The following is a 144,179-nucleotide window of genomic DNA, read 5'->3' as shown; positions in this document are numbered from 1 at the left end:
CTTGGCTATTCTGGGAACTCACTATGTAGATTAAGCTGGCCTCAAATTCACAGAGATCTGCCTGCCTTTGCCTCCAGAGTGCTGGGTTTAAAGGCATGTGCCACTATGCCCATCTTGGAGCAAGAGTCTTAATGAGGAATTATCTGGATCAGGTTGTGGGCATGGCATAGACATGCCTGTGAAGGACTGTCTTGATTGTTGATTGATATAGGAATATCCAGCCCAGTGTGAGCAGTATTATTCCTAGGCAGTGGGTAATCAGTAGTATAAGAATGGCAAAAGGTAGCCGAGAACAAGTAAGGTTGCATTCATTTGTTCCTCTTTGGTCTTGACTGTAGATATGATGTAACCAGCCACTTCAAGTTCGTCCCACTGTGCCTTCTCTGCTATGACAGACTGTAGCCTGAAATTGTAAGCTGAAATAAAGTGCCTTTCCCCATAAACTGCTTTTTGTCCAAAGTGTTTTGTTACAGCAACAGAACGAAATTAGAACAACACAGTATTTCTTTGTCTCTGGGTTATCTCCCTTAGCACAATGTCTTTTATATTTACCCATGTTTTTGTAGATGGCAGATTTCTTTCTTTTAATATTTATATTATTGATTATTAGTGTGTTTGTACACACTGTGGCCCATGTGTTGAGGTCAGACGACAGCTTTGTGGAGTTTGTTCTTTTCTTCCACATTTCTATGGGTTATGAAGATCTAGGGCAGCTCATCAAGCTTGCCCAGCAAGCACACTTACCCTCTGAGTCATCTGGCCAGCTCAAATACAAAACTACTTCAATGAATTCTACAAGAATGTCACAACAATGTATTTTACTCATATTCACCTCCTCCCCACTTCTCCCTTAACTCCTCCCAGACCCACTCCACCTCCTTACCTTTCATCTTCATGTCCTTTTAAAAACAATACACTGACTTCAATTTGTGCAGCCAATATATTTCCAGGGTGTAGGCTCATCCACTGGAGAACGGTCATTCTACAAGGAGCTGATCTTTTAGAGAAAACTAATGCTCCCTCCTCCACAAGCCATCAGCTGTCCATAGCTCCTCATTTAGGGGTGAAGGCTTGTGAAAACCTCCCCTTTATATTCTGGAATGTTGACTGCCTTGATCTTGAGCAGACAACCATAGCTCCATTAACTATTGCCAACTTCAGAAAGAAGCTTCTCTGGCCAAAGTTTAGAGCTACACTAATTTGTGGAGTGCATTGCTGGCACAGCTGTACTGAGCTGAAAGGTGATGTTCTCAGAGCCCACTGGCTCTAGCAGGCTCCACAGGATGCTGTATGCAGGAGAGATGAGTGGGAGTGCTATTCTCTGTAGCTTGTGTTCTTGGCGTTTTGGTGCTTAAAGGTCTCCTTAAACTCATTCAGGCTGTTGGAAGAACATAATTCCCATTGCTGCAGAACTCTTGAAGGCTACATCTCCTTACACATTTTTTATCTACTTATCTAGAGATGGACACTTAGGTTTATCCCATATATTGGCTATAGTGACTAAATACTAATGCATATGTGTAGGTGGAGTTTTTCCATCTCAACCACCTGCTCCCAAATAACCAGCACAGGGGCTTAATATTAATTACAAATGCCCAGCAGATAGCTCAGGCTTGTTACTGGCTAGCTCTTACATTTAAATTAACCCATATTTATATCTATGCTTTGCCATGTAGCTTGGTACATTCTCTCAGCATGACATGCCAATCTTGCTTCTTCTGTGTCTGATGGCGATTTTCTGACTCCACCCTTCTTCCTCCCAGCATCCTCAGTTTGATCACCTTGCCTATACTTTTTGCCTGGCTATCACCCAATCAGTGTTTTATTAAACAAATTCGAGTGACAGATCTTTACAATGTACAAAGGGTGTACTTATTAGTTATCATTATTAGTTATTATTATTCCACAGCACATATGTATCTCATACATATGTGCAGGTATTGGTTGGGAACACAGATTTCATATGCTTTGGCTATATACCTAGAAGTAGAAAATCTGGATTCTATAGTAGTAATATTTGTATTTTAAAGGAGTCCCTATACTGTTTTACACAATGGCTATATTTTCTTGAACATTTGTTTATGTGTTTTGAGATAAGGTCTTACTATGCAGCCCTGGCTAGTTTGGAACTCTTTATGTAGATCAGGCTGGCCTCAAACTGACAGAGATCCACCTGCCTCTGCCCCTGAGTGCTGGGACTAAACACATGCACCACCTGAATCATAATTGCTCTTTAAAAAATTAAATTCTTTAATAGTTCCATAATCTCTTGAGAGAATTTTAGTCATTTTCACCTACTATTGGCCTTTCTTATTCTCCTTTCTTCTTCTCAACAAGTCTTCCTACTTTCATGTCTTTTCTGTCTGTGTGACTGACCCACAGAGCTTACTTAGATAGAGTTGCTTGTACACAATAACTATTTTAACTTAAACTCCCCTCAACACCGGGTGAATGTTGTCTTTTTTCCAAAGCCTCTGTAATAATTATCCTTTACTTTTTTGATAACAGTCATCCTAACATGTTTGTGGATTTTCACTTGCACTGCTCTGATGTGTGTTGTTTTTAGAGAAAGGTTTATCAGGGTATTTTCCAGTTTTTCGCTTTTATTTTAGTTTATAAGGATGATTATTTGGGGCAGTTATGAGAGAGTTATACAATTATCAATCTATATTAAAATGCATTGCATGTAGGTGAAATATAGAATAGTATATAAATGGGCATTGAAATGTTTATTATTTTATTCCCATAAATTGATTGGGTAATACAATAACTTGATACATATATACAATGTGTAATGATCAAACCATGGTAATTAATATATTAATTTCCTCACTATTATTTCTGTTTGGAGTCTGTGAGTTCCTAACATCCAGTTATTCATAAAATGTACAATGTGTTATGTGAGCTGTTTTTGTAGAGTTCTGGAACCCTAGAACATATTAAATTTATCTTACTGTCTTTGGGTATCTACTATCCAACCTCCCATAGCCTCATTAGTCTCTTCCTCTTTGATCTCTAATAATAACAAATCCACATTTCACTTTTATTTTATTTTTTTAATTTTATGTGCATTGGTGTTTTGCCTGCACCAATATCAGTATGTATATCAATATAAGGGTGTTGATCGGAGTTACAGACAGTTATGAGCTGCCATGTGGGTGCTGGGAATTGAACCTGGGTCCTCTGGAAGAGCAGCCACTGTTCTTAACCACTGAACCACCTCTCCAGCCCCACAAATTCACATTTCAATTAACTCTAAAACGTTCATACAAGAGACCATGCAGTCTGTGTCATTCTGCCTATGATTTATTTCACTTAATGTAATGTCTTCTGTTTGTATCCACTTAGCCACAAATGATAGAATATCACTTTTTAAGATTAATTCACATTCTATTGTATATGTGTATACCTCACTTTCTTTATCTATTCATTTGTTCATGGACATCTGGGTTATCTTCATATCTTATCTATTGTGAATAGTACTATAATAAAATGGGCTTGTGTTGGGGACCGATTCCGGACAGCGGTGTCCTTACTTTATCAAACCTTACAAAAGCAGGAAGTTCCTGGCCTAACCTCAGGCTGTACAACTTCCTGGAGTACCTGCTAATCAGCCAGCTGCAGGGGCCTGGGACCAAAGCGACCTCACCCTCTCTTAGGAATTTTCCATTCTTCTCTCCGTGCTTCCCCTGTTCCCCCTCCCTGCCTGAAGCCCTGTTTATAAGCCTCAACACCCAGTCAATAAACGGAGACCTCGACGCAACTCAGAATGTCTCTGTCTTCCTTTACGCGCCTGGTCTCCTTTCTCTCTCGCCCCCATTGATCTTTCAGGAGGTGCCTCCTCGGGTCTCATCAAATAACCTGGCCCGCGGGACCGGGCAGGCTTGGAGTGTGTTTTTGATACGCCAATATTTAATTTGGATATATACTTGTCTTAGTTAGGTTTTTTGTGAAGAGACACCATGACCATGGCAGCTCTTTTTTTTTTTTTTTTTTTTTTTTGGTTTTTCGAGACAGGGTTTCTCTGTGTAGCTTTGCGCCTTTCCTGGAACTCACTTGGTAGCCCAGGCTGGCCTCGAACTCACAGAGATCCACCTGGCTCTGCCTCCCGAGTGCTGGGATTAAAGGCGTGCGCCACCACCGCCCGGCTTTTTTTTTTTTTTTTTTAGATAGGGTTTCTCTATGTACACCTGGCTGTCCTGGAACTCACTTTGTAGACCAAGCTGGCCTCAAACTCCTGAGTGCTGGGATTAGAGGTGTGTGCCACCCCCCTACCCCTGGTCATGGCAACTCTTATAAAGAAAACATTTAATTGAGGGAGCTTGCTTATAGTTTCAGAGGTTCAGTCCATTGTCATGGCAGGGAGCATGGCAGCATGCAGGCAGAGGTGGTGCTGGAGCTGAGAGTGCTACATCTTGCAGGCAACAGGAAATCAAGTGACTGTCACACTGGGTGGTATCCTGAGTATATGAAACCTCAAAGCCCGCCCCCACAGTGACATACTTCCTCCAACAAGGCCACACCCACTCCAACAAAGCCACATCTCTTAATAGTGCCACTGCCTATGAGATTATGGGGTTAAGGAGGCTAATTACATTCAAACTACCACCATACTCAAAATGGTATAGCTAGATCATGTGATATATCTGCTTTTAGTTTCCTTAGGAAACTTTAAGATGATATTCTCTGTAATGGGCATACTAGTTCACATTTCTGTCAGAAATGCGTAAGAGTTTTCTTGCTAGCATCTGTTGTTTTCATGAAAATATTTTTGAGTGTACACCTGTAATTCCAACAATAGGGAAGCTGAGCCAGGAGGATTACAAATTTGAAGCCAGTCTGGGAAATATGAATTCCCACCCAGCTTGGGTTATATATCAAGACTCTGACTTGAAAAACAAACAAGCCAGGCAGTGGTGGTGCATGCCTTTAATCCCAGCACTTGGGAGGCAGAGCCAGGCGGATCTCTGTGAGTTCAAGGCCAGCCTGGGCTACCAAGTGAGTTCTAGGAAAGGCGCAAAGCTACACAGAGAAATCCTGTCTCGAAAAACCAAAAAAAAAAAAAAAAAAAAAAAAAAAAGAAAGAAAAGAAAAAGAAAAAAAGAAAAAAGAAAAACAAACAAATAAACACCTCCCCCAAACTTCACAAAAAACAACAGTGCCAAGTTTAGGACAGAGGTATGAATCTATAATTCCAGTACTTGGGAGGTATTGAGGTAGGAGGATTAGGAGCTCTAATTTATCTTTGGCTAATAGCAAATTCAAGGCCAACCTGGGCTACCTACTTAAGAATCTGTCTTAAAAACAATTTCAAAAAATTGGTAATTACTATTTTAACTGTGGTGAGATGGAATCTCATTATAGCTTTGGTTCACTTTACACATTTTCATGTGTTTTTTGGTCATTTGTATCTCTTCTTTTGATGATTTGTCCAATGTAAATTTTATTGCTTGATTTTTTTTGTTAGTCTGTTAAAAATAATCTTCATATGCTCTGCATATTGATTCTCTGTCAGGTGTATATCCTGCATAGACTTTCTCCATTTTGACAGTAGTCTTTTCACAGCAATGACACTTTGTTATTTCATACGATCTTATTTGCCTTTTTTTTTTTTTTTTTTTTTTTTTTTTTTTTTTTTTGCTTTGTGTTCTGTGCTTTGGAGTCCCATTCAGGAGACCATTCCATTGCATATGTTGAGATTTTGACCCTCCACATTTTCCTCTGGTAGTTTCAGATCTTACATTAAGATATTCTATCCATTTGTGTTAATTTCAGTATGGAGAGAAGGGGTCAGGTTTCAGTCTACTACATGTGAATTGACACTATGTTGAAACTTTTGTTAAGGATCAGTTGGTTATAAATGAAGAGGCTCACTGGGCCAGTGGTGGTGGCACATGACTTTAATCCCAGCACTCGGGAGGCAGAGGCAGGCAGATCTCTTTGAGTTTGAGGCCAGCCTGGGCTACAGAGTGAGTTCCAGGAAAGGCGCAAAGCTACACAGAGAAACCCTGTCTCGAAAACAAAACAAAACAAACAAACAAACAAACAAACAAACAAAACCAAACCCCAAAACAAATAAATGCAGAGGATCTTAATTCTATTCCATTGATCTGTGCATGTATTTGTACACCAGTGGCATGCTTTATGGTTACTATCATTTTGAATATACAAAACATGATTCTTTCAAACTTTGTTCTTTCTTTTTCTTTAAGATTACTTTGGCAACCCTTCACCAGCTGTAGCATTCAGGAGAGCAGGCCCTGCACCTCGCCTGGGCAGCACAATAGAGCCAACCCTGTTGGAAGAGGTGTGGGTGAGCGAGGCCCAACGTTGTGAGCATGGGAGAGCTGTCCCCACTACTCATCTGTATTGTGTCGGCATGGGCAGAGGGAGAGATGCTTCCCCAACCCCCATCAAAGCGTGAGGCAGGTGGGAGAGCTGGCCCTGAGGTCACAAGAGCGGGAGAGCTGTCCCTGTCCCTCATCCCAGCACTTGGGAGAGTGGACCTTATGCCTTGCCTGGCCTTGAAGGTGTATGTAGGTGTGGAAGAACTAATCCTGAGGACATGAAAGCAGGAGAACTGGCCCCGCCCCTAGCTCATTGCTGCAAGGGGTGAACTAACCAGGGCAATGCTGGAGAGTTCATCCTGGTGGTGAGGACAGGAGCGAGCTGGCAGGCTGACCAACCCTGAAACTACCAGAGGTTATAGGTTGGCCCACCCCAACAATCGCTCCATCTGTTATCTGCTGGAGTACGTGAAGGGACTGGTTCTGCAGTCCCAAAGCTGCAGGATCTCCACAACACAGGGCAACAGCAGGATATCCAAGAGGAGTTCCAGTGAGGACCCAGTATTGATGGTGTAGCAGAAATCAGAGGCCTCGAACCAGACTAATGACTCATTGCAGTGAACACTTGAAAGTAGAGATAAATGGATAAAAGGGTTTACCACGTGACTCATTGTGTCACACTACAGCTTCCATGATGAAACTGATTTTTCCTTCTCTCTTTGTTTCCTTTTTCTTCTCTTAAATTTTATTTTATTTTATTTTGAAGGGTGGGCTGCAAGGGCAGATATGAAGGGACAGTGAAATGGATGGGGTGGAGATGCATGATATGAAAAACACAAAGAATAAATAAAAAGAAAATAAAAAAGAATTGTGTTGGATTTTAATGGGGATTGCATTGAGTCTGTAGATTGCTTTTGGTAATGTAACCATTTTTACTATATTAATCCTACCAATCTGTGAGCATAGGAGATCTTTCCATCTTCTGGTATCTTCTTCTATTATTTTATTTTAGTCTTTAAAGACTTGAAGTTTTTATCACATAGTTCTTTCACTTGCTTAGTTAGAGTTACCCCAAGATATTTTATATTATTTGTGGCTATTGTGAAGGTGTTATTTCTCTGATTTATCAGCCTGTTTATTGTTTGTATATAGGAGGGCTACCGATTTATTTGAATTAATCTTGTATCCAGCCACTTTGCTGAAGGTGTTTATTAGCTGTAGGAGTTCCCTGGTAGAATTTTTGGGGTCACTTATGTATACTATCATATCATCTGCAAATAGCAATACTTTGACTTCTTCCTTTCCAATTTGTATTCCTTTGATCTTTTTTAGTTGTATTGCTCTAGCTAAGACTTCAAGTACTACATTGAATAAATATGGGGAGAGTGGGGCCTTGAACCAGACCAGTCATTGTTTGCAATGAACACCTGCATGTAAAAATGTATGGATAGGCCAGGCAGTGGTGGCGCACGCCTTTAATCCCAGCACTCAGGAGGCAGAGCCAGGCGGATCTCTGTGAGTTCGAGGCCAGCCTGGGCTACAGAGAGAGTTCCAGGAAAGGCGCAAAGCTACAGAGAAACCCTGTCTCAAAAAACCAAAAAAAAAAAAAAATGTATGGATAAAGGGGTTTACTGCGTGACTCACTGTCACACTGCAGCCTCCATGATGAGGTATTCCTCTTCTTCCTTTTTTTCTTTCTTCCCCCATCCTTTTCTCTTAAATTTTATTTTGTTTTATTTTGGGGTGGGGGGAGGGAGATGGGAAGGATTGGAAGGCATGATGTAAAAGACACAAAGAATAAATAAAAAATAAATAAAAAATATTACTTTGGCTATTTTGAGGTTTTCTGCTTCTAAATGAATTTTAAGATTACCTTTCTTTCTCTGGACAATACCATTAGTGTTTTTTTTTTTGTTGTTTTTTGGTTTTTGGTTTTTTGAGACAGAGTTTCTCTGTGTAGCTTTGTGCCTTTCCTGGATCTCGCTCTGTAGACCGGGTTGGCCTCGAACTCACAGAGATCTGCCTGGCTCTGCCTCCCGAGTGCTGGAATTAAAGGTGTGTGCCACCACCACCCGGCACCATTGTGATGGTGATTATTGCACAGAATCTATAAATCAGTTTGTTTGTTTGTTTGTTTGGTTGATTTGATTTTTTTCTTTTCTTTTCTTTTTTTTTCTTTTTTGGTTTTTAGAGACTGGGTTTCTCTGTGAAACAGTCCTGGCTGTCCTGTAGACCAGGCTGACCTCAAACTCACAGAGATCTGCCTGCTTCTGCCTTCCGAATGCTGGGATTAAAGTCTGAATCTGTAAATTGTTTGGAATAGTATGGACATTTAAAAATAATAACTTAGGGGACTAGAGATATGGCTCAGTGGTTAAGAGCACTGACTATGCTTCCTGGAGGATCAGGGTTCAATTCCCAGCACCCACATGATGGCTCACAACTGTGTGTAACTCCAGAATCTGACACCCTCCTAGCATCCACATGGCAGTTCACAACTGTCTGTAACTCCAGGATCTGACACCCTCACACAGACATACATTACAGACAGGAAAAATACCAATGCATATAAAATAAAAATAAATTATTAAAAATAATTTTCCAGTTTATAAATATAGCATATTTTCCCATTGTTTTGATTTATTGCTAAATTACTTCAGTAGAATATTATACTGTTGTTTTGCTTTTGAGACAAGGCCTTGCTGTGGATATCTCAGGACAGTTTTGAACCTGCAATTTTCCTGGGTTAGTCAAGAACATCATGGTGGGAACTACATGGTAGAAAAGATGTTCATTTTATGGTAGCCAGGAAGCGAAGAAATAGGAAGTTCCATAGACTCCTTCAAGGCACATCCCCCCCAAACCTAATACTTCCTAGTAGATCCTCCTTTTAAAGTACTCCACCACCTTCTAATAATTTTGTGCTGAGAACTAAATCTTTAACACTTGAGACTTGGGAGTGGGGTGACTCCAAACTCAAAACTATAGCACTTTGCTTCTGGCTTCCATCTATGTCATACTGCAAAGTGCGTTTATTCCATCTCCAAGAATCCTCAGAGTCTTAACGGTTCCAACACTGCTCAAAGCACCAAATCCAAAGTCTCAGCTGAGACTCAAGGTAGACGCTCAGCTGTGAGCCCCTGCAAAAATCGAAAGACAAGCCGTGTGCTTCAAGAAGCAAGGACACAGAGCAAACATTTGCATTCCAAGAGAGAGGAACAGGAAAACACAAACGACAGACTGGAGCAAACAAACCCAAAATGTAGCAGGGCAAACGTTGAATCCTAAGTGTAAGCTTGGCACTTTGCCCAGGCTGAGGTAGGGATTGGGCAGCTCTACTTACTACGACCTTGCTAGGTGTAGTTACACATGACCACCTTTTCAAGGCACTTTCATACGCTGTCCATGGACCTGACACCTCTTTCCTTCTGTGGTCTCTGTGTTCCTTTGGCTTCACCTTCTGAAGGAGCTGCTTGCAGCACCTCTGACCCTGCTGCATACTGCCTGGCCTTCTTCAAGGGAGACTCTTCAACATTTTGTTGTTAAGTATGATATTAGTTGTGGGCTTGTCTTATATGGCCTTTATTGTGCTGAGTTATATTTCTTGTTTGTTGAGTTTATTTTTTGTCTTAAAAGGGCAATGAATTCTGTCCAGTGCCTTTTTTTTTTTTTGCATTATTTAAGATCATCAAGTAGCTTTGTGCTCATCACTTTCTTCCCTTACTTTTCCAAATGCAGCCAGGAGTAGAAAGCTAATTTCACTATAATCATTATTTTTGAAAAGATATTTTAAGCTATCAGACACATAGGCATCCAGACTTCACATTTTATTAATATTTGACTAAGACAATGCCTTGCATATCTCTATTGCAACATCATATCATGGATGCTCTATTGCCCTCTTTCAGCACTGAGATTAGTAAATTCCTGAAAAACCAGAACCAACTCAGAAAACAGCACGAAAATCAGTAGCAGAGTTCTGAAGCTGGCACAAGGACAATTTTTTTTCTCTTCAGAGAAACCTCATTTTTTTCTTTTAACAGCATATATATGAACAAGTGAAAAGCAATCCCTGAATCTACAAAACAATGCTTAAATAAATCTAAATTACATCCGTAAGTAAACAGAAAAGTAACATGTATTCACGGATTGAAAGAGCACGTTGTGTCAGTACTGGTCTGTGTGTTGGCCTCTGTGCCTTATAATTGATTCCAGGCAGCGCTCTAGGTCTTGTTGCTGAGTTCCCCCACCCACTCTCTCTTCGTGTGAGGTGAGGTTGTCAGGGCAACCAATGCGGAGTACTGCGGCCATTCGGTAATGTCTGCTTGACTGCTTGCTGCAGTGCTCACAGCCTTTAACCAGCAGCTCAGGGCGAGCCCTGCAGATCCACCAACTTGCCTTTCTCCGTGGAAACCTGGTAACTATGATGTACGAGAGTGTCGACCCCTCCCGACAACAGTGCACTTCGAAATGTGGCTAGAAACATCTGGCTGAAACATTTGAAGTCAACATCTGTTTGTGAAATTCTCAATAGGTGCTGGCAGCTGTGGAGTGCCTGCGGGAGGGAGACAGGGAGGATCCATGCTCCGGCAGGTTATTCACCAACGCCAGTCCAGTTTTGCATCAGGAAAATGAGGCGTTCTGTCTTTCCGTAGACGTTTCATTAAGGCTCTCTGCACTTGCCAGTGTAAGGTTCTCTACTCATCCTGATTACCAGTCTTGGAGGCTCTCTTCATTGTTCGCTTAAGTCTTCCAAGCTGTGGCCTGTAGGTACCTGTGATATATATACCCCGGCTTGCACTTCCTTTTACCAGAAGCTTCGGGAGTACAATCAACTGTGACAGTCAGCACCTCCATGGCCTCCTGTCAAGAAACCTTCACAAAGTGACAATGAATGACTGTAGGGAGTTCTCAGAGTCGTCAATCACAGTTGGCAAGGGTACAGTGCTTCACGAATTCATGGAAAGTGTGGAAAGAATTGCAGGTGGTTTTATCCACATTATTCAGGAAGGCAATGCTTAGTTATGGAAACCTCCATTTTTGGTTTTAGGGACTTGCACACTATATGGGGAGATGACACAGAGGAAATTGGGGTCCTCTCTTGGGGTTCTTAGTCACCACTTATAAAGGCATTTAAGAATGGACTCAAATGGAAGCCCAAGGACAATTTTATTACAGTTTAAAAGAAAAAAAATCCCCATGGCAGTCAAGCTGTAAACCACAGCTGCTGCCACTGAGGAGAATGGAGGATAAAAGGAGAAAAGCCACGTGATTTAAGTTGGTATGGAGGACAGACACATGGTGGGAAGGGGAGCTTCAGAGAAAGAATGAGGAGGCCCAAAGTGTCAGAAAAAGCATCCTTAGGTTCTGGCCAGCAAGACAGAAAAAGAAAAAGCAGAGGTTGTGCCTAAAGATTGCTGGGCCCAGTGGAATGTCATGGTGGCCCAATGAGGCTGCTCTGAGGGAAGACGATGGGACTTCTGGGAAGGAAAAGTACAGTATTTCATTAATGGAAAAATTATTTAGCCTATTTCTTTAGCATGCCTTAAGGTAAGCCTGCCTTTCTAGGGGTGGCCCCTTGGCTGGGTGATTGATTCAGCACAACTGGGATTCTTATGACTCCACCCAGGCCAGAGATTTTCTCTTAACATTTATGGCTAGTCTAACAATCTGTCTGTTAGCAACATGCCTTAGTGAAGGAGAGAGGCCTCTTCAACGGCATTGATTTTGTGGATGTTGACACTGAAATGTTCCTGCAAAATTATTGAACGTCTGTAGATGGGCTGTGGAAACCACCAGCTTTGGTTTGTCTCTGAAGACAGATGAGTCTGTCACATAGACTTAAAAGTTGTATTCAACAGAATTGCCCAAAGAATGGGCCTAATTTGCGATGGGGAAATTTCATGTTGAATTGGGCTGTGGGCAGAACTGGAAAGTGATGGGAGCAGGAGCAGCTCAGACAGGCTTACCCTGCCTTTGTAGGAGGTCCAGAGCACGTGATTTTCAGGGCCTTTGTCTGCTGGCTGGGGAGCAATTCAGAGAGGGTAGAGACCTATAAAGATGAAGATGTAAGTGTAGGCGTCTGGATGGCAGTCTTACTGTCCTAAAAGACACCAGCATAGTCCCATGGCTACAGGAATAGTCCCATGGCTACAGGAAAAGACTCACTAGACAGGGTTGCTGTCATTCCAGGAGTTCTCACCCAGGAGCTAAGCAAACTATGGGAACTGGAGGAACTGAGTGGCAGTTCTTATCAGTGCGGGGAAAGATAACAGCCATTCCAAACAGAATTGTTTAAAGATCAGGGCAAGCTTGATGGTAGTCTCTGTTTAATGCAAAGGAAGCCAAGATTTGGCAGTAGATTATATGGACTTTCAAGAGAGTTCTCAGTGGCAATTGTAGCTGTAGCTTGCATGGTATTTCTTGATGTCTGCACAAATCCTTCCTCAAAACAACTGATAGTGTAGTATAAACATTTTTCTTTGTATATTAGAAGATAGTTTAAAAATAGTAAATTATTTCATAAAAGTAAAAATATTTCTAGATCCTGATTATAATTGGCAATTCGTATTTCATCATTATCATTTTTCCTAAAATTTGGCCTATTTCAAAAATCCAGAATAGTAATCCAGTTTGAATCATTAAAAAAATGTTTATGGGCTGGAGAGATGGCTCAGAAGGGCTGGAGAGATGGCTCAGAGGTTAAATGCATTGGCTGCTCTTTCAGATGTCCTGAGTTCAATTCTCAGCACCCACATGGTGGTTTTTTTCCTGCATATATGTATGTGTACCACATGTGTGCCTGATGCCCAAGGAGGTCAGAAAAGGGCATTGATTACCCTGGGACTAGAGTTACAGGAAGTTGTGAACCATCATGTAGGTGCTGGGAACCAAACTCCAGTATTCTGCAGGAGCAGCAAGTGCTCTTAACCACTGAGCCGCCTCTGCAGTCTGGTTTGCTTGAATCTTACCTGGCTTGCCAAATTACTCTTCATCACTTAATTATGAAAATGACAGACCAAAAGGAGCTTACAACATGCCGTGTGTTCACTACACGAATGCTTGCCACTTACGCCAAAGTTTGGGGTTTCTGGAAATAATGTGAGACTCTGTAGATATTTGGATGAAGTGGAACTTGACCTTGAGAAGGAACCAATATGATCCTCAATTTTGGACTACAGTTTTAAAGACATTAATAAGAAGACTGATGATATTTAGGGCCTTTTCTTTTTGCCATTTAACAAGTCCTGACTGAAGGTTATAGTTTTAGCACTTCTGTTAAACACCAATTGTTGCGAGAATGAACAAAATAAACACTGTAGGGAAAGATAGTTCTGAATCGTTGACATTGGAAAAAATAATAATTCTGCTTTCCTCCCATGTTTACCTAGTAGAATAACTTGAATCACAGCTGGTAATCATCTGTAGAAGATATGCTCTTAGCTGGGCAGTGGTGATGCACACCTTAATTCCAGCACTGGGGAGGTAGAGATAGGCAGATCTCTGAGTTCAAGGCCAGTCTGGTCTACAAAGTGAGTTCCAGGACAGCCAGAGCTACACAGAGAAACCCTGTCTCAAAAAAAAAAAAAACACCAAAAAATACAAAAACAAAAACAAAAAAATGCTGGAGAGATAGCTCAGCAGTTAAGAGCACTGACTGCTCTTCCAGAGGACCTGAGTTCAATACCCAGCATCCACATGGCAGCTCACAACTGTCTGTAACACCAGTTCCAGGGGACCCAACACCCTCACACAGACATACATGCAGACAAAATACCAATGCACATAAAAAAAGAGAAAGAAAAAAGATAGGCTCTTTTGTGTGTGTGTGTGTGTGGTGTTCTGTGTATAAAATCATAAAGCTATAAGTGGAGGGAAAGCATGTGATTAATTTTCAAGTACTCTAGAGTCATATAGTGCACCCGAGAAGAGAAAAATAGCATATGTTACACATTGTAAAGGACATGTCCACCTAAGTTTAACAGAAATTCCCCAGAATCACGTTAGTAAGCTTTAGAAATACCAGTGTCAGCAGAGAATTCCATTAAAAACTAGCCCATTAAAACTAGGCAGATGTTAACTATGTGCAGATTTTATCAGACTACCTAGCTTATATTTACTATATAAATCTTTATACAATGCAATGCAATGATGAGGTGTAAGAGCAAATACTCGAAGGCAGCTGGAGAGAGGGTTCTGGGCTTAGGAGTGCTTGCTGCTCAATCATGAGGACTGGAGTTTGTGTCACAAGCCTGATACCCTGTAAACACCTGCAAATTCAGCCCCAACACCCTCTTATGGCCTCTGTCTACGCATAGGCGTACATACCCGCACACACATGAGCATATACTTACACAGACACATCATACCCATACGTAAATTAAGTGGACCTTAAGGCAAAGACCGGGGCTGGAGAGATAGCCAAGTGTTTAAGAGTACTGGCTGATGTTCCAGAGGACCTGGGCTTTGATTCCCTGCACCTGCATGGCAGGTCACAATTATTTGTAACTCTAGTGGTGCCCCCTTCTGGCCTCTACAGGCACCAGGCACACACCTATCGCACAAGCATATATGCAGGCAAAATACCCATATACATAAAATAAAAATAAATAAAATGTTAAAGAAAAAGAAATACAAAGACCAGAAGATCACTACCAGGCAAAGCTTTTATTGTTGCTATTACATCTAGGCCTAGAAATGGCCTTTTCCCGACTAAATGTACATCCTCTCTTAACATAAATGAAAAGTAAAATCTCACTTACTGGGTAGTAGGAATTGTTTCAATAAATTTTACCAGTGGCTGTTTCCATCACGTTAATAGACAATCTTCACTTTCCGTGGGCTCAAACTATAATGACTCTAGGTCATTTTCTCTTTCAATTTCTCTGCCCAGCATCTAAAATGAGAACAAAGGTAGAGCTGGGTAGTGAAGACAGCTCTGAAAAAAAATGTGTCATTTGTGTTGTATGCCCCCCTCCCCTAGCAGATTGCTTTTGCATTTTTAAGCAAACATACATAATAAAAATGAATTTTATTAAAAGCACTATCATACACATGTTATTATAATTTGTTCTTATTCGTTTCCCTCCCCAAGTCCCTAGCACACCCCTGCCTCTCCTTAGTCTCTAACCTCTCTCGGAGTAGTCGTCGCGTCTAGAGACCATGTCACATCTATTCCATTATTCTCTTTTCTCCCTTCTTTATCCCTCTCTTAAGGCTGCTTCCTCTCCTCTCATAGTCACACACACAGAGAGGCTCTGCATATGAGAGAAACATGCAGCATTTCTATTTCTACACATGGCTTATTTTGCTTACACAGTGATCTCTAGTTTGATCCATTTTCCTGAAAATATCAGGATTTCATTTTTTGCAATGCTGATTAAATTCCATTTTAAACCACATTTTTTTCCATCCATTTGTGTATTGATGAGCATCTAGGCTGATTCCATTTCCTAGGTACTGTAAATAGAGCAGCAATGAATATGGAGGTGTAAGTATCTGTACAGTAGGATGTAGATTGGTTTAAGTATATTCCTGGGAATGATACAGTTTACCAATGTGATAGTTCCAGCTTTAGTTTCTATTCCTGCCAACAGTGTATAAGGATTCCTTTCCCCCATGTCTTGGCCATCATTTATTGTCATTTCCCTCTCCCCTCTCTCTTCCTCCGTCTTCCCCTGCTTTTTAAGTGGGAGAGGCATGATTCTATTTGAAAGCCTTTAGGAATAAAACAGTTAAGAGTGGAAGACAGGGCTGGAGAGATGACTCAGAGGTTAAGAGTGCAGGCTGCTCTTCCAGAGGTCCTGAGTTCAATTTCCTGTAACCACATGGTGGCTCATGACCATCTGTGATGGGATCCGGCGCCCTCTTCTGGCCTGCGTGCACACATGCAGGCAGAACACTGTATACGTAATAAATAAATAAATCTTAAAAGAAAAAAGAATGGAAGACAAAGGACCCGATAGGAGGAGTTTCTCTTTTCTTTTTCTTCCTTATCTGTCTGTCAGTCAGTCTGTCTGCCTGTCTATTTATTTGTTTTTGCAGTGCTGAGGATTGAACTTAGGGTCTCACACATGCTAGGCAAGTCCTTTACCACCAGGCTACATTCTCAGCCCGTGCCTTTTGGTTTTTTTTTTTTTTGACTGGAGTGTGATGGCATCTCAAAGCAGTTTTAATTTATAGTTCCCTGATGGCCAAGGATGTTAAACAGTTTTCAAATATTTATTGGCTTTTTTTTTTTTTTTTTTTTTTGGTTTTTTGAGACAAGGTTTCTCTGTGTAGTTTTGGTGCCTGTCCTGGATCTCGCCCTGTAGACCAGGCTGGCCTCGAACTCACAGAGATCCACCTGGCTCTGCCTTCTGAGTGCTGGGATTAAAGGCGTTCGCCACCACTGCCTGGCGGCTAATTGTTTTTCTTCTTTTGAGAATTATCTAACAGTAGGTTGCTTTTAAAGTCAAATAAATATATGTTCCCCATTTAGACTCATTGATAATATTACATATTTTCTCCTTGTTTTGTGTATCTGTGTATATATCGTCTATCTATCTGTCTATCATATTTGTTTTAATCCTTTATCCCTTTGTCTTGAAACATGAGGTATTGACTAGCCGGGCAGTGGTGGCGTACACACCTTTAATCCCAGCACTTGGGAGGCAGAGCCAGGCGGATCTCTGAGTTTGAGGCCAGCCCGGTCTACAGAGAGAGAGAGAGGGAGAGTTCCAGGACAACCAGGGCTACATAGAGAAACCCTGTCTTGAGAAACAAACAAACAAATAAACAAAAATCCCAAGAAAACCTATTGACTACATCATTGAATTTAAGCGTGTTAACATGTATTACTTCAGAGTATTTAATTTATAGGTTGGGGAGATGAGTACATATCAAAGACTAATTCCTCTTTTGGAGAAGAAATTAGTTCATGTTTGATTGTTCAAGATGTTAGGAGGAATTATAATACTATTATTGTCTTTATTTTGAATTCAGTATGTTTTAAGGTGACCCAAGCACCCCAGATGAGCACCAATGACAGACCAAAGTTCAGTTTCACCCTCACTGAAATCCAGTTTAGTGAGACCAATGAGTTTCTTGGGGTTTCTTACAGAGATTAGGTGAGGGGTTACTTACAGGAGGTTGGTAATCCCCAAACAGCTGCATTACTACAAAGTCTGCACCACCACGCTATCACGAGTCCTGATCTTAATTAATCTTTGAATTCCTATGCAGAATACAGCATCTCTGCAGATCACTTGCAGCTTTGCAGGAAGTAACTGGCTGGAATGCCCAAGGGAGGGTTTTTCCTATTGAATGTAAATAGCTTCATTACCATTACCATAGCATCTTGTTTATCCCCAGAGGAAAAACACTATGCATCCATACAAAGAGCTAGAGTGTTGTTTTGAGTATTTTTCCTTCCATAGCATGGACTGAATTCATCCATTCAGTTGAAGACTTAAGTTGATGGAAAGCCTGGCAAGGAGAAAATTGCTTCTATCTGACAGATTCAAACTAGGGTATTGATTATTTTTCCAGCATTCATTAAGTCTAGAGTCAAAGTTCTCAATATTAAGGAAGGTTAGCTGGAGCTTTGTAGTGGATGTTCTTTATCACAAATACATCATCGGGTGGTGGTGGTGCATTCCTTTAACCCCAGTACAGAGGCAGGGGGGATCTCTGTGAGTTCGAGGCCAACCTGGTCTATGGAGTGAGTGCCTGGACAGCCAGAGCTGTTAAACAGAGAAACCCTGTCTTGGTGGGGAGTGGGGGGTGGGGATGGGGGGAGGGGAGAAACAAAACAAAAACCCAAACAAACAAAAAACCAAACCAAAACCAAATATATCTGTGAGGCTGGAGAGATGGCTCAGTGGTTAAGAGCACTTTCTGCTCTTTGAGAGAGGACTTGGGTTTGGTCCCCTGCACCCACATTGGGCATTGGTGACTTCCTGTAATTTCCACTCCAGGGATCCAACACCTCCGGCCTCCATAGGCACCTGCACTCAAATACACATACCCACAGACATACACATACCCATAATTTAAAAAAAGAGTGTGTACTGTACAAGTTCAGTTCCCAGCATCTGTGCTGGGAGGTTCACAACTGCTTTTAACTCCAGCATCCACACACATGTGGTATACAGTCACAGAACAATAATAAATAATAATAAATTATGTTTTAAAAGAAAGAGATGCTCAAGTCATTAGCACTGTGGAAATGTAGATCAAAACTACAATTAGAGATCATGACACCCACTTAAAAGTACAAGTAAGGGGCCAGGGAGATGGCTCAGGGATTAAGAGCACTGGCTGCTCTTCCAGAGGACCCGGGTTCAATTTCCAGCACCCACACGGTAGCTCACAACTGTCTGTAACTCCAGGTCCAGGGGATCTGACGCCCTCATATAGACATAGATGCAGGCAAAACACCAATATGCATTAAAAAAAAAATCTTGAAAGGAAAAAATAAAATAGAGTAAAAGTATAAAAAGTGGCAATTTGAGTACCTTTGGTAGGCCCTGCCAAGGTAGGCCCCTAAGAGAATATGCTACCTGCAAGGGTTTGTGCAAGGGTTTAATGGAGGAGGGGGAGGGGAGGGGAGCGGGAATGAAAGAGATAAAGGCCGACTTGGTTTGGGGGACATGAGAGAGAGAGAGAGACAGGAAAGCAAGGGGAGCCAGAGCAAGAACGAGGACTGGGACAGCGGGGCACTTTTAAGGGCTGGACAGCGGGGCACCTTTTTTTTTTTTTTTTTTAAAAAAAAAGATTTATTTATTTATTATGTATACAACATGTATGCCTGCACACCAGAAGAGGGCGCCAGATCTCATTACAGATGGTTGTGAGCCACCATGTGGGTGCTGGGAATTGAACTCAGGACCTCTGGAAGAGCAGTCAGTGCTCTTAACCTCTGAGCCATCTCTCCAGCCCCAAGGGGGCACTTTTAAGGGTTGGACTGTGGCATAGCTGGGACCGTGGGGCACTTTTAAGTGTTGGACGGTGGGGCACTTTTAAGGGTTGGACGGCACTTTTAAGGGTTGGACGGCGGGGCACTTTTAAGGGTTGGACGGCACTTTTAAGGGTTGGACGGCGGGGCACTTTTAAGGGTTGGACGGCGGGGCACTTTTAAGGATTGGACCGTGGGGCACTTTTAAGTGTTGGACGGTGGGGCACTTTTAAGGGTTGGACGGCACTTTTAAGGATTGGACGGTGGGGCACTTTTAAGGGTTGGACGGCACTTTTAAGGGTTGGACGGCGGGGCACTTTTAAGGGTTGGACGGTGGGGCACTTTTAAGGGTTGGACGGTGGGACACTTTTAAGGGTTGGACGGTGGGGCCCTTTTAAGGGTTGGACGGTGGGGCACTTTTAAGGGTTGGACGGCGGAGCACTTTTAAGGGTTGGACTGTGGCATAGCTGGGACGGTGGGGCACTTTTAAGTGTTGGACGGTGGAGCACTTTTAAGGGTTGGACCGTGGGGCACTTTTAAGGGTTGGACTGTGGTATAGCTGGGACGGTGGGGCACTTTTAAGGGTTGGACGGTGGGGCACTTTTAAGGGTTGGACGGTGGGGCACTTTTAAGGGTTGGACGGCACTTTTAAGGGTTGGACGGCGGGGCACTTTTAAGGGTTGGACGGTGGGGCACTTTTAAGGGTTGGACGGCGGGGCACTTTTAAGGGTTGGACGGCGGGGCACTTTTAAGTGTTGGACGGTGGGACACTTTTAAGGGTTGGACTGTGGTATAGCTGGGACGGTGGGGCACTTTTAAGGGTTGGACGGTGGGGCACTTTTAAGGGTTGGACGGTGGGGCACTTTTAAGGGTTGGACCGTGGGGCACTTTTAAGGGTTGGACCGTGGGGGCACTTTTAAGGGTTGGACTGTAGCATAGCTGGGACGGTGGGGCACTTTTAAGGGTTGGACGGCGGGGCACTTTTAAGGGTTGGACGGCGGGGCACTTTTAAGGGTTGGACGGCGGGGCACTTTTAAGGGTTGGACGGCGGGGCACTTTTAAGGGTTGGACGGTGGGGCACTTTTAAGGGTTGGACGGTGGGGCACTTTTAAGGGTTGGACGGCGGGGCACTTTTAAGGGTTGGACCGTGGGACACTTTTAAGGGTTGGACTGTGGTATAGCTGGGACGGTGGGGCACTTTTAAGGGTTGGACGGCGGGGCACTTTTAAGGGTTGGACGGCGGGGCACTTTTAAGGATTGGACGGTGGGGCACTTTTAAGGGTTGGACGGCACTTTTAAGGGTTGGACGGCGGGGCACTTTTAAGGGTTGGACGGTGGGGCACTTTTAAGGGTTGGACGGTGGGGCCCTTTTAAGGGTTGGACGGTGGGGCACTTTTAAGGGTTGGACGGCGGAGCACTTTTAAGGGTTGGACTGTGGCATAGCTGGGACGGTGGGGCCCTTTTAAGGGTTGGACGGTGGGGCACTTTTAAGGGTTGGACCGTGGGGCACTTTTAAGGGTTGGACCGTGGGGGCACTTTTAAGGGTTGGACCGTGGGGGCACTTTTAAGGGTTGGACTGTAGCATAGCTGGGACGGTGGGGCACTTTTAAGTGTTGGACGGTGGGGCACTTTTAAGGGTTGGACCGTGGGGCACTTTTAAGGGTTGGACCGTGGGGGCACTTTTAAGGGTTGGACGGTGGGGCACTTTTAAGGGTTGGACGGCGGGGCACTTTTAAGGATTGGACCGTGGGGCACTTTTAAGTGTTGGACGGTGGGGCACTTTTAAGGGTTGGACGGCACTTTTAAGGGTTGGACGGCGGGGCACTTTTAAGGGTTGGACGGCGGGGCACTTTTAAGGATTGGACCGTGGGGCACTTTTAAGTGTTGGACGGTGGGGCACTTTTAAGGGTTGGACGGCACTTTTAAGGATTGGACGGTGGGGCACTTTTAAGGGTTGGACGGCACTTTTAAGGGTTGGACGGTGGGGCACTTTTAAGGGTTGGACGGTGGGACACTTTTAAGGGTTGGACGGTGGGGCCCTTTTAAGGGTTGGACGGTGGGGCACTTTTAAGGGTTGGACGGCGGAGCACTTTTAAGGGTTGGACTGTGGCATAGCTGGGACGGTGGGGCACTTTTAAGTGTTGGACGGTGGAGCACTTTTAAGGGTTGGACCGTGGGGCACTTTTAAGGGTTGGACTGTGGTATAGCTGGGACGGTGGGGCACTTTTAAGGGTTGGACGGTGGGGCACTTTTAAGGGTTGGACGGTGGGGCACTTTTAAGGGTTGGACGGCACTTTTAAGGGTTGGACGGCGGGGCACTTTTAAGGGTTGGACGGCACTTTTAAGGGTTGGACGGCGGGGCACTTTTAAGTGTTGGACGGTGGGACACTTTTAAGGGTTGGACTGTGGTATAGCTGGGACGGTGGGGCACTTTTAAGGGTTGGACGGTGGGGCACTTTTAAGGGTTGGACGGTGGGGCACTTTTAAGGGTTGGACGGTGGGGCACTTTTAAGGGTTGGACCGTGGGGCACTTTTAAGGGTTGGACCGTGGGGGCACTTTTAAGGGTTGGACTGTAGCATAGCTGGGACGGTGGGGCACTTTTAAGGGTTGGACGGCGGGGCACTTTTAAGGGTTGGACGGCGGGGCACTTTTAAGGGTTGGACGGCGGGGCACTTTTAAGGGTTGGACGGCGGGGCACTTTTAAGGGTTGGACGGTGGGGCACTTTTAAGGGTTGGACGGTGGGGCACTTTTAAGGGTTGGACGGCGGGGCACTTTTAAGGGTTGGACCGTGGGACACTTTTAAGGGTTGGACTGTGGTATAGCTGGGACGGTGGGGCACTTTTAAGGGTTGGACGGCGGGGCACTTTTAAGGGTTGGACGGCGGGGCACTTTTAAGGATTGGACGGTGGGGCACTTTTAAGGGTTGGACGGCACTTTTAAGGGTTGGACGGCGGGGCACTTTTAAGGGTTGGACGGTGGGGCACTTTTAAGGGTTGGACGGTGGGGCCCTTTTAAGGGTTGGACGGTGGGGCACTTTTAAGGGTTGGACGGCGGAGCACTTTTAAGGGTTGGACTGTGGCATAGCTGGGACGGTGGGGCCCTTTTAAGGGTTGGACGGTGGGGCACTTTTAAGGGTTGGACCGTGGGGCACTTTTAAGGGTTGGACCGTGGGGGCACTTTTAAGGGTTGGACCGTGGGGGCACTTTTAAGGGTTGGACTGTAGCATAGCTGGGACGGTGGGGCACTTTTAAGTGTTGGACGGTGGGGCACTTTTAAGGGTTGGACCGTGGGGCACTTTTAAGGGTTGGACCGTGGGGGCACTTTTAAGGGTTGGACTGTAGCATAGCTGGGACGGTGGGGCACTTTTAAGTGTTGGACGGTGGGGCACTTTTAAGGGTTGGACCGTGGGGCACTTTTAAGGGTTGGACCGTGGGGGCACTTTTAAGGGTTGGACTGTAGCATAGCTGGGACGGTGGGGCACTTTTAAGGGTTGGACGGCGGGGCACTTTTAAGGGTTGGACCGTGGGGGCACTTTTAAGGGTTGGACTGTAGCATAGCTGGGACGGTGGGGCACTTTTAAGGGTTGGACCGTGGGGGCACTTTTAAGGGTTGGACGGCGGGGCACTTTTAAGGGTTGGACCGTGGGACACTTTTAAGGGTTGGACTGTGGTATAGCTGGGACGGTGGGGCACTTTTAAGGGTTGGACGGTGGGGCACTTTTAAGGGTTGGACGGTGGGGCACTTTTAAGGGTTGGACGGTGGGGCACTTTTAAGGGTTGGACCGTGGGGCACTTTTAAGGGTTGGACGGCGGGGCACTTTTAAGGTTTGGACCGTGGGGCACTTTTAAGGGTTGGACCGTGGGGGCACTTTTAAGGGTTGGACTGTAGCATAGCTGGGACGGTGGGGCACTTTTAAGGGTTGGACGGTGGGGCACTTTTAAGGGTTGGACGGCGGGGCACTTTTAAGGGTTGGACCGTGGGGCACTTTTAAGGGTTGGACCGTGGGACACTTTTAAGGGTTGGACTGTGGTATAGCTGGGACGGTGGGGCACTTTTAAGGGTTGGACGGCGGGGCACTTTTAAGGGTTGGACGGCGGGGCACTTTTAAGGGTTGGACGGCGGGGCACTTTTAAGGGTTGGACCGTGGGGCACTTTTAAGGGTTGGACTGTGGTATAGCTGGGACGGTGGGGCACTTTTAAGGGTTGGACGGTGGGGCACTTTTAAGGGTTGGACGGTGGGGCACTTTTAAGGGTTGGACCGTGGGGCACTTTTAAGGGTTGGACCGTGGGGGCACTTTTAAGGGTTGGACTGTAGCATAGCTGGGACGGTGGGGCACTTTTAAGGGTTGGACGGCGGGGCACTTTTAAGGGTTGGACGGCGGGGCACTTTTAAGGGTTGGACGGCGGGGCACTTTTAAGGGTTGGACGGTGGGGCACTTTTAAGGGTTGGACGGCGGGGCACTTTTAAGGGTTGGACGGCGGGGCACTTTTAAGGGTTGGACGGTGGGACACTTTTAAGGGTTGGACTGTGGTATAGCTGGGACGGTGGGGCACTTTTAAGGGTTGGACGGTGGGGCACTTTTAAGGGTTGGACCGTGGGGCACTTTTAAGGGTTGGACGGTGGGGCACTTTTAAGGGTTGGACGGTGGGACACTTTTAAGGGTTGGACGGTGGGGCACTTTTAAGGGTTGGACGGTGGGGCACTTTTAAGGGTTGGAGTATGGCATTGCTGTACAAGGAATCTTAAAAGTTTTTATTAATAAAAATCACACCTGAGCCAGGTATGGGGTGAACACTGGAATATCAGAGAGACAGAACAAGCCACAGCTAACCTCACCTGGCCAACTTCTCAGCTTGTCTTGTTTCCTCAGACTGGAAGCCTCTGTGTCCTCATCCCAATGGCTCTCAGCTGAACTGTGCTGCTAGAAGCCTGAAAGCTTAACCAGACAAATGCTTAACCAGGCAAACGCTTTTGGTTTCTGGTCCTCACGCTTTTTATATACCTTTCTGCTTTCTACCACCACTCCCTGGGATTAAAGGCGTGTGTCACCATGCCTGGCTGTTTCCAGTGTGGCCTTGAACTCACAGAGATCCCAGATGGATTTCTGCTTTTGGAATGCTGGGAATAAAGGCATGAGGCCAACATTTTCTAGCCTAAGTATCTAGTGGCTTTTCTGTTCTCTGACCCCAGATAAGTTTATTAGGGTACACAATATTTTGGGGAACACAATATCACCACACATAGCTGGGACGGTGGGGCACTTTTAAGGGTTGCACTGTCGCATAGCTGATGGTGGAAAGGCATCTGGCGGACGGTAATGATGTAACTGCCTCTGCCGAGGCAGGCTGGCCGCCAAGGCAGGAACAAACAATAACAATAACAAAAACACACTGAGGATGACATAAAAAAAGAATTTTATACACTTTGTGTAGGAATACAAATTATAGTTATTATGGAGACTATTATGGAAGTTGCTCTAAAATTCAAAAATATCTACGATATGATCTGGCTGTCCTATCTCTGGATACCTATGCAAAAGCAATGAAATCAGTATGTCAAAATGATAGACACATTCAAATTTATTGCAATCATCATAGTTGAGATATGAATTCAGCTTATGTGTCCATCAGTGGATTAATAAATAAAATGTGCTATATATGTGATTATTATTCAGCCATAAATAAGAATGAAATCCTGGGGTTTTTTTTTTGTAGAAAATGTATGGAATAAAAGTATTTCATTAGCTGAAATAGGATTAGCGTAGGCAGACAAATACCATGTGTTCTTTCTCGTAAGTGAAAGCCAAAATGTCAATCCAAAGGTAGGATAGTGTTATCAGAGGTTGGAAAGTATGAAGAGAAGAAGATGGGTAAAGACTGGCTAGATTTGATCACAGCAGATCATGTTTTTGAGTTGAAATATCGCACTGAAAGTTAATATGTAAATTTGATATGTATTAAATAATTAAATATAAAAGAAAAATTTTAGGTATGCAAGTGTTTCTTTAACATACTGATTTTGTGTCCTTTGAATATATACCCAGTAGCAGGATTGCTGGATCATATGGTAGTTTCGTTTTTATTTTTTGTGGAAGGAACTTCAATAGTCTTTTCATAATGGTTGTGCTTCATTCACATGAGCAGTATGCAAAGGTTCTCTTTCCTCGACATTCTTGGCTTCTTTGTTCTCTTTTGTTGATAGTGCGCCCCCTAACAGGAGTGAGGTGATATTTCATTGTGGTTGTCACATTTATCTTCCTGGTGAAAAATGATATGAAGTACTTTTTGTATAGTTGTTATTCATTTGCTGGCTGTTGTTGTTTGTTTTTGTTTTTAATTTGTTTATTTGTTTTTTGTTTTTTAGTTTTTCAAGCTAGAGTTTCTCTGTGTAGCCCTGGCATGTAACCCCGGCTGTCCTGGAATTCACTATGTAGACGAGGATGGCCTTGAACTCACAGAGATCTGCCAGCCTCTGCTGGGATTAAAGGCATGCACCACCCTGCCTGGCTTGTGCGTCATTGGCTCTTTTACCACTTATAAAACCACATTTTTTCCTATTGAATTGTTTCTGTTCTTTATATAATGGCTTTATTCCCAGGCAGATGTATAGGTACTAAATATGTCTATAATCATGTAGGTTAACTCTTCATTCTGTTGATTATTCCTTTCCTATGCACAAACCACATTTTCCAAGCAAATACAAAGCATATTAATTAACTCCAAGGTTTATTATCAGCAGCAGCAGTTTAGCAAGCTCTTTCCTATTCAGTTTTCAACCTAGAGTGATTTTAAGACATTCCCTAATCCAAAATTCTGTGAGCTCCATTCTGAGTTTAGAGAGGAGTTGGGACAATATTGAGCTAGGGGGTGTATTGGAAGATTGAGCTTATAGCTCTGGCTTCCCAGAGACATGACTCATGTTTATTGTTTTAGATAGGAGACCCTGGCATTCGTTTTGATGTTTACTGTCCAGGAATAGGTCACATCTAATAAGTACTTCACCTTCATGATCTCAAAACAGTGTACTCTGTTGCATTTTGTAGGAGTTGATGTGAGATGACTTTGTTGATCATCATGTGGCCCTCCTGGTGGGAAAAAGGTACATTCTCCACTGGGATGTCACTTCATTACCCTGCCCCTCTTATTTCCTCATGTAATCAATCTGAAGGTGACACTCTTACCCACGTCCACTAAGGAGATCCAAGCGAGAAGCCCAAGACTAGCTTTTCTTGAATGCTGATGCTTTTCTTTCTGTAGGAATTATGAGGTCTAAGAAAAGAGCTTCCTACTTTGTCTACGGGTTGGAGGTCTTATCTGTCATATTGGAGCAACAGACTCTTTTAACAGTTCACATGGCTTTGATATGCAGCAGGGTTCCTCCCCAGCCCTCCTTTCTTCAAGGGTTATATTGCAAGGAAAGGTGAGGATTTTCACAGCAAATAAAAGGGCTATCCTAGTCTTTATTGTTTTGAGGAGGAAAAACTGTTAGAAGGGAGGTGTTTATGACCCATTGGTCACACTGGAATAAACCTTACCAGTTCCTTTCTCTCATCAAGTTGAGTCTGGCCTCCGGTTATATATAATGAGGAAGGTCTCATAATCTTTCCAGGAGAAGAGGATTCTCTTTTTATCTGAAGAACACTGAGAGGATGGAGGATGGGTTGCTGGGAAGGAAGCTCCTTAAATCAGTGAGAAGAGCTGGAATACAAAATAGCGATGCTATCTGTTGATGGTTACAGTCCCCACAATTCCCTGGCTGTGCTTTACTGAGGAGAGGCTTGACGTTGATCAAGTAAACCTGTGCAAGTGGGTTTTTAAATTTTCCCTGAGTAAGTTTTCCCTTGCAGTGTGTGCAAATAGCATTAAAATTGAGAGACAACATTAGAATTCAATCGAAAGCTCAGGATTTTTAATTACAAAACTAAGCAAACCCATAAAGACCATTTTCCCCTAGACCAAAAAGTTTAGAAAGAGGGAACCAAAGAAGAAATACAATAACTCCAGTGACCATATGCTAACTAAGCGATTCTATATTAAGGCCCTGAAGAGCCCAATAACTCAGCTAGGTAACTTAAAACTTCATGCTGCACATTGCTTGCGTCGTTCCCTTAGGAATCAGGCACTCACCTATCAGTTGCTTGCGGTGGGAAGGAAAGAGAAGGAAGTGATAGTCTAATGCAGAATTTGGTTTATTTTCTCTCCTCACTTCTATTACTTTGAGTACCCTTTAAGAAAGTATGTGTGTTCTTAAATTTTATTATACAAAGATTGCAAATAAAAAAGTCATACACTGAAATTAGCCAGACCCAAGAACTCACTGAACATCCATACACTTAGAGCAACCATTTTAAACAGAAGTTGTGGACCTTCACATTGGATTTTATACTTTCACTGTTGAATATATTTTTATGCACCTATTCACAACTAAAACAAAATCCATGGCAGAATTAGAACTAGAAAAACAATTAGCTTTATGTCCCCTTCATAAGTCATGTCCGTTACCTGCATTCAGTCTCTCCTCATTTCATAATATTCAGCCTTTCTTGTTCTCTTTTCTTTGTGTTATACTGTACCCATGTGTACTTTTGTTATATATATTATTGGCTAGATTTTGAATTTGAGGAAGAATATATGGGGGGTTTTCCTGAGATTTTGTGACTCCACTTAATATTATTAGTTCTAAGTCCATCCATTTTCCTGAAAAATTTGAGTACATCTTTGTTTTTCTTTTTTCTTTTTAAATCACCCTCTATCCTTAATTCTCCATTAGCAACACTGCCCAGTCCTTCATGCTTCCCACTAGTCCTTCAAGAAGGGTCCAGCCTAAGTATTACCAATGGGCTAAAATCAGTTTCCTTATATATAAAACGAGGCTGTTGAACCTCAAGGGACATTGGATGAATCTGTGACTCTGAGTTCGGTGTTCTTTAAGAGAAGAAAATAAGAAATCGGGATGAATCAAACAGAATATATTAGAAATGCAAATATGACTATTCTTCCAAATGTGTGCTTGAGACGAGCTACCAAAGGTTACAGCTAGAGAAAGGACTTTTAAAAATTGGATTACTTAAGCAAAGATGACTGAACTACTAGTACTTTATGGCCTTTTCAGAAGTAGTGGGAGTAAAACATCACTTGCCATCAGAGAATTAGCATATGAGTAATGTGGGAGATGGGACTTAATGGCGGTCTTTAAATATGTGGAGATTTATCAAAATAGCATGGGCAAAGATTGAAATATAGTGTAGAGTCTTCCAAAGAAACACCTAAAAAGGACTGAGAAAGTGTTTCCCCCCATTATTTCTTGTTATGTTTACTATTAAATACACTTGTTACTTTTTCAAATACATAAAGAGAAAAAGACTTACTTCACTGGGTAATTTATCTTTTGTTTGTTTGTTTTTAAGATAGGGTCTCACTATGTAGTTCTGGTTGTCCTGGAACTCACTATGTAGATCAGGCTGGGCTCAAACTCACAGATATCAACCTGCCTCCGTCTCCTGAGTGTTGGAATTAAAGATATGTACCATCACTCCCAGTTCAGACTGGGTAATTTGTATGTGGAGAGAGAGGGGGTACTGATGGAGTGAACCCAGAGCTTGGTACATACTTGACAAATAATCACTTAGCAACATCCTCAGCCCCTATACCCCACTGTAGGATAAATAGGAGCTTCTAATCTTGATAGCACACTGGAGGAATTTTGAAAGCCTACATTCTGGGACCCTACTGTGGTTCCCATGATCAGAATCTCTGGCATTAAAAAACAACTACCAAAATTGATCTAGGGCCTGCTTTGTTTATGTCTCTGCAGTCTTTCTGTCACGAAGGAGAACCAGCAGACTGGAAAGTTATGTCTGTTGCTTCTGTGCTGATGAAGGTATGGTTTTGGAAATGTTGCTTGTGAAAAACTCACCTTTAACCAGGAATCATATGTTTCATCTGACAAACCTACTCCATCCACAACAATACCAGGAAGAAAGCTCCCTAGATTATTCCCTGAACCAGCAACCCTAGGGACCAATATTCATGGGGCTAAAACTCCTAGGATAAATGCTTCTAGGAGCAATGTTCTGAGCAACAACCTTGGAGATCAGTTACTGGGAATAATGCCCCCAGAATCACTACTTTCAAGAACAGTATACCATGGTCAAAATTCCAAGACAGAGGTTGTTAAGAAGAAGGTTTCAGCAGGGTGTGGTGGTGCACCTGGGAGTCAGAGGCAGGCAGATCTCTGTGAGTTCGAGGCCAGCCTGGTCTACAGAGTGAGTTCCAGGACAGCCAGGGCTGTTATACATAGAAACTCTGTCTCAACCCCACCCCCCGGAAAAAAAAAGGTTTCTTAGGAAAATATTTTCTAATTATGTTACCAGGGAAAAGATTTCCAGAAACAGCTGTGTTTGTACTTGCATCTTGAAAGCTAGCCAAGTGATGTATTGTATCTGAAATAATAAGTCATCAGAGATATTTCAGTTGAAGAGACCAACACTCTATGCTCACATTTTTCCAGTTTGGGAGATCTGAATGCAGACTGAGTACCACATTTTCTTAGAAAGGATGTTTCTAACTCCTTCCTTATCCTCACACCTCCTCTTAGTACATAGAGTTTTAAATCAAGATATGAAATTAAACTGGGTGGTGGAGGGAAATGTCTTTAATCTCAGTACTCAGGAGGCAAGGCAGGTGGATCTATGTGAGTTCGAGGCCAGCCTGGTCTACAGAGCAAGTTCCAGGACAGCCAGAACTGTTCCACAGAGAAACCTTGTCTCAAAAAAAAAGATATGAAATTAAGTGAAGTCTATAAATCTTAATTATTTATTTGTATATGCACCAAGTATAACAATTATTCAGATCAAATGTAGAATTTTCTGTCACCCAGAAGCTTCTGCACACACTTATTACTTATCCTGGGGATGAATTATATTATCATGGGCAAAGTTTGCCACTACTGTTATGTCGTTAAAAAAATTTGTGTATTGTTCATTTTGTTCAGTATAACATCTGTGAGATACATCTGTCTTCTTGAATAATCACTGATTCCTATTTATTGATGAACTTTATTCCATTGTATGAATATAGAAAATAAGGGTTTTAATTCTCCTTTTGATGAATTTTCTCCAGAGTTCAGGTATTAATAAAAACAAAGCTTCTATAAAATTCTTGTAAACATTTTTGTTGGGTAGATACATTCATTTCTCTTGAGACTATACAGCATTGGAATTGTAGAGTAATTGAGTATTTATGTTGAAAATTTCTACATAGCAAAGCAGATCTCCAAAGACAACCTATTTGTGTTTCTGTCACCAATATTCAATTTGTTCCATATACTTGCCAAAATTTATGATTCTCATATTTCTAACTTTATATAATCATACGCATGCATATACTGAGGTTTAGTTATGGATTTTCTCCATATCTAAAGATGCTTAATGTATTTTCATATGTTTATTGATCAATTGTAGATTCTTCTTCTGAAGGGCTTGTTACAGTTTTTTGCCCATTTTAATAGAGTTACTGTCTCTGTCTTTCTTCACAGGGTGCCCTTCATACCCACATTTCCAGCAGCAGTCTTTTCACGATGACTTAGCCATAATTGAAGATAGTATTCTCTTCCTGTAGCTGTAAGTTTTCACAGGTCCCACATTCCTCGGGTCCTGCCCGGCCCCACAGTCCCTTAGCCACTTATAAAATAATCATTCAGAGGCTTAATATTAATTACCAATTGCATGGCCTATGGCAGGCTTCTTGCTAGTTAGCTCTTATAACTTAACCCATTTCTATTAATCTATAAGTTGCCATGTGACCATGGCATTACCAGTCTGCTGACATCTTGTTGCTCCTTGCGCGGTGGCTGGCATGTCTCTCCTCTCCTTTCTACTCTCCATATCTCTGTTTGGATTTCCCATCTGCCTCTAAGCTGCCTCACCATAGGCCAGTACAGCTTTATTTATCAACCAATCAGAGCAATACATATTCACAGCATACAGAAAGACATCCCACAGCATCTTACCACAGCGTCCCTACTTCTATGCCCACACTAGCAGAATCATTAACACTTGAATTTCAGTCAACAGAGTATTTAAGGTGGTACAGACTTTGTTTTTGATTACCCCATCTGTGTGGTGACAGTGGGGCCAAGCAGTGATCAGGGCTTCCATTTTCACTCAGCAGCAATGAAGAAGATGGTCAGTGAGGGGCAGGACTAGCCAGTACATTGCTATCCCTACTGATTTCGGTGGGTACCGATGAGGAACTGTGTGTCTATCCCCACAAGACAGTCATGAGATGCTACTGGCCAGTGCACCAATTTCTCAACATCTGGTGTTAGCAAGGCCCGGTGAGACGTGCAACTACCCCCTCCTCTTTGAAGTAACCAGTGATATGAGTTAGAACTCTGCAACTACAGAGATGGTATAAGTGCATTTTGGCAAGAAATTGAACTTATGTCATGCCAACAGAAACAAGGTAGCATTAGGTAGCAAGGTGCTTTTCCCCACCCTGGTTTCAGGGTCACAGCAAGAAGCTACCCTCCGGTGGAACAATAGGTGGAGCAAAGTAGGGCTAGTTAGCACTCCACTTCCCTTCAGTGTTAGTGGGGCCTGAGGGAGCAGAGAATACAGCCTGGCCCAGTGGTAATGAGGTGTCAAAGAGGCAACAACGGGGCAGGCCCGAGGGGTGTGAGTGGGAACTCTGCTTTGGGGAGTTAGCATACCCAATAGAGTTTCCAACTTCTGTCCTCACCCAGCAACAATGTAGTTAAGGGAGGCAGTGTGACTTGCTCCTCCACGGACCTAAGGTCAATAAAGGCCAGGTGGAAGATGAGATTCACCATGACCACTCCACAAAGAAGCAGCCTGAGACACGCAGAACAATGCGGGGCAATGTCTGGGTCTCCTGCTTTTCCATCAATGGAAGCATGAGGATGTTAATCTTGCGTGTTCACATGGACTCATCAAGGCAGAAGTTAGTTTGAAGTGCTGCTATCTGGTACTATCTTCTACACCTTCCATGGCAGTAATGTCAGCAATGCCAAGTAAGGAAATAAACATCCTCCACCCCCACCCTAGTAAGCGACAACGGAAGCAAGCAAGCCAGTGAAAAGCAGCCGTGATTACATAGTGCTTGTGCAAACAGGGCCAGTGGTGCCCAGCGGAGGACAAAACTTTCACTCCTAGGAAGCAGTGCCAGACAGAAATTTTGTTGCTAGGCGCAAGGGTCACCCCTGGAACTGGAAGTTCCTAAGAAATCGCTTCAGTTTTAGGTCAGCTGACAGCCTGAAGAGCATCATCCCTGTTTATGTTCAGCTGCAGCCATCACGTAGGATGGCCAAGTGGCAAGTTATGACAAACCTTATTTAAATTTATATAGATGAATTTTTTCAAAGTTTATGTGTTTGGGCGGACTTTTTGTCTTAAGATATGGTTTTAGGGTTTTATACTTTATCTTTTTTTTTTTTTAAATACCCTCTGGTGCCACATTACATACTTGTAGTTCAACCAATCACAGTTGCTGCATTTCATTTCTTTTTTCTTTTATTTTTGAGATTATACTACACATACAACATTTTCCCCTTTCTTCTTTCTAAACCATCCCATATAGTTTCCAGCTCTCCTTTACATTCATGGCCCTTTCCCTATTAATTGTTATTGCATGCATATATGTATTATATTGTGCTTTTAATGTTTAATAAAGGCTGTTTTCGCAATGTGTTTTAGTACATCCTGAGTCAACAGTGTAAATGTGCCTTGACTTTTAAGTTTTAAATCTATATATAACCTTTTTCCACTATGTTGTTACCATGAGAGACTGATTAAAATTCAGAATTGTACCCAGCCATTGCATTTTTGTTACTAGATTTGTGTGAGTCATGATTTCCTAAACTTAATGTGTGTGTGTGTGTGTGTGTGTGTGTGTGTATTCATGTGGATGTTCCTGTGTGTGTGTGTGTGTGTGTATTCATGTGGATGTTCCTGTGTGTGTGTGTGTGTGTGTGTGTGTGTATTCATGTGGATGTTCCTCTGTGTGTGTGTGTGTGTGTGTGTATTCATGTGGATGTTCCTGTGTGTGTGTGTGTGTGTGTGTGTATTCATGTGGATGTTCCTGTGTGTGTGTGTGTGTGTGTGTGTGTGTGTGTATTCATGTGGATGTTCCTCTGTGTGTGTGTGTGTGTGTGTGTGTGTGTGTATTCATGTGGATGTTCCTGTGTGTGTGTGTGTGTGTGTGTGTATTCATGTGGATGTTCCTGTGTGTGTGTGTGTGTGTGTGTGTATTCATGTGGATGTTCCTCTGTGTGTGTGTGTGTGTGTGTGTGTATTCATGTGGATGTTCCTGTGTGTGTGTGTGTGTATTCATGTGGATGTTCCTGTGTGTGTGTGTGTGTGTGTGTGTGTGTGTATTCATGTGGATGTTCCTGTGTGTGTGTGTGTGTGTGTGTGTATTCATGTGGATGTTCCTGTGTGTGTGTGTGTGTGTGTATTCATGTGGATGTTCCTGTGTGTGTGTGTGTGTGTGTGTGTGTGTGTGTGTATTCATGTGGATGTTCCTGTGTGTGTGTGTGTGTGTATTCATGTGGATGTTCCTGTGCATGTATATGTGTGGAGGCCAGAGGACAACCGCAGCTATCTTTCCTAAGGTGTTGTCCACCTCTTTTTGGAGACAGGGTCTCTTACTGGACTGGAACTTGTCAAGTAGGCTAGGCTGGCCGGCCAATGAGCCCCAGGGATCCTCATATTTGCCTTCCAGTGTTGGAATTACACGTGTGCATGACCATTCCTGACTTCTTAAATTTTTTTAAGGTGTGGTCTGATGATTGAATTTCTGACCTCATACTTGCAACACAAGCATTTTACTGACTGAGATATTGTTCCAGATCCTGCAATATTTTATTATGTATGTATATATACATACATGCATTCATTTGCAGCTCTGGGGATTATGTGTTCTGTCACCAAGATATATGCCCAGCTCTTTATTTTTTTGTTTGGATAGCATTTCATTAAGTTGCCCAGGCCGGCCTTGAACCGTTCTGATTTCAAACTTGAGACCTTCTTGTCTCAGTCTCCTGTGTAGCTGGAGTTGCTGGTGTGTGCTACTACACCTAGGCTTCCCTCCTGTCGGTTTTCCCTAGCAGGAGCCCTTCCTGTGGGAGGAAATGTATGTTTCTTGTACAGAGCCCATGAGGGCTGCTGTGGGTCAGATACATGCGTGTTGGGAAATGGCGAGTATTTATATTCTGTTGGATTGGAAATTGCCTGTGCTTGTTCTATTAAACTCATCCCCAAACAAAGGTTGAAGGATGAATTTAAATCTATAATGAAATAAATCTGAATCCACGCAATTTGTAGCAACTGAATTCTGAGATTCATTGATGCCCTGCAACCAGAAGTGAGCTGGGGTGATCCTTGTACCTTCAGATCCTTGTGTTTGTTCCCAAGCCACGATCCTCCCCACACTTCCGGCCTGATGTGTACACTTCTTGTTTATCATATGCTTCCTCTAACTTCCACAGCCTGTAGCCAAAAAGGCTTGGCATTTTCTATTTTGAATATAACTATTCTGTATTACTGATGGTGTGACCATTTTTCAATGAGGGACGGAAACCTCCCTTTATTAAAATATAAAAAAGCAGACGGACATTGGTGATGCACGCCTTTAATTCCAGCCCTTGGGAGGCAGAGGAACGTGGATCTCTGAGTTCGAGGCTAGCCTGGTCTACATAGTGAGTCCAGGATACCCGGGACTTTTACACAGAGAAACTCTGTCTCAAACACCAACAGCAATAGCAGCAACAGCAACAGCAACAACAACACCCCACAAACAAACAAAAACAACTCCCCAAAACCAACAACAACCCCCTCCAAAAGCAGTAGTAAAGAAATATGGGAGGCACAAGTTAGTTATTTGTTTTTTTAAGTTTGACTTGCATACCTTGTTTCAGTCCAGTGAAACACTGTTTTCTTTTGCTGATTACAGCCAAGGATAGACAACACTTTTGGTTTTGGTTTTAAAATAGAAAAGCTGTGTTTCATAGTAAACCTTAGCCAACTCCAGCAATGAGACTGGCATGGAGTCAAAGCCAGCCCCAGATCTGACCACAGCAACTGCGGTGGCCCCAGCACCAATAAACTTGATTGCTGTGTCAAAGTCCCAGGAGACAAAACTGGTTTGGAACTCGCGTCAGGCAGCCTGGAGAGGGGAGCTGCTGCAGGAAAGCTGTTGGTTGAGATGGCGCCTCTGTTCTCCTCAGGAAGGAGGCAGACATCGGCCTGATTAGATCCCTGTACAGAGCAGACCAGAGCTAGAGAAATGAGCCCAGCCTTGGTAGTCTGCAGGTTTTCAGTCTCCTAACAGATTATACAAAGGTGCCACCTGGTGGCCTGAAATGGTCCTACCAGTACCGGAATTAGCTTAAAGGGAAACATTTAAAAATCTTGGAATGGTTGTGTGTGTGTGCGTGCGTGCGTGCGTGCGTGCGTGCGTGCGTGTGTGTGTGTGTGTGTGTGTGTGTGTATGAATGCCCATGAATGCACACACACAGAGCAGAGGTTGATGTCAGGTGACCTCCTCTATCACTAGCTTCTTTATTTTAGTAGCCAGAGTGTCTCCCTGAATCTGTAGCTCACCAATTGGCTAGACTGGCTGGTCAGCAAGCTCCTGAGATCTTCCTGTCTTTACCTCCAGTGATGGGATTATATATGTGCACTGCTCTTCTTGGCTTTTTATGTGGGGGCTGGGGATAGGAACTCAGGTCCTCATGCTTACACAGCAAGCACTTTACCCACTGAGCCACTTCCCTAGATGATTTTTTATATGCAACTTCATGTCTCATATCTTGTAGCCACGTTTATGGGAGACCAGAACAACAGAGAACAATAACGTTTTTCAAAAACACTAAGTGATAGGTACACTATTGACTGAAACACATTGACCCATTCATTATATGAATGAGTCCCTGTCAATGCTCTTGCTCATGGTGTACCCTCATGGTCTTCTCACAGAACACATTGCCAATTCCCGTTTTCTTTTCTTTTGAATCTGGGAATGGTGGCATCCACCTGTAATTCTGCATTTGGGAGGTAGATGCAGAAGGACCAGGAGTTTAAGGTTTTCTGTAACAATATACCAAGTTTAAAACCAGCCTAGGTTATACGAGATCCTGTCTTAAAATTAAAAAAAATTCTCTGCTTTGATTAATATTGTTCAGAAATTATGATGGATAATAAGCACATTGAAAGCGTACTTCACCCAAAATTCCTCTGTAACATTGGGGCATCCAACTCTGGCCTACAGGCCTAGCATATCTGACAGACTTTTTTTTCAGAAGTAGGAAATTTTGAAGGACTGTCCTACCCTGTCTTGGCAAACTTTGGCAGTTGCCTTTTTTGTGTCTTGTTGGTCCAGTTTAGACAGTAACTGTCAGCAATTGAGGCAAAGACAGTTTCTTGCCCTAATGGCTAGCTTATGCCACAAAGAAAGCAACTCCATATTGTGGTGATACTGTATTCCCCCAATGTATTGTGCATCTTAATAAACTTATCTGGGGGTCAGAGAACAGAACAGCCACAATATTAAACATAGAGGTTAGGCAATGGTAGCACACACCTTTAATCCTAGCATTCCAGAGGCAGAGATCCATCTAGATCTCTATGAGTTCAAAGCCACACTAGAAACAGCCAGGCATGGTGACACATGCCTTTAATCCCAGGAAGTGATGGCAGGAGGCAGAAAGGTATATAAGACGTGAGAACCAGGAACTAGAGCCTGGTTAAACTTTTAGGCTTTTAGCAGCAGTTCAGCTGAGATCCATTTGGATGAGGACACAGAGGTTTCCAGTCTAACGAAACAGGATCAGCTGAGGAATTGGCAATTGGCGAGGTGAGGTGTCAGTGGCTTGTTCTGTCTCTCTAATCTTTCAGAATTTACCCCAATACCCAGGTTTGTTTTTATTAATAAGACCTTTTAAGATTCGTGCTACACCATATGGAGTTTCTTCAATGCCCATCATCCTCTTTAGAAGTAGATCAGTGCTGCCAGGAGCAGACACGTCTCATGTCAAGAAAAGTCTAAGTTATTAAAACATTTTAAATGTCATATTCTGTAGGTCTTTGAAGTGTTTGAAGACCATCTGTCTATCTAAATATATCTGTGTATGACCTTGAAAACATACATAACATGACTATAAATTTGACTTTTACAGATGACTATTAATCTGTATTTCTTAATCATATATTACATTTTTAAAATGAGTTTCATAAACACAATACCTTAAACAAGAGTAGAAATATACACACAGTATAACATAATTATCTTTAAATTTGTATCGATAAACCAAAATTCACACCAATGTAAAATATTTGAGATTAATAGTTGTTTTTTCAGATTAAAGTAGATTCAATAATCTATCCTTTTTTCCCTATCATTTCTATATCTTACCCCCTTTTTCCTTTAGAAAGAGATCTTTGAATTTAACTCCTTTGTTTAGCTTTTTTTCCTGACTATGATCAATAACAATTTGTAATCAACCTCCCTTAAATGACAATAAATATCCATAACCCATTTTTTGGGAATATGGACATAGTTTTCTAGACTATTTCCTGTTGACTGGGGGCACTGGTAATCTTTGGTGGGGGGAGGACCCTGAGAAAATTCAGGATTATGATCAAGTCCTGACTGGATTCTGTGAGGAGTCAGCAGCCTTGAAGCTGTTTTGGATGCTGGGTCACTTGGACCATCTGTTTTTATTAGTGTCTGGTCCTCTTGCTCTGAAAATACATAAACTTTTAAAGGTAACATACATATCTGCATTAATACAAATATAGATTGTGCATTGTACATAAATCAGCCAAAGATGATTTTTTTTTGTGTTATGTTTGAGCAGATAAAATATACATCACGTGTCTTGCAGTTCTTTTAGGTTTATTTCTTTATGTTTGTAGCCAGGATTTTCAGGGTGTCTTCCTTGATCAAACCTGGTTTTCCTTAACCTGGAATGAGTCCACAGCCTCTCATTTCCTGTGGGAATAAAAGCATAACCGTTTCCTCAAAGTAACATATCTTTTGACTTAAATTTTGAAGTCAAGATATTTTTGAAATATATAGGTTGGTTGAATCTAGTAGTTTTTATAATCCAGTGTCTCTTACCAGCCAAAAAATTCAAAGACAACACAATAACAGGCTCTCTGTATATTTTCCATCTTTGCATGGCTTATTATATTTATTTATTACTCTATTTCTTTTTAAAAGACTTTACTATTTTATTCGTAAACTATATTTTATATACTCTTTCTCTTCTCTCTCCAAAACCTATGTATATTTTTAAATACACTGTAACCCATTTAGAGTTTTTTTTCCATCTGAATCTGTCCTTACTGTGTATCTGTAACCTTTTCTATCTGCATGAGCAAAACCCCAAACCTGTCATGCAGTGAGCTGGTGCTTGTAGCTCAAGTCTAAAGGCAGTGGCTGAGAAACTCCTCTCTGTATTGTGGGTTGTGTGAGAGATTACAGAAACCTGCCACACCACTTAGCTCATGGCGGTTGGTGGCTGTTTCCATCTCATGGGTAGTTAGTTGTATGGAGATGCATCTCTGCACTGTGGCTGGCATGACAGACTAGGAAGCCCAGTGTGGCTCTGTTTCTGTACATTTAGAATCTTTTTAAAGATTTCCCAGGTCTTATGTGGATCCATGCCAGATGGTGGACGCCATATATTGGTGGTCATCTCTCTTTTACCCACTAGTTCCCAAATAACCACTCAGAGGCTTAATATTACTTATAAATGTTTGGCTGATAGCTCAGGTTTGTTAGTAGCTAATTCTTACATTTAAATTAACCCATGTTTATGTTTTCCCAAGTGGATCATGGCTTGATACTTCATTTTCTACAGGTCCTTCTTGCTCAGCAGCTGGTTGGCATCTCTCCTCTGACTTTGCCCTTCTTCCTCCCAGAGTCCTCTGTGTCTGGCTGTCCCACCTATACTTTCTGCCTGGCTACTGGCCTGTCAGCTTTTTACTAACCAATGAGAGTAATACATATTCACAGTGTACAGAAGGATTACTCCAGAGCGCATTTTTTTTTTTTTTTTGGTTGAGGGACATCTATGTTGTTTCCAGTTTCTGGCTATTATGAATAAAGGTGCTATGAACATAGTCAAGCAAGTGACTTTGTGGTATGACTGAGCATCCTTTGGATATATGCCCAAGAGTGGTATAGTTGGATCTTGAGGTAGATTGATTGCCAGTTTTTCTGAGGAACTGCCAGGTTGATTTCCAAAGTGGTTGTACAAGTTTGTACTCCGCACCAGCAGTGGAGGAGTGTTCCTCTTGCTTCACATCCTCTCCAGCATGAGCTGTCACTTGTGTTTCTGATCTTAGCCATTCTGACAGATGTAAGATGGAATCTCAGAGTCATTTTAATTTGCATTTCCCTGATGGCTAAGGATGTTGAACATTTCTTTAAATGTTTCTGCATTGAGTTTCCTTTATTGTAAATTCTCTGTTTAGATCTGTACCCCATTTTTTAACTGGATTATTTGGTATTTTGATGTCTAGTTTCCTGAGTTCTTTATGTATTTCTTGATCCCAGCACGAATTAAGCTGGCAGCTCTGCAAAAGAACAACTAAGAACCATAAAGAAAAAACATGCAGCTCACAAGGAGCAGAACTAATAGTCTCATAATGGCTACATTCAGGCTCATAAATTTTAAGGTATCTTCAAAGGGGCTAAATGAATTTCAGGAGGCCAATAAATGTTGCACAGAGCCACTCCTGAAGAGTAGGTACTACACCAGCTTGAAGAGGATTGTGAAAATGAAAAGGCTTAGCTGGCATGCTACTGTTAACAAATGGAGGTCAGTGACCTTCAGGGTTATCCTTAATCTCCAAGGTGTCTGGGTGACACATTCTCAAACGTACTTGAAAAAGCAGTTACCATACATTACCTTCGGGAGAATCCAACCGCATGGCTACAGTTCCTAGGCTTACATTAATGCTTGCCAAAGCTGGCTATATTGGGCTATCAATCCCCATTGGCATCAGAAGGGGAAAATTTTTCACGAAGGCCCAATAGATCTCTGCCATGTTGGGCTTCAGCAGCAGCCACAGGGCGCACACAGAACTCAGGAATCCAAAGAGGAACCTCATTGTCCTGAGGAAAGACATAAATAGAACCCCGGGCCCACACCAACACCAGATCGGGTCTCCTCCAAGTGCCAGTAGAAAGATCCTTCCATTGCTCCAGAGGGTGATTTGCAACAGGAGCCCTCCAGTGCTTATCTGCAGTGGATACTCCAGCAGAATCCACTGATAAAAAAATATATAAAAATATATAAAACAAGGGAAAGAATAGAATGTGGAGAGGAATGAGGAGTCCCTAGTTCCCCCATTCTACTTTAGCAAAATATGTTTGTTTTTTTTAATAGTTCAAATTTTTCTTTTATTTTTTACTTTTATTTTTTATTTTTTAAAATTAATTAATTAATTAATTTTCCTATTATCAGCTTGATACTGTATAAATTCTTATCTTAATAGTGAAATGTTTCATTGAGGCTTGCTCAGTAATTGAGTAAAACCAAAACTTACTATAAGCCACAATCATTCTAGGGTCCCCCGTGCTATATATATAGCCTCCATGGTTCTGTGGGTTGCAGTCTGATTGTTCTTTGCTTTATATCTAGAATCCACTTAAGAACAGATACCCCCTGCTGCACCAAAGGCCAAGCTAGCCATCAGAAGGCCAGCCCTCAACTTGGACAGAGATTACCTTCTGGATCAGAGGTCAAGCTATCCACTAGAAATCCAAGCCACAAAGACCAGAAGACCAAACAGGAATAAAACACCCATCCAACAAAGACAAACTCAGAGATCAGCACCTAGACCTATAATCATCCCCAAACCAGATGCCTAAAGGCCAGTATAAGAACACAATTAAAAACAGCCAGGGCAATATGGCCACACCAGAGCCTACTTAACATACTACATCAAGCCCTGAATATTCCAGTGCAGCCGAAGCACAAGAAAATGACCTTAAAAACAACTTTATGAAGATGATAATGGTTCTTAAAGAGGAAATAAAAAAAACTCCCTTAAAGAAATTGAAGAAGAGTAAAAAAATTGGGGGAAATCAGTGAATCTCTTAAAAAATGCCAAGAAAGCCAAAAAACAAAACAAAACAAAAAACCCAAACAGGTAAATGAAACTATTCAAGACATGAAAATCAAAATAGAACCAATAAAGAAAACATAAACCAAGGGAATTCTGGAAATGTAAAATCTGGGTAAATGAACAGGAACTACAGATACAAGCATCACCAACAGAATACAATAGATGGAAGGGAGACTATCAAGCGTTGAAGATACAATAGAAGAAATACATTCATCAGTCAATGAAAATGTTAAATCTAAAAAACTCCTAACACAAAACATCCAGGAAATCTAGGACACTGTGAAAAGACCAAACCTGAGAATAATAGAAATAGAAGGAAAAGAATCCTAGATAAAAAACCCAGAAGATATTTCTGACAAAATCATACAAGAAAACTTTCATAACCAAAAGAAGGACATGCCTATAAAGATACTGTTCAGTTAGAACCTCCAGCTCACCCCTCATGATATGGAAAGCCCCATTCCTGTCTCTGTCTCTAAACCCCACCCACTCAGACTCTCTGAATAAAGGAAAAATGCCAAAAAGCCCAGTTCTACATTCTTGGTGGCTACTGCAGCTTCTTCCCCTGAAGTTGCCAGCTGCCCAAGTCCCCAGTTAAAGTGCTCAGCTTTTGACCATACTTGAGCACAAACCCAGCTAGTGGCAGAATGTGATCACCCCTCACCTACAACCTATAAAGTTTCTCTGCTTTCATTTATGGGTATGGCTTCTCTGGCCTCGATCTCTGGGACTGGAGAACTAACCAGGGAGTTTCTTTGCTCAGACAAAGCTTTTGTTATACTTTTTCAATTCAGCTTGATCTGGCTTACTGCATTGGCAGAGAAACCTATTGGGGGGGGGCAGAAAACCTACTAGGTACAAGAAGTTTACAGAACATCAAATAGATTAGAACAGAAAAGAAAGTCACCTCACCACATAATCATCAAAACACTAAACATACAGAACTAGGAAAGAATAATAAAAACTGAAAGGGAAAGACCGAGTAACATATAAAGGCAGACCTATTAGAATTGCACTCAACTTCTCAATGGAAACTCTAAAAGCCAGAAGGGCCTGGACAGATGTCTTGCAGACTCTAAGAGACTACAGATGCCAGCCCAGGCTACTATACCCAGCAAAATTTTCAATCACCACAGATAGAGAAAACAAGATATGTCATGACAAAGTCAAATTTAAATATTATCTATCTACAAATCCACCCTTGCAGAAGGTACTAGAAGGAAAACTCCAATCCAAGGAGATTAACTACACCCTTGAAAACACAAGAAATAAATAATCTCACACCAGCAAAACCAAAAGAATGGAAACACACACACACACACACACACACACACACACACACACACTACCATCACTACCACACCCAACAAAATTACAGGAATTGACAATCATTGGCCATTGATATCTCTCAATATCAATGGGCTCAATTCCCCAATAAAAAGACACAGGCTATCAGAATGGATATGAAAACAGGATCCATCCTTCTGGTGCATACAAGAAACACACCTCAACATCAAAGATAGACACTACCTCAGAGTAAAGGCTTGGGAATTTTTTCCCCAAGAAAATATACCCAAGAAACAAGATGGTGTAGCTATTCTAATATCTAACAAAATAGACTTCAAACCTTCAAACCAAAATTAATCAAAAGAGATGGGAAGTGCACTTCATACTCATGAAAGGAAAAATCCACCAAGACAACATTTCAATTCTTAATATCTATGCCCCAAATTCAAGGGCACACACATTTGTAAAAGAAACACTACTAAAGTTTAAATCACACATCAGCTCTCACACATGGGAGACTTCAATACCCCACTCTCACTAACGGAAAGGTCATCCAGATGAAAACCAAACAGAGAAATACTGAAGCTGGCAGACATTATAAATGAAAAGGACCTAACAGATGTCTACAGAACATTTTACCCAAACACAAAAGAACATACCTTCTTCTCAGCATCTCATAGAACCTTCTCCAAAATTGACCATATACTCAGCCAAAAAGCAAGTCTCAGATACAATAAAACTGAAATAACCCCAGATAGGAAATAATCCTATCAGACCACCACAGATTAAAGCTGGATTTCAACAACAGAAACCCTAGAAAGTCTGCAAATGCATAGAAACTGAACAACTCTCTACTGAATGACTGCTGGGTCAAGACAGAAATAAAAAAAGAAATTAAAGACTTCCTAGAATTCTTTGAATGCATGCAATTAATGTGAATGCACAACATACGCAAACTTATGGGACACAATGAAAATGGTGCTGAGAGGAAAGTTCACAGCACTAAGTGCCTTCGTGAAGAATGTGGAGAGACCTCACACTAGCGACTTAACAGCACACCTGAAAGCTCTAGAACAAAAAAAGCAAACACATCAATAGGAGTAGATGTCAAGAAATAATCAAACTGAGGGCTGAAATCAATAAGATAGAAACAAAGAAAACAATACAAAGAATCAATGAAACAAAGAGTTGGTTCTTTGAGAAAAATCAACAAGAAAGACAAATTCTTATCCAAATTAACTAAAAGGCAGAGAGGGAAGATCCAAATTAACAAAATCAGAAACAAAAGGGGGGACATAACAACAGACACTGAGGAAATCCAGAGAATCGTTAGGTTATACTTCAAAAACCTGTACTCCACAAAATTGGGAAATCTAAAATTGGACAACTTTCTGGATAGATACCATTTACCAAAGTTAAATCAAGATCATATAAACAATTTATTTATTTTTTTAAAGATTTATTTATTTATTATGTATACAATGTTCTGCCTGCATGTATGTCTGTAGGCCAGAAGAGGGCGCCAGATCTCATTACAGATGGTTGTGAGCCAGCATGTGGTTGCTGGGAATTGAACTCAGGACCTCTGGAAGAGTAGTCAGTGCTCTTAGCCTCTGAACCATCTCTTCAGCCCATAGAATTCTGCACTAAAACTATCTGGTCCTGAGCTTTTTTTTTTTTTTTTTTTTTTTTTTGTTGGACACTTAATGACTGCTTCTATTTCCTTAGGGGTTATTGGTCTATTTAAATTGTTTATATAATCAAAGTGGGAGAATCAGAGTAGAAATAGAGGTGTGATGGGGAAGGATCTTTGACCTTTAAAGAAAACACTTGTTCCACAGATTACAATTAATAAACCAGAATCTAGCTGGTACTTCCTGGCTAATTTGGGGGTGGTCCTGAAGGTAGGAAAACAGTTGCTCACAGGGTATCTCTGACAATTTTTCCCCTTTATTATATTTGAGGCTCCCCTGGGAGACCTTTTCTCATGATCTCCTCCGGGAGTCTTGAGGCCAAGCTTCCTTGCAGAAACAGATCAAATCCTTTTGTTTCAGAGTTTAGAGGAGGAAAGATAGAGAAGCCTTGAGTGGGGGGTGGCCCTTCTCCAACCACACTCTCTAGCTTGGAGGAGAAACTCTGCTGTACAAAGGGAAACAGCTGGTGTCATCTCGTCTGTCCCAGAAGGATGCTCGACTGAGTAGTGAGACTGCCACACCTATCCATGGCTCAACTAATGTCTCCCTTCTTTGATTCTAGGTGCTCCTGAATCTCTGTGTTCCATCTTCCCTCCTTTAGAGATGTGTCCCCATATCCCAGCAGTCTCCAGGAGGCTCAGGCAAAGCTTCCCAGACTCCTCCTGAGGTACTAAGAATACTATATTTGCAAGGGGGAAGTAGCCCTCCTATACAAGTCAACAGGTTGTCTTCATTTGCATACACACTCATGAGGCTCCTTGCTTGCAGGAACCTGGGCCCAACTATTCCTCAAACCAAAATATTTGCCACCTGGAAGAAAAGGCTCCAAAGAAAAACAATAAAATAAACTTCCTCTGGCTCCTGAAATGCCCATTTTAGAAAGGAAAACCCAGGGGCCATCAAACATAACCACTCCCAGCCACTCCAGTGAATATACCTACCAGAATGTGATAGCTACTATAATCCTCCCGACATCAGAATTCTGGTGCAGCATGTGATGGTTGAAGTAAAAAGGAGTTAGGAAGAGAAGAGACTAGTAATGGGGAGACTGAGCCAAGCGAAAAAGGGACTGTGGAGAGGGCAGTTGGGTTTGTCTGGGTGGGATATTAGAAGATGTTCAATGAAGAGGCGTGTATCATTCATTGATCTTGCTCAGGTTTCCACAGTCATCCAAAAATCATGGAAACCAAGAGGTTGACTGGACCAGCTCTCCTACCTGAGGGGTGTGTCCTTCTTTGAGGCAGGCAGGCAATACTTCTTTTTTTTTTTTATTTTTTTATTTTTTTTTATTTTTCGTTTTTCGAGACAGGGTTTCTCTGTGTAGCTTTGCGCCTTTCCTGGAACTCACTTGGTAGCCCAGGCTGGCCTCGAACTCACAGAGATCCGCCTGGCTCTGCCTCCCAAGTGCTGGGATTAAAGGCTTGCGCCACCACCGCCCGGCCAGGCAATACTTCTTAACTATAACTAGTTGTGAGATGTAACAGAGGAAAATTTTGAGAATGCTGTTCTTATTCAGTCTAGGTTAGCTGAAGCCATGTACAAATATACTAATCTGTAAAACTCAAGGAGGCCAAGTTATAATGAGCTCTACCTTTTATAATCCAAGCCTCTCCGGATAGACAAAAGCTTCAAAAATTAGACCAGAGACCCCAGAACTCTTTTCCCACTTTATAAAGGTTATTTTCAAAAACTGGGAGAGACCCTGAGAGCCAAAAGGGCTAAACTGGAAGAAGAAAGAGAAACAAAGCTCAGTACATGGCATGTCAGTTGCGTGATGGATTAATCTTAGGAATCCTATATCGTCATCTAGAGGCCATCTGCTTTAGTGTAAAGGAACCGACACAGCTTCAGAATGTCTGTCTCCTGCTACTGTCCTCAGTCAAGAAGATATTTCATCGAGATTGCCTAAAGCTTCCCCCAGGACCACGTCTAATCTGAAAAGTGAAGCACCATTGGAAGAGAGAATGTCCCTTTCTCCTCTGTGAGGGAAGACCAGTCTCCATCCAAGGACTTTACTCTTTGGTTAAACATGAAAAGGAAAAATGCCCTTGACTTTGTTCCTGGACTATGAGGATCCTAGTGAAGCAAGAAGCCCTTCTCCCTTTGAGGACTAGTGAGGCCCCGAGGAGAAGCTCCTGTTCATAAGCCTTTGGTAGCCCTCAGTGTAGCTGGGACCAAAATGACATTCCTTATTGACATGGGAGAGACTATTTCTTCCCTGACGACCTTCTCTTGTTAACCATCCAGTCCCTAGGCCTCCTTACTGTTACTTTACATCCTGATCCACAGGCAGCAGGGAGAGAGAGAAAGAGAGAGATAGAGAGATAGAGATAGAGATAGAGATAGATAGAGAGAGAGAGAGAGAGAGAGAGAGAGAGAGAGAGAGAGAGAGAGAGAGAGAGACTGGTGTTGGCTTTTGCAACCTCAAAGCATACTTCCAGTGACACACCTCCTCCAACAAGGCCACACCTCCTAATCTTTCCCAAACAGTTCCACTAACTGAGGAACAAGCATTCAAACATATGGGCCTATGGGACATTCTCATTCAAACCACCACATTTCCACTCCCTGGTCACATAGGTCTGTGGCCACATCATAAAGCAAAATGCCTACTTTAAAAGTCCCCAAAGCCTTTTCACAGTCTCAAGACAACTGAGAGCCCAAAGTCTTTTCTGAGACTCAAGACCGTCTCTTAACTGTAATCTCTAAAATCAAATCAAAAAGCAGATCACATACTTCCATCATGTGGAATGGCACAGAATGTACATCACCACCACAAAAGGGAGGAAAGGGGACATGGCGAAAAAATACTGCACAAAGCAAAAACTGAAAACTGTCAGGACAAACTCCAAATCCCACAGCTCCATGTCTGATGTCAAAGGGTTTGGTTATGAGATGGTCCTTTGCTTCCAGTTTTGTTGACTGTAACACACTTCTCTCTCTTTGGATGGTTTCACACCTTGTCTGCAGCAGGTTTCCCATGCCTCTGGTGTTTCCAACCCGTGCTATCCAGGCTTCACCATGAAAGCATCATACCATGGCTTCTCCAGGCCTCTATGCAGGGACTCCTCTGTCATATTCATGGCCTTGGTGGCTTTCCTTAACTGTAGAGAAAGATTGTACCATTCCTTTCCTATATCCTTCTGGAGTTTAATCCAGAACCACATGGCCGGAGCTGCCAAGTTTTTCTGCTTGCTGGGGCTGGAACCTGGCTCCTTCCTTGAATTACATTTGTATCAGCTTTGTGTTGTTGATGGTTTCCTTTGCGCTTGATCTTTCCTTTAATTCCTTTTCACAAGCTGGAAGCTTAGCTGGGTTAGGTCTTGACCTGAGGGCACTACTCCTTTTATTCCATTTTGAATCAGGCCGTTCTTTATTTTTTTTTAATCTCCTTGAGCACAGGATTTGGCTTCAACATTACATTTCCTGGTGCTCTTTTTCTCCTCAAACTGTATATTTTATATTTCTCTTTGTCCCACTTGCTTCTTTTCATTGTAGATCTGCGTTAGAGTGATCACTAACATCAATACTAGGCCATCTTGAAATCTCATCTGCCAATGATATTAGTCAGAAACTTCAATTTAGCCTCCATCAGATTTTTAGGACAAGAGAAAAAACAGCTATTTTTTTGCCAAAATATCACAAGAATGGTCTCTAGGTCACTTGCTAGTATTCTTTCTTCCTCTGTGAACCCTCTTGATCCAGGCCTATATGGTCCACATCACCCTCAGCACTGTTTTCCATGTTCCAACTAGAATGGCTCATGAAGCTTCACTTAAAGTGTCCAAGTTCTTTTCTAGTCCAAAGTCTTCCATATTCCTCCAACCAATACCATGGTCAGGCCTGTCACAGAAATACTCCAGTTGCTAGTACCAACTTCTGTCTTAATCAATGTTCTATTGTTGGGAAGAGACACCATGACCAAGGCAACTCTTATAAATAAAAACATGTAATTGGAGGTTTGCTTACAGTTAGTTTTAGAAAGTGTCTTAGGGTTACTATTGCTGTGATGAAACATCGTAACCGAAAGCAACTTGGGGAAGAAAGGGTTTATTTCATTCATAGTTTCATATAGCAGTTCATTATAAAAAGCAGTGAGGGAAGGAACTCAAACATGGCAAGGACCTGGAGGCAGGAGCTGATGCTGAGGTTGTGGAGGAGCGCTGCTCACTGGCTTGCTCAGCCTTCTTTCTTATAGAACCCAGGACCATCAGCCCAGTGATGGTACCACCCACAATGGACTGGCCTTCCCCAATTAATCACTAATTAAGAAAATGCCCTATAGCTGGATTTGGGGGGGCCAAGACAGGGTTTCTCTGTCCTGGAACTTGCTTTGTAGACCAGGTTGTCCTTGAACTCATAGAGATCCACCTGCCTCTGCCTCCTGAGTCCGCAGCTGGATCTTATGGAGGCATTTTTTTTCAGTTGAGGTTCCTCCTTTCAGATGACTCTAGCTTGTGTCAAGTTGACATAAAACTTGCCAGGGCAGAAGGTTAGTACATGATTATCATGGTAGGAAACAGACAGCCATGGCACTGGAGCAGCAGCTGAGGGAATTTACATCCTAATCCACAGGTAAGTGGGGCGGGGGGAGCACCCCAACAAAGCCATATCTCCTCCAATCAGTCCACACCCAATTGTTGTGGAATATTAATTTAAGATATGTTATATTTGTTTATGCTGTGGAGCATTTGTTTTAATGATGCAAAGATGTGTTGCATTCTTTTGTGTTGCATTTGTTTAACTCTCTGAAGCTGTGTTACTTTGCCTGTCTAAACACCTGATGGGTCTAATAAAGACCTGAATGGCCAATAGCAAGTCAGGTGAAAGGATAGGTGGACCTGGCAGGCAGAGAAAATAAATAGGAGAGATCTGGGAGAAAAAGAAGAAGAGATGGAGAAGACTCCAGGGGCCAGCCACCCAGCCTTACAGCAAGCCACAGAGTAAGAAAGAAAGATACACAGAAATAGAAAAAGGTAAAAGCCTAGAAGCAAAAGATAGATGGGATAATTTAAGAATAGCTGGCAAGAAACAAGCCAAGCTAAGGCCAGGCATTTACAAGAAAGAATAAGTCTCCATGTGTTTATTTGGAAGCTGGGTGGTGGGTCCTCAAAGTGCTAAAGAGCAAAAAGAGTCCAAGAGTAAAAAGCAAACAACACCCAATCCTTCCCAAACAGTTCCACTAACCGGGGACCAAACATTCAAATACGTGAGATTATAGGAATCATTCTCATTCAAACCACCACACACTATCTAAGGTCTGCATGGTTAAACTTCAGACTCACATTTGAAACCCCAAAGGCTTATATGGCATTCTGAACACCAAGTGTCTCAGTTCTGTACTACCTGGAACCTCAAAGTCTCTGTTGATAGTCTTTACTATACTACACCACTCAAAAAGTTTCTATCAATGTCTGTGATAACTCTTTTCCCAGATGCTCACAAATAATCACTCATGTCACAGTTGCCCCTGGGAACCCCAACAAATTTCACTGAAGGTCTTAATATCATTTAAAGCTCAAAGAATGATATGATATATACCATACTGATAAATCATCATGTTCTGTTTAAAGTGGCTCTGGAAGTGGAATAGACCTTTCCAGAATTTCAGACTCAAACTTGTTTATTTCAAATGTTTTCCAAAATGCCGTATTCTGGGACAGGTTGGCTCTCTAACTCTGTAACAGGGAAAGGGAAACAGAAACCATCTAAGGATATTAAAAGTATTCAACCCTTAAACAGCTTGGGAGAAAAACCCCTTTCAACAAAGATTACTATTGCTTATTTATTCCATAGTATAAAAATGCCTGTGGTGGGAAAAAGAAGCCAGAAGGTCATCCATGGAGAGACTGTCCTGTTCTACCCTGGGATTTCCGCCAGGAACACCAGCTGACTACTTGAATGCGGTTTCCACAGTTGATTTCTGCTGGATGTATTAAGTGCCTAAGCTTGATTTAATGAGACTTTGCCTGCTATATGTCACTTGCTTCTTGTTCTTTTCTTTTTGCTTGCCTTGTGCTTAACAAACTCACTCATTTGGAACAAAGTTTGAATATCATAGATCACCCTCTGGACTGTACAGAGTAAGTGGAAAGGAAGGTTTACAGCTTCTCATTGATCACTGAACTCCTGTAATTCCCTATGCCATGTGCCCATCTTGACAGTAAAGAAGTCAGATGGATCCTAAAAAATGTTCCATAACTTGAAGATCATGAATGAGACTATGGTCTTGGTATACCCCATAGTTCCCAATACTTAACCTTCTTGAGACAGATATCCCCATATGCCCCCTGGTTCTTGATGTTAGGCTATAAAAATACTTTCTTTTTGTTCCTATCAACCTAGACTCAAAGTTACTACTTACCTTCTAAAGGCAGGACCCCTTCCTTCACTGAGCAATTTGCCTAGACTGTCTTACTTCAACACCTGTCTTACTTTAAATTATGCCCAAACTAAGTAGCCTTCTTCAATACATAGATGATTTGCTAATCTATAGCTCAGACCAAACAAAATGCTGTCTTAATTCTTCAAAATCTTACCCCATGTGGATGTGAGGCTTTACCTTCAAAGGCCTCCCTCTTCTTCTGCTGCCCATTTAGCATAGAAAAAACTATGCCAGGAGAAGATTGGCAAATAAATTTTACTCACCTGTCTCAAGCAAAGGACCCACATATCTACTAGTTCTAGCAGATACCGTCACCAAATAACTACAGACATTTCAGATAACACCAAAAGAACTTTAGAAGTGTTCCACATTTTTCATAGAACACATTACTTCTCACTTTGGGCTCCTCTAGTTCCTACGGTCTGATAACAGTCTGGCTTTCACTTCCAATATCAGAGAGTAAATGAATCTCTCAAAAAATTAAATATTATTTTTATAACACCTGGAACTTCAATTTTCTGCAAAGATCAAAAGGATTAACTCATAAAAGATCTCCCTAAGTTGACACTTGAGACTAAACAGTCCTGGCCCATTCTCCTTCCTGTACCACTTTTAAGATTCCACATCACCTCTAAGTCTATCACTTATCTTAGCCATTTTGGAAGCCATTACAGTAGGTCCTTCCTCCAGAATGACCCATTGTTAAATCACAAGGCTCATAAGCTGTCTCAGCTTGTTACATCTTAGTGACAGCTAATCAAGGCTGTCACTGACTACCAGGATAAGTACAGTCCTACGTCTGACCTTACCTTTTCAGGATCACCTCCCATGTTAACTTGGAGGATTGTGCCTATCTGGAAACTTTCTCGAAGGATAAAAGACCACTCAAAGCTGCCATGTTCAGACCACATCAAGTGCTGCTTGGACCTCCAACTTCAGTTAAGCCACAAAGCCTGTCATCATGAGTGGTGGTTTGAATGAGAATGGCCTCCATAGGCTCATAGCTTTAAATACTTGGTATCCAGTTTGTGCAACTGTTTGGGTAAGACTAGGAGGCATATCCTTGTTGGAGGAGGTTTATCACTGGGGGTGGGCTTTGAAATTTCAAAGACTTGTTCATTCTCAGTGTGCTCTCTCTTCCTTCTGATTTTGAATAAGGATGTGAGTGCTCAGCTGTTGTTGTTGCCATGCCTTTGCTCCACCATCGTGGACTCTAACCCTCTGAAACTGTAAGCCAATCAAATGCTCCCTTTATAAGTTGTCTTGGTCATAGTGCTTTATCACAACAATAGAAAAGTAGCTAAGATAGACATTGATTCAGGAAGTGGGCTATTACTATTACAGACCTGACCATGCTGTTTGTTGGGAGAGTGTTGAAGACTTTGGGACTTTGGACTAGGGAAGAGTTGAACACTATAACCAGGGATTAACAGGCCATCCTAGTAGGAGCTTGTAAGACAGTGGTGTTGAGAGAAATGTAAACTACAGAGACCCAGATGAAGAGGTTTCAGAGGGGAACAATATTAGCAACTTGGCTGGAGACCATTCTTGTGATATTTTGGCAAAATGGAATAAAGGGAGGGATGCCCTCAGGGCAAGCCCTCATCTAGCTAAGCTTCTAACTTTTATAAGGAAAGGACTGGGGAAGTTTATACTCCTAAAAAGCAGCAAAAAAGAGAACTTATGCACTTGTAAATTCAAGGAGGAGCCAGGCTCTACCACAAGCAGGCAGCTGAATTTGACAGCATTGTCCATCTAGTTCTGGTTTTAGAGTCATGGAGGATATAAGAGTAAGGAGGTTGTGGAGTCTTCCATCCTCCAATGCAAGTGGAGACCCTCTACTCAACCAAAGGCCACTGTAACCAGAAGACCAGACAGGAAACAGAAACCAAGGAAGAAAACACCCATCCAACAAAGACAAATATAGAAATGAGCACCTAGACCTATAATCACTCCAAATCCAGATGCCTAAATCTAAGTGTAAGAACACAATCAACAACAGCCAGGGCAATATGTCACCAGCAGAACCCAGCCATCCCACTACAGCACGCCCTGAATATTCTAACACAGCAGAAGCACAAGAAAAAGACCTTTAAAACAACTTTATGAGGATGATAGAGGTCCTTAAAGAGGAAATTAATAATCCTTTAAAGAAATTGAGGAAAAGACAATCAAAATATTGGAGGAAATGAATAAATCCCTTAAAGAATGTCAAGAAAACCAAGAGAAAACAAACAGTTAAAGGAAATGAATAAAGCTATTCAAGACCAGAAAATGGAAATAAAAGTAATAAAGAAAACACAAACTGAGGGAATTATGGAAATGGAAAATCTTCTCAGCATCTTACAGAACATTCTCCAGAGTTTACCACATACTTGGTCACAAAGCAAGTCTCAACAGACACAAGAAAATTGAAATAATTCCCTGTATTCTATCAGACCACCACATATAAAAGCTATATTTCAACAACAACAGAAACAACAAAAAGCCTACAAATTCATGTAATAGGACACAGGTAAAGTCACAGAACACGTGGTGATACATAGATTAATAGTTATGGGTTGAGTTAAGTTATAAGAGCTAGCTAATAAGAAGCCTGAGCCATAGGTCATATAATTTACAATTAATATTTAGCCTCTGAATAATTATTTTATAAGTGGCTGAGGGACTGTGGGGCCAGATGAGACCTGAGAAAACTTATGGCTACATTTGGCTGCCCAACGTGTTAGCTCAAGTTTCCACCTAAAGCCCAAGAGATCTTAATAAGAGATTCTAAAACTGAGCCAAAACCAGCTTCCTGCTTCATGTCTCATGTGGGCCTTGAGACACTGCAGCATTTGGGCATGGCGGATTCCTGCCTCAGTATACAGAGCTGTCTCCAAGCTGCACAGCATGCTGCATGGTGGATTTAGCCTTTACTCATACAGACAAAAAGGGTTTATGGGCGAGCTGCACACTACCTGGTGGCAGCATGGACCCCAGAGTTGCCAGGGTAAGCATGACTTTCCTGGGTACCGCCATCATGTTGGGAAGTTGAAATGGGCAGAGTCAGCAGCCAGGGCTGCTGCTTCAATCTTAGCCACACTGGAGTTTGCAATGATCAGAAAAAGATTATAAATACACAAAAGACAGATTCAGATGGAATAAATCTCTAAATGGTTTACATTATGTGTAAAAATGTATGTAGGCTTGGAAGAGAGAGAAAAAGGATACACAGTTATATAAAGAAATAGATAACTAAAAAAGTCTTTAAAGGGACAGTAAACATAATATAATAAGCCATGTAAAGATGGTAATCACACAGAGAGTCTGGATTATATTGTCTTTGGGATTTTTAACTGCAGAAAGACATTTGATTGTAAAGGTTGCTGAGTTAAACCAATATATACATTTTAAAGGTATCTTGACTTCAAAATTTGTGTCTAAGGATATATTGCTTTGGAAAAGAGGTTCTGCTTTTGTTTCCACAGAAGATTAGAACCTATGGATTGCTTCCAGGCTAATATGGTTTGATCAACCAAGACTCCCTGAAAGGTCTCTGATGACACAATGGCCCAGATGAACCAACATCCAAAATCAGCTTCAAAGCAACTGGCTGAGATGATCTGTCCTCACAGACTACTACAGCCAAGATTTAACTATAATTTTTAATTTTTTCAGGATCCCTATAAGATTATCAGCACCCCTCAATGAGCAGGAAGTAGTAGGAGAAGCTATGCCCCAAATTCCCAAAATATTGTTTATAGATGCTTATTTTTATTTAAAGGTGGTTGATTATAAATGCAATCTCTTCCTAAACAAGAAAAGGGGGTATTATAGATATGATAGGATGAAAGGGCAGATTATTGAATCTACTTTTAAGAGCAAGAACTTGTTTAAAATGTTTTACATTGCTACATATTTTAGTTTATTATAAATTTAAAGTTAATTTTGTTGTACTGTATATTTCTACTCTTGTTTAAGATATTATGTTTATGCAGCTCATTTAAAATTGTAATATATAATTAAGAAATACAGATTAATAGTCATCTAGGATAATCAAACTTGTAGCCATGTTAGTTAAGATTTTTAGACATGTAAAGGTATATTTCAATTAGATAGACAATCTTCAAACACTTCAAAGACTTACAAAATATGGCATTTAAAATGTTTTAAAAACTTAAACTTTCTGGACAGTGAGACACATCTGCTCCTGGCAGCACCGATTAACTTCAAAGAAGATGATGGGCATTGAAGAAACTCCATATGGAGTTTGCTTTCCTTATGGCAAAAGTTAGCCATTTGGACAAGAAACTGTTCTTGCCTGGACTGCTTAACAAAATGTTATATTGACTGCACATGCAAGACCCATGGAAAAATGACCACTAAATTTTGTCAAAACAAGGTGAGATAGTCTTTCAGGTTCTTGCTTCATAGAGGAGATTGCCAGATATTCTACAGGACATGGGGAGAAGTGACTAAAAAACTCTAGGTCTATAGGCTGAAGATGGATGCCCCAATGTTGCAGAGGAACTTGAGGTGACTATCAGGCAGCCAGCTGTCTCTGTCATTCTAGATTTATGGAAGTTGCTTGTAATACACTTCAGGTTTACTTAGGTAATATATCCTTCTGGGGTCTTTGATGGAGTTGAAGACTAGATAGTTATAATTGTATTTTTCCTTGGTTACAATGAAAGATAAATTAGATATAAAAATTTAGATTCACAGAAGTAAGATAGATGATAGTGTATTTTATTTAATTTTGCCAAATAAAAATAGACTAGATATTGTAACTGTAATTCCTGCTTGATAACTGTTCTATTATCTGTAATTTTACTATGTTAAAGTTAAAACTTTCATTTTTAATTAGACAGAAAAGGGGAAGTGATGTTGGATGACTTTCTGTATGCTGTGAATATGTATTGCTTCCATTGGCTAATTAATAAAGCTGCATTGGCCCATGGCAGGGCAGAATGGAGCCAGGTGGGAAATTCCAATGGAGATGGAGGGAGGAGAAAGGCAGAGTGGGAGATGTGAGCCAGCCGCCCAAGGAGCAACATGTAATGGGATGCAGGTAAAGCCATGGAACATGTGGTAATACATGGATTAATAGTTATGGGTTGAGTTAAGTTATAAGAGCTAGCTAGTAAGAAGCCTGAGCCATAGGCCATGTAATTTACAATTAATATTAAGCCTCTGAGTGATTATTTTATAAGTGGCTGAGGGACTGTGGGGCCAGGTGGAACCTGAGAAAACTTATGACTACACCTGCTTTTTTCTGAATCAAAACAGAGGAGGTGTGGATAGGGTGGGGGAACCAACAGGGAGGTTGGAGTGGGACTAGGAGGAGTGGAGGGAGAGGAAAGTGTGGTTGGGATATAAAATAAAGGAAGAAAGAAAGGAAGGAAGGAAGTGAGAAAGAAAAGAAAAGAAAAGGAAAGAAAGAAAAACCAGCCAGGTGGTGGTAGCATACACCTTTAATACCAGCACTAGGGAGGCAAAGACAGGTGGATCTCTGTGAATTCAACACCAGCCTGGTTGACAGAGGGAGTTCCAGGACAGCCAAGGCTACATAAAGAAACCCTGATCGAGAAAGCAAAAACAAACAAACAAACAAACAAACAAAAAGCAAAAAAAAAAAAAAAAAAGAAAACCAAATCAGTAGGTTCTCCTCTAGGGCTTATGACTTCACTAGCCATGGGTTTTGGCCATATTTACAATACTAGGCATGAATTCCATCCTGTGGACAAGGCCTCAAATCTAATCAAGAGAGCAGTTGGTTACCCCCATAGTCAGTCTTGCCACTATTGCAGCAATGGGCACATCTTCCAGGGCACACTTCATAAAGTAACTATTACTTCCCAGTGGTTCCATAGGCTGGAGGACAAACCTTGAACACACAAGCTTTTGGGAGGACATTTTATATCTGGACTATAGTACTCTCCACATATTATGTATATATTATTTAGGTGGGATTTATAACCAAAATGGAAACTGAATTTGGGAATTTCTCTGTTTATCCATGTAAAGAATAAAATATGTTGAGGGAACAAAAACAGGGACATGGCCAAGAGATCTTTTGATAAGAAGATTGGACTGAATAAAAGGAAGATAACTGCTTTTCATTATGACAATGGAAAGTGCCACACACATCACAGGCTCAGGTCTTGAGACCTGGGTCTTGAGAAAAAAATGGTTTAAAAGAAAGATCCCAGACCACTAGAAAGTGATGGGGCAGGGCAGGATGCCTTAATGTTTATTGACTTACTGCCCAAGGCTACTTCATGTCTGTATTTAACCAGTAGTTTTTAACAGACCCAAGTGCAGCTTAATCTATTATTCCAGATGGCATAGGTCATAGACCTTGAAAGCATCCACATAGTTTTAACTCTGCAGGCATACGGGAAAAGATAGCAAAAGCTTCCATTCTACATACCTATCAAAGGAATGGACATAAGGACAAAGAACTCTGCCGTAACAGAACTTGGTGAGAATTGTACATCCTACAAAACCCAACCCTTTTCTTTTTCAAAAAGAAGAATAATTAAGACCCCCATTTTTCTTAGCTAGGACAAATAAAAAACTGTCTCTGTAATAGCAAACTGGAACAAACAGGCCTATATTCTCTTTCACTGAGGAAAGGACTGGGAAAACTGCCCCACGCTTGAGTTTACATATTTCTACCCTTTGTTCCATGATTTTCTAGTAATTATAAGACAGCTCCAGTAATGTTAGGAGGGAAATTAGGTTTCTTACTCTCCCTGGTTTGGCCAGACTGTAAATAAATCCATTTCCCTTCACCAATTTCTGATTCATAATTTTTTCAATACAGTGGAACCAAGATGCCATGCACCTCAATGTGGTGATATTTATCTGAGGATCAGAGGAAAAAGCCAGCCACTCTATTAGACAATGAAGTCAGGCAATGGTAGCACATGCCTTTAATCCTATCATTTGGGAGGCAGGGATCTGTCTGGATCTTTGTGAGTTCAAGATCACACTGGGAACAGAGCCAGTCATGGTGGCACATGCCTTAAATTCCAACACTAGTTAACCATAAAGGTCTGGAGGTCTGTACAGACAGACAGGAAGTGACATCCTGGGCAGGAAGAGGAAGTGATGTAGCTGGACAGAGAGAGCAAATGAGATAGCAGAACAGAAAGACATATAGGCATAGGCATACAGGAAGTAGGTCTCTTGGGAAGCTGAGGTATTGGTGAGGTGAAGTTAGCTTGTGGCTTTTCCTATTTCTCTGATCTTTCAGGTTTTCACCCCAATATCTGGCTCTGGGTTTTTTATTATAAGACTGTTTAGCAATTTGTCTACACTTAGACATTTGCCAAAATATTTGCAAATCATCATAAAAATCTGAAAGAAAGAAATGAAGACCATCTTTAGAAAGCACTTGCTTATTTGAGAGGCAGAGGCAGGTGGATCTCTGAGTTTGAGGCCAGCCTGGTCTACAGAGTTCCAGGACAGCTAGGGCTATACAGAGAAACCCTGTCTCAAAAAACTCAACCAACCAACCAACTAAACAAACAAACAAACAAACAAACAACTGAAGCTGAGCTACATAAGGATGCCAATGGTACAATGGTACCATAATCACTCATTCTTTTTTTTTTTTTTTTAAAGATTTATTTATTATGTATACAGTGTTCTGCCTGCATGTATGTCTGCAGGTCAGAAGAGGGCACCAGATCTCATTACAGATGGTCATAAGCCACCATGTGGTTGCTGGGAATTGAACTCAGGACCTCTGGAAGAGCAGTCAGTGCTCTTAACCTCTGAGCCATCTCTCCAGCCCCACTCATTCTTTATAGCAGAGAACTGAGCTTCTCACAATAGGCTGGGACAAATACCAGCTCTTCTCTGACAAGATAAAGCATAAAAAAACCCAGAGTTTAAAACTAGAATAATGCTTGATTTTAAACTATGTTGCTGTTCCCAGTTCCCTATCTTAAGCAGCATTAAGACTACAAGAGGAAGAAATCTCACAATAGGTATTATGATGTCAGACATTCTATAACCTCTGAATTCTGCTTCTAGAATACTAGAGTTGCTGTTGCCTTGAGACTTTCACAACACATCTCTTGCCAGTGGAGCCAAAATGAAGGCTCTACTTTGGCTTTACTGTGTTTCGTGCTTTGTTTCCTACTGCTGTGCAGGTAAGTCAGATACCTGGACATCTGTATCTGTTCTTACTTCCCTTCTATGTCCAGAGACCATTCTCCTGTCTGTCTCATCCCTATTTTACTTCTCATCCTTTTCTGAACTAGTTTAACCCCCTTCTTTGGTCCCTCCTCTCATTCTCTTCTCCCTCATCTACATTTACATATCCTCTTCCATACTTTTTACTCCCTTCTCTTCTCTACCTCTACTTCCTGCCCTACCCTTTAAATTTCACTGCATCAGATAGAATATCTTTGCCTATCATGTCTTGTACAAACTTTATTTTCATTTGGTTTAAATGTACAATGAAGAAGAGACAAAGCATCGGATTGTGGTCATGGTAGGAATATCACACATCTATGATGGCGGAATGTCTTTCTCTACGCTCTGAATATGTGTTTCTCTGATTGGTCGATAAATAAAGCCCTTTGACCTATGGCAAGGCAGCTTAGAGGCAGGCGGGAAATTCAAAGGGAGAGACAAGAAGAAGGCGGGGGAGGGGAGGGGAGGGGGAGAGATGCCAGCAAGCCACCTAAGGAGCAACATGTAACGGGATACAGGTAAAGCCATGGAACATATGGTGATACATAGATTAATAGTTATGGGCTAATTTAAGATATAGAGCTAGCTAGCAAAAAGCTTGAGTCATGGCCATGCAGTTATAATTACTATAAGTCTCTATGTGTTTACTTGGGTCTGACCAGGTGGGACACAGGAAAAACTTCAGCTACAAATGGTGTCTTTGATGTAGTCGAAGACTAGACAGTTTTAATCATAATTTTCCTTGGTTATGATAAAAGATAAATTAGATATGAAACCTTAGACTCACAAATATAGGATAGATAAAAATTTTCTTTAATTTTACAAAATACAAATAGACTAGATATTGTAACTGTAATTCTTGCTTGATAACTGTTTTGTTATATGTAATTTTAACAGGTTAAAGTTAAAACCTTCGTTTTTGTTTAGACAGAAAAGGGGAGGTGATGGGGGAATGTCTTTCTGTACACTGTGAATATGGGTTTCTCTGATTGGTCGATAAATAAAGCCTTTTGGCCTATGGCAAGGCAGCTTAGAGGCAGGCGGGAAATTCAAAGGGAGAGACAGGAAGAAGGTGGGGGGAGGGGGAGAGATGTCAGCAAGCCGCCTAAGGTGCAACATGTAATGGGATACAGGTAAAGCCATGGAACATATGGTGATACATAGATTAATAGTTATGGGCTAATTTAAGATATAGAGCTAGCTAGCAAAAAGCTTGAGTCATGGCCATGCAGTTATAATTACTATAAGTCTCTATGTGTTTACTTGGGTCTGACCAGGTGGGACACAGGAAAAACTTCAGCTACAAATGGTGTCTTTGATGTAGTCGAAGACTAGATAGTTTTAATCATAATTTTCCTTGGTTATGATAAAAGATAAATTAGATATGAAACCTTAGACTCACAAATATAGGATAGATAAAAATTTTCTTTAATTTTACAAAATACAAATAGACTAGATATTGTAACTGTAATTCTTGCTTGATAACTGTTTTGTTATATGTAATTTTAACAGGTTAAAGTTAAAACCTTCGTTTTTGTTTAGACAGAAAAGGGGAGGTGATGGGGGAATGTCTTTCTGTACACTGTGAATATGGGTTTCTCTGATTGGTCGATAAATAAAGCCTTTTGACCTATGGCAAGGCAGCTTAGAGGCAGGCGGGAAATTCAAAGGGAGAGACAGGAAGAAGGTGGGGGAGGGGAGAAGAGGGGGGAGAGATGTCAGCAAGCCACCTAAGGAGCAACATGTAACGGGATACAGGTAAAGCCATGGAACATATGGTGATACATAGATTAATAGTTATGGGCTAATTTAAGATATAGAGCTAGCTAGCAAAAAGCTTGAGTCATGGCTGTGCAGTTATAATTACTATAAGTCTCTATGTGTTTACTTGGGTCTGACCAGGTGGGACACAGGAAAAACTTCAGCTACAAATGGTGTCTTTGATGTAGTCGAAGACTAGATAGTTTTAATCATAATTTTCCTTGGTTATGATAAAAGATAAATTAGATATGAAACCTTAGACTCACAAATATAGGATAGATAAAAATTTTCTTTAATTTTACAAAATACAAATAGACTAGATATTGTAACTGTAATTCTTGCTTGATAACTGTTTTGTTATATGTAATTTTAACAGGTTAAAGTTAAAACCTTCGTTTTTGTTTAGACAGAAAAGGGGAGGTGATGGGGGAATGTCTTTCTGTACACTGTGAATATGGGTTTCTCTGATTGGTCGATAAATAAAGCCTTTTGGCCTATGGCAAGGCAGCTTAGAGGCAGGCGGGAAATTCAAAGGGAGAGACAGGAAGAAGGTGGGGGGAGGGGGAGAGATGTCAGCAAGCCACCTAAGGAGCAACATGTAACGGGATACAGGTAAAGCCATGGAACATATGGTGATACATAGATTAATAGTTATGGGCTAATTTAAGATATAGAGCTAGCTAGCAAAAAGCTTGAGTCATGGCCATGCAGTTATAATTACTATAAGTCTCTATGTGTTTACTTGGGTCTGACCAGGTGGGACACAGGAAAAACTTCAGCTACAAATGGTGTCTTTGATGTAGTCGAAGACTAGACAGTTTTAATCATAATTTTCCTTGGTTATGATAAAAGATAAATTAGATATGAAACCTTAGACTCACAAATATAGGATAGATAAAAATTTTCTTTAATTTTACAAAATACAAATAGACTAGATATTGTAACTGTAATTCTTGCTTGATAACTGTTTTGTTATATGTAATTTTAACAGGTTAAAGTTAAAACCTTCGTTTTTGTTTAGACAGAAAAGGGGAGGTGATGGGGGAATGTCTTTCTGTACACTGTGAATATGGGTTTCTCTGATTGGTCGATAAATAAAGCCTTTTGGCCTATGGCAAGGCAGCTTACAGGCAGGCGGGAAATTCAAAGGGAGAGACAGGAAGAAGGTGGGGGGAGGGGGAGAGATGTCAGCAAGCCGCCTAAGGAGCAACATGTAACGGGATACAGGTAAAGCCATGGAACATATGGTGATACATAGATTAATAGTTATGGGCTAATTTAAGATATAGAGCTAGCTAGCAAAAAGCTTGAGTCATGGCCATGCAGTTATAATTACTATAAGTCTCTATGTGTTTACTTGGGTCTGACCAGGTGGGACACAGGAAAAACTTCAGCTACAAATGGTGTCTTTGATGTAGTCGAAGACTAGACAGTTTTAATCATAATTTTCCTTGGTTATGATAAAAGATAAATTAGATATGAAACCTTAGACTCACAAATATAGGATAGATAAAAATTTTCTTTAATTTTACAAAATACAAATAGACTAGATATTGTAACTGTAATTCTTGCTTGATAACTGTTTTGTTATATGTAATTTTAACAGGTTAAAGTTAAAACCTTCGTTTTTGTTTAGACAGAAAAGGGGAGGTGATGGGGGAATGTCTTTCTGTACACTGTGAATATGGGTTTCTCTGATTGGTCGATAAATAAAGCCTTTTGACCTATGGCAAGGCAGCTTAGAGGCAGGCGGGAAATTCAAAGGGAGAGACAGGAAGAAGGCGGGGGAGGGGAGAAGAGGGGGGAGAGATGTCAGCAAGCCACCTAAGGAGCAACATGTAATGGGATACAGGTAAAGCCATGGAACATATGGTGATACATAGATTAATAGTTATGGGCTAATTTAAGATATAGAGCTAGCTAGCAAAAAGCTTGAGTCATGGCTGTGCAGTTATAATTACTATAAGTCTCTATGTGTTTACTTGGGTCTGACCAGGTGGGACACAGGAAAAACTTCAGCTACAAATGGTGTCTTTGATGTAGTCGAAGACTAGATAGTTTTAATCATAATTTTCCTTGGTTATGATAAAAGATAAATTAGATATGAAACCTTAGACTCACAAATATAGGATAGATAAAAATTTTCTTTAATTTTACAAAATACAAATAGACTAGATATTGTAACTGTAATTCTTGCTTGATAACTGTTTTGTTATATGTAATTTTAACAGGTTAAAGTTAAAACCTTCGTTTTTGTTTAGACAGAAAAGGGGAGGTGATGGGGGAATGTCTTTCTGTACACTGTGAATATGGGTTTCTCTGATTGGTCGATAAATAAAGCCTTTTGGCCTATGGCAAGGCAGCTTAGAGGCAGGCGGGAAATTCAAAGGGAGAGACAGGAAGAAGGTGGGGGGAGGGGGAGAGATGTCAGCAAGCCACCTAAGGAGCAACATGTAACGGGATACAGGTAAAGCCATGGAACATATGGTGATACATAGATTAATAGTTATGGGCTAATTTAAGATATAGAGCTAGCTAGCAAAAAGCTTGAGTCATGGCCATGCAGTTATAATTACTATAAGTCTCTATGTGTTTACTTGGGTCTGACCAGGTGGGACACAGGAAAAACTTCAGCTACAAATGGTGTCTTTGATGTAGTCGAAGACTAGACAGTTTTAATCATAATTTTCCTTGGTTATGATAAAAGATAAATTAGATATGAAACCTTAGACTCACAAATATAGGATAGATAAAAATTTTCTTTAATTTTACAAAATACAAATAGACTAGATATTGTAACTGTAATTCTTGCTTGATAACTGTTTTGTTATATGTAATTTTAACAGGTTAAAGTTAAAACCTTCGTTTTTGTTTAGACAGAAAAGGGGAGGTGATGGGGGAATGTCTTTCTGTACACTGTGAATATGGGTTTCTCTGATTGGTCGATAAATAAAGCCTTTTGGCCTATGGCAAGGCAGCTTACAGGCAGGCGGGAAATTCAAAGGGAGAGACAGGAAGAAGGTGGGGGGAGGGGGAGAGATGTCAGCAAGCCACCTAAGGAGCAACATGTAACGGGATACAGGTAAAGCCATGGAACATATGGTGATACATAGATTAATAGTTATGGGCTAATTTAAGATATAGAGCTAGCTAGCAAAAAGCTTGAGTCATGGCCATGCAGTTATAATTACTATAAGTCTCTATGTGTTTACTTGGGTCTGACCAGGTGGGACACAGGAAAAACTTCAGCTACAAATGGTGTCTTTGATGTAGTCGAAGACTAGACAGTTTTAATCATAATTTTCCTTGGTTATGATAAAAGATAAATTAGATATGAAACCTTAGACTCACAAATATAGGATAGATAAAAATTTTCTTTAATTTTACAAAATACAAATAGACTAGATATTGTAACTGTAATTCTTGCTTGATAACTGTTTTGTTATATGTAATTTTAACAGGTTAAAGTTAAAACCTTCGTTTTTGTTTAGACAGAAAAGGGGAGGTGATGGGGGAATGTCTTTCTGTACACTGTGAATATGGGTTTCTCTGATTGGTCGATAAATAAAGCCCTTTGGCCTATGGCAAGGCAGCTTAGAGGCAGGCGGGAAATTCAAAGGGAGAGACAGGAAGAACGTGTGTGTGTGTGTGTGGGGGGGAGATGCCAGCAAGCCACCGAAGCAGCAACATGTAATGGGATGCAGGTAAAGCTATGGAACATTTGGTGATACGTAGAATAATAGTTATGGGCTAATTTAAGATATAGAGCTAGCTAGTTAAAAACTTGAGCCATGGCTATGCAAGTTATAATACTGTAAGTCTCTGTGTGTTTACCTGGGGGACGCGAATGGGAGAGATTTGTCCTGACTGCTGGCAGGCCAGGACACAGAAAATCTCCAGCTACACATCTACTCACACAGAAGAAATCACACACGAAGGAAGTTAGGCCACATTGAATATGCAACGAAAACTTATAGCTGAATTTGAGTAGATTAACTAAAAAAATTAGAAAGTTCATTAGTATTGAAAATGTTTTTAATGTTATCTTCATCCATCCCTATTCCTATCCTATCTCTTTTCAGTACCCCAAATACGTAGTCTGAATTTAGATTCATTGATCGAAAATCTACCATCATTGGATGCCTCTGTTGATATACCCTGGCTCGCATCTATGCCTGAAAATTGTCAGGGTATTGTCCTGACTCCATGGCTGATTCTTTCTACGGCTAACTGTCTAAAGAAATCGTGAGTAGGGGGAAGAAAGAATGTTCTTGGGTCTTGGATAAGGTTAAATGAGTTTTTCTTTTCAGGACTCCTGCTGGTGGATTATTTCAGAGAAACTCAATGAAGAAGATACTGATAACAATCACTTTCTGGTACTGAAATCACGTAACTGGCTTGTTTTTGTTAACTAGACAACATCTTTTCTGTCTTCTCATACTTTATTTTTCCATTTCTTTCTCCTTCGTGCATTCTATTGAAAATTAATTGACTATTCACCTTTGTCATGCTCAAAACTAAGTTCTGAGGAGTCATAGATGAAAGGTATAGTCTCTAGGGAAGGAGCGCTATCTCAGCAGTTAAAACATGCATGTCACCAAGGCTGATGACCTGACTTTGAATGAGCTCCTGCAAGTTGCCCTCTGAGTGCCATGTACTTGCTGTAGCATGTACATAAAAGTAAATGAATACATAAAATAAATGAATACATAAAAGTAAATGAATACATAAAATAAATGAATACATAAAAGTAAATGAATACATAAAATAAATGAATACATAAAATAAATGAATACATAAAATAAATGAATACATAAAAATAAATGAATACATTAAAGTAAATGAATTAATAACACAAAATAATTTTTTTTAAAAGAAAAGACACAATGTCTATTCTTGAAGATATGTTAGTCTTTCATCAAAGATAAAGGAAGGTCTTTTGTGTCATCTGAAGAGAATGGATCTTATCACAAATACAAAAAAAAGAAATCGTTGTTTTAGGAATGGTAATATTACTAAGGTTATAACTAGAATTTGTCCATAATAATTTAATCTTGTATCAATTCAGTTATAAAGTCTAGTTCATTTTTTCCTCTTTAATTCATTTAGTCCTTTATCTTCATTCCCTATGGCCATTGCTTTAATTCAGATATTCATGGTGTTGATTCTGGAATACTTCAATACTGTTCTTGAATCTATCCTTTATATTCTTTTTAAAATAATATTTTAATTAATTTTTTGAGAATTTCATACAATATATTTCGACCATATCACCCTATCTACTTCCAGGTCCACTCCCACCTCCCTACCTACCCAGATTTATGTGCCTTTTCTCTCTCTCTCTTCATAAGATTCATGGAGTTCAAATTGTGTTGTTCAACTACTCCTGGATGTGGGGCCTGCCCCTGGGTATGGTCATCTTACCATTTAATAAAATTGACACTTCTCCCAGCAGCTATCCAATATCATTAGTTCCTCAGCTAAGGGTGAGTCTTCATGTCAACCTTTCCTCTTCAATGCTAGGACTTTTGTCTGGCTTGATCTTGCAAAGGTCCTATGTATGCTGTCACAATTGCTGTGACTTTACATATGTGACTTTGCTGTTGTGCCAGGAAAACATTATTTCTTTGAAGTCACCCACCACCTCTGGCTCTTATGATCTTTTTTGCCTTCTCTTCTGTGAAGATCTCTGACCCTTGGGATGGAGGTATGAAATAGATGTCACATTAATAGCTGAGCAATCTGCAGTTTCTTATCCTCTACATGTTGACCAGTTGTGGTTCATTGTTAAATGCCATCTTCACAAGAAGAAGCTTCTCTGATGAGAGTTTAGAGATGCACTGATATATGGATATATCAATAAGTTACTAGGAGAAGTTTTAATATTATGTCCATTTTAGCAGAATCATAGCAGTAGGTTTGTTCCTTGGGCCTATTAATGGTGTCAGGTATGGGTTCCATCTCATGGAACAGGCCTTACATATTATCAGAAAGTGGTTGGTTATCTTCACAACAATGAGTGGTGGGCATACCTTGCCAGAACAGTCATTATTATAGCTTAACAGGTTCACATCTGGGTGAGACTGATGATTACTTTCTTTCTCTGGTAGTGTGCATAGCAGCACCTTCCAGCACTATGAAAGATAGCCAGTAGGGATGAAGCTTCCAGGTGAGTATCAGCTCAATTTATCCATGTTTATGACTCAAGTATGTGGTATCTTCTACAATAGGATCATACCATCAACTTCTGGGGGTAACCAAGATCAATAGCAAATAACTTGTAATATTTGGGGAACTATGGGACACCATTGGTCAACAACTCAAAAAGAGGTTACCAATTCCTGGTCCTGGGATTTTCTAATTTATAGCATATGGTGCCTAGTTGGAATATTGTCTCCCCTATTATAGGGTAACTCAATTTAAGCTCTTTTTATATGTATGTAAGTATTTATTTTAGGAAGCTTCTCCAATAGCAAGTTTCCTATGGTTTTTCCAAAAATACCTTTGGTGTTAGTTATCCATCCCCATATCCTGTCATCCATCCTGCTTTCCCATCCCCAAGCCTATTTAACACTTTCTGTTCCATTATTTTCCTTTCCTCCTTTATAACACTATATTTATACTCCTTCCCTTGAAAGATTCCCTCCTCCCACCCCACCCCTGGGCCCCTACTAGTTTCCTAACTTCTATGGATATTCCAAACAAAACACACATGCCTAAAAATTCAAATCTAAGATCCACATGTAAGAGAAAACATGCAGTGTTTGTCTTTCTGGATCTGGGCTACCTCATCCAGGATGATGGTTTCCAGTTCCCATCCATTTACCTGAAAATTTTATAATTTCATTTCTCTTAACATCTGAATAACATTCCATTGTATAAATGTACTACATTTTCATTATCCATTCACCAGTTGATGGACATTCAGGCTATTACCATTTCCTGGCTATTGTGAATAACAATGAACATGGATGAGTATCTCTGTAATAAGATATGCAGTCCCTTGGGTATATATTAAGGAGTGATATAAATGGATTGGTGGTAGATCTATTTTCAATTTTTTGAGGAATCACCATACTGATTTCCATTGTGACTGCAGCAGTCTGTAATTCCACCAATAATGAATAAGCATTCTCCTTTTCCACATCCACACCAACCTCTACTATCATTGTTTTGAACTTGACCATTCCGTCTACAGCAATAGGAAATCTCAAAATATTTTTTTATTCTTCTCTTATATATTACATCCTGATTAAAGTTTCCCCCTCCCTCAACTCCTACCAGTCCCTCCCCCATCTCCCCTCTTCCCCCAGATCCACTCTTCCTTCATTTACCTTAAAAAAAAAAGAGCAGGCCTCCCAGGGATATCCACTGAACATGGCATAACAGGATTCAATAAGACTAGGCACAAACCCTCATATTAAGGCTGGGTGAGGCAACCAGTAGGAGGGAAAGAGTCCCAAGCTCAAGCCAAAGAGTCAGAGATACCCCTGGACTACCACTGTTGGGTGTCTCACAAGAACACCAAACTACACAACCATATCGTATATGCAGAAGACATAACTCAGACTCATATAGGATCCATGTTTGTCGCTTCAATCTCTGTGAGGCCCTGAGTCCTTCTTAGTTGATTCTGTAGAATGTATTCTTATGGTGTCCACTACCCCTCTGGCTCCTACAATCCTTCCTCCCTTTCTTCTGTGGGGTTCCCCTGTGTTTAGCTGTGGGTCTCTGCATCTGCTGCCATCAGTTGCTGGATGATGCCTCTCTGATGACAATTGGTGTAGGTACTGATTAATGACTATAGCAGAATACAATTAAAAGTCATTTCATTGACTTTTTTTGCCAGTGGTGTTTGGTTCTATCCTGGGTCTCTGGGCTGTCCTGCCTCTGGGTCCTGGCCATCCAGGCAGTGTCAGGCATGGGCTCCCTTGCATGGCATGGGCCTCAAGTTGGACCAGTCATTTGTTGGCCACTCCCACAAGTTCTATGCCACCATTACCCCAGCACATCTTGCAGGCAGGACAGATTGTAGGTCAAAGGTTTTGTGGCTGGGTTGATGTCCCAGACCTACTGCTAGGAGCCTTGCTTGGTTATGGAAGAAGGCCAGTTTGGGCTCTGTATCCCTCATTACTAGGAGACTTCGCTAGGGTCATGCTCATAGATTCCAGGGCATTTCCACTGCAGTAGGTCTCTACATTGCTCTCCAGATGCCCCCAGTTCCAGTTGACTCTCCAAGTACTCTCTCCCTCCATCACCCCAACCCACTTGATCCCATCCATTTGCCTGAAAATTTCATGATGTCATTGTTTTTAATAGCTGAGTAATACTCTATACTGTGTACACGTACCACATTTTCTTTATCCATTCTTCAGTTGAGGAGCATCTAGGTTGTTTCCAGTTCCTGGATATAATAAATAAAGCTGCAATGAACATAGTTCAGCAAGTGTTCTCGTGGTAGGATGGAACATCCTTTGGGTATATGCCCAAGAGTGGTATAGCTGAGTCTTGAGGTAAATCCATTCCCAATTTTCTGAGGAACCATCATATTACTTTCCATAGTAGTTATACAAGTTTTCATGCCCACCAGAAATGGAGGCATGTTCCCCTTGCTTCACATCCTTACCAGCATGAGCTGATACTTGTGTTTTTTATCTTAGCCATTCTGACAGGTGTAAAATAGAATCTCAAAGTAGTTTTGATCTGAATTTCCCTGATAGCTAAGGATATTGAACATTTCTTTGTTTCTCAGCCATTTGAGATTCCTCTATTGAGAATTCTGTTTAGATCTGTACCACAATTTTTAATTGGATTATTTGTTTTTTGATGTCTAGTTTCTTTATATATTTTGGATATTAGCCCTCTTCCAGATGTGAAGTTAGTGAAAATCTTTTACCATTCTGTAAGCTGTCATTTTGTACTATTGACAGTGTCCTTTGCCTTACAGAAGGTTTTCAGTTTCATGTTGTCCCATTTATTGATTGTTGTTCTTAGTGCCTTTGCTATCAGTGTTCTGTTTAGGAAATAAAAACAAACAAACAAACAAACAAACAAAAAATCATTTCACTGATCCCTCTGGCCAATGAACTGCTCCTCTACTAACCCTAGCATTTTCTCACACCCTTCATAGCTGTCTCATCTTCAGTTCTACTGTGTTTGTGCCACTTTGCTCTTCCTTCTTTCCTACCTCTCCATCACATATTCATTCATTGTAGTAGCATTGGGGGCTATGGTATGTTACACACTTTACCTTTTTGCCCAAACAGCTTTCTTTGCAAATGTTCATTTCAGTGGTCATTGGTCTGGTTCAAGGCCTCTGGCTTCTGCTACAAAATCAATACTGGACCCTCGCCAAGACTCCTCTCTGCTATCCTGCTGTTGCCCCAAGTCATGGAAATCTTCTGGTTATGGTTCTGCCATACCCACGCCACCAGAGTCAGCTCTTCTGCATCCATGCCATTAGGGACAGCTCTCCTGTGCCACCAGGGCCAGTTCTCACATGCCCACACCATTGTAGGTGCCACCCTGTGGCAGCTGGAGAGGGGTGGGGTCAGCTCTCTGGCACACAAGCTGTATCAGTGCCCTATGTGGCTGTTAGTGAGCAGCCAGGTCAGCTCAGCACTGTCCTTCAACATCAACACAGCCTCGGGTGGCAGCCCAGATCACAGATATCAGCATGGCCTTTGGTGTTAACATGGACCACGGACATCAGCACAGACCCTGCTGCAGTAGGGCCATGAACTTAGCCATGGCCCTCGAGTACAGCCGAAGCCATCACATGGCCTGAGGTGGATTTTGGATTGATTGATTTCAACCCTCAGTTTGATTATTTACTGCCATCTACTCCTCCTGGGTGTGATTTCTTCTTTTTCTTCTAGAGTTTCATGTGTATGATTAAGTTGCTAATATGAGATCTCTCTGAATTTTTTATGTAGGCACTTGGTGCTATGAACTTGCTTTTAATAGTCTTCATTTTTTCCTGTACATTTAGTGTTTTGATTATTATGTGTCATGGGGAATTTCTTTTCTTATCCTGTCTATCTAGTGTTCTGTATGCCTCTTGTACCTTGATATATATTTAATTCTATTATTTTGTTAAAAATATTTTCTGTACCTTTGAACAGGGTTTCTGACCTACTATTCACAGATTTGGTCTTTTCCCAGTGTCTCAGATTTCCTGGTTTTGTGTGTGGAATTTTTAGATTTAACATTTTATTTGACTGAGGTATACATTTATTCTACCTTCTTTTCAATGCCTGAGATTCTCTCTTCCAGAGATTCTCTCTTGTACTATTTTGGTGAGGTTTATATCTGAGGTTTTTGTTTTTACTTCCTAAGTTTTTCATTTCCAGTTTTGTAGTCAAAACTTTTTCGATGAGACCATCTCCAATAATGACATGAGATACATTATTAACTATGAAAACTCAGCCAATAGCTTAGGCTTGTCTCTAAGTAGCTCTTATAACTGAAATTAACCCATCTCTTTTTAAGCTATTTTCTTTTATGTGGCTTGGTTACCTTTACTCTGTATTGCCTATGCTGCTTCTTCTGCTTCTCTGTGTCTCCACCCTTCTTCTTCCCAGCATCCTCTGTTCCTGAAAATCCTGCCTAGTTATTGGCCATTCAGCTTTTTATTAAACCAATCAAAGTGACACATCTTTACAATGTACAAAAGGTTATTCCACAACATTTCCCCTATTTTGTCTAAATAAAAAAGGAAAGGTTTTTAACTCTAACCAAGTAAAACTATATACAATAAGAACAATTATCAGGTAAGATTTACATTCACAATGTCTAATCCATTTGTATTTTGCAAATTTGGAGAAAGTACTGTATTATCTATCCTATTTTAGTACAAAGTTTTATACCTAATCCATTTTCTATCATAACTTGTATTATCATTTCAAAATTATCTTTTTGGACCATAAAACATTCTCCTAGATAAACAATTTAAGATTTTATGTCTTTAAACCCCATACCTCCTTGTGAATTTTTTCCCCTGAATTTGGTAACAAAGAAAACTGTAACTATAACTATCTCATCTTTAACTCTATCAGAGACCTAAGAAGGACATAATATTACTTGAGTAAACAACTTCCAAAACTTTAGAAATGACAGAAACAGCTGGCTGCCTAGACAGGTACCAAAGGTTCCTCTGTAATGTTGGGAATTCATCTTCAGCCTACAGGACTAGACTATCTGACAAACTTTTCTATGAAGCAGAAATTTTGAAGGACTGTCCTACCTTGTCTTGGCAAAGTTCGGCAGACACTATCTTTTGCTTTCTCTTTGTCCAGTTTGGACAGCAGTTGAGGCAAGGGCAGTTTGTTTGCCCAGTGGCTAGCTTTTGCCACAAAGAAAGCAAACTCCATATTGATGTTCTTTGATGCCCATCATCCTTTTTTGAAATAAATTGGTGCTGACAGGAACAGACATGTTTCACTGTCATAAAAAGCCTTATGTTATTAAAATATTTTAAATTCCATATTCTGTAGGTCTTTGAAGTGTTTGAAGATCACGTACCTATCTAAAACATATCTTTGTATAACCTTGAAAACATACCTAACATGACTACAAGTTTGATTGTTATAGATGACTAACTATTAACCTGTATTTCTTTATTATCCTAAATAGCTTTCTTTTACTTTTTTTTAAAAAATATTTTTATTTTATAATTAACTTAATTTCACATATCAGCCACAGATTCCTCCCACCCCCAGCCATCCCCACCCCAATCCAACCCCCATTCCCACCTCCTCCAAGGCAAGGTCTCCCCTGGGGAGTCAGCCTAGCCTGGTAGACTCAGCCAAGGGAGGACCAGTCCCCTCCTCCCTACACCAAGGCTGAGCAAAGTGTCCCAGAATAGGCCCTAGGTTCCAAAAAGTCAGCCCATGCATCAGGGACAGGTCCTGGTTCCACTGCCTGGGGGCCTCCTAAACAGTTCAAGCTAATCAACTTTCTCACTTACCCAGAGGGCCTGGTCCAGTTCCATGGGGGCTCCTCAGCTATTGGTTCACAGTTCATGTGTTTCCACTAGTTTGGCTATTTGTCCCTGTGCCTTTTCCAATCATGGTCTCAATATCTCTCGCTCATACAATCCCTCCTCTCTCTCACCGATTGGACTCCTGGAGCTCCACCTGGGGCTCGGCCATGGATCTCTGCATCCTCTTCCATCAGACACTGGATGAGAGTTCTATCATGACAGCCAGGGTGTTCGGCCATATGATCACCAGAGCAGGTCAGCTCAGGTACTCTCTTGACCATTGCCAGTAGTCTACAGTGGGTATCTTTGTGGATTTCTGGGGACCTCTCTAGCACTCTGCTTCTTCCTATTCCCCTGGGGTCTTCATTCATCATGGTATCTCCCTCCCCATACTCCCACTCTGCTCCTGATCCAGCTGGGACCTCCTGTTTCCCTAAGCTCTATTTTCCCCATCCCTTGCCCCCCATTACCCACCCCCGACCCCCAGTTTGCTCATGTAGATCTCATCCATTTCTCTGTCGTTGAGCAATCCCTGTGTCTCTCTTAGGGTCTTCTTTACTAGGTAGCCTCCCTGGAGTTATGAGTTGCAGTCTGGTTATCCTTTGCTTTACATCTAGTATCCACTTATGAGTGAGTAAACACCATGTTTTTATTTCTGAGTCTGGATTACCTCACTCAGGATGATTTTTTCTAGTTCAATCCATTTGCCTGCAAACCTCATGATGTCATTGTTTTTCTCTGCTGAGTAGTACTCCATTGTGTATATGTACCACATTTTATTTATCCATTCTTCAGTTGAAAGGCATCTAGGTTGTTTCTAGGTTCTGGCTATTACAAATAATGCTGCTATGAACATAGTTGAGCATGTGTCCTTGTGGTATGATTGAGCATTCCTTGGGTACATGCCCAAGAGTGGTATAGCTGGGTCTTGAGGGAGGTTGATTCCCAATTTTCTAAGAAAGTGCCATATTGATTTCCAAAGTGGCTGTACAAGTTTGTATTCCCACCAACAGTGTAGGAGTGTTCCCCTTGCTCCACATCCTCTCCAACACAAGCTGTCTTCAGTGTTTTTGATCTTAGCCATTCTGTCAGGTGTAAGATGGTATCTCAGAGTTGTTTTGATTTGCATTTCCCTGATGACTAAGGATGTTGAGCAATTCCTTAAATGTCTTTTAGCCATTTGAGCTTCTTCCGTTGAGAATTCTTTGTTTAGCTGTATAGCCCATTTTTTAATTGGACTGTTGGGTGTTTTGATGTCTAATTTCTTGAGTTCTTTATATGTTCTGGATATCAGCCCTCTGTCAGATGTGGGGTTGGTGAAGATCTTTTCCCATTCTGTAGGTTGTCATTTTTGTCTTATTGACTGTGTCCTTTGCCCTACAAAAGCTTCTAAGTTTCAAGAGGTCCCATTTATTAGTTGTTGCTCTTAGTGTCTGTGCTACTGGTGTTACATTTAGGAAGTGGTCTCTGGTGCCAATGCATTCAAGACTACTTCCTACTTTCTCTTCTATCAGGTTCAGAGTAACTGGATTTATGTTGAGGTCTTTTATCCACTTGGACTTAAGTTTTGTGCATGGTCACAGATATAGATCTATTTGCGGTCTTCTACATGTTGACATCTAGTTATGCCAGCACTATTTGTTGAAGATGCTTTCTTTATTCCATTGTATAGTTTTGGCTTCTTTGTGGAAAATCATGTGTGCAGATTAATGTTAGTATCTTCAGTTCAGTTCCATTGGTCCACATGTCGGTTTTTATGCCAGTACCAAGCTGTTTTTATTACTGTAGCTCTATAGTAGAGCTTGAAGTCAGGGATTGTGATGGCTCCAGAGGTTGTTTTATTGCACGGGATTCTTTTGGCTATCCTAGGTTTTTTGTTTTTCCATATGAAGTTGAGTATTGTTCTTCCCAGGTCTGTGAAGAATTGTGTTGGGATTTTGATGGGTATTGCACTGAATCTATAGATTGCTTTTGGTAAGATTGCCATTTTTACTATGTTAATCCTACCTATCCATGAGCATGGGAAATCTTTCCATTTTCTGACATCTTCTTCAATTTCTTTCTTCAGGGACTTAAAGTTCTTGTCATACAGGTCCTTGACTTGTTTAGTTAGAGTTACCCCAAGGTATTTTATATCATTTGTGGCTATTCTAAAGGGTGATGTATCTCTGATTTCTTTCTCAGCCCGTTTGCCATTTGTGTATAGGAGGGCTACTGATTTTTTTGAGTTAATCTTGTATCCTGCTACATTGCTGAAGGTGTTTATAAGCTGTATGAGTTCCTTGGTCAAATTTTGGGGGTCACTTATGTATACTATCATGTCATCTGCAAATAGTGAAAGCTTGACTTCTTCCTTTCCAATTTGTATCCCCTTGATCTCCTTATGTTGTCTTATTGCTCTGGCTAGAACTTCAAGTACTATATTGAATAAGTGTGGGGAGAGCGGACACCCTTGTCTTGTTCCTGATTTTAGTGGAATCGTTTTGAGTTTCTCTCCATATACTTTGATGTTGGCTGTTGGCTTACTGTAAATTGTCTTTATTATGTTTAGGTATGTTCCCTGTATTCCTGATCTCTCCAAGACCTTTATCATGAAGGGGTGTTGAATTTTTTCAAAGGCATTTTCAGCATCTAGTGAGATGATCATGTGGTTTTTTTTCTTTCAGTTTGTTTATATGATGTATTACATTGACAGACTTTTGTATGTTGAACCATCCTTGCATCCCTGGGATGAAGCCTACTTGATCATGGTGGATAATTGTTTTGATGTGTTCTTGGAGTCTGTTTGCCAATATTTTATTGAGTATTTTTGCATCAATGTTCATAGGGAGATTGGTCTGTAGTTCTCTTTCTTTGTTGCATCTTTGTTTGGCTTGGGAATCAGGGTAATTGTAGCCTCATAGAAGGAGTTTGTTAATGTTCCTTCTGTTTCTATTGTGTGGAACAATTTAAAGAGTATTGGTATTACCTCTTCTTTGAAGATCTGGTAGAATTCTGCGTTGAAACCATCTGGTCTTGGGCTTTTTTTTTTTTGGTTGAGAGACTTTTAATGACTGTTTCTATTTCCTTAGGGGTTATTGGTCTATTTAAATAGTTTATCTGGTCTTGATTTAACTTAGGTATGTGGTATCTATCCATTTCTTTTAGATTTTCCAGTTTTGTGGAGTACAGGTTTTTGAAGTATGACCTGATGGTTCTCTGGATTTCCTCAATGTTAGTTGTTATGTCTCCCTTTTCATTTCTGATTTTGCTAATTTAAATGCTCTCTCTCTGCCTTTTGGTTAGTTTGGATAAGGGCTTGTCTATCTTGTTGATTTTCTCAAAGAACCAACTCTTCATTTTATTGATTCTTTGTATTGTTCTCTTTGTTTCTATTGTATTGATTTCAGCTCTCCATTTGATTATTTCCTGGCATCTATTCCTCCTGGGTGACTTTGCTTCTTCTTGTTCTAGGGCTTTCAGGTATGCTGTTAAGTCACTAGTGTGAGATTTCTCCAACTTCTTTATGTGGGCATTTAGTGCTATGAATTTTCCTCTTAGCACTGCTTTTATAGTGTCCCATAAGTTTGGGTATGTGGTATATTCATTTTCATTGATTTCTAGGAAGTCTTTAATTTCTTTCTTATTTCTTCCTTGACACATTGGTGATTCAGTTGAGCATTATTAAGTTTCCATGAGATTGTAGGCTTTCTGTAAATTTTGTTGTTGTTGAAGTCTAACTTTAAACCATGGTGTTCTGATAGAACACAGGAGGTTATTCCAATTGTTTTGTATCTGTTGAGATTTGCTTTGTGGCCAAGTATGTGGTCGATTTTAGAAAACGTTCCATGGGGTGCTGAGAAGAAGGTATATTCTTTTTTGTTAGGATGGAATGTTCTGTAGATATCGATTAAGTCCATTTGAGTTATAACATCAGTTAAGTTCCTTATTTCTCTGCAGTGGTGAAAGTGGGGTGTTGAAGTCTCTCACTATTAATGTGTGGGGTTTTATGTGTAATTTAAGCTTTAGTAATGTTTCTTTTATATATGTGAGTGCCCTTGTGTTTGGTGCATAAATGTTCAGAATTGAAATTTCATCTTGGTGGATCTTTCCTGTGATGAGTATGTAATGTCCTTCTTGATCTCTTTTGATTGATTTTAGTTTGAAGTCAGTTTTGCTGGATATTAGGATGGCTACCCCATCTTGCTTCTTAGGACCATTTGATTGGAAAGACTTTTCCCAGCCTTTTGTTCTAAGGTAGTGTCTATCTTTGAAATTGAGGTGTGTTTCTTGTATGCAGCAGAAAGATGGGTTCTGCTTTTGTATCCATTCTGTTAGCCTGTGTCTTCTTATAGGGGGATTAAGTTCATTGATATTAAGGGATATTAATGACCAGTGATTGTTAGTTCCTGTTATCTTTTGGTGGTAGTGTGTGTGTACTTCTCTTCTTTGGGGTTTACTGCTGTGGGGTTATCTATTGCCTGTGTTTTTGTGGGTGTATCTGACTTCCTTAGGTTGGAATTTTTCTTCTAGTGCTTTCTATAGGGCTGGCTGGATTTGTGGATAAGTATTGTTTATATCTGGTTTTGTCTTGGAATGTCTTGTTCACTCTGTCTATGATGATTGAAAGTTTTCCTGGGTATATTAGTCTAGGCTGACATCCATGGTCTCTTAGTATCTGCATTACATCTCTCCAGGTCCTTCTGTCTTTCAAAGTCTCCATTGAGAAATCGGGTGTTATTCTGATGGGTTTGCCTTTATAAGTCACTTGGCCTTTTTCCTTTGCTGCTCTTAATATTCTCTCTTTATTCTGTAGGTTTAGTTGTTTAGTCATTTTGTGGTGAAGGGACTTTTTGGGGGGCCTAATCTGTTTGGTGTTCTATAGGCTTCTTGTGTCTTCATAGGTATTTCCTTCTTTAAGTTGAGAAAGTTTTCTTCTATTATCTTGTTGAATATATTTTCTGTGCCTTTGAGTGGATATTCTTCTCCTTCCTCTATCCCTATTATTCGTAGGTTTGGTCTTTTCTTGGTGTCCCAGATTTCTTGGACATTTTGTTTTATGACTTTTTTGGCTTTGGTATTTTCTTTGACTGATGAATCCATTTCCTCTATTGTATCCTCTACACCAGAGATCCTCTCTTCCATCTCTTGTATTCTGTTGGTTATGCTTGCATCTGGGTTTCCTGTTCGTTTACTCAGATTTTCTATTTCCAGCATTCCCTCTGTTTGTGTCTTCTTCATTGTTTCTATTTCCCTCTTCAGGTCTTGAATTGTTTCTCTCACCTGTTTAATTGCTTTTTCATGGTTTTCTTTAAGGGATTTATTGCTTTCTTTCAATTTTTTATTTGTCTTTTCCTCTATTTCTTTATAGATTTTTCCACTTTTTTGTTTGTCTTTTTCTCAATTTTTTTTTATTAATTTCTTCCACTTTTTTGTTTGTCTTTTCCTCAATTTCATTTTTCATTTTTTCTTGAAAGGCCTCTAGCATCTTCATGATGCTATTCTTAAGGTCACTTTGTTCTGCTTCTTCTACCTTGTGATGTTCAGGTCTTGCTGTTGGAGGAGGGCTAGGTTCTGGTGATACCGTATTGCTCTTTATGTTGTATGCACTTCTGCCTTGACGTTTGCCTATCTCCTCCTCTAATAGGTATAAGAGGTACCTGTGTCTGAGCGAGTTGCTGTTGGTCCACTCTGTGCTTGTTGTGTCTGTGTCTCAGGGGGCCCTTCTGGGTCTAATCTTAGCTCTTGGTCTAATTGGAGCAGGCAGATTCTGTGTCTCAGGGAGCTGCTCTTGGGTCAACCCAAGCTAGTTGATTCTGTGAGTTATGGATCTGTTCTTGTTCTTATCAGGGCTCTTGGTCCAGTCAGAGCTGATTGATTCTGTGTTTCAGAAAGCCACTCTTGGCCTAATGAGGGCTGGCAGATTCCCTGTCTGCTGAGGTTACACTTGGTCCAATGACAGCTCCCTCTCTAGGCTGGATGAGAACTGGGGGTTGGTTTCCAGGCCTCAGGAAGTGGCTAGGGTCTCAGGCAAATGGGTATGGGGGCAGGGCATGTAGATTGCTTAGGGGTCTTGGTGAACGGGGAACCTTCCTGCAGGAGCCCTGCCTGCTGGCTGTCAACTGGGACCGAGTTGGGCAGGTGTCTACATTACATTTTTAAATGAGCTGCATTAGGTAAAATATCTTAAACAAGAATAGAAACACAAATACAGTATAACAAAATAACCTTAAATTTGTATCACTATACAAAAATCTATACCAATGTAAAATATTTGATACTAGTGGTTGTTTAATAGTAGACTCAACAATCCACTCTTTATCTCATCATTTCTGCACTTTTCCCTTCAGAAAGAGATCTCTGAATCTAATGTCCTTTGTTTATCTTTCTCCCTGACCATGACCAGTAACAATTTGTAACCACTCCCCCTAAACAATGACAAACATCCATAACCCACCAAATTACCAAAAACCACCCACCCCACCTCTTGGGAAGGTGGGCATCATGCTCTCTAGACTGCTTCCTGTGGGTCCTGGCATCTTTAGGGGACCCTGAAAAATTAAGGTAATGGTCAAGTCCTGGAGGAGCTAACTGTTGTCCAGTCTCAGTGTGATGGGATAATGCAAGGGTTATCTGAAGTTCTGGATGGAGTAGTCTGTGAGGCTGGACCATTTCAGTCACCAGTCTGGAAGCTGTTCTAGATACAGAACTCTAAGGAAACTATAACAGAGGCACTCTGAGATGCTGTATCACCTGGGCCATCCATTTTCACTGATGTCTGGTCTCTTTGCTCTGAAAACACATAAACTTTTAAAGGTAACATACATATCTACATTAACACAAGCATGGAATGTATAGTGTGTACATACAAGTCAGTTAAAGATTTTTTTGTTCTATATTTGAGCAGGTAAAAGGCATCTGTCAACTTTATAAGTCCATTTGGACTGTATAACCAAACTGTAATATAAATCTCTATCCATGCCATATGAAAAGATGCATGTAGTAATAAGTTATGAGGACTCTGTAGTCAACAAGATTTACATGTCTCATCTGGTTTCCAAGCTGTTCTCATGCAGAGGGATCAGCTTACACATCACCTGTCCTGTAGTCTTTCTTGGATTCCTCTCCCACATCTGTAACCAAGATACTCAGGAGGTCTCTCCCAGTCAAATCTGATCTCTATTAACCTGGAAGGAATTCATAGCTTTTTGTTCTCCATGGAAACAAAAGCATAATCCCTTCTTTGTTGTTGGTATTTTTTACTCTTTTACTCTTATGGCTCTTTTGGGGAACTCACCACCCAGCTCCGAAATAAATACACATGGAGACTTATTATTACTTATAAATGCCTGGCCTTAGCTTGGCTTGTTTCTAACCAGCTTTTCCTAAATTATCTCATCTACCTTTTGTGTCTGGGCCTTTCCCTTTTCTTGTTTCTGTGTATCTTACTTTCACTCTTAATCCATGGCTGACTGTGTGGCTGGGTGCCTGGCCCCTAGCATCCTCCTCTTCTTTTCTTTCTCCTTGATCCCTCTTGCTCCCTCTTTTCCTATTTTTCTCCTTCTATTTATTCTCTCTGCCTGCAAGCCCCTCCTCTCTTTCTCCTGCCTTGTTATTGGCCATTCAGGTCTTTATTAGACCAATCAGGTGTTTTAGACACGCACAGTAACACAGCTTCACAGAGATAAGCAAATGCAAGATAAAAGAATGCAACACATCTTTGCATCATTAAAAAAATGTTCCATAGCATAAACAAATGTAACACATCTTAAAATGATATTCTACAACATTTCCCCAATGTAATACACTTTTTGACTTCCATTTTAAAGTTAAGGCCTTCCTAAAGTATATAGGTGGGTTTAATTCAGCAGTCCTTTCCACAATCCGATGTCTTTCAGCAGCTCATGTCTGTTCATTAGCATTCAAAAAATTCAAATTAACAAAGTACCATATAAGGTCCAAACTCCCTGTGTTATAATATTTCCCATCCTTATGTGGCTTATTTTTTTATTACTTTACTTTACTCTTTAAAGACTTTATTATTTTAAAACTTTTTTATGACTGTCTATACCCTTTTTCTTTTCTTACACCTATGCATATTATTAAACACACTGTAATCTGTTTAGAAGATTTTTCTGTCTGAACATGCTTTACTGCATATCTGTAACCTTTTCTGTCTGCATGAGCAAAACCTTAAACCATCATGCAGCTTAGCTCATGACAAACTGGTGGCTCAAGCCTGCAGGCAGTGGCCAGAATATGCATCTTTGTACTTGGCCTGCATGAGAGACTGTGGAACTAGGAAGCTGCATTTGGCTCTGGCTTTTTTGTGTGTGTGTTTGTGTGTGTGTGTGTGTGTGTGTGTGTGTGTGTGTGTGTGTGTGTGTGTGTGTTTGGAACCTTTTTAAGAGCTTTCTCAGGTCTTATATGTAAATATGTGTCCCCACATTGGATATCATTTGTAGCTGGACTTTTTGTTGGGTCTGTCAGCTCCCCAATAATGACATGGAGACACATTATTAATTATGAAAGCTTGGCCAATAGCTTCAGCTTGTTTGTAACTAGCTCTTATAACTTAAATTAATCCATATATTTTATTCTATATTCTTTTATGTAGCCTGGTTACCTTTACTTGGTGTTGCCCATGCTGCTTCCTCTGTGTCTCCTCATCTCTGCCCTTCTTGTTCCCAGCGTCCTCTGTGCCTGGAAATCCTGCCTATTGACCATTCAGCTTTTTATTAAATCAATCAGAGTGACACATCTTCACAGTGTACAAAAAGATTATTCTGCATCACAGTTTTATCTTAGTTTGGGTTTTCTTTAGTGATTCTATTTCTGCTTTCATGTCTTGACCTATTTTTTATTATTCTGTTCCACTGTTTGTTTGTGTTTTCATAGACTTCATTAAGGGATTTATTCATATCCTCTTTCAGGTCCTTGAAGCATATTCATAATAGCTATTTTGAAGTCCTTGTCTTGTCCCTGCATTTCTCAGTGTTTGTGCTTTTGTGCTGGTGTCTAGGCATCTGGGGTGAGGATGATTGAGGTGATTCTAGGAGTTGATATCTGGTCTTGTCTTTGTTGGGTGGGTGTTATATTTCTTGGTTTCTGTTATCCTCCCTGGATATTAGGGAAGTGTGGTGGCTGTGGGTTCCATGGTAGAGAGTGCTTTTTCATGTCAGCTGGTGGCAAAAAGGAATGGAGGTGGCCTTAGAGGGGCTTCAGAAAAGAGATAAGAGGATCCTGTCTACACCAAGAGGCAGGGTCCCTGGAAATTGCAGGTGTGGTGGGAAAAGGGGATTTTTAAAAGCAAAGTGCAGTGAGACAAATAATAATTTGGAGAGAAAGAGGTAAATGGGCAAGGGTGACTTTTGGTTTGAACCAGGAGTTGGACTCCCCAGTGAATAGAGTTGAGGAGGGAAATGAGGCACCTGTAAGTAAGTTGTTACTAGGCTCAGGGTGAGAATAGAGAGATCATAATGGAGGACAGGAAGGTTAGTGTGAATAACTTACCCGAGTTCCTGCCAGGTTTGTCCATTGGGGGTCCTAGTTAGAAAGTGTTTTGAGATATCAGGGGTGAACTTAAAGGAATGGAGATAGGATAGAGTCGGGGGTGGAGAGGGTAGAGAAAGACCATAGGAAGGAGGAGGTTTGGTGGAGTCTCCAGGGAATGGAGGGAGGGTAGGAGGACAGGCCCCTGCAAGCATGCTGCTACAGGGAGGGGGGTGAGACTGGAGAGATTTTTAACAGAGGACAGGAAGGAGAGTAAAACACATCACCTGCCTGTATCCAGGACCAGTGTGTCCACTGGGGGCCCCAGGTAGAAAGTGTGTCTAGGTATCAGTGGCTGACAGAAGGCTGGGTTCAAAGTAAGTTCAGTGGAGTCCCCAGGGATTGAAGGTAGGGTGGGAGGAGAGGCACATACAAGCAGTCTGCTACAGAGTTAGAGATGGGACTGGAGAGATTGTAGTGGAGGACAGAAAGGAGAGTAGAAACTGCTTATGAATCCCAGACTCTTGCAGACACTGGTGATCCCAGGTAGAGAGTTTGGGCTTATTTTTCAACTTGGAGAATGTTAAATCCGAAACGAAGTTTGAATAGGCAGTCTTTCTCTTCTCAATTTATGAGATTCACTAAGATCCAAGCATACAAGACAATTTTTTGAGAATCAGATAGTTGGTAGTAGAGCTGTAGAAATGTAAAGAAACCAAGGGCCACGGTGTGGCTTGGAATTAAGATAATGTCATATAAATGAAAAAACTAGGCTATTTTATAACTTTGAATTTGATGTATGATGCCAAACAATGCCTTTCATAAGAAATTATATGGATAATCATTTATTGTTATCAATTAAATTGTTGCATATCCTTCTCTTACCCTAGGAAACTGTCACACCTGGACATTTCAGGAGTGAATGACCCAGAAAGCATCCCACATGGCCAAAAAATCTGTCTCCATCCCAAGTTTGATCCTCAGGATGAAAATGACCCAATAAAAGCAGATATTGGCCTGGTCATTCTGGAAGAACCTCTCTATGGGGATGAAATACCACTGTCTCAGTCCCCTAATGTATCTTTGAAGAGCTGTTCCAAGTGTCAATACAGAAACTGTGATGTGTATCAATACCAAAGTAAGTAAAAGGAGTCAAGGGACACTATTTTGTGATTTTGGCTCTGGTCCTATGACTCATTTTCTAAAGAAATTAGTCTCTGACATGGGAAGACTAATCTAGAGGAAATAGTGGAGATCCTTAAGTCCATATCACCTCAGTCCAGTGAGACATAAACTTGAAGTGTAAGGAAGGAATGGAATATGCCTGCGGTTGTCTCAACTCTTGTTACAGAACTATGTCTATACCCAGGTATTTTAACTACTTTTCTTGTTGCTGTGAAAGATCTAATGGAGATTATTTGAGACAGGATAGATTTCTTTTGACTCATGTTTTCAGAAAGTTCTATATATGGCTGCTTGTCCCCATGTACTGGGCAGAACACTAGCAATTGGAGCGTGTGGTAGAGGCTGTTCTTCACTTCTTGGTGTTCAAGAAGTAGAGAGAAGGGAGGAGTATAAGAAGGGACAAAGGTATGTCCCCAGTTAACTACCACTCCAACTAGGGTTCACTTCATACCTTTAACCGTATCTCAACACTGCTATCATATTCAAGTGATTATTTCATTGTTTTGTTAAGAGTGGTCATTAGCTAGATGTTTGAAAATGCTATAAGACATACCCAGAGTTGGGCTTTACTTAGGTACTCCAAAGTGTTTCTTTTGTTGTTGTTGTTTTTCTGAGACAGGCATTCTCAGAAAACAGATGTGTAATGTGTAACAGGCCTGGCTGTCCTGGAACTCATTTTGGCGACCAAGCTGGCCTCTAGCTCACAGAGATCTGCTTGCCTCTGCCTCCTGAGCGCTAAGATTAAAGGTGTGCGCCACCACACCCTGCAATCTAAGGTGTTTCTTAATCCAATCAAATTGATAATCAAGACTAATCATCACAATAGGGTAAGGAAGGTAGGAATGGTTCAGAAAATCCAAGGTAAGGAAATGTCTAAAGAGAGGAGAGAAAGGAAAGGGGAAAGTTGGAGGAAAGAAAGGAAGAGAAAGGAGAATGTCTTGGGAAGATTATGCGGTTGAATTGAGAGTGGCGACAAACCAAAGTCAGAGAGCGGGTGTTTTGGATCTCAGCATTATCCCTTATGTATGCCTTTAGGTAGCAAGAAGCTTGGAACCACCAAAGTAAAGAAGATATCGGTGCAGCTGCTGGACTTCTCAACATGTCACCATCAGCATTCATATCTAGAGAAGAGTGAGGGCATGTGCATTCAGAGTCAACCACGGGAAGATTGCTGGGTAATCATACACCAGAGCAATATTAAGAACAGGAAGGAAACGTAAAAATGTAGAATTCTGTAGATATGCAAGTAAATGTTCGATAACAGGACATAAGGAAGATGGCGCCAGGCAAATATGCGAATCTGGGACATTCCATTGTATATTTGAGAGGCATAGAGTTTATCACAAGGAAGGCTTTAGGTACAAATGAGAAATACAAGAAAAAAAGAATCAACGAATACACACATACATTTTGTCTTTCTGCTTCTAATTTTATTATAGTTTCTCAGTAGGTACCATAATGAACACAGTATGGCTCAGACTTAACTGTGGAGAGATTTAAAAGGTACAGACACAACTCACTCCACCTATTCATGTAGAAAAGCTATATAAAATAAAGCCTCATGCAGGATAAGTTTTAGGTACCAATATATCTTGGACAACTTGAAATCACATACACAAATACTGGTGAATAGACTTCAAGGGAAGCAATAACTTGAACTGTGGAGATCTGGACTGAGTTACTGAATGATATGATCAGCCTTGAATGCTAAGTCTTGAGAGAGGAGAAGTAATTTAAGCAAGAACAGATGCAATATTGTTCAAAATTGTTTCAAATTGAGATGAGGAAATAGCACATGAAAAGTTACAGAGTTAATACCTAGGTTTCATGGTGGATAATTGCAAAGGATGAGATGAATACCAGTACCATTTCTGGAAATATGTATCGAATATCAGGCCTCATGTTAGTTTCTAGAAACACATGGTTGCAAAAGAACTTCAGGTAAGCAGTTAGGGGACTGCTGTTTATTTGGTGAGATAGAAAAGAAACATCTGAGACCAGTCCTTAGAATGTCAGTCTGATAGGGGAGATAAAGGAGCCAGAGTGCTCACAAACATCAGAGGGCTTACAGTAGAATGGAGGTTTGCTAGAAAAAAAAATCATCCATGGTCCCAGCACCAGAGCTCACATTCTTATACAGAAAGCAGAGAATAGTAGCCCAGGAGGACAAGTATAATAGATAGCTGCACAGTATGAAATTAGCACTGAGAGTAAAAAAGGAAGGCTAATTTAAAGTGTGTTGAAGTTAATATTTCAACTACTATTTAAAGATAAGTAGCCATTTATCAAATCGGATAAGAAGTATAAAATGAAATGATGGCATTTAGGTCATAGGGAGCGGAATATGACAAGTCTGAAAAATGTAAAAATGCCTTGATTTGGGGGGAAAAGTGGAGTACAAGGGAGGAGAGAAGTGAGAGACAAATAATCACTGGACAGATTATGAATGTGTTATTACCTTATTAACACAAGCATACTGTATTATTTAGAGAATGGGGGGGCCATGCAAAGATTTTGACAAGAGAAATGTCATGACAAAGTTTATTTTTGAAGTTTACTCATAGCGGGTGTGAAAATGCCCTAAAAGGAAAGGCTTGTTGAAGAAATGCAAAACAACAGTTATGAGATGAGTATTTATGCACTCTTCATTCTTACATAGTAACCTTATCTGAACTAGGGTAATAGCAGTGAGGATAGGGTGGTTCATGTTCTCATGAGTTTATCCATTTTTGAATGGTGATCAAGAATAAGTAAATAATACAAGTGCTATTTAAATATTTTGAGTAAAATACACCAGGACAATAAATGAAGAACAGGGCTTATTATAACCTTTAATTCTGCATGGAGTCTGAAATAACTGGATGGACTCTAAAGACAGTATTAGCCTAAAATACTTGCAACACAAGATAGAAGAATTTTCATTTATATAATCCTGTTCAATAGGATTAGGTAATCAGGAAAGACATTTGTTAAAAAAATAAGTGTTTGAAAGGAATTGTGGAAGAAGTGATGAAGGAAGTCATTTGGATATCAGACCAATGTCACAAGTATAGGGTAGAGGAAAAGGCAGTACAATGATTTTGATGTGGATATATATATCAGAAAGGAGAGACCAGGTGGTTATAGTACCCTAGTCAAGCCAACAGCAGTAGGTGATATCAAGGTGGTAACAAGGGTTTCAAAGGTCTTATAAGCTATCATAAAAACTAATCTTTTAACATTGTTAAGACTTGGAAGCACTCACCGGAGGGTTTTTAAGCAGAAAGATGTACTGGTCTTTCTTAGATTTTAAGAGGATAAGTTTGGATGTTGTATTAAAATCAGATGTAAGAAGGACAAGAGCCTGCCTTTTCACAAGGCTACTATATGTTTTATCAACAATAGTAGCATCCCTAGATAAGAAAATTATTTAATTATTAAAATACATTTTTTTGAAATTATTTAAAATATCAGAATCATTATTTGTTGATAGACTGGTAAGATATGTGGAAGGAGAGGCACTGAGAATGATTTCAAAGTTTTTTTTTATTTTAAAACTTGAACATTGGAAAAGCAGTTGTAACTGTTACTAGGAAAACAGCAAAGGGAAGATTTTGTATGAAAAAGATAATTGGTTTGGTTCTTTTCTGACTTAACATTAAGTTTGGTATAACTTTTAGAAATCCAAATTCAGTGCTGATAAAGTGGTTGGTTGTAGGAGTCTTAAAATTTGTAATTAGTACCAACACTTGCTATATTCTCTTATATACTTCAACTGTATGTGACCATGTCTTACATTGGTAATTTCTGGGAGCTACTTGATAATGAAATTATTTGAATTTTTCCCTTCTTCCTCATATAGTATATGAATTGTATGCACAGTAGACTGCACAAGTGACACATATTTCTTGGTTTTCTTATTCAGATACAAAGAGCCAGTCCTGTTCTATGTTTCCTAAAGAACCACTGGGAACTCGTGGGCCTTGTCCATAAGACATCGCGGATATGTCAAAATCCCACAGTCATCATTAGAACAGCCCACTACTTTACCTGGATGAAACGATTCATCAAGGCATCTAAAAAGCTACTGAATCCTACTTCCTCTTTACGCTGTAGGACATTGCAAGAAAACGAGCATGTTCCCCAAATCAAACACAGCCATAATTATATCCCAACGATGGCCTCACCTAATACCTCCTTGATGTCCCTGCAAGAAAACTTAGACATTTCTCCACAAACCAAACATATCAACAATCTCCCTCAAATCTTTAATTTTAGTGATGTGAATTATTTTACTGATGGTCATAATTTGTTCCTTGATAAAAGCCAGACCCCACAAGCTGTCAGATTTGGAGCTGAGCAATTGAAACCATTTCCTGTTGCCAGACTTCCAGAAAACTTTGGACAGAATTTAATTCAGGTTACCCCTCCACCTAATACAGGCAGTTTTAATAAATACCCATTATCTCAGCTTATTTCTGACACAGCTAGGCCATATACTTCTCCTAAGACCGATAGTGCTAAACCCTTGGATCTTGCAGCCAATAATCCTGATAAGTCTTTTGATAAAATCATGGCAGATGTAATTAAACAATGGAGTCCATCTGTAGATGATGAAGCGGAGCCTGTACGTTTTCACGATACTAGTACCACTGACGAATCTTGGACAGAAAATGCTGATTTAGATGAATACAAAAACATTTTCAAAGGCATGGCAAATGTATCTCAGAATCAAAACGTGACTCAGGACAACTCAGCTCCAAAATTTCATTTATCTGAAAAAAAGGGACCCTGGGATTTCTTTCCTATTAATCAAACGGGTCTGCCCATGGAGTCTTATGAAAATAGAACTATTCTCCAACCAAGTGGTACAATTAAGGCCTGGAATTCTTCTTCTGACTATAATGCAAATTCTCATGATCAATCAGTTATTGACTCACTAAAAACTCAGAATCATTCTGTGTCTGATGCAGATAGATTCCAGATTGTACCATTGGCTAACATAGGTATACCCCCAACTTCTACAGCGGTTACCGATGCATCTTCACCTGCTGATCTTGAGACTACAAACCCTCCACACCAAATTCCATACAGTACACTACCAACACAAGATCAGTCTTCCTTTAAGGACATGATAGAGCCTACAGCTGAAATTCAACCCTAACTAAAAGCTGAATCTGAAAGAGCTGGACATCAGAGCATTCTTAAAGTATCAGTAATGTGAAGTAACATAGCAGAATTTTTTGTCTATATCAAAACTCATATATTTATGGAAACAAGTTAACTTTACTCCCTTGGAACAACTTATGACCTCATTTGAAATGTCATTTGTCCTAATGGAAAATTATGTAACACTCATCTCTTTTCAAAATACTAAAATAAAAACAAATTGAAAAGCAAATACAGTAGTTGGATGAGGTTTCTAGCACGACAATTAGGGTGTTTGGCCATCCCATCACCAGAGTAGGTCAGTTCGGGCTGTATCTCGACCATTGCCAGCAGTCTGTTGTGGGGGTATCTTTGTGGATTTCTGTTGGCCTCTCTAGCACTTTGCTTCTTCCTATTCTCATGTGGTCTTCAGTTACCATGGTCTCCTATTCCTTGTTCTCCCTCTCTGTTGTTGATCCAGCTGGGATCTCCCGCTCCCCCAAGCTCTCTTTCCCTCGACCCTCGCCCTTCACTACCCCCACTCATGTCCAGGCTGTTCATGTAGATCTCATTCCATTTCTCTGTCAATGGGCGATCCCGTGTCTTTCTTGGGGTCCTGTTTTCCAGGTAGCCTCCCTGATAATGTGAGTAGCAGTCCAGTCATCCTTGTTCCACATCTAGTATCCTCCTACTGAGGGGTCACCACCTGGATCTGGCCCTCTGAATGGGTGAGACAGTTGATTGGCTTGATCTGTTTGGGAGGCATCCAGGCAGTGGGACCAGGTCCTGTGCTTATTGCATGAGTCGGCTGTTTGAAACCTGGGGCCTATGCAGGATTGCTTGGCTCGGCCTGGGAGGAGGGGACTGGACCTACCTGGACTGAGTCTACCAGGTTGATCTCAGTCCGCGGGGAAGGCTTTGCCCTGGAGGAGGTGGGAATGGGGGGTGGGGTGGGGGGAAGGTGAGGGGGGGCGGGAGGGGGGAGAACAAGGGAATCTGTGGCTGATATGTAGAACTGAATTGTATTGCAAAATAAAAAAAAAAGCAAATACATTTCTTGTTAATGAGATCTTGTTTTGTGCTGGAGTTTGTAATTTTTAAGAGGATTAGTCTTTTTACATGTGGATCAATTTGATGTTTTGAAGGCTTACAAGTTGAAAAAAATTATTCCAAGATAATTGAAGAGTTACACTGTTTAAAAACACCATAAAAAGAAGTTACCAGTGCTACATTTTTCCTAAATTGTAAAAATTTTGAAAAGCTGTAGCACAACATCATAATAAGAATATTAACATAGATACAATTCATCCACCTTAGTTCATAATTTTTATGTTCTATTTGTACTGAACTGTATGTTTGTTATGCAATTTTCAATGCATATAATTTCATGAATACATCTCTATAGTCATGAGATATAATATTTCTATTACCATAAAAATTCCTCATGTTACCATTTTATAGTCATATCTACTGCCTTCTCACAAGAACCTTATCACTAATCCTTAGTAGGCATTAATATGTTCTCTATCACAAGAATTACCATTTTGAGAATGTTATGATAGGAACCATATGGTATGTAATTTTTTGTAACTGACTTTTTTCATTCAGCATAACTTCCTTACTATTTATATAAGTTAATGCTTGTACCAGTAATTATTTTAAATCATGTCATTATGTTAGAAGGTGTGGATGTATCACTATTTCTCTATCCAATCACTGAAGGTATCTGGATTATTTCTGGTTTCTTATTATTGCAAATGTTTTCTATGGATATTAATATGCAGTATTTGTGTGAACACAAAACTTATCTTTTCTAGGATCAAGATTCCCGGTTGACTCATATTAGTTTCTTTTCCTGTTGCTGTGATAAAAACATTCTGACAAGAATAACTTAAGGGAGAAGGGTTTATTCTAGATCATAGTTCAGATTATAGTTCATTGTGGTGAAGTCAGAGCTGTAGGATCTTGAAGGAACTTGTCATATTCCATCCACAACCAGGAAAAATGCGTGTTAGTGCTCAGCACACTTTCTCCATTGTGTACAATCCATATCCCTTGTCAGGGAATGGAACCACAAGTTAGATGGTTCTTCCCACAATAATACAATCAAAATATTCTTCCACTGGCATACCCAGATGCCCATCTCTCAGGTGATTTCAGATGCTGTCAAATTGACAACTAATACTAACCATCACAACCAATGATTACATATTGGAATTTTGATTTATCTAATAATAGATTCATGTACAATTATAAAAAATAATAGAGAGATACCATGAGAAGTTTCTTCACTGTCCCTCAATAGTAATACTTTGTAATATTATAACATAGATAACAACCAGGATGTGGCCATAACCCTATGACGATTCTGTTAAGGTAACATATCCTAAAAGACGGTGTGGTGGTTTGAATAGGAATGGCCTCCATAGGCTCATATATTTAAATGCTTACTCTTTAGGGAGTGGAACTCTTTGATAGGATTAGAAGGATTAGGAGGTGTGGCCCTGTTGGAGGAATTGTGTCACTGAGGTTTCTAAGCCCAATCTCTCTCCCTGCTGCCTTTCAGTTACTTTTCCACCACTGTGTCTGCTTGTGTACCTCCATGCTTCCTGCCACAATGATAAAGGATTAAGACTCTGAAACTTTAAGTGAGCCCCCAACTAAATGCTTTCTTTTATAAGAGTTGCCTTGGTCATGGTGTCTTTTCACAGCAATAGAGCAGTAGCCAAGAAGAGGGTTTTAAAACTTGTTGTATTGTAGTAATACATGGCATGTATATACATAATGTGTTTAACAATTCAGTCATTGAATAGATATAAAAATTATGTCAAGTTCTTGCTTATATGTGCTAAACTGCTAAAAATTCATTCACAAGATTATGTGTAAATGTAACTTTATTCCCCTGGGAAGATCCAAAACTGAAATTTGAGTCATATGGCAATAATAAAACAATGAGAAATTTAGTATTGTAAGAAACTGCCTAACTGCTAAAGAAAAAATAACCAAATTATATATCAAAAGAAATGGCAAGGTCAGTAAACTGACACGATGGGGACTATATCTAGCACAACCATAGCCTAGGAAATGAAGCACTAAGAATGGCAAACTGCCAAAGTCCCCTTGTTAGGTATTACATTAACACCAATGAAATGATCTAGTTAAGAGGGAAAGATGGGAAGCATTTTAAGAAAGAAAAACCAAACCACTACATCTGTAAGATGAACTTCAGTTTCAAAGATACAAATATGTTGAAAATGAAAATGGTGTACCACCAACAACCACAATAGATCTAGAATATCTTTCATAACACTACATACAGAAGATTTTTTTTTTGGTTTTTCGAGACAGGGTTTCTCTGTGTAGCTTTGCGCCTTTCCTGGAACTCACTTAGTGGTCCAGGCTGGCCTTGAACTCACAGAGATCCGCCTGGCTCTGCCTCCCAAGTGCTGGGATTAAAGGCGTGCGCCACCACCGCCCGGCCATACAGAAGATTTTTAAGAGCAAGTATGGCTATTAGAAATATATTTTTAAGTTTTTATTTTTGAGACTGTAATACAGTTTCATTTCTCTTTTTCCTTTCTGTACTTTGAATCCTTCCTTGCTATCATCAAATTCATGGGCTCTTTTTTTCACTAACTTATTACATGCATATATATATATATTCCTAAATAGAACCTACTTGGTCTGTATAATGTCACTTGTATGTATGTTTTCAGGACTGACCATTTGGTATTGGAGAACCAGTTCGTGTGCTCTTCCCTGGGGAAGACGATTTCGCCTACTCTCAGCTTTCTTTAGTTGCCTATAGTTCTTTGTTGAAGGTTGAGGCCTTTTGGGATTTTCCTTATCCAAAGGCATATCTACTGGTATTATCTCTATTTAGCTCATGTTTAGGAGGTCCTGTTGGTGAGAGTTTATGGGTGTAGCTTCTAACATTACTAAAGGACAAAATCTACAGCAAATGCCCTGATTCTCTGGCTCTTACAATCTTTTCTCCTCTTCTGCAATGTTCTCTGAAACTTAGGTGTGGGGATTATATGGTAGATGCATGCATCCTTTGGGACTGGGTTCCATAACTCTGAATTTTTTTTTGTTTTTTGTTTTTTGTTTTTCGAGACAGGGTTTCTCTGTGTAGCTTTGCGCCTTTCCTGGGACTCACTTGGTAGCCCAGGCTGGCCTCGAACTCACAGAGATCCGCCTGCCTCTGCCTCCCGAGTGCTGGGATTAAAGGCGTGCGCCACCACCGCCCGGCCCATAACTCTGAATTTTGATTGATTGTGGTTTTCTGTAGTGGTGTCCAAGTTTCTTTAATAAGGGGTAAAGACTTCGTTTATCTGTGGGTATGAGGACAAATGTTTAGATTGTTGTTAGGGGTAACGGCAGTTTATTAAATTAGTGATGTTGGTTCTTCTCCAATATCCATGACTTCACTGGCATCGACTAGTTAGCTAGGTTTCCAGTACCAACATGATTTCCTTTTTGTTGAGTGGGTCTGGAGTTCAATTAGAAAGCTGTTGGCTACCAACAAGGTACACATGACACTGCTGCACCCTTAGGGTAATTGTACCATACTGGTCATTGATGTGGTTCATAGGTGTCATAGCTGAGTAAGGCTATTTGTTGCTTCCTTTCTGGTACCATGAAAGCCAGTCCTCACGGATGGGGCATTCAGGTCATTTCCTGCTCAGGGGGGTCTCTGGGCCCTGTGTCTGAAGTGCATGGTGTCTTTAGCAGTCTGAGGTGTAACCAAAGGCAACAGCAATAGGCTGTATGCTTTGGGAATCTCTTGAACAGCTCTGACCAACAACTTAAAAGTGGGCTTCTTGTGCCTGGTATCAGATTTTTTTTTTTTTTTTTTTTTTTAGGTAGTCTTTTGCTCTTGGAGGGAGCTCTATCAGGCAAGACAAGAAAAGTTCATTAATTGTGCGGGGGAAGATGTAGCAGCCTCTTCTCCGAACCACCCCTTTGCCTCCGGACTTCTCTGGGGCCAGCACCCGCCCGACCTGGGGTCCGGGGCCACGGGCTCAGCCGACGACTATGGGCTCGGTGTCCAACCAGCAGTTCATAGGTGGCTGCGCCAAGGCAGCGGAGAAGGGGCCCGAGAAGGCGCCAGCTGACGCGGCCCCGGCGGCAGACAAGCCACAGCTGCTGCACGGGGCGGCATCTGTAAGTGGTTCAACGTGCGCATGGGGTTCGGTTTCCTGTCCATGACTGCCCGCGCTGGGGTCGTGTTCGACCCCCCGGTGGACATCTTTGTGCACCAGAGTAAGCTGCACATGGAAGATTTCCGGAGCCTCAAGGAGGGTGAGGCGGTAGAGTTCACTTTCAAGAAGTCTGCCAAGGGTCTGGAATCCATCCGTGTCACTGGCCCTGGTGGAGTGTTCTGTATTGGGAGTGAGCGGCTAAAGGGGAAGAACACACAGAAACGAAGATCTAAAGGCGACAGGTGCTATAACTGTGGTGGTCTAGACCACCATGCCAAGCAATGCATCAACCATATGGTGGCCTCATGTCCAGTGAACGCCCAGCAGGCCCCCACTTCTCAGGGGAAGCCTGCCTACTTCCGGGAGGAAGAGGAAGAGATCCACAGCCCTGCTCTACTCCCAGAAGCCCAGAATTGAGGCCCAGGAGTGGGGGCTATTCTTTTGTTATTGGGGAGTTTTAAGGAGGAGGCATCAATTGGCAGAATGGAGAAAGTGGGATGGGGTGGGTTGCGGGTAGCTGGCATTGCCATGTTTCTCAGGCCGGGGTTCCCAGTATCACCCTGTCTTCCCTTGGTGGAGGGAAAGGGAGAGTCAATGGAAACTCCAACCATGCTTTATCTACATGCAAGTGAAGGCTTTTGTGGGGAACCACGCTAGAACCTGCATACCTTAGCTGAGGCTTGAACCCACAACGACATGCTTTTGAAAGTGGCTGGGATAGGAAAGTCCCTCTGTAGAAGGCTGTGTGATATTTCCCTTGCCAGACAGGGTGTGAAACAAGTGTAAAACAACAACAATGAACCTAACCCTGCAGCTACTACATTCTGTGGGAGGGACTCTCACGAACCAGGCAAGGGTTTTCTTTCCACATCTTGCTTACTCATAACCCAGTCCTGGGGTGCGGTGCTGGGAACAGTGTCCAGCAGTGGGTTGTGATGACAGGCAGAGGGTAGTTGGGCGGGGGGACAGTTGCAGACCTGCTGTGCTCCCTCACTCGCAGCCCTTTCTGGACCAATGTGATTTTAATTTATTTGCGCCCTTGGGTAACTGCGCCTTGGGTCCCAATTCCTCCAGGATGCCAACTGCACTATCTGTGTGCAAATGATGTATCTTGTGCGTTTTAGTTTTTTCCTTAATATAAATAATGGGTTTGTATTTTTGTATATTTTAATCTTAAGGCCCTCATTCCTGCACTGTGCTCTCAGGTACACAAGCAATCTCAAGGATAAGTCCAAGCAGCTCCAGGTCTGCGCAGCAGGAATACTTTTTGTTTAGATCACCATGGAGACCAACCATTGGAATGCACAGCCTATTGAACTACCTCATTTTTGCCAATTACAGATGGCTTTTCTGCCATATAGTCCTTAAAACCTCCGTCCACCTTAAAATGTCTCACAGGAGGCTAGGTTTTAATTAAGCTACCCATGACTTGATCTCACTTTTTTGGGCAAAAGATAGGAAATTAGTCTACACAGGAAAAGGTGGTACAGAGATGTCAAAAGGCTGGGCCAGGTGAAAGGCACAAGAGTCATTTTCCATTCCCAAATCCATCCTACGCAAGATTAGTCTAAGTCTGCCATACACAGTAGGGTGTGTGTGTGTGTGTGTGTGTGTGTGTGTGTGTGTGTGTGTGTGTGTGGTGTTGGTTTTTTTAATGCAAATTTATGAGGATGAGGGTTTTTTTTGTTTGATTGTTTTTAGATACTGGGATTGAACCTTGGGCCTCATTTGTGCTAGGGTGTGTCCTGCCACTGAGTTCTCCTGGTAAGGATGCAACTTAAGACCAACACCCTGTGTCCCACACTGTGCTGTCTAGGGATGGGGACATGAAACAAGGACTCGAATCTTTAGCCTTTCACAACCTTGGCTTCCAGAGGGACTCTAGGAGTGTGGGCCCCTGTGGCAAGTCCTGCTGCACTGTCATGGTTGATAGGTAAAGGGAAAAAGGGGGTTTCGTTTACATGCTGTGAGATCACTGCAAACCTACCTCACTGTGTTGAAACGGAACAAATGCAATAGAGCACATTGGGTGGAGCGTGTCTGATCCCGGTTCCTTGTCTCCCCCAAATGCTGCCCCCCCCCCAGTTATTGTAGTCGTCTGGCCTTTGTAGGACTTCACTGTCTGAGTTGGTGATTGCTAGGTGGCCTCATGTAAATATAATGTGTTGGTCTTCATGTTGTTTGGGGGTTTTATTGTTTACAAAACTTTTTGTATTGAGAGAAAAATAGCCAAAGCATCTTTGACAGAAAGTTCTGCACCAGATGACAGCATGAAACCTAAGGGTGGGGTCCTCTTCTCGAAGTGAGCCTCTGGAACCATGGTTCCCCCTTCTGTTCTCTTCCCGTTTCCTGTTTTGGACCACATTCTCTGACCTTAAAACAGCTCCTATACCACCCTCTTCTCCCTTGTAAGAAAACTTACACACATTTCCTTCTTGGAATGTCTCTACAACTCTTGAATAACCCACGTAAAAATTCTGAAGAAGCCATGAACCTCACTCATCCCTTGTTCCAAGACTCAGTCAAGAGTTTTGGTTGGTTGTTTTGAGACAGGGTCTCACTCTGTAACCCAGGTTAGCCCCAGATCCTTGGCTATCCTCCTGCCTTAGCCTCCTCAGTGCTGGGCTCACAGGTGAGCTGCTTCTCCCTGGCAAGACTATTTCTTGGTGTGATTCACCTTTGGATGGATCAAACCAACTTTGTCTATAACCCTTAGGTAGAGAGAAGCAATTGTGGGGCCTTCCATCTGAAGACCAGAAAAGGAATATGAATGTATAAGTCAAGTCACTCAGGAACTTAATGTCGGTGCAAGAAACTTATGTCAAAGTGGCCACAAGATTGTTACTAGGAGATGGACAAATGTAACTCCATGTTTACTGCTAGAAACCAAAGCTTTGTGAGAAATCTTGAATTTATGGGGAGGGCGGGTGGGGAAAGTGTGTACTTGTCTGTCCTTTCCCTGCTTCCTTCTCTGTCCTGAACTGGAGGAGACTGAGCCCCTTGGGCTTTGGTGGCCCCACCACTGGGGTGTTTATTTCATGGTTGATTTTTTTTCTGTACCCGGGTACTTATATTCCTATCGTATAATCATTTTGTAACACATGCTGACTTTCCCTTCCCTTCTTCCCTGGGAAAATAAAGACTTATTGGTACTAAAAAAAAAAAGAAAAAGAAAAGTTTGTTAAAACTATATATGTATGTTTATACACAGAATCACATGTATTGTAGGGTTTTTGGTAAATAGTTAATAGTATGATTCCTTGTGGCTTTTTCAGATATATTTACTGTATTTTACCCAGCTCCTGACTTCTCATGTGTTTAGCACCTTTCCCCTTTCCTACAGAACCTCTTTTTTCCCATTTCCCTGATCAGATCACTTGTGCCCTGCTATTCCCTTTTATCCTCCTCCCACCTTCTTCTGTATTTACTCCCATCCTCCTCTTTCAGGAGCCCTTTCCCCATTTCCCTGATCAGATCACCTGGGCCCGGCTTTCCCCTCTCTAGTGCTCCCCAGCCCACCTACCTTGGCAACAATCCTATTTAACTTTCCTGGTTTCTGTAGTTACTTCAGGCTATGTACTTCCATCTGAAGATTTGGAGCTAGGAGCCTCTAATAAGAGAGAACATGTGTTATTTGTCCTTCAGGGTCTGGGTTACCTCACTCAATACAACCTTTTCTAGTTCTATCTATTTACTTGCAAAGTTCACTATTTTATTTCTCTTTACAACTGAGTAGCATTCCATAATGCATATGTACCACATTTTCTTTTCTTTTTTCTTCATTTATCTTTATTAAGAAATTTTCTACTCACTCCACATACCACACACAGATCTCCTTCCTCCCTCCTCCCACCCTCCAGCCCTCTCTCCCAAGCCACCCTGCATCCCCACATCCTTGGTTGTAGAACATTTAGGTTGTTTCCATCTCCTATTAAAAAAAGAGCAGCAGTGAACATGGCTGAACAAGTATCTGTGGAGTAGGATGTTGAGTCCTTTGGGAAATGACAAGGAGCAGTATACTGCCTTTTGGTAGATTTATTTTTAGTTTTTGAGAGTTCTCCACACCAATTTCCATAGTGGCTGCGCCAATCTGCAATCCACCAACAGTGAATGAGGGGGCCTTTCTCCTTGCATCCCCTCCAGCATTTGTTGTCAGTTCTTCTGTTGATCTTTGACACTCTGGCTTGGCTAAGATGAAATCTCAAAGTTATTTGACTTGTGTTTCCTTAATTTCTAGTGATGATGAATTTTTTTTGAGATATCTCTTAGCCATTTTGTTTTGTTTTGTTTTGTCTTTTTTTTTTTTTTTTAAAGAACTTTCTATTCAGACCCCAGGCTCTTTTTTTTTGGAAGGAGTCACTGTTTTTGGCCCTTTGATTTTTGAATTCTTTGTAGATTCTGGGTATTAAACCTTTGTCAAGTGTATAGCTGGCAAAGATTCCCTCCCATTCTGTGGGCTTCCCCTTTCTCTAGGTGATTATTCCTTTAGCTGTGCAGAAGTTTATAGTGTCCTGAAGTCTCACTTGACAATTATTGGCCTTAATTCTTGGGCCAATGGAGTCCTATTCAGGAAGTCCTTTTGTACACCTAAATCGTATGGATACTGCCTATGTTGTCTTTTAGCAGTTTCAGTGTTTGAGGTTTTAAGGTTTAGGCCATCGATCTACTTTGAGTTAGTTTTTGTGCAAGGTGATAGATACGGGTCTAATTTCATTCTCTTGCATGTGGGCATCCAGTTTTCCCAGGGACATTTGTTGGAGATTCTTTCTTTTCTCCAGCATATGTTTTTGGGCATCTTTGTCAAATATTAAGTGGCTGGAGTTATGTGTGCTCATGTTTAGGTCTTTGATTTTGTTCCATTGGTCTATATGTCTGTTTTTGCGCCAACAACATATTGTTTATTACTATGGGCCTGTAATATATCTTAAGATCTGAAATTGTAATCCCTCTAGCATTGTGTTTATTTTCTTTCAGGATTGTTTTGCCTATCTGGGGTCTTTTGTGGTTCCATAGGATTTTTAGGACACTTTTTTTCTTCTATTTCTGTGAAGAACAAGATAGTGATTTTGATCAGGATTGCATTGAATCAGTAAATAGCTTTTGGTAGAGTTATCATTTTCACAATATTAATTCAACTAATCCATGAGCATGGAATGTCTTTCCACATTCTAGTGCCTTTCTCTATCTCGTTTTTGGAGGTTTAAAGTTTTCATTGCAGATGTCATTCACTTCCTTGGTCAGGCTCATTCCTAGATACTTCGTTTTCATTGTAGCTGTTGTGAGTGGAAGTGTTCCCACAATCTCCTTCTCTGCATGTTTGTTGGCGTTGTACAGAAAAGCTATGCTTTTTGCAAGTTAATTCCATATCCTGCCACATTGCTGAACTTGCTTGTCATTTCTAGAAGTTTTCTAGTAGAATTGTTGTGATCTCTAGTATATAATATCATATCATCTGCAAGTGGGGATAGTTTAAACTTTTCCTTCCTTATTTATATATCCCTTTAATTTCTTTCTCATACCTTTCTCTTGCCTTGTTCCAATGAGTGCTCTGAGCACAATATTGTAAAGGAACGGGGATAGTGGACAGCCCTGTCTCTTTCCTGACATCAATGGGATTTCTTTAAGCTTCTCCCCATTTAGGATGATGTTGGCTGTGGGTTTCTTGTATATAGATTTTACTGTGTTCTCTCTAGCCCTAAATTCTCTAGGACTTTAATCATGAAGGCATGGTGGATTTTTATCAAAAGCTTTCTCTGAATCTATTGGGATGATCAGTGATTTCATCTTTAAGTTCATTTGTAGGGTTTACTACATTTATTGACTTGCATATATTGAACCATACTTGAATTTCAGGGATAAAGCCAACTTGTTCATGGTGTGTAATATTTTTGATGTACAATTGCATTCTGTTTGCAAGTATTTTATTGAGTATTTTTAATTCTATGTTCATCAGGGATATTGGCCTATTGTTTTCCTTTTGCTCTGGTTGTTTTGTTGTGTCTTTACACAGTTTGGATAATAGAATGATACTGGCTTCATAAAAGAAATGCTTCTTCTGTTTCTATTTTTTTTAATAGTTTAAGAAGAACTGACTGTAGATCTTCTTTGAATGTCTGGTAGAATTCTGCTGTGAATCCGTCTGGTCCTGGACTTTTTTTGTTTTTGTTTTTGTTTTTTTGAGACAAGGTTTCTCTGTATAATAGCTCTGGCCTTTCTAGAACTTTTTGTAGACCATTCCGGCCTCAAACTCACAGAAATCCATCTGCCTCTGCCTCCTTGAGTGCTGGGATTAAAGGTGTGTGCCACCACACTGGGCTGGACATTTTTTAAAGCTGGAATGCTCTTTATTACTATTTTATTGACTTCTTCTTGGTTAAATTTTGGTAGTTTGTTGGAATCAAGAAATCCATCCATTTCTTTTAGGTTTCTAGCTTAATGGAGTACAGGTTTTTAAAATATTCCCTTATAATATTTGGATTTTCTTTGGTATCAGTTCTAATATTTCCTCTTTTATTTCTGATTATGCTAATTTAGGTCCTCTCTTCCTTTTGATTAGTTGGGCCAAGAGTCTGTCAATCTTGTTTATTTTTTTTCAAAGAACAAGCTCTTAGATTGGTTGATTCTTTGTAATGTTTTCTTTGTTTCTATTTTATTGATATCTGCTCTGATTTTTATTATTTCTTGCTGTCTACTGGTTTTAATTTGATTTGTTCTTGGTTTTCCAACTTTTTGAGTTGCATCACTTAATGATGCTTAACCATTTATTTGCACACTTTCTGACTTTTTAAATGTAGTCACTTAGAGCTACAAATCTCTAGTGTAAATTTGCTTTCTGTGTGTCCCAGAGGTTTTGTTGTGGTATGTTTTCATTTTCATTTAGCTCCAGGAATATTTAAATTCCTTTCTTGATTTCTTTCTTTCTTTCTTTTTTTTTGGTTTTTCGAGACAGGGTTTCTCTGTGTAGCTTTGTGCCTTTCCTGGAGCTCACTTGGTAGCCCAGGCTGGCCTCGAACTCACAGAGATCCGCCTGGCTCTGCCTCCCGAGTGCTGGGATTAAAGGCGTGCGCCACCACTGCCCGGCCTTGATTTCTTTTTTGACTCACTTATCATTTAGTAATGAATTGTTTAATATCCATATGTCTGTCTATTTATTAGATATTTGTTTGGTGTCAATTTTAATTTTTATTATATTATGGTCAAATAGGATATAAAAATGAACTCAATCTTTTTGAATTTGTAAAGATTCTTTTTGTGTGTGTTCCAAAATATGGTCTATTTTAGAAAAGCTTCTGTGTGCTGCTGAGTAGAATGTGTATTCTTTGGTATTTTGTGGAACATTTTGTAAATATCTGCTAAGTCCATTTGATCTATGATATCCTTTTTTAAAATATTTTTAAAAACAGTTTTAGTTTTTATTCTTCTCTCATATATTATATCTTGACTACAGTTTCCTCTCTCTCGTCTCCTCCCAGTTGTCTTCTCCCCACCCCACCCCCCAGATTCACTCCTCCTCGGTTTCCTTTCAGAAAAGAGCAGGCCTCCCAGGGGTATCAATCTATCATATCATAAGTTACAAAGAGACCAGGCACATCCCTTCATATTAAGACTGGATGAGGCAACCCAGGAGGAGGAAAAGGGTCTAAGTGAAGTCAAAAGAGTCAGAGACATCCCCCCTCCCACTGTTGGGAATCCCATAAGAAGACCAAGATACACAACCGTAACATAAATGAAGAGGACCTAGCTCAGACCCATGCAGGCTCCCAGATTGTTACTTCAGTCTCTGTGAGCCCCTATGAGCCCTGGTTAGTTGATTCTGTGGACTGTGTCCTTGACCCTCTCGCTCATACAATCCTTCCTCTCCCTCTTCCAGAGGATTCTCTGAGCTCTGCCTAGTAATTGGCTGTGAATTTCTGCATCTGTTTCCATCAGCTGCTGGATGAAGCCTCTCTGATGACGATTATGCTAGGCTCTAGTCTACAAGTACAGGAGAGTAACAGTAGAAATCATTTCATTGACTTTTTTTTTTTGCCAGTTGTGTTTGGTTCTATTCTGGGTCTCTGGGTTATTCAGCCTCTGGTCCCTGGCCATCGAGGCAGTGCCAGGTGTGGGCTCCCTCTTGTGGTATGGGTCTCAAGTTAGACCAGCTATGATGTTATTTAATTCTGATATTTCTCTTTATTTTTTGTTCAAATGTCTTGTCTATTTGAGAAAGTGGAGTATTTAAATCACCTACTATTAATGGATTGTTGTTAATCTGTTTCTTTTTAAATCCAGTAGTAGATTTTTAAATGAAACTGGGCACACCAAAGTTTTGTCCATATACATTTGGAATAGTAATGTTTTCTTGGTTAACTCTTCCCTTGGTTAGAATGAAATATCCCTCTTTATCTCTTCTAATTATAGTTTGACGTCTATTATGTCAGATATTAGGATAGGGGCACCTACTTGCTTCCTGGTCACGTTTGATTAGAGTGCTTTTGTCCATCCTTTTTGTTTAAGGCAGTGCCCGTATTCAATATCAAAATGTGTTTCTTGAAGACAACAGATAGATGGATTTTGTTTCTTGATCCATTCTGTCATCCTTTGATTGTGACTGGAGTATTGAGGCCATTGATATTTAAAGGTATTATTGAAATATATGTGTTAATTGTGATCATTGTGTTGTTGATTTTTGGTGGTGTTGTTTGTGTTCACAGTGGTGTTTTGTGTTTTAGTAATTATGTTTTTTTTTATTTTTTCCAGTCTCTTGGCTATGCTCATTCCTGTTTTCAGTCTGAAATAATGCTTTCTGTATTTTCTTTAGGTTTGTTTTGTTGGATACATATTTTTTTTAGGTTGTTTATGCCATGGAAAGTTTTTCTTTATCCTTCAACCACACAGATAATTTTGCTGGATATATTAGTCTAGGTTTGCTGTCATAGTCTTTTATGACTTTAACACATTGCTCTGAGCTCTTTTGACTTTTAAATTCCCACTGAGAAATCAGCTGTTAGTCTAATGGGTTTTCCTTTATATGTGACTTGTGTTTTTTCTCTTGCAAATTTCAATACACTTTCTTTGTTATGTATACTTAGTGATTTGCTGTAGGGATTTTCTTCTCTGATCTTGTCTATTTTATGTTTGGTGTACTTCTTGTATTCGTATGGGTGTACCTTTCCTTAGTTTGGTGAATGTTTTTTTCTATGAGCTTGTTGAAGCTACTATCTATGCCATTGTCTTGGGATTCTTCTCCCTCATCTATGCCTATAATTCAAAGGTTTGTTTTCATGATGTCCCACATATTCTGTGTGTTCCTTTCCTATTTTTTATTTTTATTTTTATTGTTTATTTGTCCCAGTTCCTCCACTTTATCTTCTAGTCCTGATATCTTATCTTCTGCTAGATTAATTCTACTTGTAAAGCTTTCCTTTGAGTTTTCTAGTTGAGTTACTGGGTCTTTCAATTCCACCCTAAGTCCCGCCTAGTCCCTTCCTCTATACCTAAACTTTCTGGGTCTGTGGATTGTAGCTTGGTTATCATTTATTTAATGGCTAATATCCACACACAGTGAATACATACCATATTTGTATTTCTGGGTCTGGGTTACCTCACTCAGTATGATTTTTTTCAAGTTTCATCCATTTGTCTATAAATTTCCTGATGTCATTGTAGCACGAATCTTAGAAGGTCTTATTAATAAAAACAAACCTGGAGCCAGGTATTGGCATGAATGCTGGAAGATCAGAGAAGCAGAACAAGCCACAGCCTGATCCTGTTTCCTCAGACTGGAAGCCTCTCTGAGTCCTCATCTAGAATGAATCTCAGCTGAACTGCTGCTCAAAAGCCTGAAAGCTTAACCAGATCTAGTTCCTGGTCCTCATACTTTAAATACCTTTCTGCTTTCTGCCATCATTCCCTGGGATTAAAGGCTTGTGTTGCCATGCCTGACTGTTTCCAGTGTGGCTTTAAACTCACAGAGATCCAGGGAGATCTCTGCTTCTAGAATGCTAGGATTAAAGGTGTGTGTGCCACCATTTTCTGGCCTCTATATCTAGTGGATGTTCTGTTCTTTGACCCCAAATAAGTTTATTACGGTGCACAATATTTTGGGGAACACAATATCACCACATTTCCCCTTTTCTGTCTAAAATTAAAAAAGCTTATAACTAATACAAGAAAAACTATATCCAATAAGTATATACAATATATACAGTCAAGAATTACATTAACAATGTCTAGTCCATTATCATTAGACAGATTCAGACAAAAACTTCATTGTATATATTAACAATGTCCAGTCCAGTAACATTTGACAAACTCAGACAAAAATTTCTTGCTTATCCTATTTAAAACAAGTAGTTCCTTTTTAAAAGTAGATTCAGTAATTGACCTTTTAATCTTATCATATCCATATTATCTCTTTTTTCTTTTCATAATAGATTCAATAATCTACCTTTTGTCATTTTTATATCTTCCTCTTTTTCTTTTTAGAGTAGATTCAATGATCTACCCATTTATCCTATTATTTCTTTAGCTTTTTCTCAGAGTAGATTCAATGATCTACCTCATATCTATATTCTCTTTTCTTTTTCTTTCCTTTTTTTAAACAAAAACTCTGAATCTAATCTCCTTGTTCAGTTTTTCCCCTGACCATTAACAATTAACAACTTGTAACCAACCATCATAAACAATGACAATTGTCCATAAGCCATTGAATGACCAAAAAACACCCACCCCACCTCTTGGGAATGTGGGCATCATTTTCTTAAAATTACTTCCTGATTTCTGGGGGTGAAGACATCTTTAGGGAATCCTGAAAAGAAAAATTTTGGGTTAATTGTCAAGTCCTGAGAGAGTTAGCTGTATCATTTGTCTAGTCTCTGCATAATGGGAAAATGTAGGGCTTGTTTCAAGTCCTTGTTCAAGTAGTCTGTCAGGCTGGATCATCTCAGCTAGTCATCTCGAAATTGTCCTGACCAGTTTTTAGTCCAAAGTCAACCTTTCTGTGGTGTTAATCAGCTTAATGGCTTTACTATAGTCCTTGTGGAATCATCGTTGTGGGGTCCCATCATCCTTTTGAAGTTGCTGTTAGGCATGGCCATGGTTCCCTGCAGACTTTTTTTTTTGTGTGCCTCCTCTGTGGTTTGGAGCAATCACAGTCTGATAAATGTCTGTCTCTCAGAACCATGAAGTCCTTTCCTAGAAGAGAAAATCTTCACAGCAATTTCTCCCCACTATTTGTCTTACCAAACTTTTCCAAACTGACCTTGGCCGATGCTTTCTTGTAACATGAAGGTCCTGGCAATTCTTCTCTGAACAACCAGTAGTAAACCCTTCATCCCAGGGAGCAGCATCACCACACTCACCAACACAATGAGTAGGAGCCAGCAACTTGGAGCAGCTGCTGCTGCCTCCATGGTCCCACCACTGTTTGTGGCTTGGCCTAAGCTTCTCTCCTTAGCAAGCCTCCTAGGCCGCTCAAACTCGGGATCCTCCTGCCTCTCCCTCCTTCAGCAAATCCCACCAGCATGCGCCACCACAACCAGCTGAGGGCAGCTCAGGTCTGACTTGGGGCCCTCAAGGCCACAGGCAAGCGGCTTTTTCATGAATTCGTACCACAAACATTGGGCACCAGATGTAGCACGAATCTTAGAAGATCTTATTAATAAAAACAAACCTGGAGCCAGGTATTGTTGCTGGAAGATCAGAGAAACAGAACAAGCCACAGCCACCTCACCTTGCCAATTCCTCAGCTGATCCTGTTTTCTCAGACTGGAAGCTTCTGAGTCCTCATCCAAATGGATCTCAGCTGAACTGCTGCTGCTACAAGCCTAAAAGCTTAACCAGCTCTAGTTCCTGGTCCTCACACCTTAAATACCTTTCTGCTTCCTGCCATCACTTCCTGGGATTAAAGGCTTGTGTCTCCATGCCTGACTGTTTCCAGTGTGGCTTTGAACTCACAGAGATCCAGGCAGATCTCTGCCTCTGGAATACTAGGATTAAAGGCGTGTGTGCCACCATTTTCTGGCCTCTATATCTAGTGGCTGTTCTGTTCTTTGACCCCAGATAAGTTTATTAGGGTGCAAAATATTTTGGGGGAACACAATATCACCACATGTCATTGTTTTTAACAGCTGAGTAATACACCATTGTGTAAATATACCATATTTTCTATATCTATTCTTTTGTGGAGGGACATCTAGGTTGTTTCCAATTTCTTGATTAATTAATTCTTAATTAATTTTCCTGATTAAATTCTGTCTTCAAACTCCCTTTGTCCCTCACCACCTATGGCAGGCAGGAGAACTGACCTAGCACCTCACCAACTGCAGCCGTAGGGAGAGCAGGTCCTGCACCTTGGCTGGGCAGCACAATCGAACTGACCCTGTTGATAGGGATAGGGGTGAGCTGGTTCCAAGAATGTGAATGTGGGAGATCTGGCCTCACCCCTCATCTGCCATACAGTGGTATGAACAAGGGGGAGATGTCCCCCCAACCCCTCACCACCTGCGGCAGGTGGGAGATCTGGGCCTGAGGTCTTCAGAACCAGTGAGCTGGCCCAGCATCTCACTATCTGCAGCACTTGGGAGAGCAGACCCTGCACCTCACCTGGACAGCAAAGTGGAGCTGATCCTGCTGGTGATGGTGTGGGTGAGCTGACCCTGAGGGCATAAGCATGGGAGAGATAGCCCCACTTCTTGTCTGACATGCAGCATGGACAGGGGAGAGATGCCCCTCCTTTTCTCCTCAACCCTCGCTGCCTACAGCACTCAAGAGAGCAGGCCTTGCACCTCACCTGGGCACCACAATAGTACCGACGCTGCAGGTAGGGGCATGGGTGAGCCTGCCCTGAGTTTGTGAGAGTGAGAGAGCTAACCCTGCACCCCTTGTCTGCCATGTGGTGGTGAGGGAGAGGGAAAGATGCCCATTCTATCATCCACCCCATCTGTGACCTGCTAGAGCATGTGAAGGGACCAGCCCTGCAGACTCAAAGTTGCAGGATCTCCATGACACAAGATAACAGCAGGATATCCAAGAGGAGCCCCAGTGAGGCCCCAGTGTTGATGATGTAGCAAAAATCAGAGCCCTTGATCCAGACTAATGACTCATTGCAATGAACACTTGCAAATAATAATATATAGACTAAAGGGTATACTGTGACTCACTGTGTCATACTACAGCTTCCATGATGAGATTTTCCTTTTCTTTTCTTTATCTTGTTTTATCCTGGGGTGGGGGATAAAAAACAGTTTTGTTTTGTCTCTCAAAACATTTGATCGTAAAAGATGTTGAGTTAAACCAAGATGTATATTTTAAAGATACCTTGACTTCAAAATTTGGATGTAAGGATGTGTTCCTTTGGAAAGGAGACTCTGCTTTTGTTCCCACAGAAAGCCAAAGGCCTTGGATTTGTTCCAGAGTAAGATACATCAGGTTTTACCAGCCAAGACCCCCTGAAAGGTCTCCAATGACACCATGGCCCAGATGATCCAACATCCAGAATGGTTTGAAGGTAACTGGCTCAGACAATACAGCCTCATGGACTATTCCATAATCCTAAAATTTTCTTTGTGTCCCCATAAGATACAGTGCCCCCCTCCAGCAGGAAGCAGTAAGAGAAGCTACGTCCAAATTTCCAAATTATATGTAATTTTACTTTGTTAAGGTTAAAACCTTCTTTTAAAAAAAAAAAAAAAGAAAAGGGGAAGTGCTGTGGGATGTTCTGTATGGCAAATATGTTGCTCTGATTGGTTAGTAAATAAAACACTGATTGGCCAGTAGTCAGGCAGGAGGAAGTATAGGCGGGACAAGGAGGAGAAGAATTCTGGGAAGTGGAAGGCTGAGTCAGAGACTCTGCCAGCCGCCACGATGACAAACAGCACGTGAAGATGCCGGTAAGCCACGAACCACGTGGCAAGGTATAAATTAATGGAAATGGATTAATTTAAGCTGTAAGAACAGTTAGCAAGAAGCCTGCCACGGCCATACAGTTTGTAACCAATATAAGTCTCTGTGCTTACTTGGTCGGGTCTGAGCGGCTGTGGGACTGGCGGGTGAGAGAGATTTGTCCTGACTGTGGGCCAAGCAGGAAAACTCTAGCTACAGGGGAGGTTGCAAAGGTAGAAGGCAGATGGGAAGGGATGAGAAGAGGAGTGGGATTGAGATACATGATGTGAAATCCGCAAAGAATCAATAAAAATTAAATTTGGAAAAAATTCTGTCCTCAAGTCTTAGATTGTCTTTCTCTTTTCCATAGCCTTATGCTTGGGTTTCTTCTAATACTGTGGTGTTTTTATTACTGTTGCTTTGCAGTGCAACTAGAAATTGGGAATAGTGAGTCCTCCAGTAGTTCTTTTATTGTTTAGGATTCTTTTTATCTGTTCGGGGTATAGTTGTTTGTTTGTTTGTTTTTTTACTCTTTTGGGGGCCCTCCATCCAGCTCCCAAATAAATACATGGAGACTTATTCTTACTTATGAATGCCTGGCCTTAGCTTGGCTTGTTTCTAGCCAGTTGTCTCTTGGATTTTTACCTTTTTCTATTTTATATATCTTTCTTTCCTTCTTACTCTGTGGCTGGCTGGGTGGCTGGCCCCTGGTGTCCTCCTCTCCTCCTTTTCTAGCTCTTCCTCTTCTCCTCTTTCTATTTATTCTTTCTGCATGCCAACCTTGCCTATCCCTCTCTCCTGCCTAGCTATTGGCTGTTTAACTCTTTATTAGACCAATCAGTGTTTTAGATAGGCAAAGTAACAGAGCTTTATAGAGTTAAACAAATGCAACATAAAAGAATGCAACACATCTTTGCACCATTAAATAAATATTCCACAGCCTAAAAGCATGTAACACATCTTTAACTAATATTCCACAACACCTAGAGATTTTTGTTTTTTGTTTTTGTTTTTGTTTTGTTTTTTTTGTTTTGTTTTTCCATATGAAGCTGAGAATTGTTCTTTCAAGATCTGTGAAGAATTGTGCTAGAATTTTGATGGGGATTGCATTGTTTTGCAGGATGGCCATTTTAACTATGTTCATTCTACTGATCCATGATCACTGGAGATCTTTCCATCTTCTGATATCTTCTTCAATTTCTTTCTTCAAAGACAAATTTATGATACAAGTTTTTCACTTGCTTGGTTAGAATTACCCCAAGATATTTTATGTTATTTGAGGCTTTTGTAAAAGGTATTGTTTCCCTGATTTATTTATAAGCCTGTCTATAGCAAGAATTCTATTTGGTCTTAATAATAAAAACCCAGAGTCAGATATCGGGGTAAATGCTAAAAGATAAGAGAAGTAAAGGAGCCAGCCACTAGCAAGACTTCTCACCGCTACCAAATCCTCAGACCAAAAGAGCCAAGCTCCTGTGTCCACCCCGCCTTATCACTTCCTCTCTCCGCCTAGCCATATCACTTCCTGTTTACTCCTTCCAAGTAATAGGATCAAAGGCATGAGATCCCAAGTGCTAGGATTAAAGGTATGTGCCACTGCTGCCTGGCCTCTAGTGGCTAGTTCTGCACTCTGATCTCCAGGCAAGCTTTATTTGTCAGAGCACAAACAAAATATCATCACACCTGTCATTTGTATATAGAAGGGCTACTGATCTTTGTGAGTTAATTTTGTATTCAGGTACTTTTCTGAAAGTGTTTATCAGCTGTAGGTGTTCTCTGGTGGAATTTTTAGGGCCACTTATGTACACTTATGTATCATATCATCTATAAATAAAGATATTTTGACTTCTTCCTTTCCTATTTGTATCCCTTTGATCTCTTTCAGTTGTCTTATTGTTCTAGCCAAAATATCAAGCACTATATTGAATAGACATGGAGAGAGTGGTCAGCCTTGTCATGTTCCTGATTTTAGTGAAATTGCTTCGAGTTTCTCTCCATTTAAGTTGACTATGAAGTTGCTGTAAACTGCCTTTATTATGTTTAGCTATGTCCCTTGTATCCCTTATCTCTCCAACACCTTTATTATGAAGGGGTGTTGGATTTTGTCAAAGGCCTTTTCTGCATCTAATCAGATGATCATGTGTTTTTTTTTCTTTCCATTTGTTTATATGGTGGATTAAAATTTTTGGTTTTCTTCTATTTATTTTTCTTTTCAAAATGACTTCTCCTCCTCCTCCTCCTCCTCCTTCTTCTTTTTCTTCCTCCTCTTCCTCTTCCTCTTCTTCTTGTTATTATTATTTTACATCTTGCCTGCAGTTTCCTCTCCCTCCTCTAATCCCAGTCCACACTTCCCACCTCCCCTCTGCCCCCCACCATCCACTCCTCCTGTTTCTCTACAGAAAAGGGCAGGCCTCCCATGGATATCAACCAAACATGGCATATCAAGTTGCAATAAAACTAGTCACCTCCCCTTGTATTAAAGCTGAACAAGGCAACCCAGTATGAAGAATAGGATCTCAAAAGCCAGCTAGAGTCAGAGACAGCCTACTTCCACTGTTAGGAGTCCCACAATAAGACCAGGCTAGACAACTGTAGCATATATGCAGAGGGCCTAGCTCAGTCCCATGTAGGCTCCCTGGTTGTTGGTTCAGTCTCATTGAGCCCCTATGAGCCCAGGTTAGTTGATTCTCTGGTTTTTCTTGTGGTGTCCTTGACCCCTTGGGATCCTACAATCCTTCCTCCCTCTCTTCAGCAGGATTCTCGAACTCTGCTTAATATTTGGCTGTGGGTCTACATCTGCTTCCATCAGTTGCTGGATGAAGCTTCTCTGATAACATTTGGGCTAGGCACCAATCTATGAGTATAGCAGAATATCATTAGGCATCATTACATTGATTGTTTTTTTTTTGTTGTTGTTTGTTTTTGGGGTTTTTTTGCCAGTTGTGTTTGGTTCTATTCTAGGTCTCTGGGCCATCCAGCCTCTGGTTCTTGGCTCCAGGCAGTGTCAGGCATAAACTTCCTCTCATGGCATGTGTCTCAGGCTGGACCAGTCATTGGTTGGCCACTCCCACAATTTCTGCACCACCTTTACCCCAGCACAAGTTATAGGCAGGACAAATTGTAGGCCAAAGGTTATGTGGCTTAGTTGGTGTCCCAATCCCTCTACTGGAAGTCTTGCCTGGTTACAGGAGATAGTCAGTTCAGGCTATGTATTCCCTATTGGAGTCTTAACTGGAGTATTCCGTGTAGATTCCTGTGAGTTTCCATTGCACTAGGTTTCTACCTGTCTTAGTTAGGATTTCTATTGCTGTGATGAAACACCGTGACCAAAAAGCAAGCTGGGGAGGAAAGGGTTTATTCAGCTTACACTTCTACATTGTTGTTCATCACTGAAGGAAGTCAGGACAGTAACTCAAACAGGTCAGGATCCTGAAGGCAGGAGCTGATGCAGAGGCTGTGGAGGGATGCTGCTAACTGGCTTGCTTTTCATGGCTTGCTCAGCCCATTTTCTTATAGTACTTGGGTCCTGGACCATCTGCCCAGGCATGGTACTACTCACCATGGGCTAGCCACCGCCCCCCCTCGCCCCATCGATCAGTAAATGAGAAATGCCTTACAGCTGGATCTCATGGAGGCATTACCTCAACTGAGGCTTCTTCCTCTCTAATGACTCTAGCTTGTGTCAAGTTGACTCCCAAAATGAGCCAGTACACTACCTCACCCTGAAATGACCCCCTTTTCCAGTCATCTTTTCCAGTATTCTCCCCCTCCATACTCCCCCATTTGATCCCTCTTATTCCCAACCCCATCTGCCTCCAGTCTACCCATGAAATCTGTTCTATTTCCTATTCCCGGGAAGATCCTTGCATCCCCTTGAACCTTCCCTATTACTTAGCTTCTTTGGGTCTGTGGATTGTAGCATGATTATCCTTTATTTTACAGCTAATATCAACTTATAAGTGAGAACATACCATGTTTGTCATTCATGAGGGTCTGGGTTACCTCACTCGGGATGATTTTTTTCTAGTTCCATCCATTTGCCTGCAAATTTCATACTGTTATTGTTTTTAACAGCTGAGAATTGGGGTACACCATGTGGCGTGGGTAGTAGAAGAAAGAAGGCATTCCTGAGATGAAATTTTAAGGCCTATGTGGCAGCAGGAAGGTCCAGCCTCTTCTGATGGACTGAACCCCAAACAGGCATACAAAGCACATTTATTGAAAGTTGCACAAAGTATTTCCTCATACCAAGGTCCCTAATCTTTTTTTCCTTAAATTTTTTTATTCATTTTACATACCAACCACAGATTCCCCTCTCATCCCTCCTCCTGCTCCCCCTAAGCCTCTCCCCAACTCCCTCATCCTCTCCTCCAGAAGGGTAAGGCCTCCAATGGGGAGTCAGCAAAGCCTTGTACATTCAGTTGAGGCAGGACCAAGCCCCTCCCCCTGCATCAAAGGTGAGCAAGGCACCTGAAGTTCCCTAATCTCAATTTACTGTCTTACTGAAGGAGAGCATTACATGCCTCCATGACTCTAGTCCTTTATTATGTATCATGTGCAATACACAATAACACAAGAGCCTCAGGTGTGCCTGAGGTGTCTTGTGACCAAAGCCATGGGATGGCTGTAAAGCCCTTTCAGCAAAACAATTACTGTTTTCCACAAGGATTCTTCAAGGTCAAAGTACTTCTAAAAAACAACTGTTCGTTCTAATAGCTACCCCATACAGTGATTCTGCTAAATTCCTACAACAGCTGAGTAATACTCCATTGTGTAACTGTACCACATTTTCTTTTTCCATTCTTTAGTTGAAGGACATCTAGGTTGTTTCCAGTTTCTGGCTATTGTGAATAAAGCTGCTATGAATATAGTTGAGCAAGTAACTGTCCTGATGGTACAATGGAGTATTCTTTGTGTATATGCCCTAGAGTGGTATATCTGGGTCTTGAGGTCAATCAATTCTCAATTTTCTGAGAAACTGCCATGTTGATTTCCAAAGTGGCTGTACAAGTTTGCACCCCCACTAGCACAGGAAGAGTGTTCCCCTTGCTCCACTTCCTAGTCAGCATGAGCTGTCACTTGTGTTTTTGATCTTAGCCATTCTAACAGGTGCAAGATGGAATCCAAGTCATTTTGGTTTGCATTTCCCTCATGGCTAAGGATGTTGAAAACCTTTTAAAGTATCTCACAGCCATTTGAGATTACTTTGTTGAAAATTATCTGCTTAGATCTGTACCCTATTATTTAATTGGATTGTTTGGTTTGTTGATGTCTAATTTCTTGAGTTCTTTATATATTTCAGAAATTAGCCCTCTGTCAGATGTGGGGTTGGTGAAGGTCTTTTCTCATTATGTAGGCTGCTGTTTTGTCTTATTGACAGTGTACTTTGCCTTACAGAACCTTTCAGTTTCATGACCCATTTGTTAATTGTCAATTTTAGTATCTGTGCAATTGGTATTCTGTTTAGGAAGTTGTCTTCTGTGCTAATGCATTTAAGGCTACTTCCCACTTTCTCTTCTATCAGGTTTAGTGTATCTGGATTTATGTTGAGGTCTTTGATCCACTTGGACTTGAGTTTTGTGCAGAGCAATAGATATGGATCTATTTGTGTTCTTCTACATGTCATCATCCAGTTAGACCAACAGCATTTGTTGAAGATGCTTTATTTCTTTTCCATTGTATAATCTTGGCTTCTTTGTCAAAAATCAGGTGTCCATAGGTGTGTGGATTTATATCTGGGTCTTCAATTCAATTTGATCCACTTGTCTGTTTTTATGCCAATACCATGTGGTTTTTTTTTTGTTTTTGTTTTTGTTTTTACTATAGCTCTGTAGTAGAGCTTGAAATCAGGGATGGTGATACCTCTGGAAGTTCTTTTATTGTACAGGATTGTTTTAGTTATCCTGGGTTTTTTGTTTTTCCATATGAAGTTGAGTATTGTTCTTTTAAGGTCTGCAAAGAATTGTGATAGAATTTTAATGGTGATTGCATTTGAATCTGTAGATTGCTTTTGATAAGATTGCCATTTTCACTATGTTAATCCTACTGATCCATGGACATAGGAGAGCTTTACATCTTCTGATATCTTCTTCAATTTCTTTATTCAAAGACTTGAAGTTTTTATCATATAGGTCTTTCACTTGCTTGGATAAAGTTACCCCAAGCTATTTTTATATTATTTGTGGCTATTGTGAAGGGTGCTGTTTCCCTGATTTTTTTATCCAGCCTGTTTATCATTTGTATATAGGAGGGCTATAGATTGTTTTGTTAACTTTGTATCCAGCCACTTTGATGAAGGTGTTTGTCAGTTGTAGGAGTTCTCTGATAGAATTTTTGGGGTCATTTCTGTATACTATCATATTGCCTGCAAATAGTGATACTTTGACTTCTTTCTTTCCAATTTGTATTTCCTTGATCTCTTTAGTTTTCTTATTGCTCTAGCTAGAACTTCAAATACTGTATTAAATAGATACAGAGAGAGTGGACAGCCTTGTCTTGTTCCTGATTTTAGTGAAAGTGCTTTAAGTTTCTCTCTATTTAATTTGATGTTGGCTATAGGCTTGCTGTATATTGTCTTTATTGTGTTTAGGTATTTCCCTTGTATCCCTGATCTCATGAAGTCTTTAATCATGAAGGGGTGTTGGATTTATCAAAGGCTTTTCAGCATCTAATGAGATGATCATGTTTTTTTTCTTTCAATTTGTTTATATGGTGAATTATATTAACAGAGTTTTGTATGTTGAACTATCTCTGCATCTCTGGAATGAAGGTAACTTGATCATGGTGGATGATCTTTTTGATATGTTCTTGGATTCTATTTGCCAGTATTTTATTGAGTATTTTTGCATCAATATTCATGAGGGATATTAGTCTGTGATTCTCTTTCTTTGTTGCATCTTTGTGTGATTTGTGTATCAGGGTGACTGTGGCTTCATGAAAAGAATTTGGCAATGTTTTTATTTTGTGGAATGATTTGAAGAGTATTGGTATTAGCTCTTCTTTGAAAGTCTGGTAGAATTCTGTGTTAAAACTATCTGGCCCTGAGGGTTTTTTTTTGGTTGGGAGACTTTTAATGGCTGCTTCTATTTCCTTAGGAGTTATTAGTTTATTTACATTTTTAATCTGACCTTGATTTAACTTTGTTTAGTGGTATCAATAAATTTGTCCATTTCTTTTAGATTTTCCAATTTTGTGGAGTACAGTTTTTTGAAGTATGACCTAATGATTCTATAGATTTCTTCAGGGTCTGTTGTTATGTCCCCCTTTTCATTTCTGGTTTTGTTGATTTGGATATTCTCTCTCTGCCTTTTAGTTTGGATGAGGGTTTATCTATTTTGTTGATTTTTTTTCAAAGAACCAACTCTTTGTTTCATTGATTCTTTGTATTTTTCTCTTTGTTTCTATTTTATTACTTTCAACCCTCTGTTTGATTATTTCCTGCCTTCTTCTCCTCTTGAGTGTGTCTGCTTCTTTTTGTTTTAGAGATTTCAGGTGTGCAGTGAAATTAATAGCATGAGATATCTCCAAATTCTTCATGAAGGCACTTAATGCTATGAAGTTTCCTTTTAGCACTGCTTTCATTGTGTCCCATAAGTTTGGGTATGTTATGCATTCATTTTCATTGAATTCTAAGAAGTCTTAAACTTCTTTATTTCTTCCTCAACCCAGTGGTCAGGAAGGGTTGTCAGTAGAGAGTTGCTCAGTTTCTATGAGTTTGTGGGCTTTCTGTTGTTTTTGAAATCCAGCTTTAATCCATGGTGGTCTGATAAGATACAGGGAATTATTTCAATTTTATTGAATCTGTTGAGACTTGCTTTGTGCTGAGTATATGGTCAGTTTTAGAGACGATTTAATGAGTTGCTGAGAAGAAGATATATTCTTTTATGTTTGGGTGAAATGTCCTGTAGACATCTGTTAGGTCCATTTGATTAATAACATCTGTTAGTTCTCTTATTTCTCTTTTTAGGCTCTATCTGGATGACCTGTCCACTGGTGAGAGTAGGGTGTTGAAGTCTCCCACTATTATTGTGTGGCGTTCTATGTGTGATTTAATCTTTAGTAGTGTTTCTTTTACAAACGTGGGTGCCTTTATGTTTGGGACATAGACGTTCAGAGTTGAGACATCATCTTGGTGGATTTTTCCTTTGATGAGTATGAAATGACATTCCCCATCTTTTTTGATTAATTTTGGTTTGAGGTCTATTTTGTTATATATTAGGATAGCTAAACCAGCTTGATTTTTAGGTCCATTTGATTTCAAAATATTTTTCCAACCCTTTACTCTGAGGTAATGTCTATCTTTGATATTGAGGTGTGTTTGTTGTATGCAGCAGAAGGATAGTTCCTGTTTTCATTAGCCTGTTTCTTTTTATTGGTGAATTGAATCTACTGATGTTGAGGGATATTAATGACCAATGATTGTTAATTCCTATTATTTTGCCATTGTTGTTGGTAGTGTGTGTGTGTGTGTGTGTGTGTGTGTGTGTGTGTGTTTGCCTTCTTTAGGTTTTGCTAGTGTGAGATTATCTATTGCCTGTGTTTTTGTGGGTATAGGTAACTTCCTGCAGTTGGAGTTTTCCTTCTGGTATCTTCTGTAGGGCTCCCTTTGTGGATAGATACTATTTGAATTTGACTTTTTCATGAAATATCTTTTTTTCTCCATATATGGTGATGGACAGTCTTGCTGGGTATAGTAGTCTGGGCTGGCATCTGTGGTCTCTTAGAGTCTGCAAAAATCTGTCCAGGCCCTTCTGAATTTTAAGGTCTCCATTGAAAAGTCAGGTGTAATTCTAGGTCTTCCTTTATATGTTACTTGGCCCTTTTCCCTTGCCACTTTTAATTTCTTTCTTTGTTCTATATGTTTACTGTTTTGATTATTATGTGGTGAGGCAATTTTCTTTTCTGATCCAATCTATTTTGTGTTCTATAAACTTCTTATTCTTTTATAGGCATGTCCTTTTTAGGTTGAGAAAATTTTCTTCTATGATTTTGTTAAATATATTCTCTGGATTTTTGAGCTGGCTTTCTTCTCCTTCTTCTATTCCTATTATTCTTATATTTGGTCTTTTTTTAAGTGTCCCAGATTTCCTGGATGTTTTATGTTAGGAGTTTTTTAGATTTAACATTTTCTTTGAATGATGAATCCATTTCCTCTATTGTGTCTTCAACGCCTGAGATTCTCTCTTCCATCTCTTGTATTCTGCTGGTGATGCTTGCGTTCCTGTTCACTTACCCAGATTTTCCATTTCCAGGATTCCACCCATTTGGTTTTTTAAAAATTGCTTCTATTTTCATTTTCAGATTTTGAACACTTTGTTTTTTCTTGGTTTACTTTTAAGGACTTACTGATTTCTTCCAATTTTTGTTTGTCTTTTCCTCAATTTCTTTAAGAGATTTGTTCATATCCTCTTTAAGGACCTCTATTATCTTCATAAAGTAATTTTTAAAGTCATTTTCTTGTGCTTCAGCTGTGTTGGATTGTTCAAGTATTGCTGTTGTAGGATAGCTGGGCTCTGGTGATGCCATATTGCCTTTTGTTATTGATTATGTTCTTACACTGGTGTTTAGACATCAGTATTTGGAATGATTTTAGGTCTAAGTGTTGATTCCTGTGTTTGACTTTGTTGGATGGGTGTTTTGTTCCTTGGTTTCTCTTTCCTCTCTGGTCTTCTGGCCTAAATGGCCAAGGGTTCTATTGACTAGAGCGTCTTCAGGTCCAATAGTGTGTCCCCTCTGGAGATTTTGGGCCCTAAGGTCCCTAGATCAGGCCTGGCCTCTGGTAAAGCCACCAAAGTTGTAGACCAGTACATGGAGCCCAGGAAAGGAGGTGCAGTCTGGGGTCCCTAGGTCTGGCCTGGCCTCCAGCACAGCTACTGGGGCTAGGGTCCCCAGATCCAGCCTGTGCTCCAGTAAAGCTAAAGTCTGCTTTTTAAGTTGTAGGCTGAGATATGGAGCCCAAGGGAGGGGATGTAGTCTGGGATTTCTAGATCTTGCCTGGCCCCTTATAAAGCTGAAGACTTCTTTCAACGTTGTAGGCCTGGATATGGAGCTTGGGGTGGGAGTGCAGTCTGGGGTTGTCAAGCAGGCCTAAAGAGGTTTAGTGGGTGGTGGGCAATGTCTCCCCTGGGGTTTCTAGGACCGCTCTGGCCTCCAATAAGGCTGCCGTGGCTGTGGGCTCTAGTTTCAAGCCCAGGGGAAGGGGTGCAGTCTGGGCTTATTGGGTGAGTTTTAAGGGGTATTAGTGGGCAGTGGGTGGTATCTTATCTGGGGTGCCTAGATCCTGCCTGGCCTCTGGTAAAGCCAAAGACTTCTTCCAAAGTTGTAGGCCAGGATATGGGGGCTAGGATTAGGGGTACAGTTTGGGATTGTTGGGCAGGCTTAAATGGGTTTAGTGGGTTTCTTACCTGGGATTCCTAGGACTAGCCTGGACTCTGTAAGGCTTCCAGGGATGTGAGCCCTAGTGTAGAGCCCAGGGGAGTGGGTGCAGTCTTTTCCTTCAATTTCTTTAAGGGATTTATACATTTTCTGTTTAAGGATCTCTATCCTCTTCACAGAACTGGTTTCAAGGTCATTTTCTTGTGCTTCACCTGTGTTGGCTATTCTGGGTTTGCTGTAGTAGGATATCTGGGCCCTGGTGGTGGCATATTGCCTTGGCTGCTGTTGTGTTCTTATGCTTTCATCTAAGCATCTGGGGTTGGAGTGATTTTTAGGTCTAGGTGCCAATCCTTTTGTTGTTCCTGTTGTTGATGATGTCCAGCTTTAATCTGTGGTGGTCTGATAGAATGTAGGGAGCTATTTCAATTTTCTTGTATCTGTTGAGACTTGCTTTGTGTTTTAGTATGTGGTCAATTTTGAAAAAAGTTCCATGAGATACAGAAAAGAAGGTGCATTCTTTTGTGTTTGGGAGGAATGTTCTGCAGATATCCGTTAGGTCCATTTTGTTTATAATGGCAGTTAGTTCCAGCATTTTTATGCTTAGTTTTTGTCTGGATGACCTGCCTGTCTGGAAGACCTGCCTGTTTAGATGACCTGCCTGTCTGGATGACCTGCCTGTCTGGATGATCTGCCTGTCTGGATGACATGCCTGTCTGGACGACCTGCCTGTCTGAAGGACCTGCCTGTCTGGAAGACCTGACTGTCTGGATTACCTGTCTGTTGGTGAGAGTGGGTACTGAGTACTCCCACTATCAGTGTGTGAGTGTCAGTATATGGTTCCATTTACAAACTTGGGTGCCTCTGTGTTTGGGGCACAGATGTTAAGAAGTGAAACATCTTCTTGGTGGATTTTTCCTTTGATGAATATGTAGTGTCCTTTCCAATCTCTTCTGATTAAATTTGGTTTGAAGTCTACTTTGTTATTATATATATATATATATATATATATATATATATATATATATATATATATATATATATATATATATAATGGCTACACCAGCTTCATTCTTAGGTCAATTTGCTTAGAATGTCTTCTAAAAACCCTTTACCCTGAGGTAATGTCTATTCTTGATGTTGACTTGTGTTTCTTGTATGCAGAACAAGGATGGATTCTTGATGGGGGAATATCTTTCTGTATGTTGCAAATATGTGTTGCTCTGATTGTTTGATAAATAAAGCTGTTTGGCCAATGGTGAGGCAGAATAGGGTTAGGTGGGACATTCTAACTAGAGAGGAGGAAAGAGAAAGGCAGAACAGAGTAGATGGCAGTCCGCCGTCTAGGGAGCAGCATGTAATGGCACACAGGCAAAACCACAGAACATGTGGCAACATATAGATTAACAAAAATGGGCTGAGTTTTAATGTAAGATCTAGTCAGTGGTAGGCCTGAGCTAATGGTCATGCAGTTATAAGTAATATAAGCTTCTGAGTGATTCTTTTATAAGCAGCTGTGGGGTCCGTGGGGCTGGGCAGGACTGGAGAAAACTTCAGCTACAAATGGCATCAAGACATGGGGCAAGAGTTTCCACCTAAAACCTGAGAAAGCTTAAAAAAAGATTCTAAAGTGGAACTAAAAATAGCTTCCTAGCTGTCTCTCTCAGGCCAGCCACAGACTTGAGCTACTCTATGGCAGGTTTGTGGCATGGGAGCTTGACCTGCAGCATGGCAGATTCCAAGCCATGCAGTACATGGATATGGCTTTTGCTAGTACAAAAAAAAAAAAAAGGTTTCTGGGCTACATGCTGCTTTGATAGAGGCACAGACCCACTGCCTCCCAGAGTCCAGTGGTGAGCATGGTTCCCCCAAAGCTGGTGGTAAACGTAGTTCTGCCATGTTGGAAAGCTGAGGTAGGTGAGGTGGGCAGAGCCAGCAGCCACAGCTGCCATTTCAGTCCTAGTAATACTGCAGTATTACTAGCATTAGGTTCACAATAAGACAGATTCAGATGGAATAGTTTACAATGTGTGTAAAAATGTATGTAGGCTTAAAAGAGAGAAAAATACATACAGTTATATAAAGAAATAGCTTTAAAAAAACAAAGTCTTTTAAAAACAGTAAAGATAGCCGGGCGGTGGTGGCACACGCCTTTAATCCCAGCACTCAGGAGGCAGAGCCAGGCGGATCTCTGTGAGTTCGAGGCCAGCCTGGACTACCAAGTGAGTTCCAGGAAAGGCGCAAAGCGACACAGAGAAACCCTGTCTCGAAAAACCAAAAAAAAAAAAAAAAAAAAAAACCCAAAAAAAACCCCAGTAAAGATAATATAAAAAATAAGCCACATAAAGATGGATATTACACAGAAAATCTGGATTGTGTTGTCTTTGGGATTTTTAACTGCAGAAAGACATTTGATTTTAAAGGCTGCTCAGTTAAACCAATATGTATATTTTAAAGGTATTTTTACTTCAAAATTTGGGTCTAAGGATATGTTGCTTTGGAAAGGAGGCTCTGCTTTTGTTTCCACAGGAAGTAAGAGGCTATGGATTTGTTCCAGATTAAGATACATCAGGTTTGACCAGCCAAGACCCCCTGAAAGGTCTCCAATGACACCATGGCCCAGATGTTCTATCCAAAATGGCTTCAAGGCAATTTTCTCATACAATACAGCTTCACAGACTATTCCAGTCAGGACTTAACTATAATTCTTAATTTTCTCAAGGTCCCCATAAGAATACAGTGCCCTCTATTAGCCAAAAGTAGCCTAGAAAACTACGTCTACATCCCCCCCCCAAGAATGGATTATGGATATTTGTCTTTGTTTAGATTGCTGGTTACAAATTGTTATTGGTCATAGTCAATCTCTTTCTAAAACGAGAAAGGGAAATATGGCATAAAAATGTAGGGTATAGATATGATAGGATGAAAAGGTAGATTATTGAACCTACTTTTAAAGAGCAACAACTTGTTTAAAAATGTTTTACATTGCTATGGATTTTAGTTTATTGATACAAATTTAAAGTTGATTTTGTTATTATATATATGTATATATATTTCTACTCTCATTTAAGGTATTATGTTTATGTAATTCATTTAAATTGTAGTAGATAATTAAGAAATACAGATTAATAATTAGTCTTCTGTGATAGTCAAACTTATAGTCATATTAAGTTTTCTAGGTATGCATAGATATAATTCAGTCAGGCAGGTAATCGTCAAACACTTCTAAGACCTACAGAATATGGCATTTAAAATGTTTTAAAAACTTAGACTTTCTGGACAATGAGACACGTCTGCTCCTGACAGCACCAATTTACTTCAAAGAGAAAGATGGGCGTCAAAGACACTCCATATGGAGTTTATCTTCTTCTTGGCATTTGGGTAAGAAACTGTTCTTACCTGGACTGCTTGACAAAATGTTGCATCTACTGGACATGCAGGACTCATAGGAAGGTGACCACTGAACTTTACAAGGCAAGATGGTCCTTCAGGTTCCTGCTTCACAGAAGAAACTGCCCAGACATTCTACAGGACACAGAAAAAAAATGACTGAGAGACTCTAGGCCTGTAGGCTAAAGAATGGATGCCCCAACATTACAGAACTTTGGGTGACTGTCCCGGCAGCCAGCTGTCTCTGTCATTCTAGATTTTGCAAGTTGCTTACAATGCATTTCCTGTTTACTTAGGTAATATTATATCCTTCTGAGTTCTTTGATGTAGTTGAAGACTAGATAATTATAATTTTCCTTGGTCATGATAAAAGATAAGTTAGATATAAAACCTTGGACTGACAAAGGATAAATAAAATATTTATTTTTACAAAATACAAATAGACTAGATATTGTAACTGTAATTCTTGCTTGATAACTGTTCTGTTATATGTAATTTTAATAGGTTAAAGTTAAAACCTTCCTTTTGTTAGACAGAAAAGGGAAAGTGATGGGGGAATGTCTTTCTGTACACTGTGAATATGTATTGCTCTGATTGTTTGATAAATAAAGCTGTTTGGCCAATGGTCAGGCAGAATAGGGTTAGGCAGGACATTCTAACTAGAGAGGAGGAAGGAGAAAGTCAGAACAGAGTAGACAGCAGTCTGCTGTCTAGGGAGTAGCATGTAATGGCACACAGGCAAAACCACGGAACATGTGGCAACATATAGATTAACAAAATTGGGCTGAGTTTTAATGTAAGATCTAGTCAGTGGTAGGCCTGAACTAATGGCCATGCAGTTATAAGTAATATAAGCTTCTGAGTGATTATTTTTATAAGCAGCTGTGGGGTCCGTGGGGCTGGGCAGGACTGGAGAAAATTTCAACTACAGATCCTATTTTCTCATCCATTCTGTCTGTGTATATCCTTGTATTGGGGAATTGAGACCATTGATACCGATAGATATCAAGGACCAATGGTTGTTGATTCATGTTATTTTGTTGTTGTTGTTGTTGTTGTTGTTATTGGTGGTGGTGGTGGTAGTGGTGCTGGTGGTGCTGCTGCTGTTGCTGCTTGTGTGTGTGTGTGTGTGTGTGTGTGTGTGTGTATGTGTGTGTGTGTGTGTGTGTTCTTTTCTTTGATTTTTCTGGTCTGATATTATTTATTTACTGTATTTTAATGGTTGTATTTCATATCTTTAGTTGGAGTTTTCCTTCTAGGATCTTCTGTAGGCTGGAGTCTCTATTCATTTTCTTGGTGAAGCTTGCCTCTGTAGTTTCTGTTTGAATTTCTAAATTTTTCATGTCTGGAATTCCCTCATTTTGAGTTTTCTTTATTGATTCCATTTCCATTTTCAGGTCTTGAGCAGTTTTATTCATTTCCTTATACTATTTGTTTGTGTTTACCTGGATTTCTTTAAGAATTTTTAAAAATTCATTTTCTCTTGAAGGACCTCTATTATCTTTATATACTCTGTTTTAAGGTCTTTTTCTTGGGCTTCAGCTATGTTGGAATATTTTAGGCCTACTGTGGTAGGGTTGTTAGACTCTAGTGGAGACATATTGTCCTGCTGTTACTGCATTTTCACACTGGTGTTTAGGCATCTGGGATTGGGATGACATAGGTCTGGTTTTATCTTTGTTGGGTGGTTGTTTGATTCCCTTGTTTCTGCTTCTTCCCTGGACTTCATAAGAGTATGATGCTATGTGTTTCCTGGTAGACAATGTTCTGTGGACCTGTTTCCCTATCTTGCTCAGCTGGGTTATTCCAAGGGAGGGCCTGCTGGTGTTGGAGGTTGAGATGAGTTGAAAGAGGAAATGTTGGAGAAGATCTTCATGATCCACTTGGGGATGGGGTCAGAGAAGAAAGGGAGAACACAGCAGGGGTTCTGCTACAGGACTGGGGATGGGACTGGGGAATTGGATCTGGAGGAGCAGAAGGAGAAGCAGAGATCTGCAGTTAGTCTACCTGCTTCCCTGGCGGGAGTGGCCTTTGGGTTAGCAGGAGTGCCTGCTGTTGTTGGGTACTGGGATAAAGCAACAAGTCAGAGGAGGGAGGTTAGAAGGGGAATATCTGTGATATCCACAGAAGATAGGGACAGGGGCAGGGAAGGATGCAGCAGGCATTTTGTTGCAGAGTTTGGTTAGATTGGTGGGTTGGGTCTAGAAGAACAGAGGGAGAGGTGAAAATCTAAGTCAGCCTACCTGCTTCCCTGGCACGAGTCGAGATATGAAGTTTTTAAATGATAATTCCATCAAGAATATGTAACAAAAGTGCACTTAACATCAGGTGTGAAACATAGTCATTTTTCTTTTTGCAGAAATAGAAAATTATATTGGAAAATTCAATCTAAAAATTTAGAGAGAAGTGCAAAAACTTTGAACAGTCAAATATTACTGAGAACTAAAATAAAGCTAGGGTATTTTTACTTCTGGATTTAACTACTTATTATAAAATTACCATAATCAAGACAAACAGGTATTTGTCAAACACACACACACACACACACACACACACACACACACACACACTTGGATCTGCACATGCACACACATATGTGCACTCATATAATCACATACATGTACTAATGGAATAGAATTGATAATCCAGCAATAAACTTCTACTTCTACAGTAGATTTACTTTTAACAGGACTGCAAAGACCATTAAATGGGGAAAAGAATAATCTTTTAAAAAATAGTACTGGGAAAAATGAATGTCTCTATGCACAAGAAGTAATTTGTATCGTTACTACATGACACCATACAAAAACAAACACAACTGGCTTGCATACAATACAATTGGAAAAAATATGGATAGAAACCTTCATGCTTTCTGGGGCTAGAGAGATGGCTCAGTGGTGAGGAGCACTTTCTATTCTTGCAGAGGACTGGAGTTCAGTCCCCAGTACTGACATGGGTGCTCACAACGGCCTGTAACTGCAGTTCCAGAGAATCCCATTGCCTCAAAAGCTACCTGCACACACATCTGCACACACATTCACACACACACACACACACACACACACACACACACACACAAATAATAAAAACAAATCTTTTAAAAAAATAATCTTCATGCTTTCCAAATTGTAATTTATTTTAAATAGAATAAAAAGTACTAGAAAATTTGGTCGTTAAATTGTTTTTTTAAACATTAAAAAAACCTTTTGTCCAAGTGCTTTATTGACATATGTAAGGCTCTTTCAAGGTTGGAATGAGCTATCCTGGGGTATTTATTACTAAATTAGTAAATAGGAATAGCATATCTATGCCATTTTTATCTGATGAACGTGGAAAATCAGACTGCCTACTTCGCTGTCATTCTCTCATTTCTGGGTCTGGCTTACTGTTTCCTCCTTTTAGTGTTGTATAACTGTCTCTTACATTGTTCCAGAACCTGTAGCCAGAAGTAATAGGCAGAAACCAGTCTCCGTCTTAGTCAGGCTGTCTAAAGGTCTTTTCAAGTTTGGTAAGACAATCTAAATCACTTTCAGGAATAGCTCAGAAATCTTATTATGTGGCTATTATGGAGCTTCCAATGTCTGATTTTGTTATGCTTTGGATTTTAAATGTATCCCAAAGGTCCATGTGCTTGGGATCCAGCTTGTGGTACTTCGGAAAGTGATGGAACGTTTAGGAGGTCAGGCCCAGTAGGAGGAAACCAGATCATTGGGGATATGCTGTTGAAAGAAATATTGGGACCCCAAACCTTTTGAATCTCTCTTTGATTTTCAGTTGCCAGAAGGTGAGTAACTTTCCTCCACCTCATGGTTCTGTCATCATGATTGTACTGTGCCTCTATGGGTACAAAGCAATCGGACCAGCTGGCTATCAACTAAAACTTATAAAACCATCAGCCAAAATAAACCTTTCCTCCTAAGTTTTCTTAGAAATTCTGTCACATCAGTGGAAAGCTGTCTAGCGCAACGCCCCTAATGCAAGCAGTTCATCTGCAATTATAAGTTTTTCAGTAAAAATTCTTAATTGTGGCAAAAATACATTATGAAAAATTAACACCTAACCATCCACTGTGCTGTTACGTGTCTCCATACTTTTGTGTAACAGATCTCCATAAGTTTTCATCTTGCAAAACTGAAACTTTATACTCACTGACAACTCCCTCTATCTCTCATCCACCTTCTAGCAGTGACCATTCTACTTTCTGTTTCTATGAATTTGATTACTTTACATGAGTCAAATAACATCTTATTTGTTTTCTCAAGACTGGTTTGTTTCACTTTGTATAACATGTTCAAATTTCATCCATGATAGAACAGGATTTTCTTTATTTTGGAAGCTGAATAATATTTCATTGACTGTTTTATACTATATTTTGCTATTCATTATTATATTTTAGGTAATTCCCAATGATGAGAATTGTGAATGGTGCTATAATGAATATTGGTATGCACAAATTTCTTCAAAATCCTGCTTTCGATTCATTTGGGTATATATGTACTAGTGAGATTGTTGACTCATAGGGCTTGCATTTTAAAGAAACCTCTATTTTTTTTCCACATTAGTGTACCCATTTTACATTGCTACCAACCAATGGGATAAATCCATGGAGTCTATTTGATGGTCAAGGGAATTTTTGGGGGTTAACTCACAATCAGAATAAAGGAGTTGGTTGCAGAATCCTGGAGGGGTGGAGCACGGTCCATTGTGGTTCTCAGGAGAGTTCTGCCTTGATCCCACCAACATCCAAGACCACGAGGTAGCAAAGAGAAGAGAAAAGAGCACATGGATATGCATCCTAGGTGTTAAGGGTCCCTGGTGGCCACGCCCGAGGGGCAGGTACCTAGCAGCTACCTGCTGCCTCACTAGGGTGGTGCTTCAGGGCATGGCACAAACCACCACCCACTGCAACCAACAGTGTGCAAAAGTTCCAATTTCTCAACATCCTTGTCAACATTTTTTATATATACATTGAAGGGCAGGCCATCTAACTAAATACAGCTTTGTAAGACCAGAAATCACATTTTGACCAATTTACAGCATGAAATGTGTCTTAGTTAGGGTTTCTATTGCTGCAACAAAACACCATGACCAAAAAGCAAGTTGGGTAGAAAAGGGTTTATTTGGCTTACACTTCCACATTGTTGTTCATTATTGAAGGAAGTCAGGACAGGAACTCAAGCAGGGTAAGAACCTGGAGGTAGGAGCTGATGCAGAAGCCATTGAGGGGTGCTGCTTACTGGCTTGTTTCCCATGGCTTGCTCAGCCTGCTCTCTTTTAGAACACAGGACCACTAGACCAGGGAGAGCACCACCCACCATGGGCTGGGCTCTCCCCCATTGACCACTAATTGAGAAAATGCCTTACAGCTGGATCTCATGGAGGCATTTTCTCAATTGAGGGGCCTTCCTCTCTGATGACTCTAGCTTGTGTCAAGTAGACACACAAAATTAGCCAGCACAAAATGGTTGTTTTGTCCATACAGTGTACAAAGATGATAATGATTCACATGGGAGTCACTCTGGACAGCACATGTAGATGTTGACACGTGTGTGTGTGTGTGTGTGTGTGTGTGTGTGTGTGTGTGTGTGTGTAAATCCCCTGTGACCATGCTACAAAAATTATACAAAGTATGAATTTGGCTGTAATTTTCTTCTGAAATCCCATTTCTTTTAGTTAACCCTAAAATACAGATTCCAGGAGAGCCCACCAGTGCCAGTTGGACTAAGAGGTGAGTCTTTGTCCTCACAGTCTATCACCCCAGCCTCTAAGCTTTGGGCCCAGGGGCAAAACTCTGCACCCCCACACCACCACGCATTGCAGTCCTAGTTTCAGGCCAGGAAGCAAGTCTCCTGCAGGCAGGCCAGACTACCACCATCCCCCACTGCGCCCTGTAACCTACAAGCCCCACCCCACCCCCCAAAACCACCCATCCTTCAAGACCGCAGCTGCTTCCTGAGACACAGAGTCCATCATCACCGATTGGACCAAGTGCTCTGATTGGACCAGGAGTATCGATCGGACCAAGAGAGGCTTCCTCAGACACAGATACCACTTGCACTGAGTGGAGGAAGAGATGGGTAGATTTCAGTGCAAACACAGTCAACAACATAAAGACCAATATAGCACCACCAGAACCTAGTGGTTCTACATCAGCAAGATCTAAACATCCCAATGCAGAAGAAGCAGAAGAAATTGACCTTAAAAATGACTTTATAGAGGGCTAGGGGGTGGGAGGAGGGAGGAGGGGGGATCTAGGGGTGGTATGTGGAGTGAGTAGAAAATTTCTTAATAAAGAAAAATGAAAAAAATAAGTCGAATAATAAAAAACTGAAGGAATTGAAAAAAACAAAAACAAACAAACAAAAGACACATCCCTCCTTTAAGTTCTTTACACTCTACCTAACCTTTGTGTTTATATTGATTGTAATTTACTTATCAATTAATTATTGACAGAATTGGAGAAAGAAGGACAATAAGAAATCATGCACATTCTACTGTACTTTAAGTTATATTTTTAATTTCTTATTGTTATAGTTGACTTCCAAATATTTATAGGACTAATGTTTATAACAAATTTCTTTTATAAAGATTGATTAATAGTATCCTAATTTTGGAGAAAAGGGCAGAAACAAGTCAAAATGTATTTGGTAGTTAGAAATCTGAATTTGGCAGAAAGTAAATAGTTAATTTAAAAAAATAAGTGTTCATATATGTAAAAGGAAATAAGTAAATAAATAAAATTGAATGTTTCTAAATAGTCTAAAAAATAAAGATGACTTTATGAAGATGGTAGAGGCCTTTAAAGAGGAAATGAAAAATTTCCTTAAAGAAATTGAGGAAAAGACAAACAAAAAATTGGGAGAAATCAATTAATCCCTTAAAGAAAGACAAGAAAAAGCAATTAAACAGATGCGAGCATAACCAACATTATGTCGTTAAAGATACGATGGAGGAAATAGATTTGTCAGTTAAAGAAAATATTAAAATATTAATATTAATATTTAATATTAAATATTAAAGCCAACAAAGTCATAACACAAAACATCCAGGAAATCTGGGACACCATGAAAAGACCAAGCGTAAGAATAATAGGGATAGAAAGAGAAGAATACCAGCTCAAAGGCACAGAAAATATATTCAACAAAATCATAGAAGAAAACTTTCCCAACCTAAAGAAGGAAACACCTATGAAGATACAAGAAGCTTACAGAACACCAATTAGACTAGATCCAAAAAGTTTATTAAATAAAAAATAGTCAGGTCGCAGAAAAGGAGACAACATTGCAAGCCATGTATTATGTTATTAGGGTCTAATTTTCACAACTCATATAGAAACTTTATAACCCTGTATAGCTTCCAGAAATTTGTATTCAAATTCTTCACAAATTAGCAAATTTTAAAATCAGTAAAGGACTTGAATATAAATTTCTCAACAGAAAAGGTAAGAAACCAAAGGAGTCAACAGATAGATGAAAATTAAAGCAAAAGTTGATGCCTTTTCTTATTTACTAGAGTGGCTATAATAAACAAAATGAAGGAAAACAGTAAGCTTTGTTTGGGAAGTAAAGAAAAGGAAATGTTTATATGCTGACAACAGGGTTGTAAAATAGTACGTCAATGCTGCAAACTGTTGTAGCATTTCCTCTGATTTAAAATATCTCAAGATTTCCTTTTCCTACTTCGCCACTGTGCTGGTTAGGCTTTTCTGTCAACTTGACACAAGGTTGGGTCATCTGGGAAAAGGGAACGTCAAATTGAGAAAAGACTTTCATCAGATTTGCTTACTGCTCTAGAGGTGGTGGGATGTGGGAGAACGATGTGGATAAATGAGGTCGACTAAAGTCTCAAGCAACAGCAAACTTTATTCAAAGCATCCAATAATTATACTCTGAGGGTAAAGGGAGTTATGAGTAATGTGTCCAATCACAATTGGACATATGGCAAGCCACATATGGCAGGCAAGCCACACCAGACAAACATGTTTTTCCATAGAGGCATATAAACAAATAACAATAGTCAGTTGTAATGAATAATCTGGAGTAAACTCACTCCTATCTGCTACACCTGGGAGGGGCACCAAAGCACATTTCAAGAACAATTCCATCTTTTGAAGAAACTTAACATCACAAGACTCTTGTCTTGGTTTCTTGGTGTCTTCTCACAAGCACTGAGAATTCGCCTCATATGAGGAGGCGATCTCCTGGACCATGTTCTAACAAGACTGGCCTGTAGACAAGTCTGTGGGGGCATAATTTTAGTTAAAGACTGATATTGGAAGGTACAGCTCATTGTGTACAGTGCAAACCCTGAGCAGGTGGTCCTAGGTTGTATGAAAAAGCAAACTGAGCAACCAAGTAATCAGCACTCCTCCATGGCCTCTGCTTTAGTTTCCACCTCCAGGGTCCTGCCTGGTTTGATCCTACCTTGGCTTCTCTCAATGACGGATTGTGATCAGGACATATAAGCCAAATAAAACCTTTATTCCTCACATTGCTTTTGGTCATGGTGTTTATCAGTAATAGAAAACAAACTAGAACACTCACCACAGGAAGAAATGAAGTGTTCAGTCATTCTTCAGTGTGGATGACCTATGAAAATATAAGTGAAGCAATACACAAAGCCACACATTATATAATCCAATCATTTTGAAATATTCAGAATAGGAAAATTCACAGACAATAAGTACATTAGTTCTTGTAAGCAGTCCACAAAAAGGGAACCTGGGATAATCATTCATAAGTACACACTTTCTTTTGAAGTTAATGGAAATATTCCAGAATTAGAAAGCAGTAATGGCTGCACAACATAGTCAATTAATTAAAAGTGAGTTATCGACCTTAAAATGAATTTTATTATATAATTTATATTTAATTGAAAATAAAACTGAATTACTGATATGCACTATAAAATGGATGAATCTAAAAAAACCATTATGCTAAGTTAAAGAAGCCAGTACATTTATAGACTCACAAAGGGGATTGATGAAGTTGAAGTGGGGGCAGGAATAGGGAATGACTGCAAATAGCTGGAGGCTTTCTTTTGTAATAGTGAAATATTTGGGTATTGATTGTAGTCTTTATTGTACAACTCTGAAAATCACTTTACAGTATGTACATTGAGCTTAATAAATTATTTAAAATTAAGTAAGGCAATACCAGATTATATTGGATCATGTAATCAATATTAAGTGCTTTGCATTTATTAAGATAGAGATAAGTTATTAGAGACTTTTGTAAAGAACTTATTTCACACCATGACTTCCATGTTAAGAAGAGGATTGTGGAAGCACCAGAGCAGAAGCAGGGAATGAAAAAGTATCCAAATAAACAAACAAGGGTTATGTTGACCAGGGTGTTAAAATGGAAATGTGAGAAGGAAGAAGCAGAAATTCTCTGGAAAAATGTTCTTTTCGGGGGCAGTAGTCACTGTTAGTTCTTATCCAAGTTTAATCTTATATTTAAAAAGCCCCCTGCAAAAGGTAATCTATTAGTTCCATTTTTAGATAGCCAAGATTGTAACATAAATTAAAGAAAACAATTTCTTGGACACAAATTTAAATCAAATACATGGAAAGACACACAACTATAATACACTTTGAAATGTTCTGATAACATGCTGAGTGATTTAGAAACCTGCACACATGCACAGGAGTGAATACATGACCAGGAAAGACCTGGAAAAGGAGTAGCTTTTTTAGTCATTCACCTTAACTGAACTCGAGGCTCTACGTTACAAGGTAATGAAAGTGTAGATTAACATATAAGGCACACATTCACAAGTAGATCCTTTTATTCATTTTGGTTGACCAAAATTAGACTGAAATAGGGGTGAATCTTAAGAACTCATAACTAAATGAGTAACTAAATTAGCTGTTAGAAAACTGAGTATCTGTACACTTAAGGGAATACAGAACTTACAGAATGATTTCAAGAAAATTACTAAATAAGCAAGAAGCAATGAGAAAAGCAACACTAATAACAAGACTAAAAATAAAACTGTGACAAGAAACAATGTGCTAAATAACATGTTTTGACAACTCTATTATCAGAAATATTCTAACATATCCAATTTCTAACAGATAACTAAGAAGTACAACAAAATATAGCCTTATGTGACATATTAATAAAATATTCAGATAGAGAAAAATGTCTTTGATGGAGAAATGGAAATTATGAAGTTGGAAATTTCACTAGATGATCTTTTTTATGGTTTTTTGAGACAAGGTTTCTCTGTGTAGCCGTGGCTATCCTGGAACTCACTCTGTAGACCAGACTGGCCTCAAACTCACAGAGATCCACCTGCCTCTGCCTCCCAAGTGCTGGGATTAAAGGCATGTGCTACCACTGCCAGGCTCATTAGATGATCTTAACTCATTTGAGTTGACATAAAAAATAATCAGTGAACTCAAAGATGGATCAGTTGGGATAACTCAGAAGTATCGAAGAGTCCTATAGGATATTATGAAATGGACAAACATGTCCACAATGAGAATGCTGATGTGGAGGAAAAATAAAGAGCCATAGAAAAATAGTTGAAGAAACAATGACTGAAAAGTTCTTCGGCAGTTTGCTGAGAAACACTGATCCCCAAATCAGAGTTCAATTAACTCCTAGTTGAGAAAGCTTAAAATTATCCAGAATATTTTCACACACACACACCCCCCTTAGACAAACTGTGAAATTAAAAATAGTTATGAAGGCAGCAAGGGAGGGACTCACCATGTCAAAGGGATTATGAATACCATTAATAGTTTGGTGAGAATCCACAGAGGGCAGAAAGCTATATAATGTTTTTAAGTACTGAAAGGAAAAAACTGACTGCCAACTAAGTTTTTATACTGATAAAAATTATTCTAAAAAAAGAGAAGGAATTAAGACACTCACAGGTAAACAAAAATGGAGTGAATTTATTGCTAACAGAGTTTCCTTAAAATAAAACTGAAAAAGTCAGCCTGAAACGCAAAGAGCACTAGTTTAACTAGTTTAACTTAAACCCTCAAAAATGAATAAAAATTACTAAGGAAAAGTGCAACATAAGCAAATGAAAAGGGCATCATTCATGTGTTTTTGTAGCACTTTTCCTATCTGAAATAGAATAACGAAGTAACAAAGATTAGACTAGATAAATGAAATAGAGACTAGACTAACCACACACAAAATCAACAAAACAAAAAAATTGGGTCTTCAAAAGGATCAGCAATACTGACAAACCTTTAGATGCACTGACTAACAAAAAGACTACCAAGCTGGGCATGATGGTGCACGCCTTTAGTCCCAGCACTCAGGAGACAGAGGCATGCAGATCTCTGTGAGTTTGAGGCCATCCCTTTCTATATAGTGAGTTCCAGTCCAGGGACTACATAGTGAGACCCTGTCTCAAAAAACAAAACAAAACAAAAGACCACCAAAATCACAAATGAAAGTAGAAACAATTGGTAACAGTTTTACAAAAATAAAAATGTTTGTGGAAACAAATGAATATTTGCATTCCAACAAATTCAGTACCTTGGATAAAACGGAAAATTCCTGCACACACTTAATTTATGCAAACTGAGTTATGCAGAAATGCAAACTATGAAGGGACTTGTAACTCAGATGGAGGTTGAATCAGTAATCAAAACCTTCCAAAAGAAAAAATCTTTTTAATAGTTGGCTTTATTGGTGAAAACCACAAAAACTTTTAAAGACTCAATACCAATCCTGCTAAAAATTCTACCAAAATTTGAAGATAAAGGAAATACTTCTTACCTGATTCTAGGATGCCCAGTATTACTATTTTACAAAAGTGAGCAAGAACAAAAATAAACTGAAGACTGTATCCACAAATTATTGGATGCTATGAAAATAGCAATGACAAAAAATTTATATAGTTATAAATACAGTACAATTGCAGGCAGGGTTTTCCTGTCCTGACTTCCTGCTCCCAAATAACCACCAGCTGCTTTCCAAATAACTGGCTTGGAGACCTAATATAAATTATAAATGCTTGGCCAATAGCTCAGGCTTGTTACTACCTAACTCTTACTTATAAATTAACCCATATTTCTTATCTATGCTTCACCACCTGGCTCATGGATTGTTACACCATTTTCTACACATCCTGCTTCCTTGGTGGCTGGCTGGCATCTCCTCTGACTCTGCCCTTCTTCTTCCCATCATTCTCAGTTTGGCTTTCCCACCTAACTTAATCCTCTTCAGCTATTGGCCAGTTAGCTTGTTTATTAAACCAATCATAGTGACATATATACACACAGTGTACAGAAGGATTATTCCACAGCATACAATAGAAGAAAAAAATCTCAAATTATCAATATAACTTTACAAATAGAAAAAGAAAAGCAGACCCAATGCCACTAGGAGGATATAAAAAAGATTAGATCAGATAAATTAAGTCACAACAAAGAATTTATCAAAATATAGTAAACAAAACTTCAAGTTGGTTCTAAGAAAATAGCAACAAAATTGTTGAAATTTAGTTCAACTAAGAAAAAAAGAGAAACTTAAATTACTAATAGTATAAAAGAAAGCAGACAGAAATATCTAATTCACAAAAATAAGAATGAGCATAACACTGTGCTATGAACAATTATACATTAAAATTTTTATAATCTTGATGAACTGAATGAATGACTGGGAAATATAAGATATATCAAGACTAAATTATGAAGAAATAGAAAGTTACTACAGATCTATAATTCATAAGGACATTAAATTTGTAGTAGAAAATCTTCTGATAAGTCTTGAAGCTGGTGAATTGTACAAAAATTGAAAGCAGAAATTACATTAGTAAGTTGTGGGATGTCTTTCTGTATGCTGTGAATATGTGTTGCTCTTATTGGTTGGTAAATAAAGCTGCTTTGGCCTATGGTAAGGCAGGATAGATTCAGGAGGGAAATATAAGCAGAGATAAGGAGAAGAAGGACAGAGTGTGGGAGATGCCAGCCAGCTGCCCAAGGAGCAACATGCCAGCAGACTGGCAATGCCACAGTCTATTATAGATTGAGAGAAATTAAAAACAGACTAAGAGAATTTACTTTAGTTCATGCAAAACTTGATATTGTTAAAATACTAATTCTTTCTGATTTGATCTATTGATTCAATGTAATCCCATTAAAATTTTTAGTTTCCCTCCCCCCACAAAAAAAGCTGAACATATATAGTGATCCAGATATGTTGATGTGTGCTTATAATCTTAGCACTCAGGGAGCAGAGGCAGAAGCACTGCAAATTTGATTTTGTCCTGGGTTCTATATATAGCTCAAGGCCAGCCTGGGCTGTATAGTGTAACCTGGTCTCATAAATCAAACAAGTAAATAAAATATGTATAGAATTGCAGAAGTCTCATAACAAAGTTATTTTGAAAAAAATGATGAAGGACTTGTACTTTTCAGTAAAAGTTAATTCAAGATGTGGTAATCAAGACAGCATGATGACATGTTAATAAGGACAGGCATATGTAGATTGATGAAACAGCATTGAAAGTCTAGAAGAAATTCTTACATTTAGGGGTCTGTTGAGTTTGAAGATCTCTGGGCTGATCAAGGGAAAAAGAAATGAATACAGGCTTTTTGTAGCACAATAAGCTTCATGGGGTGGTGCTTGGACAGAGTTTAGTGAGAGGTAAGTCCCTGACTACAGGAGACCTTCTTACAAACTCTACCACAGGGCTGTAATCCAGAAGGTGAAGTGGATATAAGAACATTTACTCGGAGAGGTGGATCAGAGGTGGCTTCTGTATAAGTGATGTTCTTCAGTGAGATGAGGAATCTCTGGGTTAGAGAATTCTAAAAGGCAGAGGATTTGGACTGTTTTGTGGTTAGATCTTTGTTTAATCTATGGCTAGCAGATGTTTGATGCTTTTTTTTGAGTGACTGATGGGCTCTAGAAATGCCAACAGAATTACTTTTTGCTATAGTAAATCATTGGGTTGTATAAGAATTTGAGTTTGGTGCTGAGTGCTTTGAGCTAATAGTTTGATCTTGCTTTAAAGAAGTAAACAAAATAGGGGCTGATATTCTATAGGGGCCATGTTTGACTCATTCATATAACAACAATCAACTAATTTTATGATAAAGGTGTCAAGACAATTCATTGAGAAATGAAGAAAAATTTTAGACTAGTTAGTCCATCTGCAGGAAACTAAGCCAGGGCTAATAACACAACACACACACACACACACACACACACACACACACACACACACACACAAATTAACTCAAAGAGAGACCTATAGACCTACATTGAAGAGCTGGAAGTATAAAATATTTAAGAACAACACAGGAGGAAGTCTCTGATACCTTAGATTACATGGAGATTTCTTATTTATGACATCAAACATGGTCCATTAAAAATAATAAAATTGGGCTGGGGAGATGGTACAGTCAGTAAAGTGCTTGCTGCTCAAACAGGAGGACCTAAGTTCATAACTCCTTCCATCCCAATGAGAGTCAGCTGCTGCAGTGCTAGGGGGCAAGAGACAAAAGGATCCCTGGAGCTTGCTGGCCAGCCAGCCTAGCTGAATCAGGGAGCTCTAGGTTCAATGAGAGACCCTGCCTCAAAAACTAAGTGGCAAGTGATTGAGGAAGGCATCTGACATCTATCTCTGGTCTCCACATACATATGCACCCTTGTATACGTGGGTATAAACACACAAAATGATAAATTGAGTAATTAAAATTCAAAAGTATTATAAAAACACTATTCTATTAGGTATTAAAAGATATGCAACACACTGATAGAAATTACTAACAAACATTTTTCTCCATCAGTGGCCATTTGAGCTATTTCCAATTTAAAATTTTTTTCGCATGTGTGTATGTAACACATGTGTGTCTGGTGCATGCAGAGGTCAGAAGAGAAAGTCAAATCACCTGAATTACAGGCAGTTGTGATCCACCATGTGAATGCTGGGAACCAAACCTTGTTCCTCTGGAAGAGCAGCAAGCGCTCTTACCCTCAAAGCCATCTCTCCAGCTCTGTTTCCAACTTTTTGCTAATATGAATGTGCTGCTGTGGACATGGGTGTGCAAACATTTGAGATTGCTTTCAACTTTTTCAATATATATCCAGAAGTGGAACTGCTGGATCATATGATAGTTGTGTTCAATATTTTGAGGTATTGTCATACTGATTTCCACTGTCCTCACTCTCACGGCCACTTGCTATTTTCTGTATTTTAAGCTATCCTAATGGGTATGAAGCAGTATCTAGTTGTGGTTTTGATTTGTGCTTCCACAATCAATGATACTGATCATCTTTTAAAACAATTTTTGAAAATTTTATTTATTATTGGGTTGGTGTCATCAGGGTGAGTTCCAAGGAGCATGTGTGGAGGCCAGGGAGTAACTGTATGGAGTTAGTTCTCTCCTTTAACATTTGCATAGTTTCAGGAATCAAACTCAGTTTGCAGGACTTGTGCACCGAGCACCTTCACCCACTGAGCCATTTTACTGACTAGAGGAAATTTGAATTTACTGCATAGTATTCTATTGTATGAATATGCTATTATATATCTGACCATCTTTTAGTGCTGAGATTTGTATTATTTCCAATAAACTTCAATATGTCAAGCAAATTCTATGATTTTAAAAACAAAAGAGTACTTTACATTTGGCTTTTCTTCATAAAATTCCTAATGGTGTGTGTGTGTGTGTGTGTGTGTGTGTGTGTGTGTGTGTGTGTGTGTGATGTAGCCCAAGTTGACCCAGAACTGCTATATGTGGAGCCTGGCCATAAACGTCTTACTTTCCACCCCCAGTGCTGTGATTACATCACAAAAGGGAAAGTGGAAAGTCAGTTTAGAACTGGGGCTATTGTTTTCCTATGCTCACTAGTCACATAGCTGGCTCTTTTCACACACACACACACACACACACACACACAGAGAGAGAGAGAGAGAGAGAGAGAGAGAGAGAGAGAGAGAGAGAGAGAGAGAGAGAGCCAAATTTCACCTTTACTCATCTGTTATTTCTTCTTCATCAGGAAATGTTATGAAAATTTTCCAATTTAAAATCTTACAGGCTGTGAAAAATACAGAAAACCAGGATCCAGAATATTTAAACCACTGTCAGTTACATCATTCAAAAGCCATTCATGCTCATTTTTGGTATTTTTAAAAATCAAATCGTTCTCCACCACCCTCTCTTCTCCAGAGCCTCAGGCTATAACCAAAGGGACAGACTAAAGATGAGTCTCCCTTGCCTTGCCTATTTTTCATTCCCTGATGCTGTAGTCACTATTTCCTTATAGCTCTTTTAAAATTATGAAAATGCAAATATAATATCAGTTGAAAACTGAATGAACGATACTGCATTTCTACAAAATTCCACAGGGTATGGGATTGAAGATGAGTCATAGGTGGACGAATCGCCATATTAGAGAACCTGGGAAGGCAGGTGGAGTTGAAAACTCGATTCATCTACTAATTTACTGGCTCAGGATTTGTCAATCACTACAGCCTGGCAAATGAGATTAGAGAAGAGTCATGGGTGGGAAGGGGTGACGCAGCAAGCTGCATACACTTGAAAAAAAACGCCTAGACAACTGCGCAATCATACTGCGGCACCAGGTCCGGGTCCGTCTCTGCCTCCGCTCGCTCCCCCGTCCCCGCCCCTGCGTGGCTGGAGCCTGCCCACTGCGGCTCTCTGCAGTCTCTAGTCTGCTTCTTCAGGACATGTCGCGGCAGCCATAGGCGACCCTGCGTCTCCAGCCAGACCACCTTGGTTCAATCCTGCTATTCCAGCTTCAGCACCGCCTTGTATCCCCCGCTCGCTGCTTGCTATCACTGCAGCAGTCCGGCCGCCACCGTTTGGTCCATCTCCGCCCAGCCACCGCGCATCTGCTATAATTGGTGAGTCTTCCTGCAAAGGTCAGGTCCCCTGATCTGCGGGCTTAGCCACCATAAGTGCAGGTGATCTTTTGAAAACAATGGCCGAGTCAGCCGATTATAAAGAACTGTCTGAATCCAACCAAGAAGAGCTTGGTAGCCAGGTAATGGCGGAGGGGCCGGGGGAATGTCAGGACCGCAGTGAAGGTGCCTCCACTGAGCCTGGAGATGGCGGGGAAGGCGGTGAAGCATCCGCGGCTGTTGGAGCTGGGGAAGAGGGAAAAGGTGAAGAAGCTGCTGCAGGGTCCGGGGAAGATGCAGGGAAATGCGGGGATACTGATGAGGACCCAGATACAGATCGTCCAAAAGGACTTATCGGTTATCTTTTAGATACCGATTTTGTTGAAAGTCTCCCAGTCAAAGTTAAGTACCGCGTGTTAGCTCTTAAAAAGCTTCAAACAAGAGCTGCGCATTTGGAATCCAAATTCCTGAGGGAATTTCATGATATTGAAAGGAAGTTTGCTGAAATGTATCAGCCCTTACTGGAAAAAAGACGTCAGATCATCAATGCCGTCTATGAACCCACAGAAGAGGAATGTGAATATAAATCAGACTGTGAGGACTATTTTGAGGAGGAGATGGAAGAGGAGGAAGAGACCAATGGCAATGAAGAGGGCATGGTGCATGAATATGTGGATGAAGATGATGGTTATGAGGACTGTTATTATGATTATGATGACGACGACGAGGAGGAGGAGGAGGAGGAGGAGGAGGAAGATAACAGCACCGGGGCCACCGGAGGAGAAGAGAATAACGAAGAGGATCCTAAGGGAATTCCGGACTTTTGGCTGACTGTTTTAAAAAACGTTGAAGCACTCACTCCTTTGATTAAGAAGTATGACGAGCCTATTCTGAAGCTGCTGACAGATATTAAAGTGAAGCTTTCGGAACCTGGTGAGCCTCTCAGCTTCACACTTGAATTTCACTTCAAACCCAATGAATATTTCAAAAACGAGCTGTTGACAAAGACTTATGTGCTGAAGTCAAAGCTTGCATGCTATGATCCCCACCCCTACAGGGGAACTGCCATTGAGTATGCCACCGGCTGCGACATCGATTGGAATGAAGGGAAGAATGTCACTTTGAGGACCATCAAGAAGAAACAGAGACATCGCGTCTGGGGAACAGTCCGAACCGTGACTGAAGATTTTCCCAAGGACTCTTTCTTCAATTTCTTCTCTCCTCATGGGATCAACTTAAACGGAGGGGATGAAAATGATGATTTTTTGCTTGGTCATAATTTACGTACTTACATAATTCCAAGATCAGTGCTATTTTTCTCAGGTGATGCACTTGAATCTCAGCAGGAAGGTGTAGTTAGGGAGGTTAATGATGAAATTTATGACAAAATTATTTATGATGATTGGATGGCTGCAATTGAGGAGGTTAAAGCCTGTTGCAAAAATCTTGAGGCATTAGTGGAAGACATTGATCGCTAAAGCAGAGTAAATGCTTCTGAAATTAACTGCCCTACATGCAGTTACTGAAAACATAAGCAGTTAATTATAGTCTTGTGTTCTGTATTGTTCCTGTCATGCCAGTTTAAAAATTCAAATACTCATTAATCTGACCTTGCATTGCAGTGGTATGATATTTTCAAAACATGTAGACTGTGGTATATAATTAAAGACATTAATATAGTATGTAGTATAATTCTCCTGAAGTCCTTGTGCCATGTAGCTATTAATCTGTGGCTGTGAATATTATTAGAAGTGCTAACTGAGGCTATTTGTTTACAAAGAAAATATTGGTAACCCACCTAACAGTGTTTTGCTATTTTGTCCCTTATTTTCTTAGTGCTCTAACCAATGGGCTTTATTTTATTGTGCCTGCTTCTTTTTGCAGTAAATATACAGTAGAATTTAAAGCTTGACTGCCTAAGAGGCCAGCATATGGTTGAGAATTTCAGGCAAAATCACATTTATTATTGATAATAGCTTGTGCACAGGCTCCTGTATTGTATGTGACTGTGATAAATATTAAAATTCAGTTGTATTGAAATTACTGTTTATCATTGAAGTGTGAGTTACAGTATTTTCAAAAGTTACAAATATTGTTCTGTGTAATTGTATAAATTGTGATTACAGTGTATAGTTTTCTTTTACAGTATATTGAATCATTCATTGAAATGGACACTTCATTTCTGAAAATATATTTCATATTCTGTTCCTTCACTGGAAAATAAAATAAATAAAAATGTCATGGTGTTTCATGTTTTAAAAATTAAACATTTTAATTATAAAGGCAGTATGTTCATTGGAGGACATATACAAAATATTGAAAATATACATTAATTAAAATGAAAAGCCATATTCTTACTTCATCAAAGATAAACACTGTTAATATTTTGATTTGTTTTCTACAGTTATTTTTGTATGTGTTTATACATGTATGCAAATTTACCAACAATGTCTAACATGAGCATTCTAAAGTTATTTATAACTGATCTAATTTTAATCTCCAGATTGGGTTGCAGGGAAACAAAAACCTTAATTTTAATCAATCCAGTAAATTCACTGCTATTTAATAATGTAAGTACTCTTCAGAAATAACAGGTTCCTCAACGCTAGTCTATATTTTAAATTTCTTATCTGTCCTTCTTCAGGTTCATTTGTATATATTACCTTATGACACTGGAGGGCTCAGTGACTGGGGACAGTGGGATGCAGTTGTCACTGGTCAGGTTGTCCCTTTGATAAACTCTATGAAGAATCACATCTATCCCCCTAGGATAAGGGCCCTTCTTGGTCACTTTTGTGTCACATAGAAGCTGTGAGTGGTGAGGAAATGCTAACTTGGTTTTGTTATTGCTGCCTGCTCACACTTCCACCCCAAATGTTTTGTGATTTCACTGAATTATAACCCAAGTGGAACAAAAGCTTTGGTATGACTTATTCTTCCGCTGCCCACTATTGAACGTGCCTCCTCCTTCAGATGGTGGTCCAGAGAGGTAAGTTTCTAGCACACCTGTTTTTCTTACTTCTGCCGGATTCAACTGGGGAATAAAATATGAACTTTGACCTTTCTATTTCAGTCCAAGCAGGACCTTCAAAGTCAAGTTCTCCCAGATATGATAATAGAAGTTCTGGTGATTTTCTTTGGAATTGCAATAAGTGGAAGTATATAGGGAAACAGACAACCTATTACTATAAAGAAACAAAGGATTCTGCCAATGTGCATCTTGTAAATACAGACAACTGTACACTTTCACTATGATTAATGTTGACCTTTGAAATTTACTAATACTCCCAAACTCATCCCACAAATATTGGTTATTTTTATTGTGTTACTGCTACTATGCACTAAAAAAATCAGGAGCATAAAAATATTTTTAAAGCTTGGGGTGGTGGTGCACACCTATAATCCCAGCACTTGGAAGGTGGAGGCAGGAGGATCAAGAGTTCAAGGCCAGCTTCCGCTATATAAGGTGTTTAATAACAGCTTGGACTATGTGAGACACTGTTGCAAAAATAAATAGATAAATATCAGGAACATGGGTGACTCTTCCTGCTGTTTTGCAGAGAATGCCTAGCATATTGCAGCTTCCCATGGCCTTTTCTATTGTCTTCATGAGCTAGAGTGGTAAATATGCTTCTGGATTTACCTAGAAATAAGCAGGCAATTAGGACCCTATTGATAGCAAGCCAGGACCCCATTGTCATAACTTTCATGTCAGTGCCCTTCATCAAATGTATGCGAAGAATGCACCTGGGGTTCACCAAGCCTTTTTTAGTCCTCAATGCAGAGAAAGATAACACATATCACAGAGGACCACAGAATGGATCCATAAGTGTCAGAACACAATGCAGAATTTTGTCTTTGTGTGCTTCGGTGGAATATTTAAGGAAGTAGAGGGGTTGCTCTAGATTGGACACTGGAAAAATTTGGAACTATTTATTAGTTATATCTCAATATATCTTAAGTCATGTTGTATCCGGGAAGACTAGAAAAATGATAAAGCTATACTTGGTAAAGCAGTTGAAGCCTGGCTGGCAAGATTGCTCAGCAGGGAAAGGCACTTGCCACTGAGCCTGATGATCTGAGTTTTATCCTCAGAACCCACACAATCAAGGAGATAATGTACTCTTTCAAGTTGTGCTTTGACCTCTACAGATGCATGTACATGTACACACACACACACACACACACACACACACACACACACACACACACCCCACAGTGCAAAAAAGATGCACACGTTTTTAGCATCAGTATGGGGGTATTTGATATTAAGGTGTGTCACATAGTAACTTTTATTTTGTATACACTTAGACAAATTAAGTGGCCTAGCTTTGTCTCATTTTATTACATACTCCAAGTAATCTTGTGTGAAGTTGTTATTCTACAGAATGGGTTATATCCAACAAGAGAATAACAGAGCTTACCTGTGTGAACAGGCCAGTTTACTGATGTCAGGGATTGCTTTTCCTTTTCCTTTTTCTTTTACCTTTTCTCAGGGAAACAATCTGAGGCTCTCATTGCTCCCGTAGTTTGGGGTAGGAGGGAGGTTCATTTTGATTTATCTTTAGTGTAAGGATCTTTCAATCCTTGAGGTTGGGCTATCAGCCTCAGACCACCACATAGTCCTATACTAGTGTTTAGGTTCCTACTATGTTAAAAAAAAATAGGCTTTGGAGGCTGGAGAGATGACTCATCAGGTAATAACACTCTTGCAGAGGACCCAGGTTCAGTTCCCATCCCCCATGTCAGGCAGTTCTCAACTGTCTGTAACTCCAGCTCCAGGGGATCTGACTCTCTCTTCTGATTTCCAAAGGCACCTTCACTCATGCATGCACATGCCCATACACAGACACAGACAAATATACTCATACAAACTTAATTTTTTAAAATTGTGACTGGAAAGACTGCTCCATGGTTAAGAGCACTTCCTGCTCTTTCAGAGGACCTGGATTCAGTTTTCAGCACCCACACCAGGTGGCTTACTACTTACTACCTGTAACTCCAGTTTCAGGGGACTCCATCACCCTCTTCTGGTCTCTGTGGGCACTGCATACACAACACATAGACATACATGAATGCAAAACACCCACACATATAAAATAAAAATAGATAAATCTTTAAAACATTTAAAAAACCTAAAAAATATAATTTCATCTTAATTCTCTTTATACTTGATTTTTTGTTGTTGTTGTTGTTTTTTTTTTGAGGCAGGTTTTCTCTATATAACAGCCCTAGCAGTCGTGGAACTCACTTTCTAGACCAGGCTGGCTCCAAACTCACACTCCTGAGTGCTAGGATTAAAGGCATGTGCCACCATGCCAGATTATACTTGAATTTTTAGAGTGAATTATTCATGTGATTTTGGACTCCAGAGGATATTTGAAGTAACTGTTAGTTAGGAAGGACTTCTGAGAGTTTTTGTCTTTCTAGGGAATAGTCTGAAAAATAAAAACAAAAAAAATACAATAAAATTCCATTTTTAATACATGATGATAAATACATTAAGGTACTTGGTATTATGTATCTAAGGGCTTAGGCTTTAAGGTCAGGCTAGCTGAACTCCAATCCCAGCTCTGTAATTTACTAGCTGGATAACCAAAGTATATAAATACTATATGTATCTATCTTTGTTATTTATTAATGTTTGTATTCATGAAAAATTCAAAACTACAATTAAGTTATTAATATTAAGTAATAATAATTATTCTCCTAATTAATTTCCAATGCCAGCAAAATAAAAGTATACACTTTGCATTTCAATAACAACCTCCAAGACATCTGTAAATACTAAGACAAAGTGGCAAGCTGAGCAGCAGTACTTAAATTATTCACAAGACTGGTGTATTAGTTACTTTTTTGTTGTTGAGACAATATGCCACAACCCAAAACAATTTGTGAAAGAAAGATTTTATTTTGGCTTATGGTTCTAGAGGGATAAGAGTCCATTATGGGAGAAGAGCATGGGAGCAAGCAGCAGGCAAGATGGCAGAAACAGGAAGCTGAGGGATTACATACTCAACTGCAAGCAGGA

At 40.3% G+C, this 144,179-nt stretch overlaps 2 protein-coding genes and 2 pseudogenes across 2 annotated transcripts; all 4 read left to right on the top strand.

Annotated features, from left to right (window-relative positions):
• Positions 1-11,956: 11,956 nt before the first annotated feature.
• LOC131900048 (UDP-GalNAc:beta-1,3-N-acetylgalactosaminyltransferase 2-like) lies at positions 11,957-12,559 on the top strand (annotated as a pseudogene).
• Positions 12,560-58,786: 46,227 nt separating this feature from the next.
• Positions 58,787-88,725, top strand: LOC131899009 (uncharacterized). The gene is made up of 5 exons (XM_059250342.1): positions 58,787-58,899; positions 64,789-64,951; positions 83,051-83,298; positions 84,381-84,520; positions 87,250-88,725. The coding sequence occupies exons 1-5, from the start codon at positions 58,842-58,844 to the stop codon at positions 88,486-88,488; spliced, it is 1,848 nt and encodes a 615-aa protein (XP_059106325.1). The 5' UTR covers positions 58,787-58,841; the 3' UTR covers positions 88,489-88,725.
• A 4,784-nt stretch (positions 88,726-93,509) lies between these two features.
• Positions 93,510-94,093, top strand: LOC131898777 (protein lin-28 homolog A-like; annotated as a pseudogene).
• Positions 94,094-137,854: 43,761 nt separating this feature from the next.
• On the top strand, positions 137,855-140,131 carry Nap1l2 (nucleosome assembly protein 1 like 2). The gene has a single exon (XM_059251166.1). The coding sequence runs from the start codon at positions 138,229-138,231 to the stop codon at positions 139,624-139,626; it is 1,398 nt and encodes a 465-aa protein (XP_059107149.1). The 5' UTR covers positions 137,855-138,228; the 3' UTR covers positions 139,627-140,131.
• The last annotated feature ends 4,048 nt before the right edge of the window (positions 140,132-144,179 follow it).

This window comes from Peromyscus eremicus, chromosome X (genome assembly GCF_949786415.1).
Source record: "Peromyscus eremicus chromosome X, PerEre_H2_v1, whole genome shotgun sequence".
NCBI lineage: Eukaryota > Metazoa > Chordata > Mammalia > Rodentia > Cricetidae > Peromyscus > Peromyscus eremicus.
The sequence above is the reverse complement of the archived record's forward strand: the minus strand, read 5'-3'. Positions and strand labels throughout refer to the sequence as shown.

Bases quoted from the DNA above. Each gene is read 5' to 3' on its own strand.
- LOC131899009 (XM_059250342.1), top strand. From the start codon at position 58,842: ATGAAGGCTCTACTTTGGCTTTACTGTGTTTCGTGCTTTGTTTCCTAC. The intron at 64,952-83,050 runs GTGAGTAGGGGG...CTCTTACCCTAG, and splicing joins GCTAACTGTCTAAAGAAATC to GAAACTGTCACACCTGGACA. The intron at 84,521-87,249 runs GTAATCATACAC...TTTCTTATTCAG, and splicing joins AACCACGGGAAGATTGCTGG to ATACAAAGAGCCAGTCCTGT.
- Nap1l2 (XM_059251166.1), top strand. From the start codon at position 138,229: ATGGCCGAGTCAGCCGATTATAAAGAACTGTCTGAATCCAACCAAGAA.